Here is a 117,371-nt window from a genome sequence, read left to right as displayed (position 1 = left end):
TCACTCACTTCAAAGCACATGAATTAAATCATTTGTTGCAAAACGAAACACATTTATTTTTGATCAATAATCGCTGATTTATACTGCAAGTCTCAAATACCGACTAATAATAAAAAGCAAATTGGAAATTGAACTAAATTAAATTAGTCAACTTGAGTGGCACGAGACACAGGATTGATAATCAAAATTTAATTAAACGATTTATTTAAATTAATTTTCATTTAATCCGAACCAATTGCCCTTGACAAAAAACTACGATCGTATTCCTGAAACATTGATAAATATTAAAAAGCAGAATTTCCATTTTGATTAAAATTTAATAATCACAACGTCCCTCGTTTTTTCTAATTAATATCACCAGCGAAAACTTGCAACAAACCAGGTGCAAGTTTGTTAATTAAAATTCACCGTCAAGTAGGAAACATTAAGAGGTCAGCAGTGCAGTCAGAGGGCAAGGCGCGTCTGTTCTGACCGTAGTATACACTCTACTTAAAAAGCCAGTACGAGCTGAAAGCTTTTACTTTGTAAAACAGCAACAGACCGAAACGGATGTGACTGGCGGAGGGAAAAGCTCAATTAAATGAGACTTGGCGGCATTTATGAAATATTAAACAAACACGCATTATGCAGCTTGTATGAGCTCAAATACCTGACTTTATTAGGGCAACGAAAGTTCCAAGGGAGCAAAAAGGATTCAGCGAGCTTTCGCCAGGAAGAAATTTGAAACGGAGGTGGTTTCCACTTTCAAAATTTAATTCAAATGTGGCGCCCTCTCTGCCGGATGTCAAAGGGGGAATTACAGTCCTACTGCGTTAACTAACTGCCAGAAATTTAATTTCGAGTGTTGCTTACCCGACATTTTTAAATGATTTAAGAACCGACTTCTTTTAATACAAGCATAACTTAACTGTGTAAATATCGATACAGAATTTGTTTAAGATTTTTTTTGGTTGGCATTTCTAATTTTATTTTTGCTCTTCCGGGAGTAAACAGTAGGTCTTTTTCCATAGAGAATATTTAATTCCTGTGGAATAAATGACCCATTTAAAAAAAAAAAATTTTTTTGAAGTGCAAAAAATAGTGTATATACCTCTGGACCAAAGTCTCTTGAAAGGTTTCATTTGCGGGATTAAATGCTGCACTTTGGACCCTCTATGTACAGAATGTTTTCAATCTAAACCCCACAATAAGAGTATTGGTAGTTCTAATAATGATAGTCATCTGAAAATTTGTATACTAATATAATCTCCTGCTGAATGAAAATATTTTCAAGATGGTGAGACTTTCGGTTATAAATTTTTGGGATTTATTTTTTACCAGTACAATAAAAAAATCACCAAATGACCATTTTATTACATTGAGAAAGATAAAAAACACTAAATCAAAGAATCATATTACCAATTTCTGAACTTGACTTGTTTTTTCATTTCGATAAGATGAACATCTTCAATAATTTAATATTTATTAAAAATCAAAAAAAACATATTATGATAATAATAATTAAATTGTATAAAAATGAAGAAAAATTTGCGGTGAACAGATAAAAAGTATTATTTAATTCACGGGAAATACTTTTGAAAAATTTGAGGAAATCTAGAAATATCAGAGAAAATCGAAGGAAATCAACGGAAGTCTTGAGGAAATTCGAGAAAATCAAAACAAAAAGGCAAATCTGGTGTAGAAAATTTGACTTCCAAGTCTAGAGAATTTCTTTTCTTGACTAATTCCAAATTTTTTTATTTTGTGTTGAAGCAGGTGTTTCCAGACACTTATTTGTAGGCTAATTTTTCATGCTTATCTCTTTGATCTGTTAAGAAGCTTCGTAATAATTAATAGTTCATAAGGTAATAGCCCCTATGTTCTATTTAAAAAGCAACTATAAATTCACAGATTTTATGTCTTTTCCGAAATTAAAAAGCAGAAAATGTGCTTCCTTGTGTTTGCTCATGGCGCTACATCTTTATACATATCGTGTGTGAGTCTTTGAAAAAATCTTTAAGAGGCTGTGGCGTATTTGGCGATTCGTTCTAACGATCCTTCAGCAGTAGGGTCCGACGCTTCTGTCAGCAACATATCATCTTTATCTCCCATTCTGACCCTGACTTACTCTTTCATTTCCGTCTTTATTTCACACTTCGGCTACGTATTTTTGCAATAAACACCATCTGACGATGGCGATTTATGCGACAAGTCGCACCACCCGAATAATAATTCATTGGTGATAATTCACCGAATCGATATGTTCTTATGCCTTCAATAAAATCCCGATTGTCTGTCGCATATTTCACGGTCGTTTTGCGAAAAAACATTGCTGTGAGCGGCGCCGGGAGCGTATGTTAATAAGTGATTGTTGGATTAATTTTCTGGGGCGTGTATTGTAGTAACACGGAGATTATCTCTGAGCCAAATCCAGTGCCAAGGGTATTGAGCAAATCTCCAACATTAGCTAAAGTGTAGGAGGAAACTTGTATTAAAGCTGATCATTATTTCACCTAAACAATACCTTGAGCGAATTCGCGTTTGATAATTGTCGGATTTTTATTACCGATAAATTTCCCGATTTTCCCCGGCTTTTAATTACGCAAATACATCACGAATAAATTCCCTTACACGATCCCAACTTAATTAGTACATAATTTCAACTCCCGGCGAAATAATAACCCTTCCAGATGATTCAAATTTCGCTTAATCCCGAAATTACTCCACTCTTTTAAATTTCAAGTTATTTTATTATTTATGTATTCGCAACACGACGCCGTGGCCCGAATAAATTTCACTGTATCAGATAATCTGACAGCTCACTGCACATCAGCGATTCTCACGTTACACCATTTTGCCGCCGAATTCAACATACTTTCATCAAAGATGCACGGGATTCCCGACGAAAAACCACAGCCGATTGCCTAATTTACTAACTGAACTAGCTCCTGAATTGTTTATATTTCATCATCATTTGTATTCACCCCGGGCGACGATAACGGGGTGGGAGCGTCTTTAACACGTGTAAACTGGGGCATGAGCGCGCCTAATCGACCCACAACTCATGGGCCTCCGCCCCAGCCAACAACCGACGTTTCTATCAGAATTAGGCGCCCGATCAACACAAGTTTTGGGCCAAATGACGGCCCATCTGAACGAGATAATAATAAAATCGCCCCCTCCCCGTTTATGCTATTTAAATGTGTTAAGTCAGTTCCTGACGTGCCATAAAATTTTACGATCTCTATTAGTTTTCCCCCTTTGCATCGGAAAGTAGACCAACTTTCACGATTTATTTTAAACGTGGTTTACGATCATGCTGTGGTTGAGTCGACTAAATAAAACCAGGAGTGATTGAGCATCGAGTAAATAAAGATTCGAAAATAGGGAAACGCAGATGTGGTCTTGGGCGTAATTAAGTATCGGGAGACGTTTCTAATTAGAGTAAACTCTAAACACAGGCCGTGAGAGAAAAGATTATTGGCTTCGCTGTCACAAGAAATTATTCAAAGCTCATTAGATGATAGAAGAGAGCCGCAATAACCTTCGGCAGCAAATCGTAAAAGCCTAAACCTAACTGTGTTATCCGTCATGAGCAAGTTTGAAATTCTATTAACTCCCGATGTGTTTTTCCTCCCTTTTGAAAAAGCTCTGTGAGAGGGATTTGGCATTCAATATACGATACGTAGACACACCCTACTTGTTCGTAGAAGGTGTTCATCAATAAAAGATGTCTGTAAAACAACAGGAAACGTTTATTCGGAAATAGAGCCGCGCCTTTTCGTCGAACATTTGTTCTCCTCACACGTGAAAAATTAGAGACTTGGCTAAGTGTTTTTAAAATTCTCGTCGGAAATCTAAGGACGTGGAAGAGCGAATAGAGACGAAATGACAATACATAAACCACGACTAAATATAGAGCTCCGCTAATGGCACTCTCCATCATGACGTGCGAACGTCATCAGTGTTAGAGCGTTTTCATCTATTTTATGATTAAATCCACCAAGGATGTGATTCACGGTTTTACAACTTATATTACATTTAGATTTACAACAGCTTGCAAGTTGGGAACTTCGGCTTGTTACTTATAAGAGCAATTCAGAGTTCCTTAAAGAAACGACCACCTTTCGATTCAACGGGACGATTAATCAGATGTTAATAATGCAACTAAAAGAAGATTGATGGCCCATTCAGCGAAAATAAATAAGGTGAAAGACGCTACAGGAAGTAGTTTTTAATATCGATCACCGGAACTATAAACTCCCGTAATTATTTTTTATTACACGGCTGACGTTACGTAAAAATTCGGATGTTTTCCCGGTTAATGTTTTCGGGGCGCGTTAGATTTATAGATGATAAAATTTTACGATTTTTTCTCGCGGACAAATAACAACAGGCGAAGATTCACGAGAATATGCAGCGTGATGCGTGTGACTCTAATCTGCCACAACAAGGCCTCTGCGGTTAATTTGGCGGTTTTCGGCCATTCCATCAATCACGGCGTAATTTAAAGTGGCTTGATTGTCTCTAAGTTGATTATTCATATCCGGTTAAATCGAGCTCGTCTCGTCGCAATTAGATTATTTAATGATCCATGTCAGGGCCTAACCGGTCAACAATGCCAGCACTTCCGTCTTGAAGAAGTGCCATCGATCAGAAAGTCGGTGCGGACGAAACCGCGAACTTAATGTAGCCGAGATCTTTCCCAAATTGCTTTTATAGTTTTAAAGCAAGCGTTTAATTTATGGAGTGGTTAGATCTAATTTAAAGCAGATCGTTTGAATCAGCAAGTCGACGGCATCCCTTCACCAATAGCCGGGAAGCCGCCGTGGCTTAGGTGCTTTGCTACACTGCTTCTCGTTTCTCAACTAATTAAAAGTTAACCTGAGTGCAATATATCTTTCGACGTGATTAAAATAACAAGAAAATTGCTTCTATAATGTGACAGAGGCGATTTTCGGCGAATGAAACGAATTTTAATGACGGCGACACTCTATTACAACTAAAATTTACATTAAGATAAGCGTTCTACAGACAAGAAAAAGGAGCTAAACGAACAAAGCACATCAAAATGCGTCAGATGGAGCGAACACTACAGGCAGTCTGTTTGGATTTTTCACATTTTGTATGCGTTAAAATACCATTGACTTGGAAATAAATAGAAAAATACGTGAGATAATCTAAAGTACATACGTGTGCATGCACATACTTAACTATTACGTAAAACCTCTCAACAACGGACACTCTTAATTGTCCGTTCTGAAGAGGTGTCCGCTAATGGGAGGTGGATATTGTAATATAGGTTTTGTTACGTTCCTACATACATTGTGGAATTTTTAACTGGAATAAAATTCATAACTAGAATATCGGCAATGTTTGTAAAAATTGCAGAAACAGGTCGCTTTTTGTTTTTTCTTGCCCATCATTTGGTAGACGTAGTTTTTTTTATCTGCTGTCAAAACTGCACAGCCACCTCCATTTTTTTTCAAATGTAACGGTATGTCGTGTGACACCTCATATAAAAGAGCACTTCGAAAGCAGTACAGCTCACTATTTGTCAACGAATTATTGACTAAAATAAAATTTGTAACTTGCATATAAGCAATTTTTGTAAAAAAATCCTGGAACAAATCGATTTTTTATTTTTTTGCACATCATTTGGTGCATGCGGTTTTTGTTTAACTGTTTTAAAAAATGCCCAGCCAACTCTAACTTTTTTTTTTCAAATGTAACGGTGTATCAAGTGTCACCTTATGTCAGCAATACAACGCACTCTTTGTTTTCTGAATATAATGAAAACCAATTTTTATAAGTTGAAATTAGGCAAATCACACTAGAAATGTTGCAAAATGTTAGAAATGTATGCTACTATTGTTATGTTATATCAATTCTCTAGAAGTTAGGAGAATTATCTCAAGTATTGCATTTTTACATAAATTACTAAACAACAAGATTGACTGTATTGCTCTTGTTAATAAGATAATTTTTCTGGTTCCTAGAATTAACTCACGGCATCCCATGACTTTTTACAGTTGCAGTTGTAATACGAATGTTCTATTAAAATCACCTTTATATGTAATGTGTAGTAATTTTAACAAAATTAGCAGTAGTTGTGATATTCATTTTCATTCATTTAATTACATTAAAAATCATATAATTAGTTAATTTAGTGGCTAGGTAAAATTTAATTTTAGTTCTTGTTTCTTAATTTATTATTATAGTATTAATATTAGTTTGTTTTAGTTTATTTAAATTATTAGTTTTTGCTTGCAGCACGATCATTAAGTTTAAGTTTATTTTCTGTAATTGGGTGTTTCACCTGTTGAAAATAAAATAAATATTATTATTATTATTATTATTATTATTTCCCAGGAGAGAAACGGTGCCCATTTTGAACAATTGTTGCATTAAATAATGTTCAACTTATAAAATTGGTTTTTATTTTTTTATCACGTAGGCTTTGTAAAAAATTCAAAAAACTAATAATGCGTTGTCTTGCTTGTGAAAAAACTTTCATATAAAGTGTCACTTAACATATTATTACATTTGAAAAAAATAGTTAGAGGTGGCTGTGTATTTCTGACAATAGATAAACAAAAACCATATGCACCAAATAGTAGACAAGGAAAAATAAAAATTGACTTGTTTCGGGAATTTTCACCAAAATCGCCTAAATTAAAGTTATGAATTTTATTCCAGTTAAAAATTTCACGCTGTATATGTCCGTTGTGAAGAGCTGTCGTTATTCGGAGGTGTCTGTTGAGAGAGGTTTCACTATATTACCAACAAGAAATACCAATTTTGCACATTTTTTACACAGAATGTTAGTTCAAACTGACCAAACTGTGTACCTTAGCTTCAAATAGTTTATTTTACCGTATTTCACTAAGATTAATTTTCTTTGATTCAAATACATTTCGTATCCTATTTATATTCATTTGTAACAATATTTTTTTGTAACAATATCGTTAAAAATTAGGTAATGCAGTGTGTTTTAGAGACGCAAATTCAAAAAACTGCGAACGCCCTAACTTTTTGCGTCGATCCTTTTGTCGCTCGTCCGATTCGACAATTGTTTGATTTATTGCGCTCAAACCTGGCGAATCCGGGATAAAAAATGATTAATTATATTTTGCGAAATCCAGTCTTTCCCCGGCTTACGTGCTAGAATGTTTGTCTTCCTAATTAGCATGATTGCTAATGATTTGGCGCAAAGTGCACTAGTGGGTCTATTATTTCTGTGCAAAACGTCCTCGAACAGGGAATAGTTCGTGTGATGAATTCTAGTCAGATGACTGTATGAAAATGTTTTCTTGTGATGTTGCAATTAAAACGGAAACACTGTCTCTTCTGATAAATGTCGTTGCTTATTACAGTCAGATAGTTGTGCATTTGTGTCTGTTCACTCGACTTCATGATGGATTTCCTCAATTATTCAACGCGAATTTTGCCTTCAAAGGGTGAGGAAATCTTCAAAAAAGCATATTTCTCCCAGTTTCCTTGTTCAGACATGTGAGCCAACCTTTGCGTCACTTTCCAAGTTAACTAACAAAGTACCCGAATTGCTTTAGTTTCAAACATGTATGTTGAACATAGTGGACTACAAATGTAATTATAACTTCTGTGAAAATGTTACAAGCTTGACGATGTCATTTAGCGGACAAGATGTAATTTCACCAGTCAATTAACTAGGTCTTAGCCACCAAAAAATGTTTCCATTCTCCAACTGTCTGGTGATAAATAGCACACATGAGGCTTTATTCGTCCGCCTCACACGTAACTGAGCACTTGTTCATTACCCACATGCACAATTAAACTGCTTTAAATGCACCAAACCAGCGAATACACATTTTCAATTAATTCAGCTTTCGAGCAGTCAACAATTAAATACAATGTTGCGGCTCTTCTGCACTTGGTTTTTACTCTGCACTTTTTCCCACCAACATTTACTAAATCAAAGAGCAGACCTTAATTGCTACCATAAATTTTCATAACAAAGAACTGAGTTCGGCCCAAGTTGGTATTAATCAATTTGACCTTCTTTTGTGATTATAAAGCCATACAAGAATTATCTAATTTACATTAGGCTGTGTTCGCAACATTGTACCGTTTTTCTAATAATCACGACTTTACCACTCTCTAATTGCATTTGCATCTGAATGTAAATCTCGGGCTTATCGCCACGTTAACTTATTCCGTCGTATGAATAAATTAAATTTGGGCAAAATAACAAAAAAATCAAGAATTAATTTCACGGTTTAGATGCGGCAAAAACTCTCATTATTCCCAATTAAATAAATTGCTGTTAATTTAAAATATTACAGGTGTTTCACCCGAATTAGCATCCGAGAAAAAAGACAAAACCGGGTTTGTAGCTTTATTCAGTGAAATATTTACATCGATTGTTCTCGTACCTTTGTTTGCGTTATTTATTGAGGTGGAAACGCACTACAAAGAATTTTTATTGCTAATTTAAAACGTTCAATTGGGACCTTCAAGGGCTTGTGCTTTAATCACTGTTAAATTTTCCACAAGTGTGGTTAACGCGCAACACACAAATACTTTGAACTTGATAATCGCACGTTGAATTATTGAGCGGGAGGGAGGATAATTTATTAAGAGGATATGGCTTTATGTGTGGAGATTTGGAATTTTCAATGTTTAGTTGAACCCCGATGCTATAAACTACTTTAATCGGCTTTCGCCAAATCCGATGCAGACTTTTCACTTCGACGAGCTCGTCTTAGACCCCGGCAATGACCATTAAACTCTCGAAGGAGTGCCGATTGGTTACAATGTAAATGTCCATTTTTTCGAAATTTAACCAAAGCTTCATTTCGGGGCATTTATCACGCTGATAAATGGAACGTCACTGCAGGCTTTTGTCAAACAGTTTTAGCGGAGATAATACAATAAACACAAGTCGAAACAATCAAAGTCGATATGCACTAAACCCAAAAAATGCATAAAAAATATTTCAGTTCTCCAACTGCAGTGCAATAATTGAACTTCTGCTTGTTAGCCCGGCGCATCCACCATTTTACTTAATATTAGCATTTATTTATTATACGACGTCACAAAACTTCAAATTTAAACATGTTTTAATACCTCAATTTTAAAATATTCAAAAAATATTTTTCTAACCCGGCGCATCCACCATTTTTAAATGTACCAGAACATTTCTGTTACTATGTTATTGCTCTTTACTGTAAAAATTACATCTGTTATTTAAATTCATATTCCGTAAGCTTTGTTACCCTCTGTTAGCAACATTTCTACAGTAACATTCTGTGTTAAATAACAGCGGGAAAAATATTACCATAAACTAACAGTGACAGTGATAGATTATGAATTTTTGCAATGTTTTATCAAATTAAAAAAAAATGTATTAAGAATGTAATATTTGGATAAAACTAGAAGCTTAGAATCACGTATACAATTCGGCCTTTAGATTTTGAAGAGTTAGAAAACGTAGAAAAATAGACCTTAAAAAATCTAAAATCTATCATGTTGCAAAGGTATTCTGTAACGAAATTTATATAAATAATAGTTATTTTTGTAATTTGCCGCCATTTTGATGCTTTAATAGGCATCTTAAAGCGCTCAACGTCATCAAGTGCGATGTCATAAAAGTCATTATTTGACGGAACATTTTACGATAAGTTTTTAGGTTGGCAAAAAGCAAATTCAGGACCGTATTTTTATTTTTTCACAAATTTCGGGAGGCGTTCATGCAAGATATTATTGTTATTTTTATTTAAAAACGGCAAAAAAGGGGCAATTTATAAAAAATAGTTTAAAAAACTCGTTTCATAAGACCTTAAAGCTTAAAACTTGTTTTTAATTAGACTATTATTTAACGAGTTTGAGTGTGAATCAGACGCTTTATTTCAAGTGAAATATTAAACTGCAAGTAGAAACGAGTGGTTTATCATCCATGACGTGAAATAAATAAAACGATTTACACAAAAACGAGTTGAATACAACATTTTATTTTTTCAATTAGACTCAACAATGCTTAAAATTGCTATAAATCTGTTAAAATAATGTAACGTTTTGTATTGAGAAATTCCGAACAGTTGTCAAAACTTCTTTACACAGAAGAAAAATCGTAACTTTTGACAGTGTCACAAAAAAAATTAACACAGTGTACACTTCATTTTGATTGCATTATTTTATAAAAATAAGACATGCATTTTTAAATTTGTATTATTTATTTCAAATTACATCTTTGTCTTTGAATAATAATTTTCTTCCTTCAAAATTGTTTTGCTTTTTTATTTTGCGTATAAGTTTTCTCCGGCACTTCGATTATAATGTGGTTGGGGATAAAATAATTTGGATTCAATTCATTTAAACCGACACGAGATTTAACAAATTGTTTCAATAAAAAAAATAATATTTTTTTCTAATAAACAAAGATATTCTTTGCTCTGTTTTGCACTCATATTTTGCATCCACTTTCTTTTTACGTTTCAGTGGAACTAAGCTCAAAATAATTTATATTTTTTTTTTGACATTTTCGAATAAAATATTTGGATCAAGTAGTTAAATATACGTCAAAATCGACTTTCATTGCCTTGAAAATTACATTTACAAAAAAATAGAAACACTGTTTTTTAATAAAAAGAGTTATAAAATCGCAAATTATTTTGTTAGCCCGGCGCATCCACCATTTTTAAATGCGTCAGAAAATATAAATATATAAAAATATAAATTCTTGCTTGTAATAGTAATACTATAATTTTGTAAGTTTCAATGCCTTAAACAACTAGGTTTTCTTGAACGTTGTGTGGCATTTCCGGCATATTAATTATTCGGGTATCTATTTATAATCTTGTTAAAAATTCCGTGCCATTTCACGCGCCGTTGGCCCATCCGTGTAAGCTCAAGAAACGCGTCTTTGCCCTTTATTATATTAACTAGGAAGTTAATCGCGTAAGCAAAGTTCCAGCAAGGTTTGCTCTTTGCAAACTGTAAATTCACTCCTTCCTTCCTGCCTTTCCGCGCTTAATTACTTGAAAGCACAGCCTCGTACATTTTTAATATCTGTCATTAGTCCGAGCGATAAAAGAAATTTATAACTTATTCCAACCGGCAATTCTCGACAAATTCTCTTTCGATTTGATTCGCGACAGGTCACAACGACATTGTTCAAGCGAAAGGATGCCCTAAGTGGCCCCGATTGATTTCTCTAGTGCTAGGCGAGAGTGCTACTTGTAATTCTTGCAGCGGCACCGAAAAATTAACCCAATAGGAGTAAATAAGCCACGGCGAGTCTGGAATTTATGGCGAGTTTAGAAACAAAAGTCAATTCGATTCCAGAGACAATAGGCGCGAAATTGGGGCAAATCAGCCTTAAAAATAACGTGTACCTAAGCAGGTTAGGAAAGCGAATTAAAGTTGTGAAAGGAGGCGAGTTATTTTATCTACTTTATACACTGGTGCTCTTTGGAAACGCTTGGTTTCCTCATTGAAAATTTCTATTTTCGCACACTTCGAATCTCCCGTTGCAATTGCAGCGGGTTTAATTTACCGCTTCGGTGCTCATTAAATTATTAAAAATCATCGTCACTGACGGCATTACCAAGTCTTAAAATAAAAAAAGTGGCCAATTTCAGTGGTGAAACTTGAACAATAGTGAAGTTAATCTCGAGTTTAAGATAATGAATAAATGAATCGAAAGCAAGTGAATCGCTTTTAGTTTGAGTAGAAGCGAGGTAGTTGAAGGGTCAAATGAGTTAGTGTGTCCCATTAAGATTTTGCCGCAACTTGATACTCTAATGGTTCTGTATAATTAATTCCACCCCGCAACTAACTGGTAATAAACGTGGTAGTAAACATGGCGCTTATGGAGCCGATTATTAGGTCAGATGCAGCATTTATGTGGAAATCGTCATTATCTGGTGGGAAAAAAGAGTTCGGTTTGTTTGTGCTCGGTCTCAAAGGAATAATTGCCGTTTTGTACTTTGTCGATTAAGCCGTGACCAGGCCTCCCAGTAAACAAACAATTACCGATCCGTTACATTAATTTTTCGCCCGAATCGTCCCCAAACGAATGTTTATTTAGTAATTTAAAACGTCGGAGTGTTAGAAAAAGACGGAAACGCCCCGAACATCTCCTGTTGATAGAATCGACCAACACTCAACCCTTGGTCTGGTCTTTCCGGCCCGAAGTGCTTTAAAATCTAATTGAATCGGTGGGAAATGATGCAGGCCGGAAGACTGCTTAACTTAAACCATCCACCTGAACATATACAAACTAGTTACAAACTTTTATCCACCACACCTATAAACACGCGATTTATTTTAATTTGTTTGAATACGAAATACGGGCGATTTATTATCATTTCTTTGACTCGGGCTGAGATATGGGCATGTGGCACGAAGTGGCTTCGACCACACCTTGCTGCGCATAATTGAAAGGGAGGTTTTGAGATTTTGCACTTTTTTCTTCCCACAAACTCGGTTTGGCTTGATAGCAGTTGTTTGTGGCCGGATTAGACACCGCCACAGCATTATTTACAATGTTTAGGGGTTGGGTTAAAGCCACCGCTGCCGTCTTTCAACGGCACTGTTTGTTATTCCCGACCCGAATATGCAAATTTCAGACTGTGTTTTGTACTTGATGGCACAATTCGAAATACGAAAAAATTGTTAAAATTAAGCGCTATCAGGTGGATTTTTGTTCGTTGCTCTAAGTCTTACAGTTTCCGAAAAAAACGCAAAAAAATGATTCCATTTTCACTTTTTTTCAATTTTTAACCGCCAATTATTAGAGTTATCGAGAAACGGAAAAATTGAAGATAACCGGAATAAAAAAACTCTACAAAATGGCATGGGGCTCAAGGCGATATATTGTAAAAAAAATTGAATTTTCAAACGCCTATTACGGCCAAATTAAAGGAGCTAGAAGAAAACGAGCATCGTAAAGAGCACATAAGAATCTATAAGATAGAATCGGTTTTATTTGATTTTGAAAGACTTTAAAAATTAATAGGTTTTTGGGAAGGGGGGGTTGTTAACATTTTTTAATTTTTTTTATTTTCTCATTCACGGCTAAACTAATCCAAAAAGTGGAACTATTTTAATCCATATCTGTGCAAAATGATCCGGGAAATCGATTGGCATCGAGAAAATTGCCAAATTTCTAATAGTTTTTTAGTTATAAATTTTTTAAAATTTTACCAATTTTTGCCTTTATCTGCAATTTGCTTGAAAACTATTAGTCGAAGAACAATAATTTTTTTTGCAAAAAATAGATAATTGAAAGAGCTTTCCAACGATAGTACACTTCATAAGGTTACCTCTAATAGTTCCGGAGCTATTGCTCGACAATTGACAATTGACAAGCGACGAAAATTGAAAAAATCAAACATCAAAAAATTGAACTTATAGACTTTTTGTGGACTTTTAACAACTTTAGTGGGTTGTTAAGATATATAGAAGTCCATAAAAATTTGCTGGAGTGAGTTTAAAAAAAGAAAAAAAATTTCATTTCTTTGAAGGTAAGTATTACTCAGGAAATTTGAGCAAAAAAATTGAAAATTTTAAATTTCATAAAAAGTTGGTATAATACAGAAAATGAGCCGCTAAATTCAATGGAACAAACCGCATTGCTCTACGACTTTTAGATTTTGAGTTATGAATTTTTTTTTGGTAAATAAAATTTTTCATTATAGATATTGCCTATCTTAATTTGTAGCAAAAAACTTTAAAAGTTATTTTAAACTGAACAAATAGACGATCCTTGCAGATTTAAATTACATAAAAAAGTGCAGAAAATTAAAAAATGATGACACTTTTTATGACTTAGTAAAGTAGAATGGAGATGATGTTGATAATGGTATGTATTTTTTTACCGTAATTTTGGTGTTTGGATTGATATTTATTTGTAAAATACAATTTTATTGCAAGGCAATCATACAATTAATAAGATTTTTCTTTTTCCGACACTTTATGGAAATTGAATGACAATTTAAATTTGCCATTTTAAATCTTAAAACAAATAATTTTTATTAATCGCAAAAATTTGATCTAAGAATAATTTATTATGCTGTTTTTAAATTAATTAGTGTTTAAACAATCATTAAATTATATGATTGTTTTTTAGGGCCTACTATAAGGAAAAAGCGAAATGTTATATTTATTTAATATTTAAAAATAATGTATTACACAAATAGACATATCAAATCAAAAAAAAACAAGTTTTTAAGAAATATCAGAGCCGCCTATGATTCCCACATAAAAAATAAAACTTTATGTTAAACGAATGGTTAAAAAAATCGCTAATAACATTATTCAATTCGTCCATTAAACAAAGATATTCTTTGCTCTGTTCTGCACTCGCCTTTTGCTCCACTTTTTTTTCACATTTCAGTGAAAATTTTTTTGATACTAAGCTCAAAAAAATTAGAAAATTTTTTGACATTATCGAATAAAATATTTGATTCATGTAGTGAGATTACGTCAAAATCGACTCTCATTGCCTTGAAAATCACATTTTCAAATAAATAAAAACACTGTTACCTTTATTTCAACAAAAGGAGTTAGAGAATGGCAAAATATTTTGTTATCCCGGCGCATCCACCATTTTTAAATACGTCGGAAAATGTAAATTGTTGCTTGTAATAGTAATACTACAATTTTGAATGTTTTAATGCCTTAAACAACTAGGTTTTCTTAAACGTTGTGTGGCATTTCCGGCATCTTAATTATTCGGGCATCTATTTATAATCTTGTTAAAAATTCCGTGCCATTTCACGCGTCGTTGGCCGCTTATGATTCCCATATAAAAAAAAACTTTATGTTATTACAGCTACACAAAGAGTTAAAAAAATTGCTAATAACATTATTAAATTCTCTGTAGAAAAGTGCCTATTACCTTCGTTTCAAATGAGAAAAATATTAATTTTTTACGAGTTCGCTAAAATGACAACTTTTATTTATAAGTCGAAAACAAAACTCGTTTTCTCTAAACCTTTTAGTACCCTGTACATCTGAAAAAATGCTTGATTTGTATCACTTTTGGTGTTTGAAATTTGCCCACCGTGTTGTTTGGTTATTAAGCTAGACTCGTTTTATTATTTCGCCAGTAAAAATGTTTGTCTTTAGAACACATCCATTTGTCATCGGCGAGCTGCTCCCTTCATGTTAACTTAAAAATATTAAATTTCGCCGTGCTGCCTTACCTCCGGAACTATTTGTTCAGGCAACAATCCTCCGCTATTTACTTTAGAAATTCGCAATCGAAATTTTGCAAGTTCTAAGTGACACGGCGCTATCTAATCAATTTAAAACCGTTATAATCAATCATGTGAGAATCGGCCGCAGCGCCATTTGCCGGTGACGGCAGCTTGAAAAATATAAAAGCCGGATTTTTTTATTTTTATGACAAACACGTTGCATAAAATGCCACGGTACGTCCATAAGATAAATTTGATGCAACTCCCTATTCAAGTTTCTTTTGTGACAGGCCGTATAAAAGCGACATAAATTATTGCGCTTCCATTAGAATTTTTCGGACAGAATGCTTTGTGCAGGTGACGAAGGAGCGAGGTTTGATTTTTCCATTTAACGTGTCGGAGGAATTAATTCCAGGTTTTTATGGGCGAGCGGGTGTTTGGCTTAAGATAATTCCTGGCTGTTGGAGTCTCTAGTGGCCTTATTCCAATTTAGTCTTTACATATCTACGTGCTGGGGGCTGAATAGGTGATTTAACACTAGAGACGGGAAGTCTCCAAGCAAGTCATGACACTGGACTATTCTTGCAAACGCGAGCTCCGTGAGAAGAATTTAATTCTGGTGCCAGCACGTGTAATTTTCGGGAAAATTGAAAATTTTTTGCAAAGCGGGCGCATGAGTACGGCATAGATTCTATAATATAAATTGTAAATTGGTATAGTCTTGTCGGTGGCGTCGCTGAATTATTTATGTGGGACCAGGCATTTTTCTATTCGTGTTGTCCCTCGGGAACATTTCAGATACGGTAGGGCAATAAAAACATGTTGAGACCAATTCACCGAAAATACAATTCGCGAAAGAATCTAATAGTGAAGAGCGATGAGTAATGCTAAATGATAATGCAATTTAGGTAATAGAGAGAGGAGCTGACAGACAGCCGGCATGATTGATTCAAGCTGGAATGACGAATCGTCGCTGAAAATACTCCTTTAAAAACACTACTCCAGAGGGCCCCAATAATGAGTAGCGTTCTATTTCCAGCAACACGCTTTGACACTAAATTCGGATTGATTGAACATTCATGATCGACGAAACACAAGCGCATTACCAACGCATGATTAACTCGTTCGGCTTCAACCAGAATATGAGTTGAGAACTCAAACTGCACCATGAATCTTGCTCCTGATTGCTGAAAAGAAAACGTCATGCAGTCTTTTCCGCCGAATTTAACGCAAGAGATGCCTTCCTTTAAATCAAATCGAATATTCAAAAATCTGCCATTTGATACTGCCATCAAGTTCATTGATAAATCACAAATGCCATTTAAATTTCAGATGAAGATTTAACATTTGAAACGACACAATATGAGAATGTATATTTATGAAAGCGGCAAAGTTGCGACTATTTCGGACGACCTGCGACCGGACTGGAATTATTTCTCTGTTTACACATTTTCCTCCTCACAAATACCTAAATTGGACCGTAAAAAACAGCGCAAGGAATACGAGACGTCAACACTCACGGAAATTTGATTTTCTAAAAATTTTTACATAAGAAAGAAAATGCGTTAATGCCTAATATTCAGAATATTTTAATTGTTTTTCAATTGTTGGATAGAATACCAAGCGAAATTAAAATGTACACAAAAGAAAAAAATTTTGCACGCCAAAAAAATATATTTTCTGTTAAATAAAGTTATGAGACGTCGGCTTTTTTACAAAACAATTGTTTCTTTGTCTAAGAAAATAATTTTCATTACTATAAATCTTGTATAAAAATAATTTTCAAAATTCCTTACAAAAAGTTCTGTTATTTCCAAAGCACAACCTACTAACTAAGTCCATCAAAGTATTTTTTGTGTTACAACTTACAACACATAGACATACAAATACGGTTCAACCCTAAACTATTTCGGTGATGGTAAAATTATTAATTATTATTATACAAGGAGTTCTGTTTAAACAAGGCATTAAAAAAATTGGTATTTTAAATAAAAAGTTGTATTTTTTCAAGGGTTTTTGCATTAGTAGAGTTATTCTAAAGTAGTTTTCAAAAGCTCTCCCTATACCAAAATTTAGCCGTTTACGAAATATTTAGGGTTTTTAATTTTTTTTAAATGCACCTTCCAGTTTAAAAATCGATAACTGTGTCATTTTTTAGATTTTAGAAACTTTTTTTAGCTTATTTGAAAGAGGAAGCCTAGATCTTGCCTTTGGTGTTTTTAAATTTTTAAAAAAGGTAACAAACCCCAAATGTTTAAAGTTAAGTTTTCGGAACTTTAAGTACTCATAACTCAATTTTTTCAAATAAAATGCTACAAATTTTATTTCATTCAATCGTAGAGAATTTAATTCTGCATCGATCTGTATTCAAGTTTTAAGTTATAATAACTTTTTGTTAACATTGAAAAATTAATTTGCCATAGGTCTTTTTCATAGGTTGTCATGCAAACGAGAGAAAAAATGTGAGAAATTAGTTTTTCAAACCAACATTCAATGAATTTATATTGTTTTCACGGACGGATAACACAATTTTGAACAGAGTTTGTCGTTTGTTTAATCAGAAATGTTTTTATAGCAAACAATGCAAAAATAGCTGTGGTTAGTAGAAATTTTCTACAATGTCAAAAAACCCAACATAACTTGAAAATTATCACAGATGCTAATACAGATCGATTCAGAAAAAAATTCTCCTCCATCTAGTACAACAAAAACTGAGACATCTCACTTGAAAAAAATAAGTAATGAATACGTAAATTTGTCCAAACTTAACCTTAATTTTTAGGGTTTATTAAATTCTTTTTCAATTTTAAACACACTGGAGAATAGATATAGACTTTCTCTTTTATTTCTCCTAATATGATTTTAAAAACTCGAAAACTCAGAAAGTTACCGAATTTTTAAGTGACAGGTGCAAATCCAAAAATAAAAAAAAATCTTAAATATCTCGAAAACGGTTAAACTTAGGTATAAGAAAAACTAATAAAAACGGTCTTAAAATAACACAACTAATCCAAAAACGCAGTGAAAAACATAGCTTTCCATTTAAAATAAGAAGGTTTTAATTTTCAAATAAATATCTTTATAAGAACTTTCAATACTTCTAATGTGGGTTTAGACGGAACCATCATTTCTAAAACTAATTTTTTGGTGTTGAACAAAATAACCCTTATTATTACACAATTTTTAGACTATTTTTTAAAGAAAATTATTTTGGGTAGGTGTTTCCGAAACCGTTTTCGAAACCACTCACCGGCGAATCGCTAATTTCGCCAACTATTTGGGCTCTGAACAGGTTAAATATTGGAGCACATCCAGCGGAGCACTTAAACAGCCGCAGGTGAATTAATTTAACTTAAGCTTCGCCCAGAAATTAGTCTGCGTGATGCATTAGGTAAAAATTTTGTATTAGCTTTGTGAATTTTTTGATCGAGTTTGGTTTAATTGATGGCTCTCAGCGGTGCGGATTACTTTTATCGACCCTTCCGCGATTCTCCAAATGATAACAAATGGTTTTGGCTCTTGAAAAATATGATTTGTATGAAAAAGTGTAAATAAAATTGATAGACTTTCAGCTATCGGAAATATTAAATCAATTTCTGGCAACAATTTCCAAATCATAATTACGACACGAAATGCAATTACGCTTTGTCATAAATTGTATTAGTTTGCTATTCAAATATTAGCAGTGTGACATAATGAAAAATAGATATTATAAACATTTGGAAAAATCGGCGTTATTGCGTGAGTTTCCACACGGTTCGTGACGTAACATGACGTGTGAAGATATTAAAAGACACGAAATAGGGCCGTATGGGTGCGCATTACCATATGAAAAGCTGGGATTTATTCACTCGTCTTATAAATTTTCATTACACTCGTTCAAAAAACACAAAACTCCCCAACTCGATCACAATGATATGAAATAATTTCCAAGTTTCCTGATATTTTCGACACCGCAGACCCGACTAGTAATAGGTTTTCCACGAGAGACGGGCGAAGAATTGCGATTAGTTGAACCGTAAATGGTACTTGAAATTCCGATACAATTCCCATAATCAAATCATCCGCATCAGTATTCCGAATTTATTTGCTCACATTATCTTCAAATATTTTATAAACTATTTAGCGAAATTCGAGCGAGTTGGAGCGGAACGTCACCGCTGATTTATTTAATTCATTTCGTGCCCTACTTTTGGACAGAACTGGATTAGATTCGTGCAAATGCGCTAAATGTAATGCAATTTTTGTCATACAAACGGAATACATTATTCAGGTGCGGCGCAGTACAGGGTGTCCCAGCTAGGAGTCACACCAAATCTGCGCTCTCCGCCATCGGTCGAATCCGATGTTTAATTCATAAACTAGGCCGCATTTCCATTACACGTCACGCCACGTTCGCGGATGAATAGTATCATTGTAAAAACTTAGCAAATGTTGCAAATTCAGCTCAGCTCCTGTAATTTCGCCCGTTTTGTGTGCTTTAGCCGAGCCAAAAACACCAACTTCTCGCCGGAATCAAGCGCACTTTTCGTATTATTGTCGAAAACATTGCATCTATCCGTTAAACGTGAAATATCGCCCCGTTGGCGGAGTTTATTTATCCGCATGTATCAATTTTATAAATTGCGTTTTCTTTCCGTTGAGGAAGTATTTTACTGACGACAGCGCAATTTCCCATACACATGCTGATATGTAAATGAGGTCAGATTACGAGATATATTTTTATTTTTGTAATGAGCTCGAGGGATACGTGGATCCGAAAAACAAATAAAATTTCACGAAATGCTTTATACAACGTCGAGCGTTTGTTTATGTGACAAAATAAGCACGCCCGGGGGAACTGTTTAAAGCATATCTTACAAATAAAAGTATTGTTTTTAAGTCCGCAGTTACGGCGCTTTTGTCTTAATTCTGCACTGCTAAAAGATTGCTGCTTTATACCGGGCGATGCACACAAACGACCCTTCCGCCGTTTTATCTAATTGCAAAACTAAACTTGCTCAGAAATTTTTTAATTAAATGTGCCTACAAAACCGATCCGATCAAGTGTATTGCAACGTAATAACAAAGTTTATAAATATGAGCGGTTATTTCCGGAAAATGGAAAATTCATTAAGTTCCAGCCTGCCGATGGCTCGTCCGCCGTTCGATTATAATTAAAACAGCCCCCAAAACAGCCAAGTGGCTTGAAGGTTGAATTATCCCGTGATGGATGGATGGGTATGGGGGTGGTAGAGGACAGTTTCCCCCTGGACTAACCACCGATCGATATGGTTAGTCCAGACTGAGCTGTCAATTGTTGCAACCTCTAGCTTCATTAATGCAACAACTGATCTTAATTTAGTATTGACTTTTGAGGTGGTGCCGTTTAGCCACAAAGCAGATGCTTCTTTGATTTAAAGCCCAAGACGAATTATGGTGGCCTAATATACGTTTGCATGTAGTTACCGTGGCGCTTAAATGCATTATTCATGTCTTATCCACATGTTAGATATGATACAAACTTGTTTACCAAACAGACCCCAATTTGCATTAAATTGGAATTGTTTAAGAAACAGATTTAAACGTTGATAAGTTAAACACACGTAATGAAATTTTAGGTAATACCTGCAGACGGGTCAAAATTTTAAGACCACCGCAAGTAACGAAAAAAAAATAGATATTGCGCGAGATTTAATAATTCCATTTCATGTTAAATTAATCATTGATTTATTGTTGCAATACCCCAGCCAAACATTTATTTAATTGTAATAAATATTTCATAAATCTCGAAAATTTATTATTATTGTTATACTTTGAATGTCGCAATTTAAATCAAAACACACATAACAAAAGTAGGACGCGCAATTTGTTACCACCAAACTGTTTCACTTCCTACAATTCTTTGCAACTTCAGCAATTTTTCAGAACTATTTAAACCAAACGACCATGCCATTTATACTAAACGTAAATTTAACAATGTACGTAAAAAGTGTTGTTTTATGTGTTGCAATTCTCCAATTCCTTGGTTCGTATCTTAACAAATAAATAACTTTTTGCCAACCAAAAAATTTCAGAACAAAGTTGCTCTCATGTTTTAAACAAAAATGTAACTGAAGCCGACTGTGAAAACATTTGTTCGACTTCAGGAGGCCAATTTGAATACAATTCTGAAACGAAATTGTGCACTTGTCTCCTACCAAAGACTGTCGATGGTGAGTGTTTCAACAATCAAATAATAATTACGATTTTTTATCTAAATTCCTCGCAGACACAGACATTGAACTCGTTCATAAAAACGCACACTCAATCGGAAAAAAACTAAAGTCGGTCGAATTATTAAACCATGATAGCATAATAATAAAACGGGAGGTTTCGACCACCGAAACGACCGAATCAGCTGCCACGACACAACCGCCCCCAACAACCACAACCCCGGAAAGCACCACCGAGGCTGATCAAAAAACCGACGAGCCTGAACTTAATTTCAGCTTTGAGACGGTGGGCCAACAGCAGCCCCAACGCCGTGTGATCCACCGACTTGTGACCCCACGACGCCCCCGCCAGATAACCCCCGACCAACAAAGAATACTTCTGCAACAGGTCCGGGACCACCTCAACCGCCTGAGCCAAGTTTCCGATGCCAGAGTCCGCGAGATGGAGATTGAAGCAATCAGGAACAATCTGCGCCAGTTATCCCACACTGTCTTAATCCAAACGCCTCAACAACGAACCCGCATGCGGAACGTGGTGGAGGAGGCGCGCCAAAGACGCCGCATGCAACACCGACTGGGGGCGTCCGAAAACGCGACCGTGAAACACGAAAACGAGGTGGATATCCCCCTTAAAGACCTCCTCCATGGCAAAAAACGGCACGAGATTATCACGCAAGACCCGAGATTCGTGGATGAATAAATGAAACACGTTTTTGCTCAATTTTTATATATTTGCGTAACTTAATAAAAATATAAAAAACAAGGTGTTTATCGGCGCCCTTTTCCCTTTCCTTTGCCTTTGCCCGAACTCGGATTGCTCTGGACTTGATCGCCCCCCGACTTGTTCTGTCTGATCTTCAATTTGGGGATCATTTCACAAAGATGTAACATGACGCTTTCGCGCGTCGGGAAATCTTTGTTTACTGGAGTCCCGTCATCTTTTTTCAACTGAATGCGAATTCGACCTCGGTAGAGAAGCTCTTTGCTGCGCTCTCGACTGTACAGTTTGTTTTCCACTCCTACTTGCAGACCTGCAGCTGAAAGAACGTCTCGCATTTCTTGGTGGGTGGGATTTTCCACACATTTTTCCTTAGCGATGCGACGGCCTTGTGCCACCGTTTTCTTACTGTTAATGTAGGCAGGGTATATGCAAATCCATCTAAAAAAACAAGGAAAATGTAACATATGTGGATGTGGGGTTAGGGGCACCTTTCACGGTCCGAGTGCTTCTTATCGGGGCTCCATTGCAAAAGGGGGGCCGAGCTTGACGCCTGCATTGGGAACACAACACTTGTCGAAACAATAATCAAATAAGTAACCAAATATTTTGATTTTAGGATGACACTTTTTTAAGGTTATGCTGGTTATAAACGTCACAATGACGGCTGTAGGTGTAGGCAACCAGTAATTTGCGGAAAATTTGCAACCAAAATTATGTAATAATTTGTCGGCAAGTAATAGCGAGATTAGTAATGCGTAATAATTAATATCTTCCCATTTTTTTATTAATAATGTTCGCAAAATGGTACAATTGATAATAAAAATGTCATATCTGTCAATGTCGACGAACGTCAATGTCACATTTTTGCGCACATGTTTTTTAACTGGGATAAAAATACAGAATTTTAATTAATACCCCGTTTAATTTCGATAAACCAACCGTAAACACTGTATATCACTCGCTACAAGCGCTATTTCAAGGTTATCAAGCCTATTTTCGTGCATACCAAACCAATGATTACCGGTAACCAGTTGATGAATTGTAGTTTTTGATTTATCTAAAATCCCGCGATAAAGTCCGTGCGGGGGGTATTTAGTGATAATATCCTGACCCTGCTAAGTGTTATAAGCGTAACTGGAATAGCAGACGTTCATTTGGTGCCGAAGCGTCGAACGATCTCAACAAGATGCTCCGTTTAGCAAGATCAGCCTTTGGCAGGGTCCAGAAATGTAATTTCTCGGCAGCGGCGGTCCCGGCGCCTCAAGAGAGCCCCAATGTGATGTACTCGGGGGTGAGTAGAGCCGAACTTAACCGGGTTTTAACTGCATGCAAAAACTGGCCCCCAAAAGTGTGAAGGTCAAATCTCGGAGAAAACAATAAATCACGCGAATGTTAGCTATTTGGGGGCCCTAACAACAAAATGTAAACCGTCTGTATGTTTATTTATCGATAATTACAACAATAACATTGTTATCGCATGAAGTGGTGCTCGACACAGAACGGAAATACTTAAGTTTTATCGAACATTTCTTAAAGATTTTTATCAATAACGAATGGCACAAATCGAAATCGGGCAAAACCTTCCCCACCGTGAACCCCACCACCGGTGAAATCATCACCGAGGTGCAGCAAGGGGCCAAGGAAGACATCGACTTGGCTGTTGATGCCGCCAATGAGGCCTTCCGCTTCAACTCCCCCTGGCGCACCATGGACGCCTCCGACCGGGGGCTGCTCCTGAACCGCCTGGCGGACCTGATGGAGCGCGACGCCGCGTACTTGGCGGTAAGCCCCCCGACTGGCCCAGCCCCCATTGACCCCCACATTCCAGAGTCTCGAAACCTTAGACAACGGTAAACCGTACCATGTGGCCTACCCTGTCGACATCATGGGCAGTATCAAAGTGATAAGGTACATGGCCGGCTGGGCTGACAAAAACCACGGCAGGGTCATACCCCTGGACGGCCCCTTCATGTGCTACACGCGCCACGAGCCCGTCGGAGTCTGCGGGCAAATCATCCCCTGGAACTTCCCCCTGCTGATGATGGCGTGGAAGATCGGCCCTGCCTTGAGCATGGGGAACACGGTGGTGCTCAAGCCCGCCGAGCAAACCCCCCTGACAGCCCTCTACACGGCGCAGTTGATCAAAGAGGCCGGGTTCCCCCCAGGCGTCTTCAATCTAGTGCCCGGGTTCGGCGACGCGGGGGCCGCACTTGTCTCCAACCCCAAAGTCGATAAAATCGCATTTACGGGATCGACCGAAGTGGGGCTGAAAATCCAGCAAATGTCAGGCGTTGGTAACTTGAAACGGACCACCTTGGAATTGGGGGGCAAAAGCCCCAACATTATCCTGGCCGATGTTGATATCGAGAAGGCCGTGGAACAAGCCCACTTCGGGCTGTTCTTCAATCAAGGTAAACAAACTTTGGGGTTTTTTCTTGTTAAAACATCATTATTATTAAGGACAAGTGTGCTGTGCGGGCTCACGGACCTTCATCGAGGACAAAATCTACGACGAGTTTGTCGAAAGGTCGGTCGAACGGGCGAAAAAGCGCACCGTTGGCAACCCCTTTGACCCCAAAACGGAGCAAGGGCCCCAGATTGATGAAACCCAAATGACGAAAATCCTGGGTTTGGTTAAAGAAGGGGTGAACCAAGGGGCAAAATTGTTGGTTGGGGGTAAGAGAGTTGGGGATAAGGGATATTTCGTTGAACCGACAGTTTTCGCCAATGTTGAGGATAACCACGTGATTGCCAAAGAAGAAGTGAGTCGTGTGTCCGCGATTTTGGGCCCAATTAATTCAAAAATTTCAGATTTTTGGGCCAGTGCAACAATTGATGCGGTTCAAGGACTTGGATGAGATTATAGAACGGGCGAATAATACCAATTATGGGCTTGCGGCAGCTGTTTTCTCGAAAGATTTGGATAAAGTCAATTATCTGGTTCAAGGGATAAGGGCTGGGACTGTCTGGGTCAACACGTACAATATTTTGGGGGCGCAAACGCCGTTTGGAGGGTTCAAGGATTCGGGACATGGGCGTGAGATGGGAATTTATGGCTTGAATCAATACACTGAAGTTAAAAGTATTATTACATCGGTTGCACGAAAAAACTCGTAATTGATAACCTTTAAAAATGGTATCGGTTATTATGTAACGTTTTTCCATTGAAAAGTGCTTTTTCATCATACATTTTAAGGTCAAATTTGATTGTGTGTTGCCATAAATTGTTACGATTGTTTGTATTCATAATAAAGTTTCTATATTTTTATCTACTGGTTTATTTATTTTTGGCACGAAAAAAATATTTAATTAAGCTGAATATGTTACTCATTTGCAATACATGGATATTTGAGTGTTATCTAATAACTCATAATCAGGGTTTTGTCATTTGTGCGAAATAGAAATAGAAAAAAAAATAGCTGTTAAATATAATAAACTGTCTGATATGTTATAAATTCACGTAAAACCAAAAAAGAATTGAAAGTTACCAAATTGGAAAAATAATTTCTCACGGAACAAGTAAATTTTTGAAGAAAACTACTGTTTATAGTTATATGATTTAAAATTAATTCAATTCAATTTTATTTTACTTACTTGTCTCGAGTCATCGCCCGTCTATCTAATCGGAAGTTTTGTTGCAAGTCACTTTAAATATTATCTAATAATAATTGATAATCAGGCATTTGACGAGTGATCTATTTCCGTCATCCACTTAAAATTAATTTTCATCAAAGAGATACATAATAGATGAAAAGCAGATACTCACGTACTTTGATAAAATAAAATATGCTGAGTGACATTAAATATGCAGCTTCTTACTTAAAAAAATCAGACATTTCCCCGGTAATTATTACACTAGTTTGGACGCTGATTTTTAAACATTTAACAGATTTTTTTTACCAACTTTAGTTTTTGATATACAGGGTCTTTCACATAATTTTACGAGGCTTGCGCTTAATGTTCGCACTCAAAGATACAAAAATCACAAAACACTAGATACAAAAAATGCACCTTTAATTAATTAAAAGGGTGAACAAACTAGAGAAGACTGTCAAATTTTGTAATCGAGTTCGTATGTATTGTTGGTGGCATTTTACAGGCGTAAGCCTCGTAAAATTATGTGAAACATCCTGTATGGGTAACTCAACATTTTTCTAGAATGAAAACTCGAGATTTGCAAAATTTGGACGTCAGAGGTTTGAAAACTACACTCCGAAAGTATCTGGAATCAACTTTTAAAACTGCGGCAACAGACAAAAAGTGAAATTTGATAAACCAATGTTATTAATAAAATTTCCTTATACAAATTTTATTAAACAACTAACCTTATTTATACACGTTTTACTTCCTTATATACTGGGTGATTTTATGAAACTGTTCTACAATAGCCGGCATAACGGCCGAAGCCGACGCATCAATCAAGTTCTGGATATAATGCACCGCCTCCTCCTCCCCTAAATCCAACCTAAACTTCTCTTGCACCTTTTTGACCGCCTTATCCGGCTCTAGAGCAATATCTGGCACACTCGTGTCAATCATCAATGAAAAAAGATTCAACATTAAGTTGGCATGCCTGTAAAAAAATTACCTTACACGTTACTACCACCACTTTATGTAAGCACAAACCTCCTCAAGTGCAAAAACGCAGTATAGCATTGCTTCCTAAACTCTTGGTAATGCTCAGAATTGCCTCCCCCCATCGCCTCCACCATTTCTTTACTCAATTTCATTGGCGGAGGCAAGGGTTTAGGGTCCCGCCCTAGGATAAACCCGAAATCGATGTGAAATAATTTACCACAAGTGGTCACTAATAAATTATCTAAATGACGATCGCCCACACCCAGTAGGTAAGTAATGACGCAATAACCGGCACAGGACCGCACGTAACTGTCCATTATTTCGGGGGCGATGCCGTAAGGCCCGTTTTCCTGCGGGTGGTACTTCCGAAAGTAGTTATGAATACTCCCTGGAAACAGTCCGCTAATTAATCGCTGATTAATAAACAATTTTCTCACCTTCCGCATTCACAGCCTCTGCCACACTCACAGAATCGATATATTGCACAAAACCGTGCTTGGTACTAGTCGCGAGTACTTTATACGGTGTTAGCTTCAAATCGAGGTTTTCCTTCCGTAACAACTTATCCATCAGAGTTATCATTTGCAGAATCAACTGGTCTTGCCTCAAATCATCCCCATGTTTGAAAATGGCCACATATTCGCTGTTATCACTCGTGATAAAGTGCAGTTTGGACGGCATCAAAGCCGACTTGAACAAACTCGCTTTTTCCGCAATTATCCCCTTTATTGTGACATCGGGATCAAGCGGGAACGGAATCGGCTCGAAATTACCAAAATTAAACTTAAACACAGTCGGATCGGCCAACAACTGCTGCAATTTCTCGGCCTTTTTCTTCCTATTGCCGCCCTCACGCAACACCGTTTTTACCAACTTGACCAAATTATCGATGAATTTTTGCTGCAGCGACAGATTTGTCCGCTTCCTTTGCATCTCGGCGTTGCCTTTGGCCAAAGTCTGCGAAAACGTTTTCATCACCGTCAGGTACAGCTCTCTTATGACCATCTAAAAAAACAAATGAGGGACGAATAATAAGGCGTCAGGACCGTTACGTTTTGTTTCATGGTCGGTTCTGGATCCTCACACTCGATCAACAAATACCAGTAGAAATAATTGGCCAATTTGGCATTTTTGCACGCCCTTTGTATCAAAAACGTGGCCAAATCTTGGACTTCTTCCTCTTCGTTCATGTGGTCTTGTAGCGTGTCAGTGTTGGCCGAGTCGGTGTAGACGTTGAGGTTGTGTAAAATATTTTCGGGTAAACTAGCAGCGCGTTGATCAGCGTCCACTTCTATCACACTGTTGACGTTAGAAGAGGCAAGCTGATCGGCTTGGTTATAACTCGATGATCGGTGCATAACCGACTCATTTGTTATCGTGCTGTTGCTCTCCTTACTGTCTTTCTTCTCCAACTGCGCCTCCTTCTCCTCATGCACCATTATCGCCTCCCGTCCTGGAGAAATCCTCGAATACCCCTCTTGTATATCCTTAAAATCCTCATACTTCAGCGCTTGCACCAACTGGAGCAAATACAGCAGAATCTCCTCGTCGGGCGCTTGCTGCAGCCTGGAAATGGCGTATTTGCGCACAGCTGGGTGCGTAAAATTCGGCGACAGCAGCTCGAGGGCGTCTTCCACGTCCATGGGGGCCCAGATCCGCATCATAGACAGCGCCTGTCGCACTTCGTTCTGTTGCGTCCAATTCACACATTTTAGAAACTTAGTTAGGGCTTTTTTCTGGGTGCTGAGGTAAAAACGGAACTTCCATACATGGTCTTGCTCTTCGTTCGTTAGCGGTTTGATGGAAGGGTAGGAGACTATGGTGTTGAGGATATCGCGGATTGCAGCATTGGGTTTGGCGTCTTTATCGCAGTGGCCGCTGCGTAAAGAACGCGCCAATTTGTGGTGTTTGCGTTCGACGAGGTTTTCCTGAGAGGTAAACGGAAAATAAACACGAGAATAAGTTGCAGAAACACATGCTGGAGGAGTACTAGCGGAAGGGTGCGAAGCCACACAAATTGCAACTACTAAATTGAATTATTGTGAAAATGCGTTGCAAAAATATCGATTCTAGTCGAAAAAATGCGCTGGAAATTATTTTAATTTGTTTATAAATCTATTGCACGGAAATTGGCAACTTCGCATAAATTTTGATCAGAATTATTTTTACGAAAAGTCTGCTAATATCGCTCTAAAATATAATTTTTTAATGAACAAATCAAATCTTTGCGTCTTTTAATTTTTGTGTTCAGTAAAAAAAAGTTTGGAACGATCTTCGTTCAAAGAGAATAATAATCAATAATGGTAAAGAATTCTTTGTGTGCTCAAAATCAAACGCTTTCAAATTGGAAGTTACGAAAAATTATTTTCCAAAGCTTACGACAAAATATTAATAAACATTAATTATTAAACGTAGTTCGAATTATCACGAATAACGGTGTCCTCTTTTTGATAATTGTGAGTTGTTTTTTATTTTCATTAAAATTTTCGTGTTGTAATAAAACTGTTACTTAGCATAATTTTTTATGTCCCGTCCGTAATCTTTCCGTAATCATGTAATTAAAGGCGTCAAAGTGAATTTAAAAGCATATTAATAATATCGGGAAGTAATGGTTATTTTCTAAGTAAAATATTGTCAAAATCGTCAAACGAATGACCCTAAAGACTATAGGATTATAAGATTATAAGATAAGACTATAAGATTTGGATGTCATGTTGTTTTATATTTGGATTGTACACCCACCTAAGCAAAAGCTTATAACAAAAAAAAATTAGCAATGATTTGATTACTGAGGTAGATATTTCTAATAAAGACACTCCTTAGAATTATCAAAGCTTAGGGACTTTTTGGGACCTGTTTAGATTCATATATTTAAACTTATTTTTATCCTATTTTTTTATATTATTTTAACTAAAATTAAAAAATTGAAACCACAAATTTATTTTACTTATTTATTTTTATTTATTTAATTATTTATTTATTTGTAAAAGTAGAGGACGAACAAAAACATATTCTGTTAAAGTAGATATAAACACGCATGAGTAAATTACCCTTCCGAGAAGGTTAAGGGGTTAAATAATAGTGGCGGTAAATGCGTAAGTAGATTTACGTAAAATCTTTTATATTCGTTTTATATTCTATATTAAAAATTACAACCTGTTGAATTATTTGGTCAGTGAAATAGCACACACGTTAGACATGTACTAAAAACAATGTTTTACGTGAAAATCCGATTAAAATCAATCTCTAAAGAAAACTAATTTTTTTAAAGAGCTGCAATGGGAAAACCCAGTGGCGTATTTAGTAAAAATGGTAGTTGTAACTCATATAAGACAAAGAGACTTGCCTTTAGAAATATACATTTTTTTAATATAAATAATCTTTCGTAGTACTTACTGTTTTCACATAGCGTTTACAATTTATCCCAAGAAAAGCGTTTACGATTTATACTTAGGAAGTGTTACTTAGCATTTAATGAAGTAAACCTGGCATTTATTTTTTTCTCCAATTTGAAATAATGAGTAATAAAAAAAGTGGACAACTGACTGGTCGCATTACTGAACTTACCTTTAGGATTTCTTGGTCGGGGACCGTAACAATGTCACTCTGGGCCCTAAACGAATGTATATCTTCACCATTTTGCTCAAAATACACGACATAATGCGGAATTAAATCAATGTAAACAGTTGGAAACTCGATCATTAAGTACATGTATTCTGAACAACTCTTCTCCTCGTTATTTATCAAACCTAACTCCCTAAAAGTCAACCTATCTAGCCAATCCACCTGTGAAAATTTTCTATTTGATTTGTGTTTTTTGATTAAATTGCGTACTTTAGTCATGTGTCCATTTCTGTGTTTTTTGGTTAATTTCGTCAGTCTTTGCATTTGTTCCTTCCCTTGGTCTTTGGCTTTCCCCGGCGTTTGAGTTGGGTAATTCCCATCGGCCTCCCTATTGGGGAAAACCCTCAAATCCACCATGCCCTGCAACCCCAGTTTTGGTTATTCCTTCACTCGCAAATTTAACAACCTGTCTGAAAAGTCCATGTTTGCTGAACAGCGAAATCGTGGTGCCCCCAACTGGCCATAGCTTGTTGGGCCCCACACAATCGTAGATCGTTAGGGCTAATTGAGCAGTTCTCGGAAGGTCGTTAAACTGAACTGGCAAAGTGAGCCATTCGTTCCAGCTAAAATTGCGACTTTTATGTGACGTAACGTAGAGTGGGGCTCACCTCCAGCGCGATGTGAACGCTTTATAGGAAGTTGACACAGGAAGAGCGAGCGGTTGGTTTTGATCGTATATTTGGCACACCACCATCAAGTCTGAACAACCATCCTCACACAAACCCGAGTATTTTAAAATAGGGTCGGACAGAAGCGTGTCGTATTCGGGCTTTTGGCGTTTGCCTTCCAAAGTCCCACTAAAATACACTGCGATCACGGGGTGGAAAACAAGGGGGCGCTTACATTTTGATCTGAATGCGGTTGGAAATCGAGGAACTGTACACGTAGTAGAATTTATCGTTGAGTTCTTCCATTGCCACGGCTTAAAGCCCTCATTTACGTGGATTATTTGTTTATTTATTTTTAATGTTTTTGCTGGAATTTGACAATTGACAATGGTTGATTGGTTGCCAACAATGACATTCAAAAAAACCCACTCGATGTGAAGTTGACATTTCAATTTTGCAAGAAAATAATTTGTTTTTATTAATATTTATGTAATTATTTAATAGGAAACGTTGCAAAACCGCGCCGTGGCCCCACTTGTGTAACTTTTGATAAATTTTTTGATAGAAGGTGGGTTTTGTAGGTTAGAGGGCCCTGCCCATTTTTTTAAGGTTACGTTCAAGCTTTGTCACTTTTTAGTGAACTGAAGTAAAAAATGTCATCGGGTCGCCCCATTAAGTGTGTAGTTGTAGGTGACGGCACTGTAGGTAAAACCTGCATGCTCATATCGTACACCACTGATAGTTTTCCTGGAGAATATGTCCCCACAGTGTTAGTATGAGACGCTTTTTTGCGTGATGAAGCTCTAGCGTTTTGTTTTTAGTTTCGATAACTATTCCGCCCCAATGGTAGTCGACGGGATTTCGGTTAGTTTAGGTTTGTGGGATACAGCAGGTCAGGAAGATTATGACAGGCTGAGGCCTCTGTCTTATCCCCAAACGGACGTTTTTCTCATTTGCTTTAGTGTAGCGTCGCCGTCGTCGTTCGAAAACGTTACTTCCAAATGGTATCCTGAGATCAAGCATCACTGTCCCGACGCCCCCATGATTCTAGTTGGTACCAAAATAGACTTAAGGGATGATAGGGAGACACTGACCGCTCTCGCGGACCAGGGCTTGAGCCCCATCAAGCGCGAGCAAGGCCAGAAATTGGCCAACAAAATCAGGGCTGTTAAGTATATGGAATGCTCGGCTTTGACGCAAAGGGGGCTCAAGCAGGTGTTTGATGAAGCGGTCAGGGCTGTCCTAAGACCCGAACCGCAGAAAAGGCGACAACGCAAGTGTCTTCTTATGTAATTCCCAGCAACGACCGAACTGATTTTTATCTCAATCTAATGAATAGTTCAGGGCATTTAAAGTCAATAAGGACTTAAGTATAAGGAATAGATAGCATACTCATTTTTAATGCTTGATTTTTTTACAAAAACTCAATTTATTTTATGTGGAATCTCAATTTTGACTGAATTTTTCAACACCACTGCCCTTCATTAGTTGCACTCTTGTAGACAAAAGGCAGCACTGATTCCGACCCAAAAATCCTAAACTGTGCCATTTATTTTATCACGAAATTAAAAATACTCACACATGACATTACTTAAGGCACGTACTTGGTACGTTTATTGTTTTGTTACAACGATTTAAAAATTGTGAAAATTGTTTCGAGTCCAGAGCAGCTAATTTTATTATTAAGACTTATATAACGTATGTTTAGTTTTATTTATTTTCTAACAGTTCAGTGTATTTTTAATTTGAAAAGTGACTTGTTAAAAACCAAAGTAATGTAAGTTCTAGTCACATATTTTCATTACTCAGTGTTTTACAATATTATGTTAGTTGCATTTATAGGTATAAAATACGTCTTGAAATAAAAACGTAATTTAATATTTAACGTTTTTACCTTGAAACAAACAAACCAACTTCCCTTTTCATTTGGGGCTACAAAATTAAAACACGACTTTGTTTCTAAATTTTTGTACGTAATAAGAAGTGTATAAAACAGCTATAACTTGGTAAAAAGTCCCCACTACTTGGCGTGTGCCCCACTAGAGGGGCTTGTAATATTTCCTACATTTTTCATGGAAGACTTTCGCAGTTCTTTGTTGGACCAGATCTTCAACAGTTAGCTCCACTTGTAACATTCTCAACTGAAAAATAAAATAAAACCCAACCCCTTGTATAAGCAGTCTTACTTTTGTTTGTTCTGATCTTAAAGCTTTTGATAATGAAATATCTTCGGCATTAGTATCACGTTTTTCCCTCAGTTCTTTTACTCTATTAGCAGTCACAGTTATACAATTTTTTATAACATTAGTTCTCTGACTATTCCCTTCCTCCAGTTTCTTGTGCAAGTCTTTACAAGCCGACTCTCCATCAGGATGAAAAGAATCAGTCGGTATTGCCGTATTTAACGTACTTATTATGAGATCATCTATTTTCCGCATATTTTTAACCGCTTCCTAAAATTTTTTTTCTTATCACGTTACTGATGACCTAACCTCGAAATTTAACTCACTTGAAAGGCACTGAAATCTCCACATTCTGTAATGGCAAGAGACATTATTACAAATCCTGAAATAACTTTCAGTAGCGATTTGAACCAATTCCAATTTTTTTATTAGTTTCTCAATGTGGGATTGTATCGGCTTTTCAGAGGTTATTTTCGACGGTCACTAATACAGAAACCTGTAATTTTGAATTACCATGCGAGGCCAAAAATAAAAAACTCTTCCAAATCTTCAAATATCTTTATTCACGAACATGATACTACAAAACGTGATTCAAAAAAATTACAATGCCTTTTGCAAACTTAAAGTATCTCGCAATAATTTGTTCCGCAACGACCACAAAGCTGCCACAACGTTGTCTTGTTGATCGGCTTTCTTGCCCAACCAAGCCGTTACGTTCTGTAGCTTATCTAAATCCGGTGCCGGAATGTTTTCTTGAGTGGCACATAACGTTCTTTCCCAGTTAGTTATGTGTTTATTATCGGCTTGAAGTCCCTCAATGTATCTAGAATTTTTCATGAAAATCGTTTTAATTTATCAGACAGAACCATACTTTATGTAAGCTTCCGAATGTAAGACTCGTTGCGGCCTTGGGGGCACAGTTATAAACATTGGTTCTTGCTTCTGAGCCGGTGCATTTGAATTAGCTATTTTGAAACAATTAATTATTTGTTGCATTTCAAATAAATTAAAGCATGATGATGAATAGATGAATGATTACCTGAGTTACTTGTAGTTGTGTGTTGTCCAGCAGTTGAATTAAAGGTGCTACTAGCAGCTATTCCGATGAAAAATGAATTTAAAAAAATTAAAAAAACAATCGTTTACTCTAACTCAAAAAACATGCCACAAACTGCTACCACCACCTACTATATAACTCATGATATGAATGGAAAAAAATTGAAAATAAAATAAAAACTCACGAGGGTTAGGAGTGGCAGTGGGGGTCGGGCGTGAAACAGCCGCAGGCTTACTGGAAGGCTTGAAGTTCCTACCACATCAAAAATCAAAAATGCAGTACACTACACACTATAAGACAATAAAAATTCAATTTGTCCCAACCGACGAAGGAACAAAATTTTTCCTCATGCAAAAACGAGCATTTCAAAGCAACTTAAGCCCAATATTCGATTATCATCGGTTCGTATTACGAAACAAAAATCTAAGAGTAACAAACATGACCTAAACACTTTTTTCAACCATGCAATGTCAAAATTCGACAAACCGGCAATTATTTCGGACGCTGTCGACACGCAAGGTTGCAAAACTGGCATGACGCGGTTACCAATGAAGTTCCTGATAAATTTCGGTTCGGAAAATAAAATTCATTTATCAATTGGCCACGAAAAACAAACGCTGTTTATCATGGCCAACGCAAACATACTTGCTGCGATCTCCCTGGGGAATCACCCGTCCCTTGACCTTGTTTATATGCATGTCGCGGACGTGCCGCACCAATCGAGCCAAATTCGGGAACGGCTGAATATTTTTCTTGTTGCTTCGTCGCAAGCAACCCTTCCATTGACAGTGCAATTCGGCGTCGGGATTCGCCTGGAAATAGCTCTGGACGTGTCCTTGAGAGTCCTTACTGTCCTTAATACAATGGTCCATGCAATCTTGCAACTCCTCGAACTGGTAATCGCAACCGTCCCACATACACTCATAAACCTGCGAAAGCAGTCAAACAAAAAAAACACCAAATTAGGGGAATTACCGTATCGGGAGGATTCGGCGGGGCGGGACTTGCACACTGCTCGTCCAATAGGAGCAAAGCTTTCGTCTCCTCGTTCAATTTCGAGGCGCGCTCTTCCCAAATCTGCTTTTCATTGGCTGGCAGCGAGCGCCATTCGTTACCCACAATTCGGCTGATTTCGCCGAAATTCGAGTCGGGGTTGTTTTGCACGATTTGTTTGCGTACTTCACGCGAATACAAAATGTAACCGGTCACGACCTTATTTTTGTTAGGTTTCTGCGAAACAAAATTGTAAGCGATGCGTTTTTGTTATATTTCAAAGCACCTTCTTGGTGGTGTTTGGGGTGGATAAGGAAGTGCCGGGTGTTGCTATGATCACCGGTATTTCCCCGGAACCGACTGAAGGTGGCCCGCCATCTAGTGAGTCTTCCATCAATATATCCATGTCGTTCATTTTCGTAAGCTGGGGCGACGCCTCCTGCAAAAAAATCGACCATGTAGTGCGAATCAAACAAGCGGTTAAGTCGGATTAAGTGAAGCGTAAGAGCGGCATTTACATAAAGCAGTCAAGACAAGAAAACTACTCACTACTTCCATATGTATTGGTGTGTTCTGAGATTTGACAATATCTGGTTGAACCTGACTCATGTCAATGCCTACCTGTAATAATTTCAAAATAGTCAATTCGAGACACCGATAACAATCTGATAATTATTTCAGACTGTTTACTTTGCCTACAGCTATCAATCAAAACAAAAATTTGATAAGATAATTTAGCAGACCTGTAAATTTATTCATGTACGCTTCTTATTTAAAAAAAATACCAGTTTCATTTACCCATCAACTTACTTTTGGCGCATTTATTAGTTTGGGAAAATAGTAAATTTCATCTTCCGTAACCAAAGTACTGTGATAATATTTTTTAATACCATCGACCGGCAATTTGCTAACTTGCCGATTAATCTCATCATAGAGTGAATTACAAATAAAAATATCACTTTCGGGTATTTCAGTCGGCCGACCTGTAACACAAAAATTACAACTCGGCCGTGGCGAAGCCGAGGCGAGACTCACACGAAATGTACTCGTTAAACTCAAGCACCGCACACTTTCCCATGATGCTCACGAGCGGATTAGTGTCTTCCATCGAGGACAAAAACACCTCCTGCTTATAGAACAACCGATTTTGCGAATGCGGGACTTCATTGGGCGCCACAAACCACGGCCCTCGAAAATAACACTTCCCACTGGAACAAAACTGTATAAAAACACAAACTAGGGGGGGGGACCTACTCTTTCGTATCCCAAATACTGTCAATTTGCGCGATCATTTGCCGCCCACCGTCGGCAGCCACGTAAACGAAATCGCCGGTCTTAACAACTCCGCTACAAATCGTATTGTACTGCTCGTAATACGTGTTACCATCGTCGATTTCCAGATTCGTGTAAAGCACAACGTTCTGGAAAAAATCACTAGCGCCAACCCAACACTGTTGAAAACTTACAGGTTTGTCTTTCTCAACTAGTTTTTCTTGTTCCTGTAGTTCGGCGAGCTCGTCTTTGTGCTTCTCGATTCGCTCCCGGAAAACTGAAACGACTCGCTTCGGCTCGAGCGGTACGTCCCGCTGGATCAGCTTCAGGGAGGGATTTTCGGGGAATATTTTGATTTTTTTGAAACTGCGGCTGCGAGTGCTGTACCGTGACTCGCAAACGTACACATCTTTCTCATCGTAACCTGAAAAGCGGCTTGAATTTTTCGTATTGTTTTGGTTTCATTCACCTTCGGGTTTCATGGTGAAGTATTGTTTGGTGCTGAGGACACAACAGCGCTCTTTGACCTCTTCCAAGGGTACGGCAATGTGTGTGTCCGACTTGAAAACCTCCTTTTCGAGGAATTTTCTCGTCGTTACGTGAAACGTTTCCGCAGGTCTCAAGTAATAGTTCCCGTAGAGCATTTGCTGGCCGTTGTTTGTCCACAAACGCTCGATTAGTAAAATATGGGGGTCGCAACCCTTCTCCTTCGAGTCCAAATAGACGAATTCCCCGACTTTGAAAGTCTGTTGATTGCAAGTCAACGATTCCCCAACATTCATGTTAGTTTCTTTGATAATGGAATCATCGGAACTACGAGTCTCTGTCTCCTCCTCTAGTGACTCTTCTAACAACTTGCTCTGTCTCAAAGACTCAACAGCTGAGCTTAGGTCCATGAGAGTGTAGTTCAAAGCCGGCGATTGCAACAACTCCCCATTTTTGCACAACTCGTCTCTTTGCTTAATAAAATAGGACTGCAGTTCGATCGAGTCTTCAAAAACTTGTGAATCGGAACGCGACAAACGCCTCGCTCGGTCCAAGCACGCGAAAACATCGTCTTGGAACGTGTCTAGCCTTTTGTACAAACCGCGATCAAGCCGTCTTTTGATCAAGTCCAAAGACACCGCTCGCACCCTAAAGCCGAAATAATTACTCAAAGTTTACAAGTCGCAAAAGTTTACTTTTTGCCGTCGATTTCATCGTGTTCGGGCAAGTCAGCCAACGAATCTGAATAGCACCGTTCCTCCGCGTCCTGGTGGTTGTAAACGTTGGTGAAGAGGTTCAAAAGTATGTCCTGGACAGCCGCCGAGACGTCGGGAACCGTATCGTCGTCCTCTTTCAGTTGAAGCTTGGTTTGGAGACATACAGTTTGAAGGACCAAGGCGTCTTTGTAAATCTGGGAATCGGGCTCGTTGTATTTGCACGCGTTGTCGAACATTAGGATGAAATCGGAGACCAAGTCGTCGAGGGTCTCGTACGAGTTGCTTTTCAGCTTTTGTGAAATTTTTTCCATGTCTATCGGGTTCTTGATCACCTCGTAATAGTCGGGATAGTCCTAAAAACGGGGCTTAAAGCGAGCCAAACAAGTCCAGTCGTAACCAATGTCTGTGATTTGTTCCCAATCACCGACACTTTACGACTGAACTAAAAAATGCAAATTACTATTTTCGACGGCAACTTCATGAAAATCAGCGATAACTGTCGGTTGGCTTTAGCTTCCCGATAATCCCTGATCGCGTCGTACAAAGTTCTTAGGTTTTTTTCAACCGGCGAGAGAATTTTGCGCGGTTTAACACTGCAACTAAACTGTTATTTTTTTATTTTTCAGCCGGAAACGTACACTCTGACTACGGTTTTTTCCTTCTTTTCCGGAGTGACACTATGCCCAACTTTATCCAACAGATGTTTTTCCAAAACGAGGGAATCCTCGTAAATTGGCGAATTTTCCTCGTTAAACTGTCGGCAGTTCGAAAACATGAGCTTAAAATCTTTGACTAAGTCACTCTCGGAGCTGTACTGATCGGCGCGAATTTTTTGCTCAATTTCGAGGAAATCGATCGGTTCCGAAATGACTTCGTAATATTCCGAATACAATTTTTTCGAGGGTTTTTCCATAAAGCCGAGCATGGGCTTTCGGCCATCCTCACACTGAAAAATGGCTAATAGAAAAAAAATTGCAAAACGTGTAACTGACAGTATAGTCGAGCATATATTTCGCTAAAGCGTGCAAACGTTTTTTTAGCGGGATTGGGTCTCGCGGTGGACGCCCTCTTTGTGGCGTGCTGCCACTCGATTGCGTATTTTTTGGCTTAGGTCCTGGCTTTTTGCGCACAACGACTTCGGAATCTGCCTCACTGTCTGTATCCTGAAGATTGAAAAAGACAAAAATTTAAACAATTACCATCAACTCAAACGCCTGATTAGGAAAATAGTGAAACAAGCCGACTGATGTTAGCAACGTAAGCGCCCACAAAATGAATAACTCCCGACAGTTAATAAATGCAATGAAGACATAAGCAGTGCAGTAGCATACCTTCCGGTTTTTGTTAGTGACTCTGTATGTTACCTGATCAATGTCAAGTAGTTCTTGCACTTTCATTTGCATGACCTTTTGCAACTTGACAGCGTCCTGGAACAAACTCGCTCAAATTTCACGTTGAAAACGTTACCAAACTCACTTTATACAACCTTGACGACGGCAGGTTATACTTTTTCGCATTCTCAAACATTATGGTCATGTCACCGGCCACTTCGCTTATGGTGCCATAAGCGTGCTTGGTCAGTTTTCGTTTGATTTGAGTCAAAGAGACTGGGTTTTTGATCTCGCGGTAATAGTCTGGATAGAAACGTTTCGAGGGCAATTTCCAGAAGGGTTCGCTCAAGGAAACTCCGCTATTACTCGTCACTGAACGCACAGCCTCGAACAATTGCCACTGGGGATCTTCGACATCAAGAGGATCAGCAATTGACTGAAACAATTCATTGAAAAAACGACTTTGCACTTTGATTTGCTACTTCATCGTCCATCTGTTCCTCTGGTTCCACCTCAGCGTCCGACTCGTCGTCCCTTAGGGCTGCAGTGACCGCAGATAGCGATGTACTGCCCCTTAACCGTTTATTCCTAATGCGTTCGCTGCTTTTACCCAAACTTAATTTAATGTGATCCAGCTCGGCTTTTTTACTTTGAATTATCTACAAAATACTGAAGGGTCAATGGTACAAACAACCCGGCTCTCACCTTTTTCAGCGCTTTCGCGTTTTTGTAAATCTGCGAACCGGGTTCGTTAAACAAACAGGCGTTTTTGCACATTAACATCAAGTCTTTCTCGAGCTCGGCCAAGCTGCAATAGTCGTTAGTTTGGATTTTGGTGGCAATCATTTTTAGATCGATGGGTTGTTCGATCACTTCGTAATACTCGGGATATTTTTTCTTCGAGGGAATTAGCTGGAAAGAAGTGTGAAGTGGCCGATTTTCATTATCGGTCGCTGTCATGACTGAAGTGAACAGCTCCTCGTATAAATTGACATCGTCGTCGAAATTCGAACTCTCTGAAGTGTCCTCAGAGTGCTCAGGTTCTTTGGTTTCGACCGGAGTGCCGGCTTTTTTGCTCGGTCTTCCGACTTTTAACACGATTTTTCCCTTAGGTTCGGGTTCATCGTCTTTGGTATTAAGTAGTCTGAATTGAGACATGGCTAAGTGTTAATTAATTTAAAAACGGGACTCACTTGTGTTTGTTAGAGAGAAACAAGGCCCACAAATCTATGGCGTCGCGATACTCCTGCGAATTCTTTTTATAGAAAGCTTTCGTGTTATTGACAATTAACTCGATATCGTTCTGCAAATCCTCGATATCCTCATATTCCTCAGTTTTCAGTTTTTGTTGCACTTTCAACAAATCGATCGGGTTTGAAACAACCTCATAATAGCCGGGCTCTTGTCTACGTTTCGGTACTCGAATAAACGAATCGCAGAGAAGAGTCCCGTCGTCTTTTTTGTGATTGCGGATTGAATCGTACAATTGTTGACAAAGTTCCATCTAAAAACAAGGCGTCACAATGTGGAACAAACTCGCAATTTCCTGTTACAGGATCTAGTTTTTTGCTGCGCTTTCGCATCGTAGGTCCTGTACTAGTCGAAGCCTCCAGACTATCCAAAGAATCGTCTTCTTGCCCCCTACTGGCTATAGAACTCGTTCGACGCCTTTTACTCATTATGCTGAAAAGGTTTTCAACCAAGGCTACATTTAACTAAAGTAGTGAATCGTACAGAAATCAAATTACAGAAGTCTTAATTCAAATGAGCGCCAATTGTTGTGTCAAATGACGTCGTAAACAAACGCTAAACGGAATACCACGGACGTCGGTAACCATAAACACGCGCCAGAAATAGCTTATTGACAATGTACGATTGTCAAATCTCGTTAATTGATTTTTTATTATTGAAAAACACAATCAATGGCCGTAAAAATTAATACAGTCATGGCCTTACACTAATTGGGCAAATATCATGAAACAACTGCTAATTATGGTTGCAATTGGACAAACCTGGATTCAGTTGATCATCACACAAGGAAAAGTCCACAAAAACACACCGTTTTTGCAAATAAACCCTTGCACTTCACATTTGTGCACAAATCATAAATCGATAATAAAAACCGGCATCACTCGTCAACAAAATGGCTGATGGTTGACAATTCTGGGGGATTTTCGTGTTGTTGAATGTTTTGGGTTATGTGAGGTTATTGAGCTAAAATGAGTAGGTTTTTGTATATTTTGTCGTGTCTGTCCGTTATTTTCAATAGTTTTTGTAACTGTGGTGCAATAAAATCAATCCAGGATGATGATCTCATGAACTTAATCAGAAGTGAGACTTATGTGGTTGCGCTGTTTTGTAAGTCCCCACTTTGCGTTCCTATCAAGATTGAACGAAAATTCCAGCTGCGAAAAATTGCGAACTTTGTGATAACTTCGAAAACATTTTAACAAATTTGGAGGAAGAGTTCTCTAAATCATTTGAAGGAGAGACTGTTAAAGTCGTTAACAGCCAGTTAACAAGACTGTATAGCCCCACGAAGGAGCCGGTTTTGGTGTTTTTCAGACATGGAATTCCTCTACTTTATAATGGTATTGCTACATTTAACCGTAATCAATTTTATTCGCATTTATTTTGCTTTAGATATTCCTTCAGAAGAGCTAATTCTTCACACATTTGTTAACAATAAAGAACCGGTGGTGAAGGAATTAAACGATGAGACTTTTGAACACTTAACCCAGGCCGCCAGTGGGGCTACCACAGGCGACTGGTTTGTGATGTTGTAAGTCTTTTTAAATGGTTGTAGATTTTTGTTTAATTTTTTCAAAGTTATACCCCAGACTGTGTCGATTGCCACCGCCTTCAAGCCCGGTGGGAGACAGTCGGGGCACAATTAAAAACACGAATGAACGTCGCACGAGTCAATAAGGCGACAGATGGGGCCGCTACCGCCACACGATTTGGAGTCTCCCAAGCCCCAACTTTTATTCTGTAAATTGACTTCTCAATTTTGTTTCAATTCTCACACATTTTTTTAGCTTCAGACAAGGCAAAATGTATAAATATCAAATCCAAAAGTACGACGTTGCGTCTTTCACTTCTTTTGCCCAAGAATGGTACAAAAACGTGACTCCCATTAAAGTACCATCGCCTAAAACGCCATTGTAAGCAATTGCAATTTATCTTCTTGTGTTATAATGGAATTTTTCAGTGATAATATTGTCGAAAATATCGTACTTAATTTGAAGGAAAGCGCAATGGCGTGGAAAATTGGTTTAGCGGCGACTGTTGTTGGTTTCTTGTTGATAATTTTAATGAAATGTCGTAAGACTGAAAAGCCGCAAAAACCGACAAGCAAGAAAGACAAATAAATTTTTAACACTTTTTTATTAAAATAAATTGGTGGCTGACTTCATAACTCGTTATTTACACAATAGAAGGTTAATGAGGCGCTGGTGTGTGGCCATCAACGTAAAAGTTCCTCGTTGCTTGTGGCAATTCTAACTCAAGCCCTTCTAATTCTTTGGTTAAAATAATCTGACAACCTAACCTAGAGTTTTCTTTAAGAAACGGCGCCATGTCTAACAAATCCTCTTCTTTTTCCTCAGCTGGCGTAAGTTCGTGATCACTTTTCACATAAACGTGACAAGTGGTACATGCTAGGGAGGCCTCACAGGCCCCTTCCATGGGAATTTTGTATCTGTGAGCCAAGTATAGGACATTATCACCTACTTTGCCCTTTACAGGGACCTTTTCACCGTCTTTTGTAACAAAAGTTATGTTAACACTGAAAAAAATGTGTATTTTACGTAATATAACCGCGCGAACTGTTACACTTCATCGGGGGATTTGGGATCCTGCCATTCGTATTCACCGTGATTTAACTCTAATTAAAGACAATTGGTTACTTATTAATTGTAATTTCTGATGGTACTCACTCGCTGTCGTATAAATCTTACGAAATAAAGTTTTTATTGAAAAACTGGGCTTTGTATAACCTAAAATTCGCACAAAAGCTGTCATTTTGACAGTAACTTTCAAAAGTTACTACGAGGACGAAGTCGTCTCGTGATTGGTCGATAATTCGCCTTCGGCCAATCACAGGACTTGATTGGTTAATAGGGATTTTATTGCCTGTCATTCCTTCCGCAGTGTTGCAAATAGTTCCGAATGCCAGAATTTTCATTTTCACGATTCCATTTCCAATTATCGCTGAATTCCTGATTCGTCCAAAAGTATCAAATGTGTGTTTCCATCTGAGTGTGAGAAAAACCGTCGGACATTACGGAAGGTAATTTAGCAAATTTCCTGGTTTACCTGTCAAAAGCCTTGCCTTGGCTAGGTTAAACCCTCACAGATTTCCCCTTTCTGGTCTCTCCCTGTCACGAATCCGCCCGCTTTAACCCCACAAGGTCGATATTTTTTGCGTAAAAAATCAATAATTTTCAACTGTTGACTCATCGCTCAGATGTCGGGCTCCGCTCACAAACACCGCTACAAAAACGCGGCGCTGGACAGCGTCGAGTTGCGACGGCGGCGAGAGGAAGAAGGCCTCCAGTTAAGGAAACAGAAACGGGAACAGCAGCTGAACAAGCGGCGGAATGTTAACGTCAACCAATTGGCCGAGGACAATGACCATCTGCAAGTGGACAGCGAGATCCTCTCGCCTGTCTCGCCCATGATCACCCCCGAAATGGTCCAGGCGTTGTACAGCCCCGACGTGGAGCAGCAAATCAGCGCCACGCAAAAATTCAGACAACTGCTGAGCTACGAACCCAACCCACCCATTGATGAGGTGGTCCAGACCGGGATCATCCCACGATTTGTAGAGTTTTTGCAGAATTCAAACAATTGTAGCCTTCAGGTATTGCGTGCCATTTCTTTTATTAAATATGTGGCTTTGCCAACTTAATTTTAAAGTCATAGGCCGCGGTCATTACATATATTAATTTATTAATGTTTGGTACAGTTTGAAGCAGCATGGGCTTTGACCAACGTTGCCTCTGGTACCTCTCAGCAAACCAGGATGGTCATTGAAGCTGGTGCTGTTCCTATTTTTATACGTTTGTTGAGCAGTCAATATGAGGATGTTCAGGTAGGTTGTGCCAAGTTAGGGAGTTTCAGTGGTTCAAGGTTCGTTGCAGGAGCAAGCTGTTTGGGCATTAGGGAATATAGCAGGGGATTCACCCGAATGTAGAGATCACGTCCTGGATTCGGGTATTTTGGTTCCACTCTTACAGTAAGTACACTATTTCTGTACAGGTCACGAAGTTGTCTTTCTTCCACCATAATTTATTAACACTTATTTATTTTTCAATTGATATTTTGGTATAATTTAAAAAAATATTCATTGTGGATGTTTTTGATAATAATTTCGACGAATTTCGTAAAGATATCGCTAAAAAGGTGCGAAATTAGGTTGTTTGTACCATTTTTAAGTGATTACGCACTTCTCTGAGTTACTTAATTCTGTTAAAAACTACATGATTTTTGTTTTTCTGACGCGTTTAAGCATGTGTTTGAACTAAATACTCGTTTTTTTTCGCAAGATTGTGGTAAACCACACGTTTTTGAACCTGAATTTCGACGGAATTCGTAAACAAATGCTGAAAAATCGCTACATTCGATAGAAAACCACACTTGGTTTAGATTTTCATACACACTTCAAAAAACGACTTGCTTGTGCTGTAGAAAATTGTATGTATACCTAAATTGATTTCCAACATTATATCAAAATGTAGATAATAAATTATAATGATAAGTTAATAAAAAAATTAATATCCTTTATTCCACGAACTAACCGTCTATATTATCAAAACAAATATAAAAATATGTATTTTTAGTAAAAAATATTTTCCATTAAGTATTAATTATTGAAAAGTTTTAATAGAAAAAAAAATTGGGAAAAGCGACACAACGTTCAATTAAATTACACAACATAAGATCTGACGTATAACAGTCCAAATTAAAAAAGAAACTGAAAAATTGAAATCAAGAAAAAAATATCTTTAGATAGAAGTTGTTTCATAATAAGTTAGAAGTGTTATTAGAACACAAAATTCATATAACTAAATAAGTGAATCTTTCTTTCGAAGATTTTCAATTCTAAAAATGAATTATTTTTATAAAATACAGAGATACGAAGAAAAATTTTTTGAGGCGAATTTTTCAAAAATGTTTTAAGCAAATTCAATTTTAGAAATCGTTTTAAAAAACTTTTCTAAAGGACACCCAAAAAAGCAGCATCTTTTAAATAAGTAAGAAAACCAAAAATATTTAGAGGTATGCACATCTACTACAGTGATATAAGCTTACATAACTTATGGCTTTTTCGAATTATTTTAACAACTTCTCTTAGCAAAAAATTTATTTTTGGGGGTACTGACCTATACGGGGCTAAAAAGTACTTAATTACATCGAAAATTAAATATTTTTTGCTTTTTTTGGGCGTGTAAGCCCGTGTAAAAATACAGATATTTCGCAAAATAGCAGTAAAATAAGCCAAACATCGCTAGATTTTTAATAAAAAATTTCTATAAAGTAGCTGAAAAATCAAACCAAACCAGGCTTTCTCAAAAGACTATGCAATTCTCTAAACTTTAGTCTGTTTTTCTTCTTTTTTTAACTGGAAACGTAATTGTTTCATAAAACTTTGTCAAAAATTAGCTGAAAACTCCCCAAAGATAATGTTATTTTGCTTTTGTCGAGCATTTTTAACAGATCAAAAATGGCATTATATTTATTTTTTTAATTGTTTTATTACATTATTAAACTAGAAACACATTTTTTGTGAATAATTATTTACAAGTTTTTTTTTGTCTTTTTCAAGAGTTTAAGCAATTTATTAGTGTTACTTTTGAAGCGAGAAGCTTCTCCGGCCAGGATTTAAAAAACAGTGGGGAAGGAATCTCTGACACTTAATAAAAACAGTACCTAATAAAACTGGTTTAAAATATTTGAAACATCTAATTATGTAATTATTTAGACTCCTTAGTAAATCGACGCGTTTATCGATGACTCGCAATGCCGTGTGGGCGCTTTCGAACCTCTGCAGGGGCAAGAACCCTCCTCCAGACTTTGCGAAAGTCTCCCCAGCTCTGCCCGTACTCGCTCGTCTCTTGTTTCACTCCGACCCTGACGTGCTCTCTGACACTTGCTGGGCCTTGAGCTACCTATCCGACGGTCCTAACGAAAAAATCCAGGCGGTCATAGACGCCGGCGTTTGTCGGAAACTGGTCGAATTGCTAATGCACCAACAGCCCAACGTAGTCTCGGCAGCTCTGCGCGCTGTCGGCAACATAGTGACTGGTGACGACGTCCAAACTCAGGTCATACTAAACTGCTCCGCTCTACATTGCTTGCACCACTTGTTGTCATCCTCGAAGGAGTCCGTGAGGAAGGAGGCGTGTTGGACGATCAGCAACATCACGGCTGGAAACCGGCAGCAAATCCAGGCGGTCATAGACGCGAACATTTTCCCGGTTTTGATAGAGATTTTGAGCAAGGCGGAGTTTAAGACGCGGAAGGAGGCGGCCTGGGCTATCACGAATGCCACCAGCGGGGGCACACCCGACCAGATCAGGTATCTAGTGAACCAGGCTTGCATTGGGCCGCTTTGTGACCTTTTGACCGTCATGGACGCGAAAATCGTGCAAGTGGCCCTCAACGGCCTGGAGAATATTCTGAGATTAGGGGAGCAAGACGCCAAGAATCACTCGGGGACCAACCCGTATGCTGTGCTAATCGAGCAGTGCTATGGTACTTGAATCGTATTGTTCAATCGGAAATGTAGCGCGATTGTTGCAGGGTTGGATAAAATCGAATTTTTGCAATCGCATGTCAATATGGAGATTTATCAGAAGGCCTTCGACATTATTGAACACTTCTTCGGGACGGAGGAGGAGGACACGACTGTGGCGCCCTCGGTGAATCCCGACCAACAGCAGTACCATTTCAGCTCGGATCAGTCGGTGCCGATGGGAGGATTCCATTTTTAAATCGAGTTTTAGATTATTTTAAGGACTTGGTCACGCCAAAGGATAACCTTCACGATATCCGGTATTTAGTTTGAATCAAGTGATAGTGTTACTTCATTGTAACAGAATTTTATGCATGTATGGCGGAAATACAAAGTCGACAGCAAAAATTATTCTTTTCGGAGATAAGTGTCTTGATTCTCGAAATTCGGTTTTGTAAAATTGCTTCGATTTTTCAGAAATGATTGTTGTGTAAGTGAGCTTAACATACGCTATTTATTTTATACAGAGGCCAGCTTTTGTCTTCACTGATCTAGGTTTTGTAACAGCTATGTACATATTTTACGTAAAGTGTGAAACATACATGTATAAATATTCCTAACAGCATATTTGTTTATAGTTTTTATTGTAAAATAAACTAACATTTAAGTAACACCGTTTTTTAATGACTACACAAAACATGAAATAAAAAACTACCCAAAACCTTGGTCACAACAAATTAGGACGAATGAAATGCGTTCAGGTTGGCCTATAACTTTGAAATTAAGTTAAATTACATTTTTTTGGGTTTTTCGTTCTAAATTTTACTGTCCTTAAAACAAAACAAATATTGCTTAACTTGTTCTCTCAAAGTTTATGGATTATGCTTTTACAACTCTCTGGAGTTGTTAAAATTTTTGTCGCGATTTTGGTCAATTTCGGTAGCCGGAACATTTATCGAGCAATAACTCCGGAACTATTAGAGATAATCCGATGAAGTTTACTACCGTTGAAAAGCTCTTTTAATTATCTATCTTTCTAAAAAAAGATCATTGTTTTCAGACTAATAGTTTTCGAGAAAAATGGAAATAAAAGAAAAAATAAGTAAAATTTTAAAAAACTATAGAAAATTTGGCGATTTTCTTGACGCCAATTACCCAGATCGTTTTACAGAGGTCAGAATCAAAATAGTGCCACTTTTTTTAATAGTTTTGGCGTAATTGAGAAAATAAAGTAAATTAAAAAAAATCTTTAAAACACATCTGCAGATGTGCTCTTTACGATGGAATAATAGTTGTTATTGCGTTTATTGCGCCGCACCGCAGCCCGCATTCGTTTCAGAACACATCACTCAGAGGTAATGAACAACTTTTTTTAGTTGTATAATAAACTACAATTTTCGTAGCTCTTTTAGTTTCGCCGTAATCGCCGTTTAATAATTGAAAAAAGTGAAAATTGCGTGTTTTTTTGGAAACTTAGACTTATAGCAAAACGGTTTACTCCATTGAATTCTACGTCTCAATCTACGCATTATATTAGCAGTTCACGAAATTTAAATTTTTTTCCTGGCTCTTTCAATTCCGCCGTAATCGCTGTTCTACGTCCCATATTTTCAAAACGCTGCGAATTTGGTTAAAGATTTAATGAAAGAAAGTTGAAAGAGAATGAAAATTATTCCTATAAAAAGGCCGCAAGATTTTTGGCTGTATCTTTAATAATTCAAAGCCGCCCAAGCGACGGATTTTTTTCATTTTTATTCTATTTTATTTATAAAAAACTCGTAACCATATTTGCAAATCACAAATGACGATATTTGATCGCTTCTTTAATCACACGTCATTACATCACTTTTGCTTATTCATACTTTAATTGCATAATTTTTATCGCACCATGCAATTATCATTTTTCCAGGATACGAAATAAAACAACCTGAAGCATTAAATTTATATATTTTCAACTTAGACACAATATAAAACGTTACAAAGGAATGCAATCGTGCTTATTTTTTCGGAGACGCTTTCAGTTGCGTTTTGATCGTATTCTCCAACTTGACACTATCGGCTGCGAAATTCCTGATCCCTTCCGACAGCTTATCCGTGGCCATTTTATCCTCATTGAGCATCCACCTGAAGGTCGATTCAGTCAGCGCGATCTTCTCCAGCGGCTGTTTGGCGGCGTTTTCCGGCGACAACTTCCTGGGGACGGGGTCGCCCGACGCCTCCAACTCCCCCAAAAGCTTGGGACTGATCGTCAACAAGTCACACCCGGCCAATGCCTTAATCTCCTCTAAACAAAATTAAAAAACACAACTTTAAACAAAACCCACCAATGTTCCTGAACGACGCCCCCATAACCACCGTCTTGTACCCAAACTTCTTGTAATAATTGTAAATCTTGGTGACGGACACCACCCCCGGGTCCTCGTCCCCCGTGTAGGATTTCTTATCAGTGTTGGCGATGTTCCAGTCGAGGATGCGCCCCACAAAGGGCGAAATTAGGGTCACCCCGGCCTCGGCACACGCCACTGCTTGGGCAAAGTTGAACAAAAGGGTGAGATTGCAGTGGATTCCGTGCTTCTGCTCCAGCTCGCGCGCAGCCTGGATGCCCTCCCAGGTGGAGGCCAGTTTGATCAAAACGCGCTCTTTGGCGATCCCGTGGTCGGCGTAAAGCTGGATCAGCTTTTTCGCTTTCGCGATACTCGCTTCCTTGTCGAAGGATAATCGAGCGTCGACTTCAGTCGAGACGCGTCCAGGGACGATTTTCAGAATTTCCACGCCGAAAAGGACACACAGTAGGTCCATCGCATTTTCCAGCTTTTCCTCGGTGGTTTGGCCCACCTTGTTGCCGTATTGCACGGCCTTCTGCACCAGGTGTTTGTACTGGGGGAGGGCGGAGGCGGCCAGGATTAGGGAGGGGTTGGTGGTGGCGTCGGTCGGTTTGTAGTTTTTCATTGCTTGAAGGAGAGTAAAAAACCATGGTTTAATTGATTGCTAATGCCTAAGGTCACCTTGGACATGTCCTATCCCGCGAATCCCTAATCCCTACCTTCGAAATCCCCGGTGTCGGCCACCACCGTGGTCAAAGCCTTCAGCTGTTCCAGCGAGCTGGTCATCTTGCTTCTTTTGCACTGAGGCTCTGACATCTTCGTCTTTGCGTTAAAAATGGGAAAATTATCGCGCGCGACCTCGCCGTCCAGCGATGATTGTGTGTTTTTCCGAGGGAAGGGAAAGCTGGTGCGGCGTGCTGAGGTTATCGCTTTCACCTTGAAGACAAGATAGCCCAATACCCGGCCCTCATTCACCAGCGCAAATTCAAACCAACCAATGGGGGACTGGGGGCCTCGGATGCAAGTGCATTATGTAATAATGGTAATAACAAACGGTCATTTATTATAAACATAAATAACATGGAAACAAGTCGGTATAAATAGCACGCAAGTTAATTGATCAGATTTGATTGCGAGATTAAAATCGACGGCGTGATCGTTGGCAGAAGACTGAAGCCGCCGTGCAAGACGCACACCCTGCTCACGCCACACTTGAGCAAAAATTTGGGGAACTGAAACCACCCATTCGTTTATTATCAACGTGCTATCGACCTACCAGCTCCAAATCGGTCTCTTCGTTCCCCACAATTACGATTATTTTGCCCCCGCTGTTTTTTATTGTCGTGCTGTGTTGGCCCACGTTTTCCAGGCTGGCTTCGCCGAAGGTTACGCTAGAAAACGGGATGTTTACGCTATTGACGACCGAGGAGCGGTTAAACCTGAAAAGAGGAGCGAAAATGCGGCGCAATTTATTTAATTGATTCGTACTGCACCGGATTGCGGATATCAATAATCAGGAGTTTTTCCGGCTCAAGTCGCACCAAATCGACGAAGTCGGAAGCACTGAGCCGGGGGCACCTCTCCCGGTTCAACTCCTGCAAACTCACATTGCTTATGTCCTAAAAATTATTGACTCAAACTCAAAAATACAATAATAATCACTGACTAGCTCATTTTTCGGGTGGTATTTCCCGTTCTGGTGTTCCCGCGCTGTTATACTTTTGGGAGTCGATTGGAACGTGGCAGTCGAATAGGAGACGCATTTCTCGATATCGACCTCCGGCAAATCGGAGAATAGTAAAATACACTCGTTGAAACCAGAATTGAGCAGACGGTCCCTCAATTGTGTTAATACAGACAGTCCGATATGTAGCGGAAATGAGGAGTCGCCCAATAACAGCTTGTCCCACAAATGCAGGATCTTGTAGAGCGGGAAAACGTCTAAAATTCACTCGATTGTGTGGAAAAAATGCCGAGTATTAATTGAACGTACGTGAAAACACGGTCAAAAACCACGGAATGGCGAACAATTCCGGATAAAAGTTAATCTCGTGGAGGTGATTGGCGAGGTGCGGGTCGTGGAACGCGATCAGTTGCGAGAATTTGGCTAAATACTCTTGAATGACCATTGAGTTGTCTTTGAGGAAAAACTTGTGTAAATATTTGGGGATGAAAGCGGACAAACAAGCAAAAGCTTTGGCTTCGTTGTTGAAATTCAAGAAGAGAAAAGGCGCTGTGAGGGAATCCAAGCCTTGCCAGTAAACGTAATTCGAGTTTTGGTAAACCCAAGCTTTGAGAATGCGTTTCAGTTTCTTGTGGCCTTCGGCAGACGAGAGCAGTTCGTTGTATTGGTGGCAACGCGGAATATCAACTTCGATCTACAATTACACGACGGAAAATGGTGTTTTTTCGATTTTTTTCAATTATTACTTGGCGGTCAGTCGTAGTCGAGGTTTCTTTATCAATTCGCAAATACTGGCGCTCGTAGTCGCCTTTAACGTCGAGCAAAGCGGCCCAAATCTCCCCTCTGAGAAGTGGGGGAATGTCCTTTGAGGCCTCCTTCAAAATCATGTCTTTCGTATGGGGGTACCCCTAAAACTTACCGTGATTAACGCCCTATAAACGTTTCGTCCGACGTTTTACGTGTAAAAGCCTGCGGAACAGAATGACCCTATGAAACTGATACTCCGGGTCTCTTTCCCTAATAACTAGAGGCAAACCTGTCGCATCGTAAGCCGGGGGAACCCCGCTTTCGATTATTTTCGAAGTACTGTGGATCAATGGATAGAAACAATTTAACGGAATGTGGGCAAAGCGTTGGTAGAGCGTGTCGAGGGGCATTTGGACAATTCGGGGGTCGTACAGAGTGGCAGGGTTGCGCTCTTGGCCTACTGTTGTGCCTTCAATAGTCACCAAACTAAAATTTCATCTTGATTAAATTATTTTTCCAAGGGGGTACAATACTTTGGGAGCGACAGAATAGGGGGGCTTGAACGTATCAATCCTTGCTTTTTGAGTTCTTGAAAAACGTCGCCTCCGGCCAACTGCCACCAGTGATACAATTCACGAATTGTAAAAATTTCAAACGGCTCGCAAATTTTGCTCTTATTGACCGTTTTTTCCGACTTGAAAGACTGAAAAACGGGGTTGGCCAGTAATTCGTGACATGTTGGGCGGTTCTGGGGGTAAATATTGAGACACGCTTCAATAATTTCTCTCAAATCGTTGGGGACACTCTAATTAATAAAATAAATAAATTGATTTTTGTTGTTTTTTTTCACCTCATATTTGTCGTAACAGTTGTGCTCGCGCGCAATTCGCTCAAAGACCGAGGTGTTGCACTGCACAAGACTTAAAATTTTCCGGATTCTTTGCCCCAACTTCAAAGACTGCCACAAGACTTTGTTTAAAATTAATTCAATTAAAACAATTCCGAGCGACCAAATGTCAGTTTTAGGGTCAGCTTGTGTGCTGGTGGGGCTATCGAGGTATATTTCCGGAGCGCTATATAATATTTGCCTGGAAAAAAGAAAAAAAAGTTTGACCCCGACGTGATTTGAACACGCAACCTTCTGATCTGGAGTCAGACGCGCTACCGTTGCGCCACGGAGTCAGGTGAATGAAGTGCATGACACGTCAAATATTAATATTATTTTTCATCATTGACTTACATTATTGGGAATGAAACTAATTGTCCGCATCCTGTCATATAAAAAAGGCCGTAATTGAACAACTTAATGTCTTTGTTTTTCTGCAATAAGATGTTTTCCGTGCTTAAATTTCTATGCACGATTTTGCGTTCATGTAAATAATTCAAAGCGGTCAAAATTTGATAAGCGAATCTTCTAACGTCGTCGTAATCGAACGGCTCTTTTGTGATATAATCAGACAAGGGGGTCCCACAATACTGGGACACGACCACTGTCCTTTCTAGAATTTTTTTATAACGATTCTCACACCATGCAATAAAAAATGACTCACCGTGTTTGCCCCTCACTATATCTAAATATTGGCATAAGTACGGATTTTTGATTGTTTTGAGAATTTGTGCCCTTCCAATTATAATTATTGAGTTTGGAGTTAGAGGAAGACCGTTACTCCCGCACGTATCGCCTTTATGTTGCTTTGCAAAAAATGTGATAGCCCCAAACTGCATTTGGGAGTCTTTCAAAAGAGGCACCGGCATTTTCGCCGATTTTGGGGCGTTTGCGTTGTGAAGCTGAGCGAAAATTGAGGTTATATCGACTGTCAGATGTGGCGCAAATTTTTCAAATTTCTATGGATAAAGCGCAAATGGATGCCAAAAAACTTTGGTTTATATTTTAAACATCTTTTAAAAAATGGTATCGTCATTTTTTCTAGTTTCGGGGTACTTATTTTACAAACGTTGGAAAGTGTAGGGTTAGGAGCATGTTAGATGTGTCATAATCCTTAGGTTTGTGAAATAAAACTTGGAATTTGTGTTTAAAGTTTTTATTACTTTAATAATACAAAACCTTTCAATTAAAATTAACATAAAGAGAAATTAATCTTTTTCGGCAATCGCTGTCAAATGTCTATCGATCTCAGCTTCGGTCAATTTCCTGAATTTGGGCTCTTCTTTCGACACAACTCCTACTTCAATTTCCGTCGGCTTAAAATCGACCGAGAGAACACTCGAAAGACACGAAATGGCCAGCTGGATAGCATCATCAAATTGCAATTCTTGTTTCTTCTTCAACTTCTTTTCCAAGTAACTGTTGGCTTCGGTTTGCTTCGCCCCCACACTTATAGCTCTATAGCCACAGTAATACCCCGCGGGGTCCGCCTTGTACACGCAGGGCCCGATTTCGGGGTCGTACCCAATCAGCACCATAGAGCACCCCAGAGGCCTCATTTCGGCATTCTGGGTGTAAACCTGCGAGATGTCCGCCACTCTCCTGCACAGGGAATCGATGGGCATCTCGTACCCATATTTATACTTGAACTGAGCCGCCTCATAGCGCGCTCGCTGCACTTGAGACTTGCTATCAGCGATCATCCCTGTCATAACACACCCCGAGCTCTCCGTCAGCTGGAACAAATGCGTGATGGTGGCGGCATCGATGAGCTTGTCGGGGATCTTCCTCTGGGTCACACACACGGCGGAATCCACCCCCTTGAGGGCCACCGAGGTTAGCCCGGCCTGGTTGATGGCTTTGAAGGCATACTCGACTTGGTAGAGCCGCCCCTCGGGGGAGAAAATGGTAATGTGGCGGTCGAATCCGGCACTGCTACCGCGGGACATTCTGGGAGAATTTTGCACGAACTAATTCAAAACTTAACGTGACTTGCGGTTGTTTAGGCTGTCAAAACCAGTTGTCATCACTCTGTCAAAAAAATAAAAGACAAAACTGCCAAAATCAAGCGGGAAGTGCGAAAATCCCTAAAAAATTGAACTTTCAAACGAATAATTATAATTATAAATAATTACCAATTCAACAAATACAGGTTGTCTCATAATTTGAGCTTTACCGACAAGAGGCTCTGGTGGTAGTAACAACATATCAATTTTCAAAAATTACAAATTTGAAGAATTGTGGACTACTTTGAACTCAAAATTATATGTGATTTTTGAAACCCTCCTAAAAGTCGCTCAGAAATGACCGAATGACTCCACATAAAATATTGACACCAGTAATGTTAGTTCCATTACTGTATAAAATTTGTTTAAAACATTTTTCAAAATATTAATAAAGAACTTCACAAGCTTAACTCCTTACTGCTTTTAAGTTCATTCCTCGCATTACTACTTTTTGGTCGTAGTCATAGCACTCATAGCATAGGACAATCACATTCAGAGTATTTTGAAACACGTAAATATATAAAATATAATCTCTTATCTTTAGAAGTAGGTAATCGCTGTAGATAAAATTTTAGTGAACATTGTTTGAGACAGTTAACAATGGTTTCAGCAAAGTTTTATTTTCTCGTAGTAATTGAAGCACTTTTGTTTATATGTGTACGTTCGGAAGAACTATTTGCTAAACAACAGATTCGTAAGTATTGTAAACTTTTTCGTCCTTTTCATATTTTGAATTGTTATGAAATACCTCCAAAATGCATTAATTTAACATACTTTCCTGTTGTTTCCAGAATCTTACGTTTCATGTCGCAACGATGCCGACTGTAAGAATAATTCTTTTTGTTACGGAAATGATGATAATACGTATGGAAAATGCAAATGCACGGAAGGATTCGAACTAAATCGGATAAACGCAACAGATTATGAATGTTTGCCAAGTAAGCGTTCAAATTTTTATTCATCGTCTCTTATCAATACCTACAATTTCAATTTACACAATTATTAACGATAATGATCGCAATCAATAAAATAACTTTGACTTATTTATCAGGAGTGTATTTGGGGGACGCCTGCGAGGAAGACTTCCAATGCCAGTTGGTGGCAACCCCTCTTGCCGTATGCAATGACAAGAAAATATGCGAATGCAGCCCCGGAAGCCACAGCGTTCAGAGAAAATGTTTCGCCGATGTTAGTATGTAAACACCCCCAAAAAAATCTAAATTATTTCACAAAAAAATCGCAGGATTGGGCGAAGTCTGCATGGTTCACGATAACTGTCTTCTGAGCGACGGTACTTATGCTTTTTGCGTGGCTGGCGTCTGCACATGTCGTAAAAACGAAGCACCATCACCTGACAAGACTCTCTGTCTCGGCTCAAGAAATTTGGGACAACCTTGTAAATCAGACAAGGAATGTATCTCGGTTCCCAATGCGAGGTGCTTGGAAAAATGTGTGTGCCAGACGGCTTACACTTTGTCACGAAACGAGACTGAGTGTGTTAAAGGTAACTTACTGTATTTGCTAATTGTGGAAAGTTAATTGTTGTTTTAGCCGCGACCGAGTTCGGAGAGCCGTGCGATTTTGATGGCCAGTGTTCGAAATTTTTGTCAGAGAGTGTTTGCAATAAAGGGGTTTGTGGCTGCTTGCCTGGGTCACACAAATATGGCAGTAGGTGTGTCAGGACGAAACAGATTGGGCAATCATGCGAAAAGAACGAGGAGTGCATTTACAAAAAGGAAATGAATGGAAATGTCAGGTGTGAGAACAAAAAATGTATGTGTTTGTTCGGAACCAACAAGAGTGGTGACTGCAATATTGAAAAAATACTAGACGGGGAGGGAAAGAATGCGGCCAGTGATGTAATTTCCACAAAAAGTTTATTGTTTAGTGTAATAAATATCTTGTTTGTTATTTATTTTACATAATAAAACACATTTTCTTTATAACATTTTAACAGTGTCTATTTATTAACTGTATTTATTAGTGAATAGGGTCTGCTTTTTATTTTACCCCAAGTTATATTGTAATTGTAGCAAAAATCTCGCTATTTCGCGACTTATTTCGTTTAAAATCGTTATCTAGGTACATAAGTTTGTATAATATGCCTTCTACCTTGAAAAACAGGATTCCATACTTATAGTAGTATAATAATTTTAGGAAACTTTTAACACATAGAACAAGAAAATTGCAATTTCGAAAGCACGTGGTGCATTTACTATTTGTTTAGATCCTACAAAAACATTATTAAATTCTACTTGTGCTACTTTTTGGGCGAGTTACTCGAGCATGCGAGACCATTTTCTGAGGGGTAGAGTTCGTCCTTACATTCGCATTTAATTTGAAACTGACAGAAAGCCCCCTCGATGCAGTGTTCATCATATCGACACCTTTGCCCCACACCTGCAACCACGTGGTTTATTCTTTTTTCAATTTAAGGAAAAAAAATACCTCCCACACATTTATCTCCATAACTATTAAGAATATAATTACGGTCACATCGACAGGTTTGGTTGTGGCCACAAATATACCCAAAAGCTGCTCCACAATCGTATTTATTGACACAAGTTCTTGAAACCACGGGAGCTAAAAACTAATCTTTAGAAAATGTATGATCTGGGAGTGGAAAATGATCACTTTTTTGACTTGCAATAAAATCAGTGAGAAATGTGAGAAAAATACAAGTGCAGAAATTTGTAGTCTTCATTCTTGTGTTCAAATTTGCGAAGATAGCAAGTTTGATCGATAAGTTATTGCTTCCCTACCTTTTGTGTTTGCTTTCCATTGTTTGCTAAAGGTAAGGGGAAGTTGATAATAATATAATAGAAAATTGGGTCAGGAAAAAAGTTATTGATAATGTAGTGAAAACTTTATTGATTCAGCTTATTTCTTACAGTAATAATAAAAACATTGAAAACATAGTCAAAATTACACTTTACTCTGGTATAAATCGTTTTTCAAATTTTTACCTCCAATTTTAAAGAAATCACTGAGAGTATAGTTACTTTTTCTCCTTATAGTTGGTCACAACAACACGCATTTTTTGTATTTTTATCAGCTGTGGTTTATGTGGTTGTGTTGTTTTTGTGGTTTAGAGTGTTTTGTCTACAGTGCTAGAGCTGCAGTTTTTTTCTGTTCACTTTTACTCGTCTTTGCTCATTTTTATTTCTCTAAACTTAAAAAATGGAGGATTTATATGAGTAAGTGAAATTGCATTATTATTGCACAACCTTGAAATGTTTGACGAAATTTCAGCCCTGAAGAAAAAATCTTGTGTCCCTATAACAAGTCCCACCACATTCGGAGATGCAAAATGGCTTTTCATTTGGTCAAGTGCAAGAAAAATTTTGGCGAACAGAAAATGATCCCTTGCGACTTTAACGCCACTCATATGATTCCGGAGCCCGAATTACGCGTAATCAGCAATTTTCCCTCCAATTGCACGAATAAAACTTGTGTTTTAGTACCACCATCAGATTTGTTGCGACCGGAAAAAAGTTGAGGCCCCCATTGTGGCGGCGCAGAAGAAGTCAAACCGATTCCCAATTCCGAAAATCGACGTGGCTGTGGAGGAAAGTTGGGATGATGTAGGTGCCCCTTTTTAGGAAGTTTGTTTGATTAGGTTGGCAGTACTCATTTTTTTTAGTTGAATGTTCCCACATATGACCCTAAAGCTTATAGTGAAAAAAGTAATGTTCTTCGGCATCTCGATGTCGAGTCAAGTGCGAAAAGAAGAGAATTCCGTCTTAATGAACGTGCAAGACTGAGTCAGCTAAGTGAAAATACTCCAGCGCAGTCCCAAACGGTATTAAGTTGTACCACGATTTACATTTTTTTACCGTTTGTTTGCAGTATACTGTGCAACTACCACAGCACCGCCCAGTCACCAATATTACGGAAAATAAGATTAATCGTGCCAACATTCAAGAAAGGATTAGTGCCCAAGGGAAAAAACCGTTTCTGCAATTCAATAAGAACGAGTAGCTTTTTACTCGCAATTTGCAATCTCTAAATTAGGTTTTTTATTTTTGACTTAAAATTAATAAGTAAATCTCTATTTTTAATACCAAAAATGTTTATGAAAAAAATGTACTTAGTGACATGTGTTACCAACCTTACCACCCTTGTTAACCACCATTACTGGTACTACTGTCAGTTTTTTGTAAAATTTTATTCTAAATGAGTAAATAGTTGTTTATTTATCTAAAAATGGAAGATCTGTACGAGTAAGTACTCATTTGTTGTGTTTTAAGAGCCATTAAACAATGATTTAACCATCAACTGTTTTTTTTATCAGTCCTGAGGAAAAAATAATGTGTCCTTATAACAGCTCGCATCACATCCGTCGCTGTAAAATGTCTTTTCACTTAGTCAAGTGTAAGAAAAATTACGGCGAGCAAAAGATGATCCCTTGCGACTTTAATGCCAGTCATATGATCCCCAAACCCGAATTGCGCGTAATTTCAGCAACCCCATATAACCTTAAAATTCACCCCAAGTTTTAGTACCACCACCAGATTTGTAGCGACCGGAAAAAAATTGAAGCCCCCATTGTCAAGTCCCAAATGAAGTCAAAAAGCAAATTTCCAGTCCCTAGCATTCCAGTCGCGACTGAGGAAAGTTGGGATAATGTAAGTTTTGATTTTTTGGATTTTTTATTCAATTATTTTTAGTTAAATGTGGCCACCTACGACCCCAAAAATTACGCTGAAAGTAGCGCCGTTTTGCGGCATATTGATGTCGAATCGGCGGGGAAAAGGCGCGAATTCCGTCTTAGCGAACGCCAGAGACACAACGAGTTGAGTGGGGCCCCCAGCACGGCCCCCCTTGAGCCAGAAACGGTACAATTATTGATAAAGGAAAACCATTTCCGGAATTTATTTGTTTCAGTGCTCTGTTAAACTGCCGCCACATCGTAGTGTCGCCAACGTTGAAGAAGCTCAATTCGAATCAATCAAGCTGGAAAAACAGGCCAGGAAAACTTACATCCAATTAAAGGACTAATTGGAAGAATTTCACCAATTTGAGTTTTTTTTTGTTTCAAATGAGTTAATTTGGGTTACTTTGTTGGAAGTTATGTTCATTTATTAAGAATAAAATATATTTTTGTTTGATTTGAGTCGTATTATTGTGTGGGGTCATAAATTACTTCTCTGCATCAATGGGTTTTGGGTCAAAGAGTGGAACCACGGTTCACTTCCCGCGTAAACAGCTGCTGCTGCACCTGGAAACAGTGTCGTCTCATAGTTGTTTGGTCGCCTTTCACTGAAGTTGATAACAATTTGATAAGAAATTGTAAAATTAAAATTATTGCCAACCTAGTGACGAAAAAACGTCACACCACACATCTGGAAGTGGATAACGTAACGTGCATTTATATTTTGCATCATGGGGGTGAAAGTGGGATACGCGCATTGGCAACTCGAGAGTATAGGCGAGGGGGGCTTTGCACTCCCGGGGAGATGAAAAGGAACGACCAATGACGACTGCTTATTTTAAAACAAGCGCGTATTCATTAGGGATTTCATTAATTTGTATTTTTTGACGTAACAATGACATCTACGCTTGCGCTCAGATCGCTAAAAAGATCGCGCCGAAAATATCGCGCCAAAAGTGTTGTGTTTTGTCACTCATCGTTCAACGTGTTACCGGAAGTATGTAGCAATTATTTGTTTAATCGTTTAATCACAGCAAAAATTCTGATTACAGTACGTTAGTGAGTCAATTCCTGGTGTTGAGCACCGACCAAAAAGATAAGTATCTCTTCTTTTGCTAACATAACTTCATCTTTTTGATTGGTGTTTCTTTCTATTTTAAAGGCATTGGTCTCTGGGCTGGGGTGACGGATTTTTGATTTCTACTACTCAAGCGAACTTTAGTCATGGCTGGTTATCGCAAATATTCCTGCAAATACCCCGGATGCACCAGTGGTTATGTTCCCAACAAAGGACATGCCAACAAGCATTTCTTCACTTTCCCTAAGAATCCAAAGCTTCACGAATTGTGGAGGAATGCCTGCAAAATTGAGGATCCTGTAAGTTCAAAATTTTGGCGTTTATGTGAGGATCATTTTGAAAGTCGCGATTTTGTTAATGAGAGGAAGGATAAATTAAATCCACATGTAGTTCCAAAACCATGCGTTATGGCCCCACAAGAGGAGTTTGTTGAGGTTTCACAAACAAATCTTTCTGTTACAGAAGATAATTTTGTGGAAAATTCAATAAATCACCCATCTTGTATTTGCAATTTGCCTTCAACATCCAATGCCAGATGTTTTGCTCATGGACTTCCTCTTTTTACAAACAGTGAAGTAATAATAGGCAACAATACTGTTCAACAAGACCACAATTATTGTCAGGGAAATAATGCAATCACTGGGAGGTGCAAAAAATTTGCTTTTTTGAATGAAGGTGACAAAAATGGTATTTTAAACAAAATGAGACTTTCAAGGGCGGATTTAACATCAAGAGAAAAGCAAATGTATCACATTCATAGAAATGTCACTTCGCGCTTATCGAAGTTGCAAAAATTATTGCAACAAGAGAGGAGCAAAGTAAATACTCTGCAAGATTTATACAACTCTGGCAAATTTGAATTCATTGATGAAAACCTGAATTCTGTAACGAAGGAATTCATCAATTCACAACTCAGAAACGCGACCAAACCACCATCGGGGCGCAGGTGGAGTGAACAGGATAAAGCATTTGCTTTATCTGTTTACAAACGCAGCCCACGGTTGTATAAATATTTGCAAACTTATTTTCAATTGCCCTCCTCGCGGACCTTGAAAGCCATTTTATCTAAAATTCCATTTGGTCCTGGAATTAACGAGGCAATTTTGGGGCACTTGCAAGGAGAAGTCATCAAAATGAAAAGTCAAAATCGATTTTGCACTTTGATTATTGATGAAATATCCTTATCCCATGGATTTCATTATGAGGCCCACCAACAATTAATTAGTGGTTTTGAAGACTTGGGTTCTTTGGGGCGGACAAACAAGGCAGCCAACCACGCTCTTGTTTTCATGGTCCGAGGCATCAGAAAGCAATGGAAACAAGTAGTTGCTTATTATTTTACTGCTCATACGGTTTCTGCTGACAATTTAAAGGTTCTGATTAAAGAAATAATAGGTCGACTTCAGGAAATTGGCCTTGAAGTTGTTGCAACTGTTTGCGACCAAGGTCCAACAAATCAAAAAGCCTTGTCTCAGCTCTGTGCTGAACGACACCCCAGGCAAGGATCCTATTATTTCTTTGTCAACAACCGGCCAATTGTCACGATTTTTGATGTGCCGCATTTATTAAAGAACACCCGAAACTCGCTATTGCGATGCAAGCTTCAATTTGAACCACACAAATGTGCCAAATTCGAACACATCGAGGCCGTTTTCAATCTTGACCAGCAAAAACAATTTAAATCGTTGCCGAAATTAAAAAAAGAGTATTTCAATTTTAAGGATTCCTATGTGAAAATGAAAGTCAAAGTTGCTGCCGCCCAACTCAGCAGCTCAGTGGCTAGTGCAATTGAGACGTTCTCTGTTTTTACAGACAAATTGCCAGCCGACGCCATTTTCACGGCAGAATTTGTCAAAAAAATTGATGATTTGTTTGACTCTTTGAACGGTTCGCGAGTTTTTCCAACTGACTCAAAAAAGTACCGGTGTGCTTTGACAGATGAGTCGCCCCATTTGGCATTTTGGTCAAAATTGTTAACGGAGATGGGCCATTGGAAACTAATAGATTTGAAAAATGGAACTGATTGTACCAATCAGTTTTCATTCGTCAAGGGTTGGCAGACGACAATCAGGTCTATTATTTTTTTATGGAATCACCTCAAAAACATCGATGGGTTTGATTTTTTGAACTTGAGGGGTCTAAACCAAGACCCCTTGGAGAATCTTTTCTGTAGTATTCGCCAGCACGGTGTTGCAAACACGAATCCCACATGCCACCAGTTCACAGCTGCCTTGAAAACCGTAGTTGTTAACAATTTGGTTTCACCAAAAGGCTGTGGTAATTGTGAGGATGACGAGTGCACGCCTTTGGAAAACTTGGGGAGATTATTGAACTTTTCAGGGAATGAGGAAAGAGAGCAGGAATCGCATCCAGAAATTTCAGTGGACTTTTCTACATTACAGCAACCAGACCTTTGCTGTGAAGACAGTCAAGGTTTGGCTTATGTTGCTGGCTATGTATTGAAGGAAATTGAGGTTCCTGATTGCGAAAACTGTCAGAATAAACTATATTCTGAGGAGCCGACAGAGCACCATCTCTTAGTCTCATTCAAGGAATTTGACGATAATCAGCGGCGACTGAAGTATGCTAGTGAACATGTAATGTGGCTTGTTCAAAACATTCATGACTGTTTATACAGTTTCCTTGATACCTATGCTCACCACGCAATGTTGGAAGACAGGTTCAAAGAAATTTATAAATCTCAGTTTGATTTTGGGCCAGCCTATTGCATGACTCACGACTGTGATAATTTAATATTAAATAGGTGTACCACCTTTTTAATATATAAATACACAAGAGACAAGCAGAAAGCAAAATCCGTTACCACCGGTCATATAGAAAAAATGAAAAAATTCCGAAGGCTGTGATTTGTAAATAGACTGTGATTTGTACATAGAAGGCTGTGATTTGTAGATATATATTTAAACAAGAAATGTATTTTTTTTTTAATTTATTTGTACATAGTTCTTTTGGAGGAAATATTTCTGTTTTAATTTATATAGTTTAAAATTGTTTGTTAAGTTTTTTGATGTTTTTTAGAATTCTCTATTTAGGTTATTTCAGAATTTACTTTTAAGTTTCTTATTTGCGCTCGAGTGTGTCAGTGCACTGCATGTACCTCCTCGTGGTCGTAGCGCGGGCAACTGTTTGCTGACAGACAAGGTAAAAGTCATTGCAAAGAAGGCCTTATTTTGTTTTAAGTCTGGAGCAGACAGGCAAAACATGCCAACACTGACTGATTCAATTTTTTGATAATTTTTGTATAATTAAGAAATAATACAATACTTTAATTTTTTGAAAAATTTAATTTGTTATGTTACTCAAGTGTGCAATAAAAATGTTAACAAAATCTGTGTTTTATTACCCCAAAACAACTTTTTTTGTAAGTTTCATTGCAAATTTTGTTTAAAATAAATATAAAATGTTTTCATTTCGTTTAAAATGAAAATATTTTTTTTTATTTTAAACAATTTGCAATAAAACTTGTAAGATAAAAATAATAAAAAACAGAATATAAAAGGAATTTATTCAAACGTGGCGCTTTACCGTGGTAGTAACGCACTTCAGCACCAGAGGCGCTGTATTCTCGTGTTGCCAGTGATTTACTAGGGAATTATCACTTCTTAACCTTTACTGTTCTGTGTTTTGCATCTGTGACAGATGAGTCAGTTTGGAAACAGCAGTGAGTGGAGTTGAGTGTTATTCAGAAGGTTGGATTAGAATTTGAACAAAAAATAAAGTAAGGCATTATTTAAAATCTATTTATAAGTTTGGCTGCAGCCACTTATTGCGACCGGAAGCCGATAATAAATTCCAAAGTCTCTTAATCTAACAAATTATTTTTAGAAAGTTACACGCCTTATTAACATTTTATTTGTTGCAGTCTGTTATTGAACCATTTTCGAGTGTAATCAAAGATAAAAAACGTTACATAAACCTTTGTCATAAATTAAAAAGTTACATCAATGTACCACCCGGTACCAAACCCAAAAAATTGATCTTTTACTCCCTTGCACCCATTTCTTCTCAAACTCGTATTAATAGCTCGTGAGTCATTTATGATCCCATCATTAGAAAGTATCGCCTCGATCATTAAAACCCATATTTCAGGAAAATGGACTCGACTCAAGAACAAGTTGTAATGACTCCAAAATGCAAAACTGCCAATTCAACGACTCTCATAATCGAAAGACGGGCTGTGAATAAAACCAATGAGAAAATGCACGTGGCTGGGGGTGAACACACCGGAATTATAATAAATAAAGAAACCACAAATGGTAACAACAAAACTCAACCAAACACAAAACAACAAATTCCTTCCAGAAAACGGCGTTTCGGCCCCGGCTGAGCTCTCGCTCGAGTTTCGGGTTTTTTTAGTCAGTGCACAGACGGGGAAACACACCCAGGAATCACGAACTTTACGGTTCTGGTTCCGGGAACAGGAAGGCGAGAAGGCGGCTGTGGCGCAGGACTTCTTCAAGGAATTAGTCAGCCCACAGGAGTTCCCCAGAGGTACACCAACCCCTCATCACTTCGTCAAGCTAACAAATTTTTACAGATTATGTCGGATTTATTAAAAAAGTCATGAAACTGATGCAACATAATTATAAGAGTATCACGAAAGTGGAGGTCGAATTAACTCAGCTGCAGGAAGCCCAAGTCCCGACAAGGCCACGTAAGTTTTTAGACGGCCAATAAGTCATACCGAGCCACTTACTATACTTAGATGTGATTAAAGATACGTCTAAACAACTGATGTTCAGTGGACAAGAAAAATGGCATTGTTTACATCCCAACAAATTCACGAATATTTCCAAATTTAGATATAGCTTATGATTAAAACACCCCACATTTTGTCCTCAAATTGTTTTCTCTCATTTAATGAGCCTTTCATTATTTATTGGTGATAATAGCCACAGTAACTCGGATTGAAATGATTTTTGCTCAAATGCAGTGAAGTAACGATGGCCTAGTTATGGCAACAATTTTTTTCATTTATTAGTTTCATAAACCATGTTTGGTATTTAACTTCGATTAGGCCGATTTTTTTTTCGATGTTATAATCATTTATTACTTTATTGATTTGAAAAAAAAATGAATTTTTTGTGGTTTTATAGCGCGACCTGGTTACCTCCAAATCGAGCTAGCACCTGTTTGTAACTCAGGTTTGAGATTGAGATTGCGAATTGTAGTTCTATTGTTTGCAACTTAACAAAACAACTAAAAAATGCATCAAATTAGTTTTTTAACCCGAATAATATGTAACAGATTATAGTGGAATGAATAATTTATGTGTTGACTTTCACAATTGTTTTATTATGTCAATACATAGTTTCCATATATTGTCCCAGGAAACGCTATTTGTGGCAACTTGACGTCATAATCATTACGCTCGATTGTTTTTAGCACCATTCATTTAATTATTATATCAAGGACGTATAAATTATGGAAACTATAAATTATTTTCGTTGTTTTCATTTGTATTTTTTCAGTATCAGCCGACGAAAACTCATTGGGAAATGTAGTGTTACTGACGCGCGAAAAAGTCTTAGAAATAATTGAATCGTCTTATCCGAACCCTATCACAATCCAAGACATTGCAAAGTAAGTCATTGGCTTGATTTTTACAATTAAAAACAAATCAACAAAACAAAAATAGGGAAAATGGTTGGGATGAGGAGGAAGTGGCCCATCACATTGCCGATTTACAATCAAGCAACATTGTCAAAGCCATGGAACATGGCGCTTTTACCCGCCAACAGTCCCACGATACTCAAGTAATTATCGTGAAACAAATGCCGACGATGGTCAGCTCCAAACAACCGACAATCGCCATAATCACAGCCCAGTACTGTGAGAAATTGGCCGTGGATGCGATGATTGAAAACAAGGAGACTTTCGTGAGATATACAACAGTAGGTGAGTCACTAATTTATTGACAATAGAATTAATCAGATTCGGTTGAACTATCGTCACTCGAAGTATCACTAAAGTCGTCCGAATCATCATCTCTGATTTGCAAATTGTTCAAGTCCAAATTACGACAAACGTCGTCTTCGATTTCTTGGAGATTCAATCCAAGGTCACTCTTCTCGATCGTCACTTGTTTAATTTCTTCAACGACTTCTCTCCACTTCGTCCTGTCCCACTTCATGATGTAAATGATATAATCCTTAATGAACAAATTGTTAAGAATGTAACGGCAACAATCGCCAGTCAAAAAAATGTGGTACATTTCAATCAAACACTTGATTATATATTTTTCGCCCAAATCGAGTAGTTTCCTCAAATCGGTTAAAACGGTTCGGTTAAGTTCGAAATTCCGGTAAAGCGGGTAAATGACACTCCGCCGGAATGCACTAACTAGGGCATCCTTAGGCGTTTGGAAAACATCAAGCCAGCAAAACGTCGCGGCTAACTTGACAATGGTCCAACCCGACTCAGAGGTGCCCTCAAATTGGGTCGTCCGTCGGTCGTAACAATACGCGTATAAAATATCAACGAGACAACAGTGGCAATAATTGACTTGTGTCTCGCTCAAGTTGTACGTTTTGTTCGGTAAATCCTTAAGGAAGTCCAGTTCCTGGTCGCTGAACTGAACATCATCCGACTTTAACTTGTCCCAAGGCGCTTCCAGCGCGATCAGTTCCAAAATTTCCTCGTTTTCGATGTAGTCGCTCAAGTAGTGATCGATATTGAACTTGCCTTGCTCGAACTGCACCCGCATTTTGTGCCTTTGCCCCAAATTGACTTCGCGAGGGTCGACCTCAAACACGTCCTTGAATTCGGCCGAGACATGGTTGAAGTTTTCCTTGCCGCAGAGTGCGAACCCAAACTCTTCGTTCAGCTCGTCCGGGGATTTGATTCCCTCATTGGCCACGATAGTAATTTTGCGGTTGTCTTCGGTGACTTCGACTTTGGGGGTCAATAGTTTCGTTATCAGGTCCAAATCGGGGAAATGTTCCCCGTCGATTGCCTTCTTTATCGTGAAACTGAACTGTCCCGAGTCCGAATCGAACGAACTCTCGCTGAAATTGTCCTCGACGAGGCGCCCGGGCAGGTGTAAGCGCAGGTAATAGGGGCTGGTGTAGAAAATGAAGATGTCGTCGTCGACGGTCACCTCCAACTCGCCTAAATTACAGTACGGGGCTCGGATTTGTATTGTGACGGTTGATTCGGTTTGTGTTAGCTTAAATCGCGGCGTTATCATCGTGAAAACACACACTAAGTTTGGTTTGTGAGGTTAGGTGTGTTTGACAGTTGACATGTAACAGCGCCAATTTTAAACAGCAATTTTATTGAACAGGTCCCAGTAGCCCCACGGGTGACAAACCGAGGGCCCGCTTCGGTAAGATAATTGCAAGTTCTGGGGGAATCACTTGTGATGTCACCATTTTGTGTTTGTACATAGATCACGAAAATCACTTGTGAATGTTGCATTTGTATGCAAAATGCTTTCCACTGTTCACTAACACTGTAATTATCACGGGGTGTTTGCCATTGTCTTGGCGCACTTGTAACTGTGTGATTTTCCAGGGGAATCCAATGTTTACACTTTGGGGAACATTGGGGCCCACCGTATTGTGTGCACGAAATTGCCCTCAGTGGGCCATACTCGGGAAGCAATGACCGCTGCTGGTAACACAACCACGAGACTTTTGGGGACGTTCCAGAAGGTAGATTATGTGTTTTTGGTCGGTGTGGGTGGGGGAGTCCCCCATTACACCGACTATAACAAGCATGTCCGGTTAGGAGACGTCGTGATTTCGCATCCCGTCGATAATAAGTGAGTCATTTGATGCGAAAAATGACTGGCATTAATTGATAACTTTAGGGACGTGTACGTTTATTGCGAGACGGCCAAAGTCAGCGATAAGGGTTACGATTTTGAGGTCAAACACTACCGCCCCAATAACTTCATTTTGCAAGACATTTCCTCACAGTTAAAGTCGTCCGATTCGGGTGATAATGGGACGGTTTCACCGTGGGCCAAATATCTCAAGGATGGTTTAAATATTCTCAGTTCGCAAATCGAGACCGATTTTAACCCCCCGAGTGTGGAAACCGACAAACTGTACATGACTATCGGTGAAAGGGACTTGATCGAAGTGGCCCATCCTGTGCCACAGGACAAAAACATTAAAAGGTTTGTATTGTGTTAACTGAACTTATCAATTACGTGAATTTAATTGTGTGAATTAGTTATAAAAAGCCGGAAATTCGGAGAAAACCGGTGATTACGCCGAGAAAAACACTCTCGAGTCGAACTAGAACGATTAAGAGAAAAATTCTTAGGTGGGTGGTTGTAGAACCGCACCGTTTTGTAGTCACAGTATTTATTAAATCACAGTTAGTTGAGTAATTCCTCACTTCGTAATTAGTTCTACACGACTCACTTTTTCCTTGTTGTTTTGTGGTTTCGAATGTTTGCATTTTAGGCAGGAGGGTTGCCCTCGCATCCACTTATCCACCATAGCTTCAGGCCGTCTGATCGTCCGCGATGACCGCTTGAGACAGAAGTTTGCGTCTGAAATGGGGGCTTTGGCGTTCGATTGCGAATTTGACGCTGTTATAGAGTCGGTTCTTGGCAATTGCAAGGATAGTTTTATCATAATTCGGGGCATTTCTGATTATAAAGACGGTACTAGACGCAAAGAGTGGCAACCGTATGCGTCTCTAGCCGCTGCTAGTGTTATGAAGTCGATCATTTGCGGCCTAGAGCCACCAACTAACGTTTAGTTATGTAACTTAGGTACAAAGACTTGCATGGGACTAATTTTAGATCTGGATTTTTCGACAAACTTTACACTTATTTATTTTAGTTTCTTTCGGTAGGTGGTTAACGTTGTAATAGTCTATGAAGTTACCATTTTAGAATATTTAAGATTAAATTGTTGCTCTATGGTGAGTATAGTTAACGAATTTCATGAGACTGTCTAGGGTTTCGTCACGAATCTAGAATAGGTCACGACTGCCAATTAATCAAATTATTGTTCAAATTGTGATTAGGTGATACTTTAGTATTTTCCCCCAAAATTCCATTTTTAATTGCTCATGTAATAGTACTTCCAAATTGCATTTATAGGTAGGATAGCACAAAGTAGACTTTTGATATTAATTCCAGTGTTTTTGTACAAGACATTTTTGACTTGCCATGTTTTAGTCACAGAGCATATTAATTTATTAATGTTTTTATTTATGAGTTTATTTAAATTATTTTGTGTATCTCAATAAAGAATTTTAAACCTCATGCCCGGGTTTTATTTGCACAAAACGGCACCGTTTTTTTGTTCCGGATTTATGGACGTGTTTTGGAAGTTGAGGCTCGAACAGTCCCGGAAAATACCATTGTTGCTAAAAATCAATAAAAATAATTAACACGTTTCGCCGTTACCTGCACAAATATTTCGCAATGTCCTCGACTCCCTTTAAATAATCATTTAGCAGGTATTGCACGTCCATGTAGTTTGAATAATTCTGGCAAATTTCTCTGAGTCTGGAAACAAATTTGAGGCGGAGTATGCACTATTGGTACCCACTTTTCGGTCCATCTCCCGTCCATTTTCGAATGAACATGAGTACTGCATGAAAAGTCATCAGTCACTATTTGATACTGTTTGAACTTCCTCAAGTCGTAACTAAAAGTTTAATTAAAATATTTAAAAGATTTTGTTCGTAATAACTTCTCAAATCCGTTCGAACACAGCGAGTCGATACTTTTTGTTATTTCGTCCACGATTCCTGCTTGTTTTTTGCCTTCGTTTGCGGTGGACAATTCTTTGAAAATGTCATCAAACTATTTTTTTTTAAGAAAAATCGAACATAAGTAATTCACCTCTTTCGCAACCGCGAGACACATGCTGCATTTCAAGCAAATTGAGCCAAATGGTTTCGATTGCACATAATTCTGAATGTCGTTTTTATACGGATTGATCACTTTTTTCGGATTCGTCATTAAAAAATTGCACTTGAGGCTTCCATCGTCTTGTGCGTTCTTGTCGCTACTGTCGGCTTTACTTAAAGCTTTGTAGTTCGGGCATTGGTATAAAACAGCACCGGCTGTAAAAAATAAACAAAATGGGAGTAAAAAAAACATGACACTGACAAGAATTTAAAATGGCACGCCTTGAATTTGATTTTTTATCCTAATTTTTGATTTTTTTTAACTCAGATTTTCCTTAAAACATTTTTTTTTTTCGAAAAATTAGTGAAATTTCTAGTTTATTGAATTTTAAAAATAGCCGTTGATTGAGGTTTTTCAAAAACTCAAAAAATTAAGAAAATTAATTGCGAAATGTAGAACTGAGAATGGACTTTAGAAAATTATTATAGATATTCTGGGAAAGTACTGTTTGGACTTTTGGTTAAAAAATAAACAGACACTTTTGTTTTACGGATTTTCAAAAAATCTACTCCTAAGGAGGTTAAAAGAGAATAAAATTCTGTAGCCTTTGAAATTACACTCATAAAACTTTGGGCTTTAGAAATTTCATTTTCAAAGGGGATTAGATATGAAAATTCGTCATTTTTGAAGTTATATTCATGATTTCGGTTAAAGATAAAGAAAATGTGCTAGGATTTTTGGAATTCAAATTTGGTATCTCCGTATCTCCGCATGCGCCAGCCCGTCAAGCTTCAGTCGCCATCTTGATGGAAAAATAACAGTGCTTGCGCTTGTGTTTACGTTCCAAATTTCCGAATTTTCCCTTGTTATGGAAAAAATCTCCACGCTTCGGTCACAAATCTCTCCACTTATGCCCGTACTGACCTAATTTAGTCAAAGTTGTGAAGGTAAAGCCCCCTCGCGCCAAGTTCCCTCGAAAAAGCGTTTCGGCGCCAACGCGCTTGTGTACGATATTGAAATGTGAATAATTTCAGGTATTGTGTGTGAAAAGAAAACGAGATGTTTTACGCGCACTTTGTCTTGGCCAAGAAGGGGCCGCTGGCCAGGATTTGGCTTGCGGCTCACTGGGACAAGAAACTGACCAAAGCTCATGTCTTTGAGACCAATATAGAGAAGTCGGTCGACGGCATTCTGCAGCCTAAGGTGAAGATGGCTTTGAGGACTTCGGGCCACTTGCTGCTGGGGGTCGTGAGGATTTATTCGCGCAAGGCGAAGTACCTGCTCGCCGACTGTAATGAAGCTTTCGTGAAGATTAAAATGGCATTCAGGCCTGGCATGGTCGATTTGCCCGAAGAACACAGGGAGGCGGCCGTGAACGCCATCACGCTACCAGAGGTGTTTCACGATTTTGACACAACAATGCCGGAATTAAAGTAAAATTGTTTATTCAAACTTTGGGTAGGGTTACACTCGAGAATTTTTCTAGTGACGTCGATATTGAGGCCCAGTTTAGTTTAAACCAATCGCGGGCCGAAGAAATCACAATGCGGGAGGACTACGGTAACATATCACTAGTAACAAATGACGATGGTTTTGGTGATATGGGATTTGACACCGACGCTCCTGATTTAATGAGACATACGGCGGGCCTGGAACCCTCCATGGAACAAGTCGGTGACCAAACGAAAATCCGGCAAATATTTAACAATTAATTTTTTAGAGCAATTTATTATTTAGCGATGGTGCCGTCTTGGATGGCGTTGGATTAGACAAGGACCGGGAACCTGTCCCATCCACTTCCGGGACCCAGCACCACGCACCCATGGAAATGGACTCGGCGGTTCGCGACGATGGTTTTGGTAGTAATTTAGACCAAAACATAATTTGTACGTTTCCAAATTAAAAAATCACAAATTAATGTTTTTTTCCAGCTGGGGGTCTATTTGAGGGTGGCTTATTTGACGACGCCCCCATGGGGGACGTTCCACCGGTGGATCACACGATACAAGACCCACAAAACTTACCACAAGCTCCTGATAGTGATGACGATGACATGGATCATTTTGGCGGCCCACCATCTGTTGGTGGTCACAGGTATTAAATTAAAATTTTTTGTTTAATAAATTTGATAATAATTTTGGTAGTTCGGACGATTCGAGGCCTACTTCAGCGATAGGTGGGCCTCCAACCATGCCCTCGCCGGCTCATGCAGCCCCCCAACATCAGGAGCAACAAGCCGAACAACCCGAAGAAGCAAACAATGTACCCTTGGAACAAACTACTTTGGTTCATAATGAAGAAGAGAGTTTTGCGTTGGCACCTGTAGATGCTTCGGCGCTTAAAGGTTTATTTTAATCGGCTAATTTTTGTTTTATAATAAATTGTGAATTAGGTTTTACCAAAACTAAGCGTAAACGAAAACTGATCGTCGACGAAGTTAAGAATATATCGGGTGAAGAAATGAAAAATCAATTGTCCGACACTAGTGATATTGTGACGACTTTGGATTTGGCCCCACCCACAAAACGGCTGATGCATTGGAAAGAAACAGGAGGCGTTGAGAAATTGTTTGCACTTCCGGCGAGACCTATACCGGCCAGAACCTTATTCAAGGTTTGATTTGATAGGGTTTGAGGCTCTTTGAGTGACAATTGTTTACAGAATTATCAGCGCCACCTGACGCTGCGTGCGATCGGTACTGAAGACTTTGCCATGTTAGGAGATGCCGATTCTTTGGCCCTCGACCAAATGAGAGATTTTGACGAACCGTTAGCTGAGCTTCCGACGCCGGCGAAACGTGGCCGCAAGCGAAAAATCCAGGAAGACCCGGTATATTATTTTTGGTGTTTTTTATTTTTTATTGTGTTGGTCACACAGAGTCGGACGCCGATGCATGCCCTGGACCAGGACCAGCACCTCCCTCAAGACGACCACTTGGGGTCGATGATGCCTACGTTGCCGCCCCCATCGCCAATGCGCCCCCAGCAAGCCCCCACCCCACTTATGATGAGTCAAGAAGACGCCCAACACGTATCAATGCCTCCTCCGTCGACCCCTGCTGGCGTTATGTACCCCCAGACCCCTCAAATGGGGTATCCGGGAACTCCAGCCCCTACTTTAGGTTTTCCCAACACTCCAGCCCCTCCAACGCCTTTGCATCATATGGAGGAGATGCCCCATCTGGCGCCTGATCAAGTGCACTCGATTCTGCAAGAGCAGGAGAGTATAGGGGGGCTGGTGCCGCCTATGACCCCAGCGTCGGACGATATGCTGGGGCACGGTATGGGGGCCCCAACGACGCCGCATCATGGACAGTTGGATCCGAATTTGCCATTGGAACAGTTGGGACATCATTTGCCTCAAATGGAAAATATGGGATATGATCAGGTAAGAGTTTGGGGGAAATCGGGGGACTTTAGTGACCTTGTTTTTGGTAGAATCAGATGCAGATGGCCAATATGGGGTATGATGAACATATGCCAGCCCAGACTCCGGCTGGAGGTATGTCAGAGAGGGTGCATTCACCGTGGCAAGGCGACTATGATTTCCCGCCGTCTGCCGGTCCGGTGAGTAATCAAACGAATTGTAAATCATAGTTTGTAACTGTGTTTGTCTAGGCTGAGGAACAGCAACAGGACGAAACGGACGAACAGTTTGAAGAAAGAGTATTAAATAAGCGAGCCTATCAGATGTTTACAGTTGTCAGATCGAAACTCGATACGACCAATCAAATTACGTTAACGGAGATGTGTCACCGGAACACGAAAAAACAAGTGAGTGACGTGCCGTGTCATTTTTGTTTGTATTACTATTCGTTTGTTTGTTACAGGCGGCTCAAAAATTCTACAGTTTGTTAGTGCTAAAAAAATTCCAAGTTTTGGAATTGGAACAAACAGGTCCCTATGATGAAATTTTTGTTTTGCGAGGACCGAAATTCGATAACCCTGTACTGTAATTTTTTTCTATTAGTTTATTGCTTTTTGTGTGACGACACAATGAGGGAACAAATTGAGTTTTTACACCAAAGTATTTCTTTACGGTTTATACACTGACTTTACAACTATTGTACAATTTGTTTGTTTTATGCCTTTTTGAATTTTCATAAAAGAAACAAATTCTAGTCTGTTATGTTAAGTCTTACTTGTTTTAAATGCCACCTTTGCGTTTGTTAAGACGTTGAAATTATGTAGACTGTGATATTTACTCTACATTTTATAAAACATCCTTTCAGTTAGTTGTCGTTCGCCCATTTTATTTTTAATCAAAGATTATAGAAAATGTGGTTAGTGAATGGGGCATAATAGAATAGTTATATTTTTATTAAAAATGTACATAATGTATTATTCTATTATTCCCTTTAGACGTTAACATTTCTAACAAGTAAGATATCCTTGAATTTGTTGTTTTAAGGTTAAATCACTTTGTATAAAAAGATGTTATTTATTTGCAAATAAGATATGAAAAAACAGTGAAGCAATAAGAGGATACATTGCTTCACTCTATCTCTCTTTTTCTAAATTTATTGATAGCTTTCTAGGGTTAGCGACTATGTATAAGGTAAATTTATTGAATAAAGTAATGTTTAATACTGTTATTATAATTATTTTTGCCCCCAGTACCTCTATCCTAAATTCAACAAAATCTGAACGTAGTTTTGTATTAAATTTACGTTTAAAATCTTCACAGTTAATAAATAGCGAGAATTTCTAGTGAAGTTAAGGGGAATTCAAATATTTGTTGGTTCTTTTAACCTCATTTTGTTGGCAACAGAAATTCGTCATCTGTCAAAGTTATTTTTTGGTGCGGTGTGGTTTATTGTTCACATGGTATAAAAAATGTCGATTTTCGCAAGTCCTCTGTCTGTTGCTGGCACCAGAACCTCAGGAGCCCCCGTACGAACTCAAAATGGCAAGTCTCTTATAATTTTACACCCCAAACACGCTATATTTTTCACTCATCAAAACTGAAGTCATGTGCTACCGGTGCCCGTCTAACAATCGCCCCCATTTACAGTCATGGCAGCAGCCTCTATCGCCAATATCGTCAAAAGCTCCCTCGGCCCCGTCGGACTCGACAAAATGTTAGTAGACGATATTGGAGACGTCACTGTTACAAACGATGGGGCCACGATTTTGCGCCTCTTGGAAGTGGAGCACCCCGCTGCGAAAGTCTTGGTCGAACTGGCGCAGCTACAAGACGAGGAAGTGGGCGATGGGACCACTTCCGTTGTTATAATCGCCGCTGAATTGTTAAAAGTACGTTACCATTCATTCCCAAGCTCCCAATCCTATCATAATTTTACAGAACGCGGACGAGCTCGTTAAGCAAAAAATCCACCCGACTTCAATCATCAGCGGCTACCGCTTAGCATGCAAAGAAGCGTGTCGTTACATCCAGGACAACCTCACAATCCCCGTTGAAGAACTGACCCGCCAGTGCATAATCAACGTTGCGAAAACTTCAATGAGTTCGAAAATTATTGGCGCCGATGCCGATTTGTTCTCGACAATGGTTGTAGACGCAGCTAACGCGATAAAAGTCGTTGATGCGTCCAAAAACACGATTTACCCCATTAAAGCTGTAAACATCCTCAAAGCACACGGACGTAGCGCTAGGGAGAGTATCCTAGTCCAGGGTTACGCCTTAAACTGCACTGTTGCGAGTCAAGCAATGCCGAAAAAAATCGTACATGCGAAAATCGCTTGTTTGGACTTTTCGCTCCAGAAAGCCAAGATGAAGATGGGGGTACAAGTTTTGATCAATGATCCTGATAAACTGGAAGGGATCCGTAACCGAGAGTTGGATATTACGAAAGAACGGATCCAGAAGATTCTGGCAACTGGGGTCAACGTTGTGCTTGTTAGTGGAGGGATTGACGATCTGTGTTTGAAGTATTTTGTGGAAAATGGGGCCATGGGAGTTAGGAGAGTGAAGAAAGCGGATTTGAAACGCATTGCCAAGGCCACAGGGGCCACTTTCCTGACCTCTTTGACCAACATGGACGGGGAAGAGACTTTCGACTCGAGCATGGTAGGGGAGGCTGCCGAGGTCGTCCAAGAGCGCATTTCCGATGATGAACTCATTTTAATCAAAGGGTACGAAAAAAACAAAACAAATTTTTGAGTAAAGTAGGGTTTATTTGTTTATTAGAGTTATTTTTACACGTATTGAATCTTGGCAAAATAATAAAAATAAAGTAACATAGATAAAAGATATATCTTTCAGATTCTCCATTTTACTAGCTAAATTTACTAACTACAGTTAATTTTTGCAGGCCTAAGGCCAGGACTGCAGCCTCGATAATTCTCCGCGGCCCTAATGACTTCTACTGCGACGAAATGGAACGCTCAGTGCATGATGCTCTATGTGCTGTTAAGAGAGTGCTAGAATCGAAGAGTGTCGTGGCAGGTGGGGGGTCAGTAGAAGCGGCACTTTCGATCTACTTGGAAAATTTTGCCACGACTTTGAGTTCCCGCGAACAATTGGCTATTGCCGAGTTTGCCAAAAGTCTGCTCGTGATTCCTAAAACTCTGGCTGTGAATGCGGCCCAAGATGCGACTGATTTAGTCGCCAAATTGCGAGCGTATCAAAATACGAGTCAAACCAAGGCAGATTTGGCCAACTTGAAATGGGTGGGATTGGATCTGATTGAAGGGACCGTCAAGGATAATAAAAAAGCTGGGGTTTTGGAACCGACCATTTCGAAAGTCAAGTCGCTGAAATTTGCGACTGAGGCCGCTATTACCATTTTGAGAATTGATGACATGATCAAGTTGGACCCCGAACAGAAGGGGGATAAGAGTTATAAACACGCGATGGAGAGTGGAGAGTTGTACGACTAGAGTTTGAGTATTAATTAATTTTGTATTTTGCGTCATTAACACATTACTACTTATAAAAAACTCGAAATAAAAAATTCACATACTACTTATTTTTTTCTACGGTTTTGTTAAAAAGTCGGTGACGATTTTATTAAATTCAGGGGCGTATCTCAGATGAATATTGTGTTTGCCGTCAGGAAACCGGTATAGTCTGAAAATCAACCAATCAGGCGTAAGTTTCAGTCACGTGGTACCCACCTGGCTCCTGCGATGTGTGACTCTAGATAAGTTGGGTGTTCGGACGCAACCATCGGATCCTTATCCCCGTGCAAAATCAAAGTGGGGCATTTTATTTGATCGAGGATTTCCTTGCAAATATTCCCGTGATTTTTTTCGTACATTTCGGTCACAGCGTCACACCAGTCGTTCCACATCTTTTGCAAACCCGCCTCTGTGTATAACTTAATAAGCGGAGCTTTCATTTTATCCGACCATTTGCTAATATCACGAATTTCTATAATAAAACTTTTACGAAACAAACCAAAAAAGTGTATTATTACTTTCGTAACTCTCGATCTCGTCCGGTATAACGTAAGAATTCGCCCCCCATATCACGAGCTTTTCCACCGACTGGGGGTACTTTGCTGCCAGAATCATACTAGAAATCCCCCCGTCGCTCCAGCCCAACAATGAAAATTTTTTCACCCCCAGGTGCTAAAATTCCGTCATTATTACCCTAGCAGTCCTTTCTAACTCACTTGCATAAAATCATGGGCCGTATCAGCATCATTTTCGTAAAATTCCAGACAAAAATTACGTTCAGGGGGGCGACTGAAGCCATACCCCGGGGGATCCCACGCAATCACCGTAAATTTCCCCTTATCAAGGTCATTTATTTGCGGTTTAAAGTCGCTCCAAATTGTCCCCAAAGCCCCAGGAAAACACAAAACGTTCCGATTCCCCTGACCAGTCTTCACGTAATTTATAGTTTGACCGTTAACTTTGGTCACTTGTTCCTAAAATAGCCCCAAAAATGTAGTAATCAAGTGGGCAACTATTACCTGAATTGATGTGCTGTACTTTTTTGTAAAATTGAGTAATGTTCTAAATAAAAAAGGTTTGGTTTTGAGCAGCATTTTGCCGAGTAATCGTGTTATCAAGTGGAATAAATAAACAAGTTTTTGTAACCTTAAAATGTGACGCAACCATTAATACTGCTTAAAAAAAATCAGTAAAATTAATTACTTTATTTTTAGAAGACGAGGATCAGTTAACGACGTTTTAATCACCTGCTTGGCTGAAATAACCGGTAATTCCCCCACAACTGCAGTTTTTGTTTTTCCCTCGGCTTCCACCCTTGCCAATCAAAAATCACCAAACGGTGTAACGACAACCACTACAAATTTCAAAAATTATTTTTTTTAACTTTATTGCTTGATAACTTGGCACGTGTGTATGGCTGGTCGTCGCCTGTTGCAGTCCCTGGTCCATTTGGAGACAATTAAAGTAAATTATTCTGACTCAGGGGTCAACAAATCAGCGGGCGCCAATTAAATTTGACTCAATTTGGCATTTGTAAGCCGCGATTTGTTTTGGTTTCGTTTCGATTGAAATTTTCGCAATATTATCCCATTTTATGAATCAATTTTTTGGGTTATTGTAGTTATAACCGGTGGTAACCGCAAATGTTCACCTGGTAACCCTTTCGCCACAGGGATTTTGTTTTTTATTGATTGCGAGTGTATATTTTGACAAGTGACGTTCTCATGAGGTTATAAGCAAACCGTGTGTTTATTATTTTCAGTCGTGTTGCGAATAACATGGCGAGAGTGCCATGTCTGGTAACGGCAAATATTCTTCTTATTTTGAGTGTATTTTTAAGCACAAGCATTGTCAGCAGTGAAGACAAGTTCGCTCCTCATTTCGACGCGTTGTTACAATCAAATAATTTCACAAAAAATGAAAACTTTACGAAAGTGCAGTTTGAAGTGCGCGGTAGGAATATTTACTCCGATTTGCAAATTAAAACAACGAAGGAGAAAGCCGCGAGGGGTGCCCCATGCACCGAAGACTTGAAATACCCTATTGTGAACGTTGACATGCGGAAAGAATCGGCCCTTTATGAAATTCAAGTGCCGAGAGGTGTCGGTGGTGAATTTTACTTTTGTTTGCCGCACCAAAATCCCAATTACAGGGAAAACGAGAACAAACTGCGGCCGAACGTGCTGCAAGGGGGCCGGTACGAGTGGCACCACCAAGGGCCGGAGGTTGTCATCAGAGTGCCGCTTGATAACAATGAGTAAGTGAGGCTTCGCATTTTCAAGCCGTGGGTTTTTTGAGTGGAGGAATGCGTCCCTTTCTGGTTTTAGCCGGATTATCCAGAATGGTGTGTTACTGCACCTTAGCGGTAAAACACGCGAATTGTGAGGAAGCTATTTATAAAAGCATTGCTCAAAGTGATTGCTTCCCAAACAAGATTATCACGATTTATTCGGGCAATTAGCGCACTGGGATCAAGCGCGTTACGTAAAGGTTTATTAATAATTACACCTAATTTGTATTCGGGACGGAAGACGTCCAGTGTTGTCTCTTTTTGCATGAATCACCCGATTTTCTTGTAATAAAAGTCGCGAATTTGAGAGAAATTATCTCAAAGTTACTGGATACTGATGGGATTTGAACTTAATTTCATACTCTGTTGTTTGTTTACAGAGTGTGATATGCTCAAGGCCGGAGTAAAAATTCATATTCTAGTTGGAGTCTAGTTAGATTCGTGATTCATTTTCATTTCGGGTCACGAGTTGTTACAATCTTCATCATTTTTTGACGAAAATAGCTCTTTATGTAGGTAACCAGCAAATTTTCTCTCACTTTTTATAAGACTTTAAAATAAGATCAACACCAGAAGTTTAAAAAGTATCAAATCGTAATTCCACGTCTTGAATAGGAAAGATTAAGTTAATTGTTTTTTTTTTTGGCATTTGTAAAAAAATAAAAAACTAAAGTATACCTATTCATTTACAAGCATAATTAAATTCTTTGCGCACGGATGTTTCGGTATTTTAATTTTTTAATTAGCGACCAGTTTCGACTGTTATACGTTTAGCATCAGGCCCACGAATTTTTTTGTAAGAAACCTTACTCTGAGATTAAAATTTTTCGATATTTTTGGAAGGTTACAATTTTTCGGCTAATTAGTCATAAGACCCATAAGTTAATTCTTTCAAACAGAAATAACTATATTATTATTTGAGAGTACCTTCATGTTTCCTGTTAATAAATAAGAATTTGTACTAAACAAACATAAAAAATATTCGTATGTGATTATTTAAAATCTCGATGCTAATGTAGGAACTAGATTGATTGATCTGAGTGTAATGCACTCTTTTTTCTAGTGATTAGTTAATTGCTGTTTTAAAAGTTGATGTAAATAAATTAATTGAAATATCATGTAATGTTCTAAAATAATTGATTTTGTTTTTCTCCTATTTTTTGCAACGATTATCGTTTTTTTTATCGATGACCATATTGTGTTAATTTTGCTTTTTTTATAAATTATCTTAACAAACACCAATTAAAAAAGAAACGAAGAGAATGCGGTCATTGGGTCATTAAAAATGATATCTATTGATAATGAATTTTGTTATTTATAACAGATGAAGCAAAAAACATTAACAATATTGTAAGTCGAAATGGTAATATTGTAGGTACTTGTCAAAAGACCTAGATGTAGAAAACAAATTTTTAAAGGTTGTGTTAGATGAGTTAAAAAAATTGTGAAACTGGTATAATTCCGTTTATTACGTTTTGTTTACAAATAAAACATCTTTTAATGCAGAAAAACAATCCAATACACAAAATTCTTCAAGATTCAGTTACATTTCCTATAACGCGTTACATAATCCGATAACACTTCTTTTTAGATGGTTTTCTTTTCAGGATGCTGAATGCGAATTTAAAACCCGTTTTAATTTTTATTGGAGGAGTTTTGAGAAAAATGCATTTGAATTTCTGAAAATGGGTTTCAGCGTCTTTATTAAATTAATTAATTGTTAGAATACCTGGCGTATGGAGCTGAAGAAAAACAAGGGAAAAAATTATTGTTTTTTTTATTGCAAAAAAGGTAGTTCCGGAATTTGAATTTGCCGTAATTATTTTATTTCTACGAAATTTCTGAAAAAGTAAAACCAAATTTTTCATATGCTAACATTGTTCGTTTTTTTCGAAAAAAGCGGCGAACTTTTAATACCCACTACGATCCTACATTCATTTATAGACAGATTGTATTTTTTTTGTTCCCGATAGCACCATGTTTTCACTCTTTTAAAACACGCTTCTCATAGCAACGTGTTTTAAATCAATGTTTTCCAACAAAAAAATGAATAACACTCATACGAAAACGCTTAAAGCCCTCGAACTTTAAGCTTGGGTTTTCGCACTCGTATTATTAATAACTATTATTTTAAACATAATCCGTTTTGGTGCTGATTTTAAGCATCAAATTTTGGAAACTCAAACACATCAATTTTTTTCAACGTTTCGGACTTCGTATTTTAGCGTTCACCGCGACCGCCGCCAGAAGAAGCCCGACGAGCTCCAGATCATGGGCCTACGTCTGGAAGTCCACGAAAAGGAAGCCGAATACGACGAGGACGGAATTCCCGAAGTCCTCGCCGAAGCCGAACACACAATTCGTATTTTCGGCATCAACTTTGCCAAAAGCATGGTAGTAACATTCACCGATCGTAAAAGCACCCCCGATCGGTCATGTCAATTTCCCAAAAGTCCCCGGGAATTTCCGGTACTAGTAGAAAAATTCAAGTATGCGACTCGTGATCAAAATTTTCTATTTTCAGTTGATTAAAGGTTCCTTTTCGTCCGTCACGGGCCGGATCAAGATCAAGCTCCCTGCGATGGGCGACGCTGACACTCTGTACATTTGTGCCAAAGAAACCAACTCGTCGTTTTTCGTGCATCAAGGGGATGATGTGTGGTTGCAGATCAGGAGTTACGAACCGTTGCTCCCTCTAGGGGTGACGATACTGATAATTGTGGTGTGTTTGATGTTTTCGGCGCTTTTCTCCGGTTTAAATCTCGGTTTGATGTCTTTAGATCGCACCGAATTGAAAATTTTGTGCAATACGGGGACGCCGAAAGAGAGGACTTTTGCCAAAATTATACAGCCGGTGCGCGATCACGGTAATTATCTACTGTGTAGTATTCTGTTGGGTAACGTTTTTGTTAATTCGATTTTCACGATTCTTTTGGACGGTTTGACTTCGGGTCTTGTGGCCGTTATTTTTTCCACGATCGCGATCGTACTTATCGGTGAGATTACGCCACAGGCGATCTGTTCAAGACATGGATTAGCCATCGGTGCGAGGACTATTTACATCACCAAGTTTGTTATGGTGCTGACTTTTCCCATGGCATATCCCGTCTCGAAGTTCCTGGACTGCGTTCTAGGGGAGGAGATCGGGAACGTCTATAACAGGGAGAGACTCAAGGAGCTGGTCAAGGTAATTATCACAATTTCGTGCAAAATTTTGGGAAGAAATAGACAAAAAATAATTGGAAATAACGTTCACTACAATTTAATTGTTGCACATATTTTTTATTTATGTCAAGATTTTTTTTTAAATTGTTTCAAATTTACCAGATTTTTATTTATTTTTGCAATTTTTAATCAACCAAGGACTAATTAAGCGTGACCAGAACTTGAAACGAGATTGTTTTCTCTAGTTGTGCTTATTTAAAGTATTCCGTTCTGGTTTTTGGATATATTACCAAAGCGGTCATATTTTCTTCCAGCATGTTTGCCAGACGATGAAATGTCCTAGATGCTATTTTTATTCAAAAGGAGGGGAAGAAATAACTAGTTAAAACGCGCTCACACTTGAACCAACCATATCCTAAGAATATTTCTATATTTACCTACTTACTTGTGCCATTTTTTAATTCAATAGGATTACTTATCTTTGTCATTGACGGAGTAATATTTTTCACACTGCTTTGTATCACCAGACGGTTTTTTTATTTTTCATGTTTGTTATTGGCGGACAGGATACAAGTCTTAACTTAATTTCCGCTGAAACTCGGCGTAATTACAAAATGACAGACTTTGTAATTGGCAATAACGAAAAAATCGTTTCGCCACATTGCAAAATATTTTTGGAAAATGGCCAAATTTATTATGGGATCGGTTCTTCCGTTATGAAATTTTATTACAACGTTTAAATTTATCATAAAGCCTTGAATGAGATAAGTACACAATTTTTGTCGCTCTATGATTATTTAATCGTGGGTTTTGTGTTTATATCTGGTTAAAACAGCTTAGTTTTTCGTGAATCAATACTTGTAAGGCGTGATAATGCCACTAGTGGAATCGATCGAATTTGCGAAGGTGAAAATTTACACAAGTGGAAAATTTTCTCCAATCATGAAAACTCATTTTGGTCGGAATTAATAGATCATTGGATTGTTGCCAGGAATGAAATATCGTCATTCCTGGCGGTTATTCCACAAATTGTAGTATTTACACATCGCATCATTCATGGAAACAATTCTAATTTTTTCCAGTTCTGAACTAGAATTTTTTTGGCAAACTGCACGGCTGAAGGAAGTGATTATGTAATCATTGAATTTTTTATGTAGACAAAATCTGCAAATAAGAAAATTACTTATCTATTTCCATTTTATCTGAAATTATCGGTGTGTGACAACTGACAGCACACCAGTCTGCTTGTAACTCAAACAATTTGGAATTTTAGCGAAAACGTGATATTCTCGCGCAGGTGAACTAACTTTTCTTACAATCTAAAAATAGATATTATTAGGTGATAAAGCGAATAATTAATTGTCTGTGCGCCGCACTTTGGTCGATTTTAAATACTGTTACAGTTTCTCGGTAATTATTAAAAAACATGGAAAAAATTCATTTTGTGGCGTGTTTTCTCTAGTTTATGTTTTTCAATAAGCAAATTTTTATCTTTTAATTACTTTCCTGCACTTTACACATTCATTTACGCACGCAGATTGATAAATCGGACAAATTGTAATATAATTATTTTATCTCCAACGTATAATCATTGATTAGAATCTGTGGAACACTTTAATTCAAGTGTACGGAAAACATTTGTTATTACAAAACTTGAAAATACGTAAAAGACCTCAAGGCGCCTTATTTTACTAGATAATTTTATTCGATTCTTCGCTTAAGATTAGTTTTATTCATTGTTTCGTTTAAAAAATTGTTTTAGCTAAATCGTTACAATACAAAAATACACTTTGTTGGACCATTTTACTCGTTTAAACAATTAGATTTTTATTAATTCCTTGGTTAAAGACACGCCAAATCGTCTCTGCACGCATTTGCTTAAGTCACACAACACCTTTTCAAAACAGTAGTTGTCTTTTTATAAAATGTGAAATTCTTATTATAAATAAATCATGTTGATAAAGCTTTAAATATTTATTTGTAATCGATAAAGTCGTTGTGTTTGCCTAAATGTGTGGTTTCTAGCCAACCTAAAAATGAAAATTTCAAGAAAAAACCTGCGGCGGAATATCGATCTTGAAGTCGCGTGCATGCGAATGCACAATAAAGAAATAAATTTAAATTACATGCTAATTGCGCTATTTTTTCCTGTGATAAGTCATATCTATTTTAAGTACATTATTACTCGGTTTCTTTGAACGGCTTAGCACCTCTCTGATTAATAAACCGGTAACTTGAGATAAGCCGAGTGTCAATAAATTTTCAGGTCACAACCGGCGAAAATGACTTGGACAAAGACGAAGTGAACATAATCAGCGGTGCTCTCGAGCTCCGCAAGAAAACCGTCGCCGACGTAATGACCAAAATCGAAGACGTGTTCATGTTGGACTACGACAACACGATCTTAGATTTTGAGACAGTGTCGGAAATTATGAAATCAGGTTCAGTAAACTTAATCGTAAAAGAAACGGCTAAATTGCGACTTTAGGTTACTCTCGAGTTCCCGTCTTCGAAGGCAACCGTCAGAACATCGTAACGATGCTTTACATTAAGGATTTGGCGTTCGTCGATCCCGACGACAACACGCCGTTAAAAACCCTGTGTCAATTCTATCAAAATCCGTGCAATTTCGTCTTCGAGGACGTTACACTTGACGTCATGTTTCGCATATTCAAGGAAGGCAATAAGGGACATATGGCGTTCGTCCATCGAGTCAATAACGAGGGCGAAGGTGATCCGTTTTATGAAACAATTGGATTGATAACACTGGAGGATGTGATCGAGGAGCTGATCCAGGCTGAGATCATGGACGAGACGGATGTTTTCAGTAAGTAAGACATGTGGTGGTGAAATTTTGCATTAATAATTAACAGCCGACAATCGAACGAAACGGAGGAGAAACGCCGAAAGGAGGCAAGACTTTAGCGTCTTTGCCGAACGTAAAGGCGAGCCCAGTAAAATACGAATCAGCCCACAGTTGACTCTCGCAGCGTATCAGTTTTTGAGCACTGGTAAGTAACAATATTGTTAGGGCAAACAGTGAGTTGTTTGATTCAGCCGTTGAACTTTTCCTCCCGACTGTAATATCTGAGACGATTTTAAAACGTCTCTTGCGCCAAGACATCATCTACCACATTAAAAAAAACAAAGAGTGGCGCACTGACCCAGCTAATGTCATTTACCAACAAGGGAAGAATGCGGATTATTTCGTCCTGATCCTCGAAGGCCGGGTCGAGGTGACTATAGGTAAAGAGAATTTGACCTTTGAGGGTGGGCCTTTCACATTTTTCGGCACTCAAGCCCTCGTCCAAACGATCGGAGTTGGTAACGAACCTCGTCGAGTGTGCTGCAAAATTCTACAAATGTTTTTTTCAGCCGAGAGTCCTTCGGCGCCCACTTCGACGCTGGGCAGTTTAGAGTCGCTGAATTTGGACGCCTTGCTGCGTCACACTTTCCAGCCAGACTACACGGTTCGGGCCTCCAATGAGGTGATTTATCTTCGTATAAAGCGCAGTCTGTACTTGGCAGCCAAAAGAGCGACTTTGATGGAGCGGTCTCAGCGCGACTTGCAGCAGAGCAACGATCAGTTTGACGAGGAAGTTGATAAGGTTCGGGTTTGTGTGTTTGAGGCTTGGCTAACTGAAGTTGCAGCTTCTGCACTCGCTGGAGGAGGATGACACGGAGAGTGCCGGCCGACGGACGCCGCGGAAACAGTCGTCGAAGAATCTGCATCACAATCAGGAGGCGAATTTGAGTCCCAAAACACCGTCGATTTATTCGAACGTTAGTCCGCCGCATCGGTTGAGTCACGATATCAACGGGTCGATTATTGCGAGTCCTGTGGAGGACTGCCATAATGCGAGAGAGGAGGAGGTTTCGCTTTTGGCGAAAAAATCATAACATAGACACTTTGGCTCTGGTCGAGAGTCACGATTGTACTTAATTTATTTGTTAAAGATTAGTTTAGGGTGATAACAATTCCGTACCTTATAACATCGTGTAGGTGCATATTTATTGAAATTTTATCGTTAGAAATTGTTGAAATTATCCAAGTTGATACGTAAATAGTGACAATTTTATCAAAATGGTTTTATTTTTAGTTTGACAAAAACTAGCCTGATTCCTTAGTAGAGTAATAGGCGGGACAACGTCGCCACATTGCCCATTATTTTTATATTACTATTTATTAAAATCAAGTGTCACAATTTATACTGTGAAGCAATCGCTGTGTTTATTTTATTTTTGTTGATCTTTATTTTTAGAATTAAATTACGAAGTGTACAATTCTAACAATCAATACCTCTGCTAGTAGTACTTAGCGTTGTAAACTCTACTTAAGCCAAGTAACTTAGGTTTTTGTCAATTTTTGAAACTTGTTTTCAATTTAAAGTGTCAAATTTTATGTTTCCTGTTTTTTTTATTTTACTTTTGTTTTGTTACTTGAATAAATGATAAGATTAACGAATGTGTTTCATTTCCCGCGTTCTGGAAATTTCAAATGCTAGTCGGTAGAGCAGTTCCCTATAAAATTTAAATTTGCAAATAAACACAACTTCGATTACATCAATCAAATATGTAGTTAACGCTCGTGCTATTTTGGTCAATAAATTTATTTAAAGTTGTGTACAAAGCAATTTTCTTTATAAATTTCCAGTAAAAATTAAAATTGCTCAGTCGATAAATCTGTTCCCTGTAAACATATGTCAGGCCGAGCAGAAAATGACAAGTGTGTGTTATCTGCCAAGCACAGGAAAAACAACAAATAAAATTTTTCGTGTTCCGAGTTAAATCCACGTTGAACGATTTTTTATTTGTTATGTAACAGGTATGTTGTTGTTGTTTTTCGCCCAGCTCGGCCCAATTCATTGATGTTTCTGAACAGATAACGCGGTGTTCAACGACTGAAACCTTCTAGTTGGGGCTCCGCACAATGGAGAACTTATCAAATATTGAACTGGAATGGATCGACCAGACTAACAACAGCTGGTCGCTAAAAGACTGTGATAGTATAGCCAATAGAGACCTCGTGCAATCAATGTATGATTTTCTGATACAAAACAAGGAAATCCGCCTGATCCCGACGACTTTATCGCTGTTTAACGACGTTCAGATTTTTCCAAGCTTTCAATACGACGGTGCGTCTAACTCTGAGTTGAACCACTACATTGCCACTTTACTCAAATCGCAAATTGACTTGGCGAGAAACGTGTGCTCTTCCAGTCAATTTGCGGCGATTCTCAAGCAAAGACTGTTGATTCTGAGACGGATTTATCACGCGCTCATTGTCAAGTACCACGATAAGGCCAAAACTGACCAAACCACGAGCGAAAATAACACAAATATCTTGGCTAAGGAAAGCTTGTCAGGCTCTCAAGCTTTGCTGGAGATCGGAGTCAAGACCGGCTTGAGTCTTTTATTTTCTCTGTTACGGCAAAACTGGCAAGTCAGTGATATACTCAAAGTTCCCTCACTGTGCAATTCAGTTCTGGAAACCTCCTTCGACCTCCTCCAAAAACTACCACCTTTATGCCTCTCTAACGACACTCAGCTAACAAACCTTGGGATCACTAGCTTGGAACAAGTCTCCGATTTTCTCAAAGACGCTGTTTTAAATTCGCCGAATGCCGATTCTCATGCGAAGCTTCTCTCATGTAAACTGCTCCTAGCCCTAGCTTTGCAAAGGGGCTCTCTGAGGTACTTACTCGACTGGATCGAGATGGTCTTAGATGCGTCGTGTAAGACAGAGGGGATTCTATGTGATTCCTTTTTCAAAAGTGCAATTATGCAGCTCGAGAGCGGCAAATATAAAATTAAATCTGATCTGTGGAAAGGGCAGACGAGTAGTGAGGTCTCGGTTTATGAAGCTGCGATTAATTTGATGGAGATTTTGGCCGGAATGGCTATTGATTTCGGAGGAGTTTGCTCAGCTGTTGAAACAACTTCAGAGAGCGAAGTTGGAGTTTATGAAAAGAGCGACGTTTACGTGTGGGGGAGTAATTCCTCCCATCAGTTGGCAGAGGGTAATCAGGAGAAGATTCTGATGCCGGTTAAGTCGAAAATGTTCACACAGGTGCAACAGGTGGGTGAAAATTCACCACAATAAATATTTGTCATTTAATAAAATTCCAAATAGTAAAAAACAAAAAACCTGATATATTTTAAATGCTTCATAATTTACTCAGTCATTCAAATTGCGCTTCGTTTTTCTTTAAAACAGTTAGTCAAATAACAACTGCATTTGGATATTGAGACTTTTTAAGTATTTCTTTATTCGAATTGTTCATACAGGCATTGAAGTGTTGCAAATTTATCTTAAAGTTTTTGTATGATGTCCGTAATAATTCTGCTGAGTCACAGTTTAATTCAATAGTTAACAATAAACCTGTTGAGGTAAAAAGTAATAAATCTTTTAGATCACGGTTCTCAGATGCCTTGCGATTGTCATAACTTTCAATAACAAGAACAAGTTGTGTGTAAAGTTACCGAGAAAATTATAATATACTTAGTACAACAAAATTTTCAAATCAAAGAATAAAAACCAAAGAAACTCAAGATGCGAAATTAAATAAAAAAAATCGTATTCAAAGTGAAAGATGAGTTTTCGAATGATTTGTTTCTGGCGATCTGGGATTTTACAAATTTTTATTAAAACAATTGGTCAACGTAATAATGCGCAGTTGAATAAAGAAAAAAATATCACATTAACGGCTACTAAGTTTCCAGTAAGTTTTGAAGAATTGTAAATATATAATACGTAATAAAAATAACAATAATAATAAAAATAAAAAAAAAATTTAAGAAAAATGTGAAGAGGCGAAGCCTAGCTTACGCTACTCTACTTAATAACCTCTCACGAAACAAAAGAAAAACAAATTTTTCAAATATAAACCAAAACTAGAAATAAATGCGAAAAGAAAACTTGATATAATATTAATACGAGAAAATAATATAATAATACTTAAAGAAAAGAAGATATATGTTCTAAATACTATTAAAAAAAAATGTAAAAAATAATACAAAATAAAAACAAAACAGCAAAAGAATAATTATTGATGTAATAAAAATTTTAACTTTATTTGTTTTTTAAATAGGTTTACTGTTTAATATAAATTATGAAGGTGTGTCTAAATTTAAAAAATTATTGAATCGCTTCAGCAAATCTTAGGTTCAAGGTAGATTTATACGTTTTTTTTTGTTGATGTATAAACATTTCTTTAGAACAAGTAATTAATTATTTATTGAAGCTAGCAAAAATAGTTATAAAGGAAAAAAATAATTACATGTATTAAGTACAAGGCCATTACTAATCGCCCAGTATGTTATTTTCTAAAATATGTGAAAGATTTAAAATTTGGATTTATTAAGTAAATATTGGTGTGAAAAAATGAAAGATTGTCTAGAAATTTTTTAAATGCTTGCGATGTTATCTGAAATAATTTACCAGTACAGAGCATATAATAATAGAGAGTTTGTAAATACTTCTAGTTTAATTTTAAAACTATTACTTGTATTACACCTTGTAATATAGTACATACAAATTGATGTGCGTTTTAATAAAGTATAAAAATAAAAAAATACTTTCTTGATGAGGAAAATAATTTCCTTGTGGTGAGGGAACAGTAGTTTTATAACAAAGGAATCTTAAGTTTTCTATTATTTTTTTTATTATTATTTTATATTCTATTATTTTTTTAATAGACTAATAATTAAAAAATTGTCTGTTCTGAACAAATAAAACGATCATGTTATGGGCTACCCTCTGGTGTTTGGTCCTGATTATACTTGGCAATTTGAAGATAAATGCATTAAAACAGTTATAAAAAATCGTAAATAATGCGTCTGCAAGTTGTACCGTTATCAAAAAATCCGAAAATATAATATTTTCACATTTTATTTAATATATCTATCAATTTATTTAAAACGAAAGAGATAGTAGGTACTTGTATGCACATGTGTAAAAAATGGGTACTATACAAACTTCAAGAAACTCTAGATATCTAAATTTGCAGCTAAAAAAATAAAATAAATTGTACGCGTAATGAGTAATACACCAGTTCTCTGAACCTAATATTATTTGTTAACATTTTTGGAAAATGTATACTGTCTTTTAGGTCGAAGCCGGACAGTATTGCACCTTCGCCATCCACTGGGACGGCTCGGTGAGTGCCTGCGGCAAAGGCAGCTACGGCCGCCTCGGCCTCGGCGAGTCCTCCAACCAGAGCCTCCCCAAGCGCATTCTGCTCGACTGCGTTGTGAAAAAACTCTCAAGTTCGAAAGGCAGTGACGGTCACACCCTCGCCCTTGCCGAGACGGGCGTCGTCTACAGCTGGGGCGACGGCGACTACGGTAAACTAGGTCACGGAAACTGCGCCACACACAAGCAGCCCGAACGCATAACGGGCCCTTTCCTCGGAAAAACCATCAAGTACATCCATGCCGGGTACCGGCACAGCGCCGCCGTCACCGACGACGGCAAACTCTACACCTGGGGCGAGGGCGACCACGGCCGCCTCGGGCACGGCGACAGCAACGCGCGCTATGTCCCGACGCAAGTGGCGGGCTTGGCGGAGGTCGGGTCGGTGGCGTGCGGCAGTTCGCATACGCTGGTCGTGTCGAAGGACGGGAAGACGGTTTGGTCGTTCGGGTCGGGGGAGCATGGGAAGTTGGGGACGGGGGAATTGGGGAAGGTGTACAGGCCGCAAGTGGTCGAAGCGCTGCAAGGCTTGACGATACAGAAGGTGTGTGCAGGGACGTGGTTTTCAATGGCGTTGACGACGGCAGGGGAGGTGTATACCTGGGGGAGTGGGGCGATTTTGGGGAAAGGATCGGCCGATGCTATTGTTAATTTGCCGATGTATGTGGAGGATTTGGCGCAGTATAGGATTGTGGATATTTCGGCAGGGGATAATCATTGTTTGGCTTTGACGGATGAACATGAGGTTTTTGCATGGGGGACGAATAGTATGGGGCAGTGTGGACAGGGGCACACGTGTAGTCCGATTACGAGGCCTTTGAAGGTTATCGGGCTGGAGGGAGTGTCCATAAGGCAGATAAGTGCAGGTGAGGCAAGAGCGAGTTTTTGAAAATTGTGTTTAGTTCACACATTTTTTTAATACTGAAACGTTTGTGAGGCTAAAGGGGACGACAAAGACAAGTGTAATGAAAATTATTTTTTTATTTTTAGCGATAATTATTTGACATTTTTTTGTTAAAATTTTAAAGAAATATTTATATTATTTTAACATGCGACCAAGAAACTAGAAAAATAATTATTAGTTTTGAACGAAACGCAAATATTTATTTCACTTTGACAATAATTGCCACCGAAAATCTCCCATAGTCAAGTGCGGGTAAGAGGAAGAGAGGGCAAAATAAACCTCGATCAACTGAGGCTGGAAGATGTGAAATATGATGTTTCTGGATATACTGGTATTCATGTACAGAATTATTGTATTAATTCTTTGAACTGAATTTTGTGATGCATAAAACAGCAGTAATGTTTTTTTCTTTTTGAAGTAATGTTACTTTTGTTATTAATTTTTTTGTTTCTTTTTTATTGCTCAAAAATGGAAAAATGAATAAATGATCCGAAGATTAGAATGCATCCAAATCTACTTTTTACTTTGGAAAACAATAGTTAAAATTTAATTTGATTATTTTCGGTAAAAAATCAATTTGTAACACTTGCTTCCAGTTCCAAGAAAAAGCTTAACAAAAAAAACTGAAAGAGACTGAACAAATCGACGAAACAAATAGAAACTACATATAATCCAGAATTCAGCGTTTGCTACTAAATGCTTAATTTTTTCTTTTTCTGTATGAGGTACTCGCACGTGCATTTTTTTTAACTATTAATATTTTCAATTCACTGATAATAATTACTATAAGGGATTGTAGAAAAAAAAATCGGGTGCATAGAGATACAGAATTTATTTTATTTAATAGTTACAAAATCTAATGTAGATACTAAGGACTTTTTATGATGTTTATCAAAGTGTTTATTAATATCGGTAGATCGCTTTTCTCTTCTTCTCTGTCCAAATAACGAGACCACATTTTTTTTTGGTTACTTGGAATTAAATTTTTTCTATATCGCTGAAAATATCTTGCTGGTGGCTAATATGCATACACAGCTGCTTTCAAGCAGTGCTTTCCTCACTGCCCAACCATAAAATGATTGAGGCAGTACAAAAAAATTACAAAATTTGCGTTTTGATAGCTTTTCTATCATCGAATTTTGAAAACAAAAATACATTTGTGATCTGCAAGAAATGGTTCTTCAAAATATTTTTTTATTTAAATTTTTTATTTTTTAAATAAGTCAAAAAATAAAAAAAGGGTTACGTTGGTACAAATTTAATTACGATTCTATGATCATAACTTTTCGAAAATAAAGTGAATGGATAGAAAAATAAATTCCGCACCGTCTGACGGCTGACTGAAACATGTTCCCCTTCACCTTAATAAGATTTTGAAAGTTGAAAAATGATTTCCGATTTATCGTATTATTAAAAAAAACACAGTTTTTCGAATGTTTTTGCGATCTAAAGCTGCAATACTTCTTGCACCGTCAAAATTACTACAAAAATTATATTTTTATGAAGAAACGGTTAAAATTCCTTTTGCTACTTTTAGGCACTTCGCATTCAATGGCGTGGACGTCAATGTCGACGGAAAACCACCACATGACCAAACACAAACCCTTCTGTCTCGACCTCCACGAAAAAACGTTCATTTTATTGAAAAAGTTCCTCGAAAAATACACCGTTTCGTTCATTTACGAGACACCACCGCCTCCTTTCAAAACAGCAACCGAACATCATCGATTCGTTTTGCTAACGTTAAAACTCTTATGCACACATTTAAGTCTTTGCATTAATGGAAACTTGAGCGACAACATACTCAGCAACCATACGAAGCAACTACGGCTCATTTTATTTAGGTTTGTGATTTTTTAAATTGATTTGATTTAAACCTAACGCCTGTAATGTATAGACTGGTCGATATTAAAACACCACCAGAGATTTATTCAACTGTTATCGAATTGATAAATGTTGGAGCGTCTTTACTTTTACCCCAATTGCAAGAGCGAGTCGAGTTTGTACACGAACACTTATCGAAAGATGGGCTAACGCAAGGGCAACAAATGTTGCTAAATATCGTGTTATGCAGTTTGGAGGATCCGGCTCATATTGCAGCTTTGTTGCGAATACAAGAACAACAACTGACTGAGACTCTGATGTCGACCTTGCTCCAGTCATTTAGTAAACTAACGGTACGTAATATTTATGTTTCGAATAAAAAAAAAACTAGTTGCAATTAATCGTAGGAGGACACCCTCGATAGTGTAAAAAAATACATGGAGACGCAACCAACAGACGAATGGAAAAACGCAGCAAGTACGACTCAAACCCACTTGCAAAAACTGCTAAGCTCGTTACAAAACCACCTACTAGCTCACGTCGTCATCAAAAATAACCAGATTTTTCACATTTTGCACAATCACCTGAACCAGCTGTTCCCGCTAATCATCCGAGTCTTGGAGAAGTCTGCTTGTATCTTAGAACAGTACCCCCCAAGTTTGGAGTTACTTTACAACGTTCTGCTAGACTCGGTTTCCGGCTCAATGTTTCTAAAATTACTAAGTTCCCTATTGTTGATCCCGCCTGTCTTCATCAAAGAACTCCTACCCGAACTTTTAAACGTCTTAGTCTCGCTAGACCGTTTCAATAAACTCCTCCCTGTCGAGATAACAAACGATGTGAGCACGGTTTCCTCGCGTTCGGAAACCCCGACTTTGGCGCAACTCGCCGACCAATCGTGGCTGTGGATCATCGATCTGCAGCGCACGTGTTCGCTGCTGATTGGCGAGTGTTTGGGCGGGGCGTTCGCCGGCGACCCGCCCACGATTGAGGAAATTTCCTGCTGGAATTGGCTCAACACTGATTTGTTTTCTGCCGGGATTGTCAACGATGATATTGATGTGCAAACGGTGGTAGATATGTCACACACCGCATTGTTAAATCTCCAAGACGCTCTGTTAATAAGTCTGGAAAATATGAGTCCAACTGTCCAGAATTATTGCAAGTTGGCGTTCAAACTGCCACAGCAATACGACGAGGCTTGCGCTCTAACCACCGAAAACGAATTTGCGCAACCGTTTTTCGAAAATGATCAATTCGAGTTGTGGGACAACGACGGCAAATTGGCCGATACTGTGGTCCAGTGTTTCCTTATCACTTTATTGAAACAAACTGGGTTGATTAGGGAGTCGACTAGTCACGTTGCGTTTCCCGAAATTTACAAATTCACCTTCAAGTTGCGCCAGAAATTGATCAGTTCGTTGTATTGTTGTTACGAAGAGGAGAAAAGCGAGGAACAAAGTCAGGATGAAGAACAGAGATTTGCGACGATTTGTCGCAAAATCCTGCAAAGGTGCCTCTTCCTGCTTATTTTCGTGCAAGGTTTGGAGCTAGATTTGGCGGACGAGGGGAGTTCGGACGAAGAATGCGACTTTACCGACTTTTACAAAACCAAGACTTCGTTTCGGGAGATTACGAAAATATGTAATTTGTGTTTGAGTTTTGTGTGCAACGAACCGGCGGAAAAACTCTCGCTGATTACGCGCGGTAGCCGCAAAAATAACTGGTGCACCAAACCTGCCGTTTTCTACAAAGCGCTACAAGCGCAGAAAAACCGGGCTTGTAACCGACTTGAGAGTCTCAAAGACTTGCTCAAGCTCATAACCGAGAAACAGTCGTCTCCGACTGTGTCTAATCTGATTTATCCGCAACTACTGGCCGGTTATTTCGGTTTCTGTAATTACAAATCGGAGGACGTGTCGCATTATTTGTTCCACTATTTCGACAAAATCCAAGCGAGTCCGGTTAGGTTCCAAGGGGAGATTCGCACAAACATGCACCGCGTTTACGACTTTCTGATCAAATTGCTGAACAATTTGGTTGGTAGCAGTGAGAATCGGCAATTGTTATTCACGACTTTGTTCACCCTGACTGCGAAATACGAGCCCAGTGATTTGAACTTCATTATTGGGAAAAATCTCCCGGCTTCACTTATGTCGATCGAGGAGGATAAGACTGACATTTTGAGTATTGCCTCAGTTAGACTGAGTCGAATTCTTGCCATGTGTGCCTGCATACATTCGAAAAAAATCCTGCTGGGCACCACCGAGTCCATAATTGATAAATTGTACGACCAGTTCATTGCCAACATTGGTGACACCCCCAATGCCAGTTTGGTGTCACTTTGTGATAAGAGTTTTGGCGATTTTTTGGTGTTTCTGAGGGTCATTGGGTCGAGTAAAGTGATTAAGACGGTGCTAGCGTCGAAAAAGTGGCTTGAGGCGCTTTTATCAGTCTTGGACACGTCTGATTTGTTTATGAGTTATCCGGTCCAGTTGAAATTATTGAGACCCAAAATGATGGTACTTCAAATCTTACAAAATATTTTACCCGGCTTGCAACCCAAATTTCTTCCGTCTGATTTACGCAAATCCGTTGTTAATAAATTGTTTACGCAACTGGGGAAAGAACTCTGGAAAAAAACAAGTACGGAATCGCTCCCAACTCAACTGGTTGAGAGTGAGCTGAAATTGAACGATTTACTGGACGAGGACGAAGAGGAAAATATCCCGGTTCACGACATGGGCTTTGATATCAACAAATGCCACAATTGTGTTATTGAAAGTAATTTAACTTTGGTGCATGGCTTCGGGGGGCGCGGGTACGGCCTCGGCCTCCAGGCCATACGTTCCGGTTGCTACCAATGGAAAATCCTTATTGTGAAAGAAAATCGCGGTAATGAAGGGACCTGTATTGGGGTTTCAAAATTCCCGGTTAGGGACTTCAGCCACCGGTCGACCACCGACATGTGGCTATACCGGGCGTACAGTGGAAGTCTCTACCACAGTGGCGAACGCGACATTAGCTTCCAGTGCTACACACAGGGTGACTACATCACTGTCGTCTTAGATATGGATGCGAAAACGCTCAGTTTTGGCAAAAACGGCGAAGAACCGAGAGTCGCTTTCGAAAATATTGAAGCAACGGAACTGTACCCTTGTGTCATGTTCTACAGTACGGGGCCGGGCGAGAAAGTAAAAATTACCGACATGAAGGTAGGTACGGTTTGCGTCTCGGCTAGATGATAAAGGGGTTGTAGGTGCATAGCAAGCAGAGGGACTTATTACCCGGTGAACCGAATTTGGCACCGTTACCGGCGGTTTTAACCGAAGCGTATGTCACTCTGATCAGGAGGCTGCACAATGCAGACGCCTGGACGAACGAGGTAAAAAAAATTCATGAAGTAATTGAAAATAAGGATTATTTCCCAGGTCAATAGCGCTATAATTGACCGCCTGAGTCGCATCGAGGATTTGTTCGAACAAATCCACTTTTACAATTCTGACGGCGAGGAAAGTGAGGAAAACTCAAACAGTCGTGACATGTACTCAAAAATAAATGAGTTGTGTTTGACCGTATGGCCCGCCTTGGTGACAATTGGAGGTGCTTATAACAGGCCTTAAGTCACAACAGATTGACATTCAGTTGTTATTCTAGGTTTTGATAGGGGGTTGAGGATAGGCGGTTATTGTAAACACAAGGGCACCGGTCGTCGAGCAATTGTTTTAGGAATATTAAAAAAAGGGATAACGACGGTAAACGTCCAGTGGGAGTCAGACGGGAGCATTTCTGATGTTTCTATGTCAAACTTGGAACATATCGAGACTGCTCCTTTCAACAATAACAAATTTTCGGGCTTGAGTCCCAGTCTTTTGTTCCAAGTGGCGCGTCTCACTGGCCTAACAAACGAGTTAGTTTCGCCGGAATATAACTTGACACGTACTGAAGAGGAGTTGTTGTGTGAGGACCGGCATTGCAGATCTGATTCGTTGAGGTCCTGTTCCGACTCACAAATCCACAATCAGTACACCTTTCTGGACACCCCAGCCGGTCCTCGGACGATCGATTCGTTAACCGATGAAATGGTGAGCACGATTTTAGTCGAAAGTAAGCGAATAAGTGTCGAGAAAATGGTGGGAACGCAAAGCGAGGCAACTATATCGAAAACACCCGAGAAAAAGACCATTAATCACGAAATCAAAAAACTGGAGAAGAAACTGCTAGACTTGGAAGCCAACTGTTTACAAATTGCGTTTCTCCAATTCGCTGCAATGAAAACCTTAGGCATATTCCTAACGTCAAGTCTCTTCGCCGAGTTATTTCTCGTCAACGATCCGGTTAAAACCACACCACGTGATGAAAACACCCTAAAGCGAATAATGTTGGTGCTAGTGGAGAAAAGCATTGAGCAGTGCAAATTGCGATCGGTTGTAACCTGTGCCGAATTCGAGCGCGCGCAAAGTATTCTCCACTTGAGTTTTAGTAAAAGCGCAAGTGTGGAAAATTCGCCACAACGTGGCGCTAGTACCGACGAAGTTGGGCCGAGTCTTGCCGAGGCCGGGCCGAGCCATCGGCCGCCTCAAGGTACCCAATTTTCTAAGTAATCTATTTATTTAACAATGTTGGTAGTACTTGTAGCTCCAAATCCCCAACCCGAGGACCAACAACCGTCCCCTCCACCTATTGTTTCGCACCTATTAGAGATGGGCTTCCTCTTGCCTCACATTACAGCCGCCATGAAGGCGACTCAAAGCTCTGGCGAATTTAACGCCCAAACTGCGAATATGTTGGCGGTTTGGATGCTCGAACACCCACAAACCGGCGAGGACGAAGCCGTTGCGCACGAATTGGTGCGACAACAAACAATTGATTCGGCGGAGATCGTGCACGAGAATAGACGATCTGATCGGAGAGCTTCGGATTACACCGGTTTTGCATACAGGGGGGTTCCCAGAAGGCGGCGAGCGGTACCAGTTGATGGTTTTCTACCGGTGGATGGCGCCGAACTCAACGAGCATTTTACGTCGGAACTGTTTTCGACGAGGGCCGGTTGTGTTAATGTAATTTAAGCAGTTTGAAAGCCACAGTTGTAGAAAAAATGTTGTAGGTACAACGACCGGTTGCGATTTGTTCGTACTGTGGACACTTGTCGCCGAATATTAAGGGTCATATGGAGATGAGGCATCCGGGTTGTGGGGTGCCATGGGGGCCTAGTACGTGCGGAAGTGTTACAGGTATGACAATATCACGATCGTTTGAGCAATAAAATAAAATTTGATTAGGTTCACACTACATCATGTGTTACAAATGCCAAAGAAAATACATCAACAGGAACCAAAATGATAATTATTTGCAGTTCCAAGCGCCTGATTTAATCATTGATGAGCACGGTGAGTACGAAATTACAGTTTTCTGTAATACCGGTTTGTGTTAGTTAACTTGATGAATTGTTTGTTTTGATTTAGATACGACCGAGACCGATATCCAGGCAATGAAATTCGTTCTACCGCCGTACGAAGACATTTCACAGATTAAAACATGTTTGGGAATCAACGAAAATGAGTTTAATGTCCGGCCTATAGCCCTTACGAATTTGGATCCTTTGGGTACTTCAGCCATACCGAAAATAAGCAAAGAGTCGGAAACGCAGAGAGAGGCCGACAATCGCTTTGTGGGGAAACAAGCAATGTCGTTACAAAACTCACTTGATCGCATTTTGGCACTGAAACATATGACAGGCTCGATTCATGTGTTGTTATCACGCTCGATCGTACTCAACGTGTTATCACTCCTATCAATGAACACCAATCATATGACTTTGATGAGCCAACTTGAAATAATCGGACTGTCCGATATCCGAAAAGTTGTAAGACTGATGACTCTAACTGCGATGAAACGTGTGGAAACTATCAATATTCAGAACTCTGATGATTTTCCCAATTTCAAACTATGTAACGATTTTACGCGATTTGCGACTCATTTATCGCCCGAATCCAATTCGTGTTTGAACCACCTGAGTGTTAGCATAGCCGCCTTGGCGCAAAACGACGTAACTTCGGCGAATCTTGTCGTCAATATGTGTAGCAAAGATTTGGAAATGTCAGCGGTGGGTGTTTCAGTCCCCAAAGCCACATTTGCAGTGACTCAAGCCCTGGTCAATATATTATCGACTCACGGCGGTTGCTCTCTACATGATTTACCCAAGGACGAAGTTGCGAGTCCTTTAAGTGACCCCAACACTTTGGAACCTTTAACTCTAGTCAATGCTTTATCGGCTTATGTGCTCTCGTTCCGCGTAGATCAAGAAAACCGCGAATGGGCTTCCGAACAATTATTTAAAACCATAGCCAACAAAATCCAAATCTTGTCGGGATCGACGTCTGAACAAACGAATTTCGCCGACTTGACGAACTTCCTTCCAAAGGAGAGGATGGAGTATTTTGACGGACATGACAATAGAGTATCGACGTTGGCCTATCACGAAAAAAATAACAAACTCGCATCGGCCGGCTACGACGGTACTGTTCGATTGTGGGTTTTCGAGTCGAGGACTCAACTGTCGCTGGATGCGACTTTAGTGTTTCACATTTCGAGCGATATTTTCGGAAATGAGTTACAAGGGAGGTTAATTGGCCATGTGAAGTGGTCTCCGAGGGGTGAATATTTGGCCGCGGCGATGGACAATGTTATCAATATTTGGCCGATAATCAACGAAGGGTATCAAAATTGGTTCATCGAGGATCAGAAGGAGTTTATCACAACTTTAACGTGGCCCAAATTTAAACTGAATGAGGAGAAAGATCGGGATTTTTTGCTAGTGGGGAAAATCGACGGGTCAGTGAGTTTGGTCATAATGAGCGATGGGGGGATTCAACGAGTGGAGTCACTCGCCAATTGCTCAATGAACTGTGGTAAGTTGACGATTGACAATTTGAAAACCGTTTTTAATTTAATGTCACAATTTCTTTAAAAACAACCACAGTAGTTTCATTTCTTTTGCGTCCACTTCCTAGTGAGTGGTCGCCAGGCTTTTATATCGTTAAATCTTTCTAAATCAGATTTGAAGATTGTCCGTTTTTTCAAATGTGAGCAAATTTTATATCAAAAGAAAAAAATAAAGGCAATAATGACACGGAAAATTGGAAATTGTGTAACAGATAATTTTAACATTTTACTATTTTTACATTTTAAAGGCCCTTTTAGGTCGTTGGGATCGGGTTAAGTATGATTTTAATAGGTTAATGTGATAGTAAATAAGTGTCGAAAACCGTTTTTCGATATTTTTATTAGTTACTGAGATAAGCACTGCTGATTATGACGTCACACCTTCCTCACTTCAATGCTGTGCTATCCCTATGTATTTGCTCCGCTTTGAACATTTTATTACAAAAGTGTTATGGTTAATTATGCAACCTTTATCGAGAATATAGACTCTGTTGAAAAACTAGCAATTAATGCCATTTAGTTCATAGATTTGTAATGCTCTTTTCCGGGTAGACGGTCGACTGTAGGGTTCGTCGGGGACTTGGGGACTTTATCAGAGAGAGAGAGAGTGAGTGAGATTCCAAATAAACTGTTTATTTCAATAATATATATATATATATATATATATATATATATATATATATATATATATATATATATATATATACAAATAAATAAAGTAGTTACGGACGTTGAGCTAAACTCCGGTGGTCTCTCGCAGAACTACGGGGATGGTGTGCTAGTAGTATTGCGCAGCACGGAAAACTGGGTACAGAGAAGGTGTGCTGGTTTCGCAGGTGTGCGGATTTCAGGCCATCTTGCCGGTAATATTGCGCGGCAAGAAGTGAAGAATAGTTTTTTTTTTTTTTTTGGAGAGGGGAAATGCATTTACGCATACCAGAGTAGGTCTGGTTATGTGGGACTCGGTCGGTAAATGTGCAAGCCGACAATACCCACTAAAACCCCTAAAAACTAAAAACTAAAAATTCCGAACGCTTTATTACAGATTTCAAAAATAAAATTTATAGAAGCACTAGAAGAGCTGCTACGTTCTATAGCATTTATTGTACATATTTCATTAACTTATTAAATTTGAGAATATTTTACAGAGATATTACTGTTTTTAACATAGCTTATCAGTCTCAAAAAATGATAAAACTGACAACCGCTTGTTTTAATCGATGTACTCCGCAGCCAATAAAATCGTCACCGACAAGATTTTAATGTTTTAATGTTTAATCGCAGAAAAAAAAGGACAATAATACACTGTATATAGAAGAAATTACAAAACTTTTATGGTAATGCAGTCCAATAAGTCCGTCTAAGGGACTTCTTGACTACAAATACCGTTCGGCTAAGGAAAGTGTGACGTCATCAGCTTTACGAATTTAATTATTTTTGAGCTTATTTTTTGTCGTAAAGTTGTGCGGTTTTTGCTAAAATTCTCAGAAAAAAATTTGGCTTTCATCTAAGAACAACATGCATTGTGATATTTTACGTTGCCAACCCAATAACCATCTGACCTGACCTGGCTAATACGAACATAACAACACTCTGACTATTGTTTTAAAAATATGAACTTTACAGCAGTTATAATGCCATTTTCAATGCGATTTTAACACAAATTATTTTTTAGCTGTCGTTCGGGCCGACTGGCACGACGAGGGCCACCCGTTCGCCGTGGCCTACCTCGATGGCACCCTCAAGCTGGGCTGGATCGACGAGAATACCAACATCACGACACTAAAAGCCCACGAATCGGGCATTTCTAGTCTCGAGTGGTCCCCCGACGGTTCAATCCTTGCCACGATTTCGTCCGATTTGAATTGCAAACTGTGGCATTTGAAAGACTCAAAACTGACACTTATCCACACCTTGTCACAAACGCACGAACCTGTGACCTTGAAATGGTCGCCACTGATTGGCGATAGCAAAACACCCTTGTTACTCACGATTGGTACTTCGTACGGTACCGTTTGTGCCTGGCGTTTGCCGGACACTGACCATAACAATATTAAGCCGCAATTGGTTATGCAGGCACAAGGTCACGCGTGTAATGCTGTGACGGGGTTGGCGGTGCACAAAAATGGGTTGTTGTTGGCGAGCGGGTGTCCCAATGGGATTCTAAATGTGTGGTCGTTGGTCGATGGGAGTTTGGTGCAGACGGTTGTGGGCAGCGGTGGGGTGAATTATAATGGGTTGCTGTGGAGTGGTGATTCACTCGCTGTGGCGTTTTTACGGTCTAAGTCAATTGGTTTGTTACAATACGGGACTGGTAGTCTCACCAAGTACCAGTCTTTGACCACGGCACGGTGTGCCCTTATCAGGAAAGGGGTGAAAGGGTTGAAATCAGCCCAGTTTTTCAAAACGCTGATTTTGTATTTACCGAAGATAATTCTCGACCAATACAATATCGAGAAGTTGGCGGTGCAAACCGGTGCACAATTGTCACACTCCAGCTACTTGAAAAGTCTAACCTCGCTTGCGATTTTACTAGATTTGGAACACATAATTTGTTACAAGTGTCGTCCGTTTAACAATAAAAACGAATCCGATGTGATTCCCGAAATGCAGTGGTTGCATACGTTCACACTTGGCGCCCAAATCGCCGATTGTCTCATCAAACGCACGAACTTACCCGAATGTGTCTTGAGTCAGGCACGAGGCGTAGCCGAGTGTGTCACCACCGAGGCTGTACAGAACGCCTCATGGACTTCAAAACAGGACGAACAAATCATGCAGTGGGTGTCTCAAAGGCCCCAGGACTGGCAAATCGGGGGCAAATGCAAGGCGTACATGTGGGGCTCAGACAGGCACGGCCAACTTGCCGAACTGGGCTACAGTGCCTCGGTGCCCGTCCAAGTCGAGTCGTTTTCAATCGCGCGAAAAATAATCTGTGGCCAAAACTGCACTTTTGTGATACAATCGGACGGCACAGTGTTGGCATGTGGCGAAGGCAGCTATGGACGCTTGGGACAGGGAAACTCAGATGATTTGCACTCCCTAAGTGTCATTTCGAGTCTTCAAGGTTTCGTTATAACCGATCTAGCGACTTCGGTCGGTTCCGACGGCCACAGCTTGGCATTGGCCGAAAGTGGCGAAGTTTTCTCATGGGGCGATGGTGATTTTGGAAAGCTGGGTCATGGTAACCCTGACCGACAACGCCGACCCCGTCAAATTGAAGCCCTACAGACCGAACAAGTGGTCCAAGTGGCTTGTGGGTTCAAGCACAGTGCTGTGGTCACAAGCGATGGGAAATTGTTCACTTTCGGAAACGGCGATTTCGGGAAATTGGGCTTAGGTTCGGTGGCTAACAAAAAACTCCCTGAGCGGGTTATGGCCCTTGAAGGGTACAGGATCGGTCAAGTGGCCTGTGGTTTGAACCACACTGCTTGCGTTTCGACTGATGGAATGACAGTCTGGACGTTTGGTGAAGGGGATTATGGAAAATTAGGCCTGGGTTACGCCACAATGAAACTCCTCCCACAAAAAGTCGAAACTGTGTGTAACCTCGGGATTAAGAAAGTCGGCTGTGGGACACACCTAACTCTTTTTTTGACAAAAGACGGTAAAGTCTTCGTGTGTGGGATTGATAGAATGCCTTGGCATTCGTTGTTTCGGGAACGTGCGGTTTTTAAACCCCAAATCATGACGTCACTTTCCGACTATTCTATTGAAGACTTGGCTGTGGGGACCGAACACGTGTTATTTTTAACAACCTGTGGGAAAGTACTTGGGTGGGGGATGACCGGCGAGGGTCAGTTGGGACTCCCCCATGTGTCATTGGTTCGGCACCCCGAAATCATAACCGAACTTTCGGACAAGGGAATAAGACAGATTTCCACCGGACGAACGCACAGTGCGGCCTGGAGCGCACCTCCTCTCCCTCAGAGGGTTCCAGGAGTGACGAGGTCGCTAACTTTCGGCCTCCCAGCTAATATCCCCAGTCAGTATGACCACCTCCAAGGCCTCTCGATTGAGTTAATCCAAGCCCGGGTCATGTTTTTGCACCGTTTTTCCGATATGTTGTACTCGTGCTGGACCTTGATGCCTTTGAGTCACCAAGAAGGGATGAAGCTACCCCCATTAGAGGGGTTAGTCTCACCGAGTTTAAGACCGCTACTTGCTTCAAGAGTTTACACGTTTCCGTTTGTGAGGTGTATAGGAAAGACGATGGTGCAGGGGAAGAATTACGGGCCGCAGATTATCGTTAAGAGGATCAATCAGGAAGGTGAGTAAATGATAATGAAATGCGGAAAAAATGTTTTCAAGGTGATAATGTTGCGTAAGGTGTTTTCAGTTGTGAGATTAAGGCGCACAATCTTTTTTATTTTATTTTTATTTATAATTAACATAATTCATTCAGTAATTAATTAATTATTAAATCGGAGATAAAGATGTTAGTGGTTTTCACTGTTTTTGCATTTCAAGAATGAAGAGAATTTTTCTGCTTTTGATGTTTTTTTTTGAAACCAATACGCAACAAAATACACTCCTTGAGTCTTGATTCACATTGTGGCTTATTTTTCATAACCAGTTTCTTTCATTTACTACAATTATTTTTCTTGCAAGCAATAGTGAAGGATTTTTTCAATGTAGCTTATGTAATTTGATAAATTAGTTTGGCAAACAAAAGGATAATTCCTTATAATTTAATCTAATTTTGTAGAAGGCTTTAGCTACGTAAGGAGACACTTTTTTGTGCTTATTTAGCGATGCTAATCTAAACGATTCAACAATAATCGGTTGAGACCATTTTGAGCAGTAGGCATGACTCTCTGTGTTAATTATTATTAACGTTGCAATTTTTTAAAGGGATGTGCAAAAAAAAATAAAAAACAAATAAGTCTTGAAATTTTTATTTAGAAAATGTTTAATAACAATCAACAAAATGGTGAAGCTATTGTCTTTGTCTTTAACAGTTGATTTTTAAATCTTACGTAACTCTTAGAACTTCAATTATGGTTAATTGACTAAAAATGTTTTTGTACCAAACATTACAATAATTTATTTATTAATAATAATAACACAGAATTAAATGAATAAAAAAATAAATAAATAAATAAATAAATAGAAGAAATAAAATTTTCAAAAGTTGACTGCTGTATTAAATCTAAAAAACCTAAAGAAAAATAACAGAAAATAAAACAAGAAGAAAACAACGAAAAGCAAAAGAAATTCCGGAAAGAAAATAAAGATTAGAAAAATATACTACAATATATTTTATTGTGAAAATTGTTCGTCGAGAGTTTTTCTTAAAAGAAATGATAGGAATTGTATAACTTTATTGTATTGTAAGAGAGTGATCTTTCAAATATTGCTTTTTTTAAACTTTAGTAATTTAATTTTGATGGCAATTTTTTTTTGAATGAGATAATTCACAGAGATGGGCGGTAGAGCAACATTGACAAAAAATAATTTATTTTTGGTCTACCGGCAGCCAATCAAGTTCCTTTATTTTTTACGATGCATGGTCAAGTTTCCTTAATTTGTAAATAAATTTTGATCAATGATTTTGTCGCTGAGAACTGGAATGATACTGATCATTTTTATTCTGTCTTTTTGTTACCTCAAGTACTGTTTTTAAAAATAAAGACAAATTTATTTTTTGTTTTTATCTTTTTGGCTAAATTAGGACGACTTGATTAAAACCTTGTCTAGAGAATAAATTCGTTGTTAGATGTCGAAGAATCCGAATTTTTATCCAAAATTGACACAATTAAAAAACTGTTTATTTTTTTTTTTCAATTTATTTAAGAATATACATTTGGAAGTTTCAAAACAAAACAAATTCTTACAATATGATCCAAGGAAATTTAGCGATTTAATTGAGTGATGTATAAATTTATTTGTGGTAATTGAAGACGTTACAGGTCGCAAATGCAAGCCCGTGTTCGTTCAAATCGCCAAACAAGTCGTAGACATCAAACCCCAAGAGCTGCGCTTGCCCTCGCGTGCTTGGAAAGTGAAACTCGTCGGAGAAGGCGCCGACGACGCCGGTGGCGTCTTCGACGACACCATCACCGAAATGTGTCAAGAAATCACCTCGGGGATTGTCCCTCTCCTTGTCCCAACCCCAAACGCCGTCAACGAAGACGGCTTCAACCGCGACCGTTACTTACTAAACCCGCAATTAAACACACAACAGCACATTGCCTGGTTTAAATTTTTGGGTAACTTGTAACTCATTGTAACCTGGACATGTATTAATTATGGTGTAGGTATTTTATTCGGGGTTGCGATCCGCACCAGGAAGCCACTGGCCATCCCGTTGGCCCCCATGATGTGGAAACTGATAGTGGGCGAAGTTGTCACAATCGAGGACCTGGAGGAAGTGGACTGTATGTATGTGCAAAGTTTGCGGAGCATTCGAGACATTCATTTGTCGGGGGTGGGCGAGGAGAATTTCCACGAGGTGATTCCGTTGGAGTGTTTCGAAGGAACGAGTTGTACCGGAAAAGTGGGTCAGTTTTGGGTTTTGGGCTTTTTTGACTTGGGTTTTTCCAGGTTTTGCCGATTGTTTACGGGGGACGTAGCATACCGCTAACGTTCCACAACCGCACGCAATATTTCGAGCGAGCCGTCAAGTTTCGCTTGGAAGAGTTTGATTTGCAAATTACGAGTATACGGGAAGGGATGGCCGGGATTGTCCCTGTGCCGTTATTGTCGCTAATGACGGCCGATTACTTGGAACAGTTAGTTTGCGGCATGACGCACATTTCCATCCCGATTTTGAAAAAAATCATAAGGTTTTGTCGAGTCACATACTTATTTTTTCTACGACTGGTTTTGTGCTTGTAGGTATCGCGAATTGGACGAGAATCACAATTTGGTGAGGTGGCTGTGGAACATTTTGGAGGGTTTTAGCGACGCTGAGCGTGTTTTGTTCATGCGGTTTGTGTCGGGGCGGTCCCGACTGCCGGCGAATTTGGCCGATTTGTCGCAAAGGTTCCAGGTGAGTTGTTTGGGGCGTTGGGATTGGGCGTAATTGGGGTTGTCAAGGTGATGAAAGTGGACAAGGCAGTGAATGGGTTACCGACAGCCCAGACGTGTTTTTTCCAATTGAGGCTTCCGCCCTACACCTCACAGGAGATAATGGCCGAGCGGTTGAGGTACGCGATTAACAATTGCAAGTCGATCGATATGGACAACTACATGTTGGCGAGGAACACCGATCAGGGGGTCGTCTCCGATGAGGAGTACTTGTAAGGCTGAATGAAACGTACTGAACAAAAGCTGGACAGGTAGTTAAGTTGTTTGTGTTTTTTATTACTTTGCAAAAAATACATTTGAAACGATTACCGGTGTTTACTTGAAAACCTGTGATAATTACACACAATTGAGCCATCCAAGGTGATTAATTAATCCCAAAAAATATCACAATTTGCGTAAATAATTTCCTTGGAAATCGTAATTTCCGTCCTTAGTCGATACTTAACGATCGGAATGAACCTTGCATTCCGAATAATTGTTTTCCGTTCTGATTTTGCGCGGGTCTTTTCGACTCGTCGACTCTCCACCGAGATTCGTCGGCAAAGTACTCTTTTTTTGCTAGCACTTTTTTCACCCACTCGTCCTTCATTTCCGAGAGTTTGCCAACGTTTCCGCCGTATTCCGCCGGCAGAACGTCTCTGGAAACGTAGTCGAACAAAGTTTCGGAATTTGGAAGGTGAAAGTGTAGCTAAAAATACTAATTAGTGTCACTCGTCACTCGCTGATTGCACGCACCATTGACGCGACCTCGCTCTTCATGAACGGCTTCAGAAGGGCCAAACAGCGGTCCAAAAACGGGGGAATGTTCAGAATGTGGATTTGTTTCAATCGAATGGGATGGGCTTCCTGAAATTGCGGTTAAATTTACTTTCCTTGCGATTTTGCGCGGTTTACTTGGGTATAAAGCATGTATTTTTTGAGGACCGGCAGGGTGATTTTAGTCAGGTGCCTCAAAGAGAAGCCTTCCATGTCGAAAATGGGGATTTCCCCGCTGTGGAACTCCGTCTCAAGCACCATGCGGGTGTCGGCGATCATGAAAAAGGTTCGCAGCGAGTCAACGAAATTGTACTTGTCAGGGTCAGGGTCAGCAAGCCGATAAATAAACAATTTGTGATTATCTTTCGTTGGCTTAGGTAACGGTACTAAATCACTGAAATTAAAATTGCAAAAAATGTGCATTATTAAACTCGGGTGTTGCTAACATGATTTTGAAAATTTCCTGCGATGCGGCGTCGCTCGGGTCCCGATTACCGAAAATTTCGGGCGCTTGCGAGCGAATCGTGTAAAATAAATCGATCAGTTGCTTGGTTTGCTCCAAACTGTAGTTGCAAGTATGCAAAAATCTCAAAATCAACACGTCATCTAAAACGAATTGGCACACACTCGGGTTAGGGCGACTGTATATTTACCGATGTTTTGGGGGAGATGGGGCTGCTTGGTGAGCCATTCTCGGATTTTTCCGATGTCTTCTTTTTGGTTTGTGGCGATTTCTTGCGGAGGCATTTTAAACACACTACTGCAAATTGTTTTCTGCGAGAGAAGATACAAAGTGGTTACTTGTATTTGTTGCCCCACTTTCCCATCAGAAACAACTTTCTACTGGTTTAAAAGCAATTATGCGTTAAAGCATTTGCAGTATGTTAGAGGCTTTTATGCATGGATTCGGCCCTAAACAAGCCTTTCTTTGCGTTTTTCTGATGCGGAAACTCATTTATTAATAATTGCGATTTCGCATCGCAAATTGCAAACTCTACACGCGATTACCTTTGTGTGGTATTTGAGATTTGGAAACGCGAGATCTACTTACGACACGAACCTGATTTGATTTTTATTGATTTAATTGTATCAACAAAAAACTCAAAAACACCAGTTTGCTTAATTTCCTACAAATTTGTAATGTCACGTGGTAATTCATTTCGCGAAAAAAACGTAATTTTTGTTAGAATGCTATTTAAAAATGTTTTTCGAACTCAAATTCGAAATTAGTTTCGCCGTAATCGTCATTGAAAGTTGAAAACAATAATGAAAAATTAATTATAAATTGTTTACTTGAAACATACTTTATAGAATATTACGCTGATTAGGATCATATCTTGAGAGATTTGTTTTGAGTATTTCTTAAAAAAGGTGAAAAAACGGTTTTTAAACGTTATACATCATTTTTCGAAAAGTATTTGTCCGATGGTAAAAAATTGGGAAACCATTGGAAGATGCTTATAAATAAATATTTAATTAATTAGTTATTTATCGAATGGGGAAAACCCGGACCCCATCAGAGTTTTACTCTGGTTTTGTCGTTGAACATTTCAACCGGTTGTAAAGTTTTTTGCGTTTTTTCCAAAAACTACAAATTTCACGGAAAGACAAAACACTTTTTCATCTGCTTTAAATTATCTATTAAACAATGAAAACCCGGATAAATGATTTCTAATTGGTCTTCGTTTTGTAATCTTACTTTTTTCATCGTAAACCATATTAATTATTTAGCTTGTCTACTTGTAATTCAGTTGTGCGACTGTAATTTCGTCACTTCGCACTTGTTGATTGGACAGCATTGGAACAGATGTTCCAATGTCATAGATATGTCAGCCCAAAATATTTCAATACTGAGGCAAATAAATAAGATTTTATATAAAAATGTGGCATTTACGGCTCGTGGATTTTCGAGAAAAAGCAGTAACAGTGAAGGTCCTTTCGTGACAATTCGTTCGAGACAGGCCCCCAAAAGTGAGTAAAATGAATTTGGCAAAATGATGCAATAATGCAATTGCTTATCAGATGAGGCAAAACTGGCTCGTTTGGACCCAAATTTCGAGTTATTAGCGGCCACCAATGGCTTCCCCTTTTTCCTGCGGGGGAATATCGGGATGGGTTGGTACGATACCAACACGACTGTTGAATCGCCTTACAAACTCATCATGGAAGAGATAGATGAGGTATTTTTGTTTAGACCTCTGGAGACCAATTGTATTTGTTTCATTTTTAGAGTACTTGTTCCAGCAACGGGGATATTATTTGTCGAGTCCAGACCTGTCCACAAGTTTTGCGCCAAAGTGTCTGTGATTTGTTTCCATACCGCGATTTCGAGAGTACAGAATTATCTGTAGTTACGATTTCATTGAAACCAAACTTGAAACTACTGAGGAAGAATAAGGAACTTGAAACTGAGCGCATGGCCCAAACTGTAAGCCACTGTGCAACAACACATTCAAAATATTTATTCCAAGTTCTAGTTTGTGATCACTGCCAAAAATGTTTGTGATAAGTTACGCAAAGGTGGATACTGGGCTGATTTCATAAACCCGTTCTCTGGACGCTCGTACTTGTTCCCCACTAGTGCAAATAAACTGTATGAAGCTGACGAGAAATTCAGGTGTTTAGATTTTGAAATATTCGATATACAGCAGTGTAAAATCGTCTCCAACGAGCAAACTTCGGTCAATAGGCGGTTTGTAGGTAAGAACTAACCCAAGGTATGAAATGAAACCAGTTCACATTTTTTCAATTTTTATTTTCAGGAAGTCTATTTACTAATGCCCCTTCAAAGAAAAAGCATTTGAACGATATTTTTACTCAGCTCTAAAAATATAACGCTTCTGTGAATAATAAAAAATAATAAAATAATAAAATAATAAAGATTATTTGAGCGAATGAGTTGTTTTAAAAAATTCCGCCACCAAAGCTTACGTAGCTAGTCGGTGATATCAGTGAAGATAGTATCAAAAATGGTGCTGGCACCATGAACAATTACAGTCGACCAGACAATCGCTGCGCGCATGGAGCTAGTACCATTTCCTCACCATTCTCGTTTTCTACAGCCAAGTTCACTCCAGGCAAATTATCAAAATAATCGTAAATCATTATACATAAAAACATCAGTAAGCTGTTACGCTGACTTGCATAGAACATCTCCTGACCATTCTAATGTGTTTCTATTACAAATTAAAACTTAACTGCATTTAATTTCTGCATTTTTTATTCTCATATTCAAGCAATGGAATCTGTTTTTTTCACCCCCTTCATATCCTGCAATTTTCTTTATTTTTGCAAGAGACAAAGCCCTCCGATAGGGCCTTCGACTGTAAAAAAATCATGTTGGGACAAACACCCCTTAGGGCCTTAACGAATTTTTTAAATTTTTATAAAGATTCTCTACTTTGCAAACTTGATTTTTTTACCAACTTTTATTTTCGCAGGAGATTAAGCCCTTCGATAGGGCCTTCGACTGTAAAACAATCATGTTCGGACAAACATTCCCTTGGGACCTTAATGAATTTTTAAAGATTCTTTAAAATTTCCCGATTTCGCAAACTTTTTTTTTCATCCCCTTTATATCCCGCAATTTTAATTATTTTTGCAGGAAATCAAGCCCTCTAATAGGGCCTTCGACTGTAAAAAAATCATGTTCGGACAAATTGCAAATTGAGTTAAAAATATTCGTATTTAAGGATTGCTCTAATTAGTTAAATTGATAACTCATTTGTCCAGCAAGAACCACGTGGATGTTTAGCGCATTCTTGCCAGAAAAAAGGAAATAAGGATAAGGTAAACAATGATTATTAGAAAATGAAGGGAATAAAGGAATTATTGGTTATGAAATGAAAAAAATACAACACATAAATCAAATATTTTTCACTTGGCGTTAAATAAAATGCACCTACCTTCATATGGCTTCTACGTTGGCTACTGTTTGTAGCAAGATGTTAGGAATAAATTAAAAACAACCAATAAAAAATCTTTATTTGCATAGAAGTTACAACAAGCGATTATTATCAATGTTATACAAAATAAAGAATACACAATAGGTACATTAAAATATATGGCACTCAAAGTATTCAATTCAACACCTCATAAGATAAATAGAAAAAAATGTTCCTACCTTTATATGGCTTCCGCGTTGGCTACTGTTTGTAGCATTTAAAAGCTTCTAAATATCAAATAAATTGTTCTTTACGTTACATCTTCGACAAATCTACATTTCATATGTTCTCCGCAACATGAGAATACAAGAGGTGTTTTAACACAGTTTTACGGCTGTAAAAAACAATCAGCAATATTTATTACGATTATGGATTGCTCTAATTTGTCAAATTACTAAGTAATTTGTCCAGCAAGAACCACGTGGAGGTTTAGAGCATACTTGCCAGGAAAAAAGGATAAAAGGATGAGGTAAACAATGATTATTTGAAAATGAAGGGAATAAAAGAATTATTGGTTTGTGAAATGAAAAAATAGTACACAAAAATCAAAGTTTTTTCACTTGGCGTTAAATAAATGCACTTACCTTTATCTGCATCTGCTACCTTTTGTAGCAAAACCTAAAAAATAAATTAAAAACACAACCAACAAAAAAAAATAATTTGTAGAAAAGTTACAACAAGCGACATTAATAAATATTATACAGAATAAAGGATACACAATACGGTATAATATATGGCACACAAGCTATTAAATTCAACACATCACAAGATAAAACGCAAAAAAATGCACCTACCTTCATATGGCTTCTGCGTTGGCTACTGTTTGTAGCATTAAAAAAAATAATAAAAATGAAACCAAAAAAAATGTTTATTTGCATTAAATTTTGAGCAAGTTAAAGACAAAATTATTACGTGGCAATAAATTGTTTGAGTGTTTGATTTAATTTTTAGTTACTGAATTTAAAATGAGTCACTCAAACTATGACTTTTCAACACCATATTTAGAGCCGGTGTACACAACATTGTAATTGCAATTAAATTTTATGAAATTATTGGTTTGTGAAATAAATAAATACGACACAACAATAAAATGGACGTACCTTTATATCGCTTCCACGTTGGCTACCGTTTGTAGCATTAAAAAAAAATTAAAACAACACCAATAAAAAAATCTTTATTTGCATAAAAATTACAACAAGCGACATAATTTTACGGCTGTAAAAAACAATCAACAATGTTATATTTAAGGATTGCTCTAATTGGTCAAATTAGTCAATAACTAATTTCTCCGGCAAGAACCACGTGGAGGTTTAGAGCATTCTTGCCAGGAAAAAAGGATATAAGGATGAGGTAAACAATGATTATTTGAAAATGAAGGGAATAAAAGAATTATTGGTTTGTGAAATGAAAAAATAGTACACAAAAATCAAAGTTTTTTCACTTGGCGTTAAATAAATGCACTTACCTTTATACTGCATCTGCTACCATTTGTAGCAAAACCTAAACAATAAATTAAAAACACAACCAACAAAAAAAATAATTTGTAGAAAAGTTACAACAAGCGACATTAATAAATATTATACAGAATAAAGGATACACAATACGGTATAATATATGGCACACAAGCTATTAAATTCAACACATCACAAGATAAAACGCAAAAAAATACACCTACCTTCATATGGCTTCTGCGTTGGCTACTGTTTGTAGCAAGACATTAAAAAATAAAAACAACACCAATAAAAAAATCTTTATTTGCATGAAAGTTACAACAAGCAACGTTTGTCAATATTAAACAAAATAAAAAATACACAATACGTTTTAATATGTGGCAATTCAAATTCAAAACTTCAGTAAATAAATACACCTACCTTCATATCGCTTCCACGTTGGCTACCGTTTGTAGCATTAAAAAAAATAATAAAAATGAAACCAAAAAAAAAAAAGTTTATTTGCATTAAATTTTGAGTAAGCCACTTTCATTCATTGAAATTAAAGACAAAATTATTACGTGGCAATAAACTGTTTGAGTGTTTGATTTTGTTTATAGTTACTGAATTTAAAATGAGTCACTCAAACTATGACTTTTCAACACCGTATTTAGAGCCGGTGTACACAACAACATTGTAATTGCAATTAAATTTTATGAAATTATTGGTTTGTGAAATAAATAAATACGACACAATAATAAAATGGACGTACCTGTATATCGCTTCCAAGTTGGCTACCGTTTGTAGCATTAAAAAAAATAATAATAATAATATTGAAACCCAAAAAAAACGTTTATTTGCTTTAAATTTTGAGCAAGCCACTTTCATTCATTGAAATTAAAGACAAAATTATTACGTGGCAATAAATTGTTTGAGTGTTTGATTTTGTTTGTAGTTACTGAATTTAAAATGAGTCACTCAAAGTATGACTTTTCAACACCGTATTTAGAGCCCGTGTACACAACATTGTAATTGCAATTAAATTTTATGAAATTATTGGTTTGTGAAATAAATAAATACGACACAATAATAAAATGGACGTACCTGTATATCGCTTCCACGTTGGCTACCGTTTGTAGCATTAAAAAAAAAAAATAATAATAATATTGAAACCCAAAAAAAACGTTTATTTGCTTTAAATTTTGAGCAAGCCACTTTCATTCATTGAAATTAAAGAAAAAATTATTACGTGGCAATAAATTGTTTGAGTGTTTGATTTTGTTTGTAGTCACTGAATTTAAAATGAGTCACTCAAAGTATGACTTTTCAACACCGTATTTAGAGCCGGTGTACACAACATTGTAATTGCAATTAAATTTTATGAAATTATTGGTTTGTGAAATAAATAAATACGACACAATAATAAAATGGACGTACCTGTATATCGCTTCCACGTTGGCTACCGTTTGTAGCATTAAAAAAAATAATAATAATAATATTGAAACCCAAAAAAAACGTTTATTTGCTTTAAATTTTGAGCAAGCCACTTTCATTCATTGAAATTAAAGACAAAATTATTACGTGGCAATAAATTGTTTGAGTGTTTGATTTTGTTTATAGTTACTGAATTTGAAATGAGTCACTCGAACTATGACTTTTCAACACCGTATTTAGAGCCGGTGTACACAACATTGTAATTGCAATTAAATTTTATGAAATTATTGGTTTGTGAAATAAATAAATACGACACAATAATAAAATGGACGTACCTGTATATCGCTTCCACGTTGGCTACCGTTTGTAGCATTAAAAAAAATAATAATAATAATATTGAAACCCAAAAAAAACGTTTATTTGCTTTAAATTTTGAGCAAGCCACTTTCATTCATTGAAATTAAAGACAAAATTATTACGTGGCAATAAATTGTTTGAGTGTTTGATTTTGTTTGTAGTTACTGAATTTAAAATGAGTCACTCAAAGTATGACTTTTCAACACCGTATTTAGAGCCGGTGTACACAACATTGTAATTGCAATTAAATTTTATGAAATTATTGGTTTGTGAAATAAATAAATACGACACAATAATAAAATGGACGTACCTGTATATCGCTTCCACGTTGGCTACCGTTTGTAGCATTAAAAAAAATAATAATAATAATATTGAAACCCAAAAAAAACGTTTATTTGCTTTAAATTTTGAGCAAGCCACTTTCATTCATTGAAATTAAAGACAAAATTATTACGTGGCAATAAATTGTTTGAGTGTTTGATTTTGTTTGTAGTTACTGAATTTAAAATGAGTCACTCAAAGTATGACTTTTCAACACCGTATTTAGAGCCGGTGTACACAACATTGTAATTGCAATTAAATTTTATGAAATTATTGGTTTGTGAAATAAATAAATACGACACAATAATAAAATGGACGTACCTGTATATCGCTTCCACGTTGGCTACCGTTTGTAGCATTAAAAAAAATAATAATAATAATATTGAAACCCAAAAAAAACGTTTATTTGCTTTAAATTTTGAGCAAGCCACTTTCATTCATTGAAATTAAAGACAAAATTATTACGTGGCAATAAATTGTTTGAGTGTTTGATTTTGTTTATAGTTACTGAATTTGAAATGAGTCACTCGAACTATGACTTTTCAACACCGTATTTAGAGCCGGTGTACACAACATTGTAATTGCAATTAAATTTTATGAAATTATTGGTTTGTGAAATAAATAAATACGACACAATAATAAAATGGACGTACCTGTATATCGCTTCCACGTTGGCTACCGTTTGTAGCATTAAAAAAAATAATAATAATAATATTGAAACCCAAAAAAAACGTTTATTTGCTTTAAATTTTGAGCAAGCCACTTTCATTCATTGAAATTAAAGAAAAAATTATTACGTGGCAATAAATTGTTTGAGTGTTTGATTTTGTTTGTAGTTACTGAATTTAAAATGAGTCACTCAAAGTATGACTTTTCAACACCGTATTTAGAGCCGGTGTACACAACATTGTAATTGCAATTAAATTTTATGAAATTATTGGTTTGTGAAATAAATAAATACGACACAATAATAAAATGGACGTACCTGTATATCGCTTCCACGTTGGCTACCGTTTGTAGCATTAAAAAAAATAATAATAATAATATTGAAACCCAAAAAAAACGTTTATTTGCTTTAAATTTTGAGCAAGCCACTTTCATTCATTGAAATTAAAGAAAAAATTATTACGTGGCAATAAATTGTTTGAGTGTTTGATTTTGTTTGTAGTTACTGAATTTAAAATGAGTCACTCAAAGTATGACTTTTCAACACCGTATTTAGAGCCGGTGTACACAACATTGTAATTGCAATTAAATTTTATGAAATTATTGGTTTGTGAAATAAATAAATACGACACAATAATAAAATGGACGTACCTGTATATCGCTTCCACGTTGGCTACCGTTTGTAGCATTAAAAAAAATAATAATAATAATATTGAAACCCAAAAAAAACGTTTATTTGCTTTAAATTTTGAGCAAGCCACTTTCATTCATTGAAATTAAAGACAAAATTATTACGTGGCAATAAATTGTTTGAGTGTTTGATTTTGTTTGTAGTTACTGAATTTAAAATGAGTCACTCAAAGTATGACTTTTCAACACCGTATTTAGAGCCGGTGTACACAACATTGTAATTGCAATTAAATTTTATGAAATTATTGGTTTGTGAAATAAATAAATACGACACAATAATAAAATGGACGTACCTGTATATCGCTTCCACGTTGGCTACCGTTTGTAGCTTTAAAAAAAAAATTAAAACAACACCAATAAAAAAATCTTTATTTGCATAAAAATTACAACAAGCGACATAATTTTACGGCTGTAAAAAACAATCAACAATGTTATATTTAAGGATTGCTCTAATTGGTCAAATTAGTCAATAACTAATTTGTCCGGCAAGAACCACGTGGAGGTTTAGAGCATTCTTGCCAGGAAAAAAGGATATAAGGATGAGGTAAACAATGATTATTTGAAAATGAAGGGAATAAAAGAATTATTGATTTGTGAAAAGAAAAAATAGTACACAAAAATCAAAGTTTTTTCACTTGGCGTTAAATAAATGCACTTACCTTTATACT

General features: G+C 38.3%; 26 protein-coding genes and 1 non-coding gene across 52 annotated transcripts; 14 read left to right on the top strand and 13 right to left on the bottom strand.

The window, feature by feature from the left end:
* Positions 1–21,031: 21,031 nt before the first annotated feature.
* Positions 21,032–22,058, top strand: LOC103313608 (uncharacterized). The gene is made up of 3 exons (XM_008197297.3): positions 21,032–21,171; positions 21,221–21,358; positions 21,415–22,058. Exons 1-3 carry the CDS (start codon positions 21,093–21,095, stop codon positions 22,056–22,058), a joined length of 861 nt encoding a protein of 286 aa, XP_008195519.2. The 5' UTR covers positions 21,032–21,092.
* Positions 22,059–22,068: 10 nt separating this feature from the next.
* Positions 22,069–22,781, bottom strand: Srp19 (Signal recognition particle 19). Its single transcript, XM_962786.4, has 2 exons — positions 22,568–22,781; positions 22,069–22,517 (listed from the first exon to the last, which is right to left on the bottom strand). The coding sequence occupies exons 1-2, from the start codon at positions 22,633–22,635 to the stop codon at positions 22,127–22,129; spliced, it is 459 nt and encodes a 152-aa protein (XP_967879.1). The 5' UTR covers positions 22,636–22,781; the 3' UTR covers positions 22,069–22,126.
* A 163-nt stretch (positions 22,782–22,944) lies between these two features.
* Aldh (Aldehyde dehydrogenase) lies at positions 22,945–25,347 on the top strand. The gene is made up of 5 exons (XM_962867.5): positions 22,945–23,370; positions 23,616–23,861; positions 23,908–24,490; positions 24,540–24,841; positions 24,891–25,347. The coding sequence occupies exons 1-5, from the start codon at positions 23,266–23,268 to the stop codon at positions 25,194–25,196; spliced, it is 1,542 nt and encodes a 513-aa protein (XP_967960.2). The 5' UTR covers positions 22,945–23,265; the 3' UTR covers positions 25,197–25,347.
* Positions 23,233–31,266, bottom strand: Pi3K59F (Phosphatidylinositol 3-kinase 59F). Its single transcript, XM_962942.5, has 9 exons — positions 31,125–31,266; positions 30,890–31,078; positions 30,688–30,844; positions 30,492–30,641; positions 30,225–30,443; positions 27,710–28,585; positions 27,095–27,662; positions 26,706–27,045; positions 23,233–26,652 (listed from the first exon to the last, which is right to left on the bottom strand). Exons 1-9 carry the CDS (start codon positions 31,193–31,195, stop codon positions 26,421–26,423), a joined length of 2,802 nt encoding a protein of 933 aa, XP_968035.2. The 5' UTR covers positions 31,196–31,266; the 3' UTR covers positions 23,233–26,420.
* Positions 31,267–31,316: 50 nt separating this feature from the next.
* Mtl (Mig-2-like) lies at positions 31,317–32,769 on the top strand. 2 transcript variants are annotated; one of them, XM_963019.4, is made up of 3 exons: positions 31,317–31,457; positions 31,527–31,658; positions 31,711–32,769. In XM_963019.4, the coding sequence occupies exons 2-3, from the start codon at positions 31,543–31,545 to the stop codon at positions 32,180–32,182; spliced, it is 588 nt and encodes a 195-aa protein (XP_968112.1). In that variant the 5' UTR covers positions 31,317–31,457; positions 31,527–31,542; the 3' UTR covers positions 32,183–32,769. The 2 variants fall into 2 exon arrangements, with proteins under 2 accessions (XP_968112.1, XP_015840540.1); XM_015985054.2 differs by having other exon boundaries at positions 31,331–31,470.
* A 72-nt stretch (positions 32,770–32,841) lies between these two features.
* Positions 32,842–33,579, bottom strand: Ccdc58 (Coiled-coil domain-containing 58). Its single transcript, XM_963097.4, has 3 exons — positions 33,399–33,579; positions 33,076–33,342; positions 32,842–33,030 (listed from the first exon to the last, which is right to left on the bottom strand). The coding sequence occupies exons 1-3, from the start codon at positions 33,441–33,443 to the stop codon at positions 32,929–32,931; spliced, it is 414 nt and encodes a 137-aa protein (XP_968190.1). The 5' UTR covers positions 33,444–33,579; the 3' UTR covers positions 32,842–32,928.
* A 32-nt stretch (positions 33,580–33,611) lies between these two features.
* On the bottom strand, positions 33,612–41,081 carry polybromo. Of its 14 annotated transcripts, none has more exons than XM_064356364.1 (24): positions 40,940–41,081; positions 40,481–40,610; positions 40,121–40,431; positions 39,633–40,071; positions 39,410–39,586; positions 39,073–39,363; positions 38,928–39,023; positions 38,589–38,759; positions 38,235–38,542; positions 38,057–38,195; positions 37,576–37,949; positions 36,864–37,528; positions 36,589–36,818; positions 36,377–36,543; positions 36,158–36,330; positions 35,933–36,105; positions 35,672–35,743; positions 35,409–35,561; positions 35,105–35,359; positions 34,775–35,058; positions 34,616–34,686; positions 34,112–34,168; positions 33,944–34,037; positions 33,612–33,895 (listed from the first exon to the last, which is right to left on the bottom strand). In XM_064356364.1, the coding sequence occupies exons 2-24, from the start codon at positions 40,604–40,606 to the stop codon at positions 33,673–33,675; spliced, it is 5,049 nt and encodes a 1,682-aa protein (XP_064212434.1). In that variant the 5' UTR covers positions 40,607–40,610; positions 40,940–41,081; the 3' UTR covers positions 33,612–33,672. The 14 variants fall into 14 exon arrangements, with proteins under 14 accessions (XP_064212434.1, XP_015840533.1, XP_064212437.1 ...); XM_015985047.2 differs by having other exon boundaries at positions 38,057–38,189; XM_064356367.1 differs by having other exon boundaries at positions 38,961–39,023.
* A 65-nt stretch (positions 41,082–41,146) lies between these two features.
* Positions 41,147–42,345, top strand: LOC656739 (uncharacterized protein). Its single transcript, XM_963245.4, has 6 exons — positions 41,147–41,285; positions 41,333–41,518; positions 41,571–41,709; positions 41,757–41,918; positions 41,966–42,091; positions 42,139–42,345. Exons 1-6 carry the CDS (start codon positions 41,147–41,149, stop codon positions 42,296–42,298), a joined length of 912 nt encoding a protein of 303 aa, XP_968338.2. The 3' UTR covers positions 42,299–42,345.
* On the bottom strand, positions 42,296–43,025 carry Fdx1 (Ferredoxin 1). The gene is made up of 3 exons (XM_963331.5): positions 42,866–43,025; positions 42,762–42,813; positions 42,296–42,714 (listed from the first exon to the last, which is right to left on the bottom strand). The coding sequence occupies exons 1-3, from the start codon at positions 42,948–42,950 to the stop codon at positions 42,369–42,371; spliced, it is 483 nt and encodes a 160-aa protein (XP_968424.2). The 5' UTR covers positions 42,951–43,025; the 3' UTR covers positions 42,296–42,368.
* Positions 43,026–43,062: 37 nt separating this feature from the next.
* Positions 43,063–47,336, top strand: Kap-alpha1 (karyopherin alpha1). Of its 2 annotated transcripts, XM_064356368.1 has the most exons (7): positions 43,074–43,218; positions 43,270–43,339; positions 43,396–43,791; positions 43,897–44,022; positions 44,072–44,166; positions 45,913–46,685; positions 46,734–47,336. In XM_064356368.1, the coding sequence occupies exons 3-7, from the start codon at positions 43,396–43,398 to the stop codon at positions 46,922–46,924; spliced, it is 1,581 nt and encodes a 526-aa protein (XP_064212438.1). In that variant the 5' UTR covers positions 43,074–43,218; positions 43,270–43,339; the 3' UTR covers positions 46,925–47,336. The 2 variants fall into 2 exon arrangements, with proteins under 2 accessions (XP_968505.1, XP_064212438.1); XM_963412.5 differs by lacking the exon at positions 43,270–43,339 and having other exon boundaries at positions 43,063–43,218.
* A 1,259-nt stretch (positions 47,337–48,595) lies between these two features.
* Taldo (Transaldolase) lies at positions 48,596–49,902 on the bottom strand. Its single transcript, XM_961492.5, has 3 exons — positions 49,709–49,902; positions 48,990–49,616; positions 48,596–48,949 (listed from the first exon to the last, which is right to left on the bottom strand). Exons 1-3 carry the CDS (start codon positions 49,803–49,805, stop codon positions 48,663–48,665), a joined length of 1,011 nt encoding a protein of 336 aa, XP_966585.1. The 5' UTR covers positions 49,806–49,902; the 3' UTR covers positions 48,596–48,662.
* A 124-nt stretch (positions 49,903–50,026) lies between these two features.
* LOC657002 (uncharacterized protein) lies at positions 50,027–53,325 on the bottom strand. Its single transcript, XM_963491.4, has 11 exons — positions 52,971–53,325; positions 52,661–52,919; positions 52,271–52,508; positions 51,954–52,225; positions 51,633–51,906; positions 51,420–51,581; positions 50,983–51,367; positions 50,656–50,930; positions 50,478–50,608; positions 50,266–50,428; positions 50,027–50,221 (listed from the first exon to the last, which is right to left on the bottom strand). The coding sequence occupies exons 1-11, from the start codon at positions 53,173–53,175 to the stop codon at positions 50,102–50,104; spliced, it is 2,484 nt and encodes an 827-aa protein (XP_968584.1). The 5' UTR covers positions 53,176–53,325; the 3' UTR covers positions 50,027–50,101.
* Positions 52,531–52,602, bottom strand: TRNAW-CCA (transfer RNA tryptophan (anticodon CCA)). Its single transcript has one exon. It is a non-coding gene; the product is annotated as a tRNA-Trp (tRNA).
* Positions 53,326–53,446: 121 nt separating the features above from the next.
* LOC657082 (proteasome subunit alpha type-6) lies at positions 53,447–54,362 on the bottom strand. The gene has a single exon (XM_963562.5). The coding sequence runs from the start codon at positions 54,253–54,255 to the stop codon at positions 53,515–53,517; it is 741 nt and encodes a 246-aa protein (XP_968655.1). The 5' UTR covers positions 54,256–54,362; the 3' UTR covers positions 53,447–53,514.
* Positions 54,363–54,845: 483 nt separating this feature from the next.
* LOC657167 (neurogenic locus Notch protein) lies at positions 54,846–56,266 on the top strand. The gene is made up of 5 exons (XM_963639.5): positions 54,846–55,006; positions 55,104–55,250; positions 55,364–55,504; positions 55,556–55,816; positions 55,864–56,266. The coding sequence occupies exons 1-5, from the start codon at positions 54,913–54,915 to the stop codon at positions 56,235–56,237; spliced, it is 1,017 nt and encodes a 338-aa protein (XP_968732.1). The 5' UTR covers positions 54,846–54,912; the 3' UTR covers positions 56,238–56,266.
* Positions 56,267–57,332: 1,066 nt separating this feature from the next.
* Positions 57,333–58,590, top strand: LOC100141657 (gametocyte-specific factor 1 homolog). The gene is made up of 5 exons (XM_001808460.4): positions 57,333–57,509; positions 57,565–57,724; positions 57,774–57,896; positions 57,956–58,114; positions 58,162–58,590. The coding sequence occupies exons 1-5, from the start codon at positions 57,493–57,495 to the stop codon at positions 58,291–58,293; spliced, it is 591 nt and encodes a 196-aa protein (XP_001808512.2). The 5' UTR covers positions 57,333–57,492; the 3' UTR covers positions 58,294–58,590.
* LOC100142543 (gametocyte-specific factor 1 homolog) lies at positions 58,402–59,423 on the top strand. Its single transcript, XM_008197203.3, has 5 exons — positions 58,402–58,535; positions 58,607–58,766; positions 58,815–58,940; positions 58,983–59,150; positions 59,200–59,423. Exons 1-5 carry the CDS (start codon positions 58,519–58,521, stop codon positions 59,311–59,313), a joined length of 585 nt encoding a protein of 194 aa, XP_008195425.2. The 5' UTR covers positions 58,402–58,518; the 3' UTR covers positions 59,314–59,423.
* Positions 59,424–63,655: 4,232 nt separating this feature from the next.
* LOC657396 (uncharacterized protein) lies at positions 63,656–69,294 on the top strand. 6 transcript variants are annotated; one of them, XM_015985016.2, is made up of 13 exons: positions 63,681–63,783; positions 63,928–64,091; positions 64,155–64,321; positions 64,368–64,556; positions 64,603–64,719; positions 65,162–65,209; positions 65,537–65,648; positions 65,704–65,963; positions 67,351–67,392; positions 67,581–67,830; positions 67,879–68,190; positions 68,247–68,339; positions 68,483–69,294. In XM_015985016.2, exons 3-13 carry the CDS (start codon positions 64,159–64,161, stop codon positions 68,781–68,783), a joined length of 1,887 nt encoding a protein of 628 aa, XP_015840502.1. In that variant the 5' UTR covers positions 63,681–63,783; positions 63,928–64,091; positions 64,155–64,158; the 3' UTR covers positions 68,784–69,294. The 6 variants fall into 6 exon arrangements, with proteins under 6 accessions (XP_015840501.1, XP_015840503.1, XP_015840504.1 ...); XM_015985015.2 differs by lacking the exon at positions 63,928–64,091 and having other exon boundaries at positions 63,656–63,783; XM_015985017.2 differs by lacking the exons at positions 63,928–64,091; positions 67,351–67,392 and having other exon boundaries at positions 63,657–63,783.
* LOC103313588 (uncharacterized protein) lies at positions 65,963–67,320 on the bottom strand. The gene has a single exon (XM_008197222.3). The coding sequence runs from the start codon at positions 67,252–67,254 to the stop codon at positions 65,992–65,994; it is 1,263 nt and encodes a 420-aa protein (XP_008195444.1). The 5' UTR covers positions 67,255–67,320; the 3' UTR covers positions 65,963–65,991.
* Positions 69,220–70,199, bottom strand: LOC103313587 (uncharacterized). Of its 2 annotated transcripts, none has more exons than XM_015985023.2 (5): positions 69,880–70,199; positions 69,728–69,821; positions 69,584–69,682; positions 69,439–69,540; positions 69,220–69,398 (listed from the first exon to the last, which is right to left on the bottom strand). In XM_015985023.2, the coding sequence occupies exons 1-5, from the start codon at positions 69,908–69,910 to the stop codon at positions 69,305–69,307; spliced, it is 420 nt and encodes a 139-aa protein (XP_015840509.1). In that variant the 5' UTR covers positions 69,911–70,199; the 3' UTR covers positions 69,220–69,304. The 2 variants fall into 2 exon arrangements, with proteins under 2 accessions (XP_015840509.1, XP_008195441.2); XM_008197219.3 differs by having other exon boundaries at positions 69,728–69,840; positions 69,880–70,198.
* Positions 70,200–70,665: 466 nt separating this feature from the next.
* On the top strand, positions 70,666–74,482 carry LOC657552 (rad21). Of its 2 annotated transcripts, none has more exons than XM_008197249.2 (12): positions 70,666–70,835; positions 70,923–71,321; positions 71,375–71,558; positions 71,609–71,747; positions 71,820–71,982; positions 72,033–72,232; positions 72,281–72,501; positions 72,550–72,717; positions 72,766–73,275; positions 73,326–73,454; positions 73,506–73,661; positions 73,718–74,482. In XM_008197249.2, exons 2-12 carry the CDS (start codon positions 70,948–70,950, stop codon positions 73,841–73,843), a joined length of 2,370 nt encoding a protein of 789 aa, XP_008195471.1. In that variant the 5' UTR covers positions 70,666–70,835; positions 70,923–70,947; the 3' UTR covers positions 73,844–74,482. The 2 variants fall into 2 exon arrangements, with proteins under 2 accessions (XP_008195471.1, XP_001808764.1); XM_001808712.3 differs by having other exon boundaries at positions 71,609–71,774.
* Positions 74,483–74,635: 153 nt separating this feature from the next.
* CCT1 (Chaperonin containing TCP1 subunit 1) lies at positions 74,636–76,815 on the top strand. Its single transcript, XM_964078.4, has 4 exons — positions 74,636–74,796; positions 74,902–75,143; positions 75,193–75,983; positions 76,163–76,815. Exons 1-4 carry the CDS (start codon positions 74,724–74,726, stop codon positions 76,728–76,730), a joined length of 1,674 nt encoding a protein of 557 aa, XP_969171.1. The 5' UTR covers positions 74,636–74,723; the 3' UTR covers positions 76,731–76,815.
* Positions 76,733–78,102, bottom strand: LOC657706 (uncharacterized protein). Of its 2 annotated transcripts, XM_064356078.1 has the most exons (6): positions 77,955–78,102; positions 77,771–77,897; positions 77,468–77,725; positions 77,270–77,423; positions 76,968–77,223; positions 76,733–76,920 (listed from the first exon to the last, which is right to left on the bottom strand). In XM_064356078.1, the coding sequence occupies exons 2-6, from the start codon at positions 77,843–77,845 to the stop codon at positions 76,827–76,829; spliced, it is 837 nt and encodes a 278-aa protein (XP_064212148.1). In that variant the 5' UTR covers positions 77,846–77,897; positions 77,955–78,102; the 3' UTR covers positions 76,733–76,826. The 2 variants fall into 2 exon arrangements, with proteins under 2 accessions (XP_064212148.1, XP_015840508.1); XM_015985022.2 differs by lacking the exon at positions 77,955–78,102 and having other exon boundaries at positions 77,771–77,916.
* A 203-nt stretch (positions 78,103–78,305) lies between these two features.
* LOC657784 (unextended protein) lies at positions 78,306–86,667 on the top strand. Its single transcript, XM_964220.5, has 9 exons — positions 78,306–79,008; positions 81,267–81,510; positions 81,566–82,228; positions 84,473–84,647; positions 84,695–85,033; positions 85,080–85,217; positions 85,264–85,530; positions 85,582–85,814; positions 85,858–86,667. The coding sequence occupies exons 1-9, from the start codon at positions 78,530–78,532 to the stop codon at positions 86,104–86,106; spliced, it is 2,787 nt and encodes a 928-aa protein (XP_969313.1). The 5' UTR covers positions 78,306–78,529; the 3' UTR covers positions 86,107–86,667.
* A 218-nt stretch (positions 86,668–86,885) lies between these two features.
* Positions 86,886–107,411, top strand: LOC657865 (probable E3 ubiquitin-protein ligase HERC1). 3 transcript variants are annotated; one of them, XM_015985136.2, is made up of 19 exons: positions 86,886–87,031; positions 87,089–88,285; positions 90,318–91,266; positions 92,842–93,148; positions 93,202–93,481; positions 93,536–96,343; positions 96,388–96,513; positions 96,560–96,731; positions 96,786–97,712; positions 97,767–98,188; positions 98,236–98,362; positions 98,411–98,518; positions 98,594–100,039; positions 101,749–104,343; positions 105,977–106,285; positions 106,334–106,572; positions 106,620–106,861; positions 106,914–107,067; positions 107,115–107,411. In XM_015985136.2, the coding sequence occupies exons 2-19, from the start codon at positions 87,137–87,139 to the stop codon at positions 107,319–107,321; spliced, it is 12,567 nt and encodes a 4,188-aa protein (XP_015840622.1). In that variant the 5' UTR covers positions 86,886–87,031; positions 87,089–87,136; the 3' UTR covers positions 107,322–107,411. The 3 variants fall into 3 exon arrangements, with proteins under 3 accessions (XP_015840622.1, XP_008195506.1, XP_008195501.1); XM_008197284.3 differs by having other exon boundaries at positions 97,758–98,188; positions 105,986–106,285; XM_008197279.3 differs by having other exon boundaries at positions 97,758–98,188.
* LOC657947 (alpha-tocopherol transfer protein) lies at positions 107,361–108,650 on the bottom strand. The gene is made up of 5 exons (XM_964367.4): positions 108,515–108,650; positions 108,308–108,467; positions 108,000–108,255; positions 107,841–107,951; positions 107,361–107,793 (listed from the first exon to the last, which is right to left on the bottom strand). Exons 1-5 carry the CDS (start codon positions 108,606–108,608, stop codon positions 107,536–107,538), a joined length of 879 nt encoding a protein of 292 aa, XP_969460.1. The 5' UTR covers positions 108,609–108,650; the 3' UTR covers positions 107,361–107,535.
* A 997-nt stretch (positions 108,651–109,647) lies between these two features.
* Positions 109,648–110,756, top strand: LOC103313606 (cobalamin trafficking protein CblD). Its single transcript, XM_008197290.3, has 5 exons — positions 109,648–109,832; positions 109,884–110,041; positions 110,092–110,289; positions 110,339–110,561; positions 110,624–110,756. The coding sequence occupies exons 1-5, from the start codon at positions 109,688–109,690 to the stop codon at positions 110,686–110,688; spliced, it is 789 nt and encodes a 262-aa protein (XP_008195512.1). The 5' UTR covers positions 109,648–109,687; the 3' UTR covers positions 110,689–110,756.
* Positions 110,757–117,371: the final 6,615 nt, after the last annotated feature.

The sequence above is a fragment of the Tribolium castaneum genome, chromosome 4 (genome assembly GCF_031307605.1).
Source record: "Tribolium castaneum strain GA2 chromosome 4, icTriCast1.1, whole genome shotgun sequence".
NCBI classification, from domain to species: Eukaryota; Metazoa; Arthropoda; class Insecta; order Coleoptera; family Tenebrionidae; genus Tribolium; species Tribolium castaneum.
This window is presented reverse-complemented; position numbering and strand designations above follow the sequence as displayed.

Bases quoted from the DNA above. Each gene is read 5' to 3' on its own strand.
- LOC103313608 (XM_008197297.3), top strand. From the start codon at position 21,093: ATGCCATTTATACTAAACGTAAATTTAACAATGTACGTAAAAAGTGTT. The intron at 21,172-21,220 runs GTTCGTATCTTA...AAAAAATTTCAG, and splicing joins TGCAATTCTCCAATTCCTTG to AACAAAGTTGCTCTCATGTT. The intron at 21,359-21,414 runs GTGAGTGTTTCA...AATTCCTCGCAG, and splicing joins CCTACCAAAGACTGTCGATG to ACACAGACATTGAACTCGTT.
- Srp19 (XM_962786.4), bottom strand. From the start codon at position 22,635: ATGCAGGCGTCAAGCTCGGCCCCCCTTTTGCAATGGAGCCCCGATAAG. The intron at 22,518-22,567 runs GTGCCCCTAACC...TTGTTTTTTTAG, and splicing joins AAGCACTCGGACCGTGAAAG to ATGGATTTGCATATACCCTG.
- Aldh (XM_962867.5), top strand. From the start codon at position 23,266: ATGCTCCGTTTAGCAAGATCAGCCTTTGGCAGGGTCCAGAAATGTAAT. The intron at 23,862-23,907 runs GTAAGCCCCCCG...CCCACATTCCAG, and splicing joins GCGACGCCGCGTACTTGGCG to AGTCTCGAAACCTTAGACAA. The intron at 24,842-24,890 runs GTGAGTCGTGTG...CAAAAATTTCAG, and splicing joins ACGTGATTGCCAAAGAAGAA to ATTTTTGGGCCAGTGCAACA.
- Pi3K59F (XM_962942.5), bottom strand. From the start codon at position 31,195: ATGGAAGAACTCAACGATAAATTCTACTACGTGTACAGTTCCTCGATT. The intron at 30,444-30,491 runs GTACGCAATTTA...AAATTTTCACAG, and splicing joins GAAATGGACACATGACTAAA to GTGGATTGGCTAGATAGGTT. The intron at 26,653-26,705 runs GTTTGTGCTTAC...ATTTTTTTACAG, and splicing joins GCGTTTTTGCACTTGAGGAG to GCATGCCAACTTAATGTTGA.
- Mtl (XM_963019.4), top strand. From the start codon at position 31,543: ATGTCATCGGGTCGCCCCATTAAGTGTGTAGTTGTAGGTGACGGCACT. The intron at 31,659-31,710 runs GTTAGTATGAGA...TTTTGTTTTTAG, and splicing joins GGAGAATATGTCCCCACAGT to TTTCGATAACTATTCCGCCC.
- Ccdc58 (XM_963097.4), bottom strand. From the start codon at position 33,443: ATGTCTCTTGCCATTACAGAATGTGGAGATTTCAGTGCCTTTCAA. The intron at 33,343-33,398 runs GTGAGTTAAATT...AAAAAATTTTAG, and splicing joins GAGATTTCAGTGCCTTTCAA to GAAGCGGTTAAAAATATGCG. The intron at 33,031-33,075 runs GTAAGACTGCTT...TTTATTTTTCAG, and splicing joins TAAGATCAGAACAAACAAAA to TTGAGAATGTTACAAGTGGA.
- polybromo (XM_015985042.2), bottom strand. From the start codon at position 40,606: ATGAGTAAAAGGCGTCGAACGAGTTCTATAGCCAGTAGGGGGCAAGAA. The intron at 36,819-36,863 runs GTGAATGAAACC...GCCGCTTTTCAG, and splicing joins CTTCACCATGAAACCCGAAG to GTTACGATGAGAAAGATGTG. The intron at 35,562-35,671 runs GTGAGTAGTTTT...ATTTTTTTGCAG, and splicing joins CACCAATACATATGGAAGTA to GAGGCGTCGCCCCAGCTTAC.
- LOC656739 (XM_963245.4), top strand. From the start codon at position 41,147: ATGAGTAGGTTTTTGTATATTTTGTCGTGTCTGTCCGTTATTTTCAAT. The intron at 41,286-41,332 runs GTAAGTCCCCAC...CGAAAATTCCAG, and splicing joins TTATGTGGTTGCGCTGTTTT to CTGCGAAAAATTGCGAACTT. The intron at 41,710-41,756 runs GTAAGTCTTTTT...ATTTTTTCAAAG, and splicing joins GGCGACTGGTTTGTGATGTT to TTATACCCCAGACTGTGTCG.
- Fdx1 (XM_963331.5), bottom strand. From the start codon at position 42,950: ATGACAGCTTTTGTGCGAATTTTAGGTTATACAAAGCCCAGTTTTTCA. The intron at 42,814-42,865 runs GTGAGTACCATC...GTCTTTAATTAG, and splicing joins TAAGATTTATACGACAGCGA to AGTTAAATCACGGTGAATAC. The intron at 42,715-42,761 runs GTAACAGTTCGC...CATTTTTTTCAG, and splicing joins CCCAAATCCCCCGATGAAGT to TGTTAACATAACTTTTGTTA.
- Kap-alpha1 (XM_963412.5), top strand. From the start codon at position 43,396: ATGTCGGGCTCCGCTCACAAACACCGCTACAAAAACGCGGCGCTGGAC. The intron at 43,792-43,896 runs GTATTGCGTGCC...TGTTTGGTACAG, and splicing joins CAAACAATTGTAGCCTTCAG to TTTGAAGCAGCATGGGCTTT. The intron at 44,023-44,071 runs GTAGGTTGTGCC...GGTTCGTTGCAG, and splicing joins GTCAATATGAGGATGTTCAG to GAGCAAGCTGTTTGGGCATT.
- Taldo (XM_961492.5), bottom strand. From the start codon at position 49,805: ATGTCAGAGCCTCAGTGCAAAAGAAGCAAGATGACCAGCTCGCTGGAA. The intron at 49,617-49,708 runs GTAGGGATTAGG...CTCTCCTTCAAG, and splicing joins CGACACCGGGGATTTCGAAG to CAATGAAAAACTACAAACCG. The intron at 48,950-48,989 runs GTGGGTTTTGTT...AATTTTGTTTAG, and splicing joins GGCGTCGTTCAGGAACATTG to AGGAGATTAAGGCATTGGCC.
- LOC657002 (XM_963491.4), bottom strand. From the start codon at position 53,175: ATGCCGGTGCCTCTTTTGAAAGACTCCCAAATGCAGTTTGGGGCTATC. The intron at 52,920-52,970 runs GTGAGTCATTTT...AAAAAATTCTAG, and splicing joins TATAGTGAGGGGCAAACACG to AAAGGACAGTGGTCGTGTCC. The intron at 51,368-51,419 runs GTAATAATTGAA...GTGTAATTGTAG, and splicing joins CGACTACGACTGACCGCCAA to ATCGAAGTTGATATTCCGCG.
- LOC657082 (XM_963562.5), bottom strand. From the start codon at position 54,255: ATGTCCCGCGGTAGCAGTGCCGGATTCGACCGCCACATTACCATTTTC.
- LOC657167 (XM_963639.5), top strand. From the start codon at position 54,913: ATGGTTTCAGCAAAGTTTTATTTTCTCGTAGTAATTGAAGCACTTTTG. The intron at 55,007-55,103 runs GTAAGTATTGTA...TGTTGTTTCCAG, and splicing joins ATTTGCTAAACAACAGATTC to AATCTTACGTTTCATGTCGC. The intron at 55,505-55,555 runs GTATGTAAACAC...AAAAAATCGCAG, and splicing joins AAAATGTTTCGCCGATGTTA to GATTGGGCGAAGTCTGCATG.
- LOC100141657 (XM_001808460.4), top strand. The intron at 57,725-57,773 runs GTAATCAGCAAT...CTTGTGTTTTAG, and splicing joins TTCCGGAGCCCGAATTACGC to TACCACCATCAGATTTGTTG. The intron at 57,897-57,955 runs GTAGGTGCCCCT...CATTTTTTTTAG, and splicing joins TGGAGGAAAGTTGGGATGAT to TTGAATGTTCCCACATATGA.
- LOC100142543 (XM_008197203.3), top strand. The intron at 58,767-58,814 runs GTAATTTCAGCA...CCCAAGTTTTAG, and splicing joins TCCCCAAACCCGAATTGCGC to TACCACCACCAGATTTGTAG. The intron at 59,151-59,199 runs GTACAATTATTG...TATTTGTTTCAG, and splicing joins CCCCCCTTGAGCCAGAAACG to TGCTCTGTTAAACTGCCGCC.
- LOC657396 (XM_015985015.2), top strand. From the start codon at position 64,159: ATGGACTCGACTCAAGAACAAGTTGTAATGACTCCAAAATGCAAAACT. The intron at 64,720-65,161 runs GTAAGTTTTTAG...GTGGTTTTATAG, and splicing joins CCAAGTCCCGACAAGGCCAC to CGCGACCTGGTTACCTCCAA. The intron at 65,210-65,536 runs GTTTGAGATTGA...GTATTTTTTCAG, and splicing joins AGCACCTGTTTGTAACTCAG to TATCAGCCGACGAAAACTCA.
- LOC103313588 (XM_008197222.3), bottom strand. From the start codon at position 67,254: ATGATAACGCCGCGATTTAAGCTAACACAAACCGAATCAACCGTCACA.
- LOC103313587 (XM_008197219.3), bottom strand. From the start codon at position 70,140: ATGTTTTTTTTACTCCCATTTTGTTTATTTTTTACAGCCGGTGCTGTT. The intron at 69,541-69,583 runs GTGGGTACCAAT...ATTTGTTTCCAG, and splicing joins GACGGGAGATGGACCGAAAA to ACTCAGAGAAATTTGCCAGA. The intron at 69,399-69,438 runs GTAACGGCGAAA...ATTGATTTTTAG, and splicing joins ATTGCGAAATATTTGTGCAG to CAACAATGGTATTTTCCGGG.
- LOC657552 (XM_001808712.3), top strand. From the start codon at position 70,948: ATGTTTTACGCGCACTTTGTCTTGGCCAAGAAGGGGCCGCTGGCCAGG. The intron at 72,502-72,549 runs GTTTGATTTGAT...AATTGTTTACAG, and splicing joins CGGCCAGAACCTTATTCAAG to AATTATCAGCGCCACCTGAC. The intron at 72,718-72,765 runs GTATATTATTTT...TTGGTCACACAG, and splicing joins GAAAAATCCAGGAAGACCCG to AGTCGGACGCCGATGCATGC.
- CCT1 (XM_964078.4), top strand. From the start codon at position 74,724: ATGTCGATTTTCGCAAGTCCTCTGTCTGTTGCTGGCACCAGAACCTCA. The intron at 74,797-74,901 runs GCAAGTCTCTTA...CCCCATTTACAG, and splicing joins CCCCGTACGAACTCAAAATG to TCATGGCAGCAGCCTCTATC. The intron at 75,984-76,162 runs GTACGAAAAAAA...TAATTTTTGCAG, and splicing joins GAACTCATTTTAATCAAAGG to GCCTAAGGCCAGGACTGCAG.
- LOC657706 (XM_064356078.1), bottom strand. From the start codon at position 77,845: ATGCTGCTCAAAACCAAACCTTTTTTATTTAGAACATTACTCAATTTT. The intron at 77,726-77,770 runs GTAATAGTTGCC...GGGCTATTTTAG, and splicing joins AGTACAGCACATCAATTCAG to GAACAAGTGACCAAAGTTAA. The intron at 76,921-76,967 runs GTGGGTACCACG...GTTGATTTTCAG, and splicing joins TCACACATCGCAGGAGCCAG to ACTATACCGGTTTCCTGACG.
- LOC657784 (XM_964220.5), top strand. From the start codon at position 78,530: ATGGCGAGAGTGCCATGTCTGGTAACGGCAAATATTCTTCTTATTTTG. The intron at 79,009-81,266 runs GTAAGTGAGGCT...TTCGTATTTTAG, and splicing joins GTGCCGCTTGATAACAATGA to CGTTCACCGCGACCGCCGCC. The intron at 81,511-81,565 runs GTACTAGTAGAA...TTCTATTTTCAG, and splicing joins AAAGTCCCCGGGAATTTCCG to TTGATTAAAGGTTCCTTTTC.
- LOC657865 (XM_008197279.3), top strand. From the start codon at position 87,137: ATGGAGAACTTATCAAATATTGAACTGGAATGGATCGACCAGACTAAC. The intron at 104,344-105,976 runs GTGAGTAAATGA...TGGTAATTGAAG, and splicing joins TAAGAGGATCAATCAGGAAG to ACGTTACAGGTCGCAAATGC. The intron at 106,286-106,333 runs GTAACTTGTAAC...ATTATGGTGTAG, and splicing joins TGCCTGGTTTAAATTTTTGG to GTATTTTATTCGGGGTTGCG.
- LOC657947 (XM_964367.4), bottom strand. From the start codon at position 108,608: ATGCCTCCGCAAGAAATCGCCACAAACCAAAAAGAAGACATCGGAAAA. The intron at 108,468-108,514 runs GTAAATATACAG...AATTCGTTTTAG, and splicing joins CCATCTCCCCCAAAACATCG to ATGACGTGTTGATTTTGAGA. The intron at 107,794-107,840 runs GTGCGTGCAATC...TAGTATTTTTAG, and splicing joins AGAGCGAGGTCGCGTCAATG to CTACACTTTCACCTTCCAAA.
- LOC103313606 (XM_008197290.3), top strand. From the start codon at position 109,688: ATGTCAGCCCAAAATATTTCAATACTGAGGCAAATAAATAAGATTTTA. The intron at 110,042-110,091 runs GTATTTTTGTTT...TTTCATTTTTAG, and splicing joins TCATGGAAGAGATAGATGAG to AGTACTTGTTCCAGCAACGG. The intron at 110,562-110,623 runs GTAAGAACTAAC...TTTTATTTTCAG, and splicing joins GGTCAATAGGCGGTTTGTAG to GAAGTCTATTTACTAATGCC.